General features: G+C 50.5%; 14 protein-coding genes and 1 long non-coding RNA gene across 39 annotated transcripts; 8 read left to right on the top strand and 7 right to left on the bottom strand.

Moving 5' to 3' along the window:
• Nucleotides 1-8,219: 8,219 nt before the first annotated feature.
• Nucleotides 8,220-10,429, bottom strand: Gstp1 (glutathione S-transferase, pi 1; the record flags this gene model as incomplete). The annotated part of the gene is given in 6 exon segments (NM_001246744.1): nt 8,220-8,408; nt 8,563-8,670; nt 9,484-9,587; nt 9,913-10,000; nt 10,084-10,190; nt 10,394-10,429. Coding segments are annotated over 6 exon segments (632 nt in total), but the record flags the coding sequence as incomplete, so codon positions are not given.
• A 7,977-nt stretch (nt 10,430-18,406) lies between these two features.
• LOC103160217 lies at nt 18,407-25,116 on the top strand. Of its 2 annotated transcripts, none has more exons than XR_004769058.1 (3): nt 18,407-18,519; nt 21,866-22,010; nt 24,027-25,116. It is a non-coding gene; the product is annotated as an uncharacterized LOC103160217 (long non-coding RNA). The 2 variants fall into 2 exon arrangements; XR_003483990.2 differs by lacking the exon at nt 18,407-18,519 and adding an exon at nt 20,039-20,111.
• Nucleotides 25,117-26,982: 1,866 nt separating this feature from the next.
• Nucleotides 26,983-29,490, bottom strand: LOC100757534 (glutathione S-transferase P 2). 2 transcript variants are annotated; one of them, XM_027408737.2, is made up of 7 exons: nt 29,401-29,490; nt 29,253-29,288; nt 28,769-28,875; nt 28,571-28,658; nt 27,579-27,682; nt 27,366-27,473; nt 26,983-27,233 (listed from the first exon to the last, which is right to left on the bottom strand). In XM_027408737.2, the coding sequence occupies exons 1-7, from the start codon at nt 29,435-29,437 to the stop codon at nt 27,045-27,047; spliced, it is 669 nt and encodes a 222-aa protein (XP_027264538.1). In that variant the 5' UTR covers nt 29,438-29,490; the 3' UTR covers nt 26,983-27,044. The 2 variants fall into 2 exon arrangements, with proteins under 2 accessions (XP_027264538.1, XP_027264537.1); XM_027408736.2 differs by lacking the exons at nt 29,253-29,288; nt 29,401-29,490 and adding an exon at nt 29,014-29,116.
• A 7,512-nt stretch (nt 29,491-37,002) lies between these two features.
• Cabp2 (calcium binding protein 2) lies at nt 37,003-41,597 on the top strand. Of its 3 annotated transcripts, XM_027408734.2 has the most exons (7): nt 37,918-37,974; nt 38,450-38,608; nt 39,276-39,306; nt 39,964-40,098; nt 40,509-40,618; nt 40,737-40,884; nt 41,409-41,597. In XM_027408734.2, the coding sequence occupies exons 1-7, from the start codon at nt 37,918-37,920 to the stop codon at nt 41,432-41,434; spliced, it is 666 nt and encodes a 221-aa protein (XP_027264535.1). In that variant the 3' UTR covers nt 41,435-41,597. The 3 variants fall into 3 exon arrangements, with proteins under 3 accessions (XP_027264536.1, XP_027264535.1, XP_035297098.1); XM_027408735.2 differs by lacking the exons at nt 37,918-37,974; nt 38,450-38,608 and adding an exon at nt 37,003-37,204; XM_035441207.1 differs by lacking the exon at nt 38,450-38,608.
• Nucleotides 41,598-52,818: 11,221 nt separating this feature from the next.
• On the top strand, nt 52,819-54,450 carry Cdk2ap2 (cyclin dependent kinase 2 associated protein 2). The gene is made up of 4 exons (XM_027408733.2): nt 52,819-52,985; nt 53,289-53,389; nt 53,477-53,609; nt 53,961-54,450. The coding sequence occupies exons 1-4, from the start codon at nt 52,904-52,906 to the stop codon at nt 54,026-54,028; spliced, it is 384 nt and encodes a 127-aa protein (XP_027264534.1). The 5' UTR covers nt 52,819-52,903; the 3' UTR covers nt 54,029-54,450.
• A 1,018-nt stretch (nt 54,451-55,468) lies between these two features.
• Pitpnm1 (phosphatidylinositol transfer protein membrane associated 1) lies at nt 55,469-69,078 on the top strand. Of its 4 annotated transcripts, none has more exons than XM_027408723.2 (24): nt 55,469-55,654; nt 56,573-56,691; nt 58,172-58,386; nt 58,476-58,597; nt 58,770-58,994; nt 60,400-60,729; nt 60,816-60,911; nt 61,004-61,108; nt 61,833-61,894; nt 61,985-62,235; nt 63,045-63,234; nt 63,338-63,445; nt 63,676-63,833; nt 63,918-64,120; nt 64,841-65,011; nt 65,582-65,746; nt 65,925-66,073; nt 66,154-66,264; nt 66,673-66,789; nt 66,926-67,074; nt 67,162-67,311; nt 67,391-67,574; nt 67,816-67,944; nt 68,577-69,078. In XM_027408723.2, exons 2-24 carry the CDS (start codon nt 56,614-56,616, stop codon nt 68,838-68,840), a joined length of 3,732 nt encoding a protein of 1,243 aa, XP_027264524.1. In that variant the 5' UTR covers nt 55,469-55,654; nt 56,573-56,613; the 3' UTR covers nt 68,841-69,078. The 4 variants fall into 4 exon arrangements, with proteins under 4 accessions (XP_027264524.1, XP_027264522.1, XP_027264525.1 ...); XM_027408721.2 differs by having other exon boundaries at nt 61,001-61,108; nt 68,577-68,840; XM_027408724.2 differs by lacking the exon at nt 66,673-66,789 and having other exon boundaries at nt 61,001-61,108.
• Nucleotides 69,079-69,521: 443 nt separating this feature from the next.
• Aip (aryl hydrocarbon receptor interacting protein) lies at nt 69,522-77,517 on the bottom strand. Its single transcript, XM_027408725.2, has 6 exons — nt 77,263-77,517; nt 74,021-74,200; nt 71,076-71,264; nt 70,359-70,535; nt 70,131-70,272; nt 69,522-69,855 (listed from the first exon to the last, which is right to left on the bottom strand). The coding sequence occupies exons 1-6, from the start codon at nt 77,359-77,361 to the stop codon at nt 69,650-69,652; spliced, it is 993 nt and encodes a 330-aa protein (XP_027264526.1). The 5' UTR covers nt 77,362-77,517; the 3' UTR covers nt 69,522-69,649.
• A 4,625-nt stretch (nt 77,518-82,142) lies between these two features.
• Tmem134 (transmembrane protein 134) lies at nt 82,143-87,767 on the top strand. Of its 8 annotated transcripts, none has more exons than XM_027408726.2 (7): nt 82,147-82,394; nt 83,176-83,297; nt 83,939-84,028; nt 84,150-84,226; nt 87,073-87,117; nt 87,265-87,318; nt 87,406-87,767. In XM_027408726.2, exons 1-7 carry the CDS (start codon nt 82,221-82,223, stop codon nt 87,486-87,488), a joined length of 645 nt encoding a protein of 214 aa, XP_027264527.1. In that variant the 5' UTR covers nt 82,147-82,220; the 3' UTR covers nt 87,489-87,767. The 8 variants fall into 8 exon arrangements, with proteins under 8 accessions (XP_035297956.1, XP_027264532.1, XP_027264527.1 ...); XM_027408728.2 differs by having other exon boundaries at nt 82,149-82,394; nt 83,233-83,297; XM_027408729.2 differs by lacking the exon at nt 83,939-84,028.
• Nucleotides 87,768-91,889: 4,122 nt separating this feature from the next.
• Cabp4 (calcium binding protein 4) lies at nt 91,890-97,275 on the bottom strand. 2 transcript variants are annotated; one of them, XM_027408719.2, is made up of 8 exons: nt 96,393-97,275; nt 95,783-96,227; nt 95,427-95,457; nt 95,201-95,344; nt 93,460-93,543; nt 93,255-93,364; nt 92,439-92,586; nt 91,890-92,336 (listed from the first exon to the last, which is right to left on the bottom strand). In XM_027408719.2, exons 2-8 carry the CDS (start codon nt 96,134-96,136, stop codon nt 92,308-92,310), a joined length of 900 nt encoding a protein of 299 aa, XP_027264520.1. In that variant the 5' UTR covers nt 96,137-96,227; nt 96,393-97,275; the 3' UTR covers nt 91,890-92,307. The 2 variants fall into 2 exon arrangements, with proteins under 2 accessions (XP_027264520.1, XP_027264521.1); XM_027408720.2 differs by lacking the exon at nt 93,460-93,543 and having other exon boundaries at nt 95,783-97,273.
• Nucleotides 97,276-99,387: 2,112 nt separating this feature from the next.
• Gpr152 (G protein-coupled receptor 152) lies at nt 99,388-100,899 on the top strand. The gene has a single exon (XM_027408709.2). The coding sequence runs from the start codon at nt 99,388-99,390 to the stop codon at nt 100,897-100,899; it is 1,512 nt and encodes a 503-aa protein (XP_027264510.1).
• Nucleotides 100,900-101,626: 727 nt separating this feature from the next.
• On the bottom strand, nt 101,627-106,347 carry LOC107978277. 3 transcript variants are annotated; one of them, XR_004769057.1, is made up of 4 exons: nt 105,970-106,347; nt 102,529-102,639; nt 102,175-102,299; nt 101,627-102,022 (listed from the first exon to the last, which is right to left on the bottom strand). XR_004769057.1 is itself a non-coding variant. In XM_035442061.1 (3 exons), exons 1-3 carry the CDS (start codon nt 106,292-106,294, stop codon nt 101,831-101,833), a joined length of 642 nt encoding a protein of 213 aa, XP_035297952.1. In that variant the 5' UTR covers nt 106,295-106,309; the 3' UTR covers nt 101,627-101,830. The 3 variants fall into 3 exon arrangements, 1 of the variants encoding a protein (XP_035297952.1); XR_004769056.1 differs by lacking the exon at nt 102,175-102,299 and having other exon boundaries at nt 105,970-106,094; XM_035442061.1 differs by lacking the exon at nt 102,529-102,639 and having other exon boundaries at nt 105,970-106,309.
• Nucleotides 106,090-111,719, top strand: Coro1b (coronin 1B). Of its 8 annotated transcripts, none has more exons than XM_035442058.1 (12): nt 106,093-106,221; nt 106,360-106,501; nt 106,870-107,072; nt 107,390-107,512; nt 107,616-107,745; nt 107,964-108,145; nt 108,230-108,349; nt 108,921-109,025; nt 109,107-109,252; nt 110,056-110,113; nt 110,893-111,156; nt 111,263-111,719. In XM_035442058.1, exons 3-12 carry the CDS (start codon nt 106,872-106,874, stop codon nt 111,386-111,388), a joined length of 1,455 nt encoding a protein of 484 aa, XP_035297949.1. In that variant the 5' UTR covers nt 106,093-106,221; nt 106,360-106,501; nt 106,870-106,871; the 3' UTR covers nt 111,389-111,719. The 8 variants fall into 8 exon arrangements, with proteins under 8 accessions (XP_027264514.1, XP_035297949.1, XP_027264513.1 ...); XM_027408712.2 differs by having other exon boundaries at nt 106,836-107,072; XM_035442060.1 differs by having other exon boundaries at nt 106,116-106,207.
• Nucleotides 111,720-113,433: 1,714 nt separating this feature from the next.
• Ptprcap (protein tyrosine phosphatase receptor type C associated protein) lies at nt 113,434-114,374 on the top strand. The gene is made up of 2 exons (XM_035441597.1): nt 113,434-113,440; nt 113,593-114,374. The coding sequence occupies exons 1-2, from the start codon at nt 113,434-113,436 to the stop codon at nt 114,273-114,275; spliced, it is 690 nt and encodes a 229-aa protein (XP_035297488.1). The 3' UTR covers nt 114,276-114,374.
• Nucleotides 114,375-114,566: 192 nt separating this feature from the next.
• Nucleotides 114,567-121,300, bottom strand: Rps6kb2 (ribosomal protein S6 kinase B2). Its single transcript, XM_027408710.2, has 15 exons — nt 121,098-121,300; nt 120,791-120,831; nt 120,575-120,695; nt 120,249-120,317; nt 118,566-118,713; nt 117,197-117,254; nt 117,018-117,118; nt 116,799-116,889; nt 116,628-116,718; nt 116,407-116,514; nt 115,798-115,860; nt 115,610-115,687; nt 115,412-115,519; nt 115,208-115,320; nt 114,567-114,970 (listed from the first exon to the last, which is right to left on the bottom strand). Exons 1-15 carry the CDS (start codon nt 121,173-121,175, stop codon nt 114,781-114,783), a joined length of 1,458 nt encoding a protein of 485 aa, XP_027264511.1. The 5' UTR covers nt 121,176-121,300; the 3' UTR covers nt 114,567-114,780.
• A 3,166-nt stretch (nt 121,301-124,466) lies between these two features.
• On the bottom strand, nt 124,467-131,041 carry Carns1 (carnosine synthase 1). Its single transcript, XM_035442057.1, has 6 exons — nt 130,554-131,041; nt 130,133-130,307; nt 129,961-130,046; nt 129,040-129,271; nt 128,668-128,948; nt 124,467-126,081 (listed from the first exon to the last, which is right to left on the bottom strand). Exons 1-6 carry the CDS (start codon nt 131,034-131,036, stop codon nt 124,855-124,857), a joined length of 2,484 nt encoding a protein of 827 aa, XP_035297948.1. The 5' UTR covers nt 131,037-131,041; the 3' UTR covers nt 124,467-124,854.
• Between the last annotated feature and the right edge of the window lie 2,549 nt (nt 131,042-133,590).

Below are 133,590 nucleotides of genomic sequence, written 5' to 3'. Positions count from 1 at the left end.
TGAGCTACATGAGACCCAGCCCCAAGGGGTGGAGGGAGAGAGAAGCAAAGGAAGAAGAGGAAAACCGTTTGGGTCAACAAAGCAGCTAGTCCCTGACTGCCAGTTTCCATTTCTGTTTTACTGATTATTCTCAGCTTTGTCAGTCTATCCATGTAGGGTTAGCATCATAAGACGCCAGCACACTCAGCTAATGACCTCCAAGTTAGAGGATGACCATGACAGTAGTGTAGTGTTGCTGGTGATTTTTAGGAGCACAGCATGAAGATCCTTGCACCCACAGATCTCCAGAGAAACCAGGAAGGTTAAGCACACAGGATTGTCTTTCCAATGGGAAAGATGATAAGCCTGTTCTTCCATCCAGAAAGCAGAGAATTGGATGTGATTAACAGCCTGGTGATCTGTCTTATCTGTTGGGCCAGGCCATATTAAGCTCCCACAACCAGGACCCGAGGTGGCTAATAGTCCAAATGACCTCTATGTATCTGTACGACTCAGACCAGGCCAGACCCTTAGGCCCTTAAACTAGTACAAGAAGCCTATCTCTAGAACCCATATTTTTTTTTGTCTGTCTTTTTGTTTGTTTTTTGAGACAGGATTTCTCTGTGCAGCCCTGGATATCCTGGAAATTGCTTTATAGATCAGGCTGGCTTTGAACTCACAGATATCTTTGTGGAATATTATTTTAAGATGTGTTACATTTGCTTATGCTGTGGAACATTTATTTAGTGATCCAAAGATGTGTTGCATTCTTTTATGCTGCATTTGTTTAACTCTGTGAAGCTGTGCTACTTTGCCTGTCTAAAGCACCTGATTGGTCTAATAAAGAGCTGAATGGCCAGTAGCTAGGCAGGAGGCACTTATTTTTTGATGGGGGGTGGGCTGGAAGGCAGAGAGAATAGATAGGAGGAGAAATCTGGGAAGAGAAGATAGAGGATCAAAAGGAGAAGGAGAGGAGGATATCAGCGGCCAGCCAGCTAGCTACACAGCAAGCTTATCACCGGCTTCTAGATCCCATCTTCTTGGAAGAAACGATATGTACCCTGAACTGAGTTTCAGTGTAATTACACTTCCTTGTGCACAGGGGATTGTATTACACCAGAAAACTTTTTCCAAATTATAAGGTTCTTAAATATGTTGGGAATGAACGGCCTGGTATCTGATTCTTTAGAAGTCTTCTAAAGACTAGATCCAGGTTGATGAAGTCAATCTGAACCAAGTTTTCATTCTCATCTTTTCTCAGCTCACTCCTCTGCCTGACACCAGCATCGCCCCCTCAGGTGATGGTGCTGATGATAATGATGGTGATGATAATGATGATGGTGAAAATGATAATGATTTGAGACAGGCCCTCATGTAGCTCAATCTGACCTTGAACTCATTCTGGAGCAGAGGATGACTTTGAACTTTTGATTCTCCTGTCTCTACTTTTTTTTTTTTTGTTTTGTTTTGTTTTGTCAGGTATTTTGCCCCAGACTTGAGAAAAGTAACATGTCAAAAACGAAACAAGTAACAACAAAAGCTAGCAGTGGACATTATTCCTTGGGTCTTCTGTGGGCCTTGATATCAGGGCTTACTCCCTTTCAGGCAAAGACTCACAAGCTTTCATCACCATCCACCCCATGCCCCCCCTCCATCCTGATGGCAACATAAAAGCCAGATTCAAGCATGCTGGCTTGAAAAGTCTGCTGAGAAGCTGGGTTCATTCGGCTGGCAGCACTGCCCTCCATCAGCCTTATAAAAATTTGGACTGGAGCTGAAGCGATGGCTCAGTGAGTAAAAGTGCTCAAGACTCTTCGAAAGGACCCGAGCTTATGCCCCAGAACCCTCATCAGTTGGCTCATGACTGCCTGAAACACCTGGGAGCTTCATGTTGGGAATCTCTGCCAATTTTACTCCTCCTATTCCAGACCCCACTCCTCAGAAAGCCTGCCAAGGGTCAACTCCCATCCCCCCTAGCCCAGCTGATCAAGACCATGCCTACAGGGTATTTAAGACCTGGTCACCAGATCTGCCATGTGATTCCTCTCCTGCCTTTCCGAGAGTCACCCGGGAATGCTCTGCTTTGCTTTGCTCTGCTTATTAAATCTGGTCTTATTAATTTGGTTTGATGTGGCTTACTGCATCTGTGGAGGAACCCAATAACTGGAGATCCAATGCTTATCACCTGACAGCCCCCCTTCTGGCCTTCAAGGGCAGGTGCCTGCACTCTTGTGCTTGCTCATCCTCCACACTCAACCGTATGCTTGTAAGTACACATACCTGAAAACATGCAAAATAAAAGATACAATTAAAATGTTTCCTTTCGCCAGGCGTTGGTGGCCCACGCCTTTAATCCCCACACTCGGGAGGCAGAGGGAGGTGAATCTCTGTGAGTTCCAGACCAGCCTGGTCTACAAGAGCTAGTTCCAGGACAGCCTCCAAAGCCACAGAGAAACCCTGTCTCGAAAAACCAAAAAAAAAAAAGTTTCCTTTCATGTGTGTGAGTGTTTTGCTTGCCTCTGTGTCTGTGCACTGTGTGCATGCATGGAACCCATGGAGGCCAAAAGGTGTCAGACAGTTGTGGGTCACTATATACATGTTGGGAATGGAACTCAGTTCCTCTGGAAAAGCAACCAGTGCTCTTAACTATTGAACTGTCTCTTCAGTCCCAAATAAAATACAATTTTAAAAAAGAGAAAAAGCAGCCAGACGTTGGTGGCACACGCCTTTAATCCCAGCACTCGGGAGGCAGAGGCAGGCAGATCTCTGTGAGTTCAAGGCCAGCCTGGTCTACGGAGCGAGTGCCAAGATAGGCTCCAAAGCTACACAGAGAAACCCTGTCTCAAAAAACCGAGAGAGAGAGAGAGAGAGAGAGAGAGAGAGAGAGAGAGAGAGAGAGAAAGCCTAACTAGTGTAACCTAGTTCTTCTATTTGAAGTAGTCCGAATTTTAAAAATTTATTTTATTTATTTTAGTTATGTATAGGAACTAGAGACTTGGGTTCAATTCTCAACATCAACATGGCAGCTCACAACCATTGTAACTCCAGGTCCAGGAGATCCAATGTCCTCTTCTGGCTTCCATGGACACTGTATGTACACGGTGCACAGACATACATGCAGGCTAAACACCCATAGATATAAAATAAAATAAATAGGACTGCAGAAATGGCTCAGTGGTTAAGAACACTGGCTGCTCTTCCAGAGGACCCAGCACCAACATGGCAGCTCACAACTGTCTATAACTCTAGTTCTAGGGTTTCCAACACAACCCCCCCCAACACACACACATATGCAGGCAGAACACCAATGCACATACAATAAAAATAAATAAACCACAGGGCAGTGTTGCTGGCGGTTTTTCCCGACATGACCTGCCGCCCTTCTCAGCCCCAAATAAGCACACAGATGCTATATTAATTATTAAACTGTTGGTCAGTGACTAGGACTTCTTACTGGCTAACTCTGTCTTAATTATTAACCCATAACTACTAACCTATGTATTTCTACATGGCCTTATCTTGCCAGAAAACACCTGGTGCCTCCTAACCTTCCAGTCCCTCCATGGCGTCTCTCTTGTGGCTCTCCTGCTTATCTTTCCCAGAATTCTCATCATCTCCTAGCTTCGCCTATCTTCTTGCCTCTATAGGCCAAACACTGTTTTATTCATCAACCAATAAGAGAAACACATATACCGAAGGACATCCTCCATCAGGGCTGTGGCAGTGAATGCCTTCAGTCCCAGCACTTGGAAAGCAGAGGTATGCGAATCTCTGTGTTTGAAGTCAGCTTGGTCTACAGAGTTCCAGGACAGCCAGAGCTACACAGAAAAACCCTGTCTTGAAAAAGAAAAAAAGAAAGGGAGAGAAGGAGAGAGAGACAGAGAGAGAGAGAGAGAGAGAGAGAGAGAGAGAGAGAGACAGAGAGAGAAACAGAGAGAGAGAGACAGAGACACACACAGAGAGAGAAACAGAGAGACAGAGACACACACACAGAGAGAGAGAGAGAGAAGAGAGAGAGAGAGAGAGAGAGAGAGAGAGAGAGAGAGAGAGAGAGAGAGAGAGATGACAGACAGACAGATACTGGGGCCAGTAAGAGGCGTTGGGTATTGGGAGAAACCCTTCACCTTCAGGAATGCTTTTTCGGTGGGAAGGAGTTAGTGTCCTGGAGTCCCATGGCACTATGTCCTTCCTCGGTGTGTGCCTTCCTTGCCAGAAGCTGAGAGGATTCAGATACTATGTTTCCCAACTCCAGAATTCTGAGCTCAAATAAGCCTCTTTCCTGGAGAGAGACCTGCTCTTTTCCAGGCGTTAGAATGTATCAAATAACGATCAGCTTGTACTCAGCATTGTCAGCGCTGGCTGAAATGTATCTAGTAATCCAGGTTCATGTGACAGCTTGATTGTTAGCAATAGCTTCCTTCCTGTTAGTTCTAATTAATAATATTAATTATCAGAATGCTCCTGAGAGGTTTTAGACTTCAAAGAGGAATTTCTGAGGGACAAGCAGAGAGCTAATGCAGGCAGAGTGGCAAGCAGCTGAAGAATGTGGAGCTCAGCTATGTAAGTGTAGGATCGGCAAGGTGAGGGTGAGGGGTCCAGAAGGATGGATGGGTGGATGGGAAGCTTTTCAAATGGGCCTTGTCAAGCAGGGAGATGGAGCCATGCAGAGCTGGAGCTCGGGGAACACAGAGACTTTCTGCCAGTTGGTCCTTTGAAGCCCTTACCATGACAGTGTGCCTCTTTTTATGGGGTCTAGTAAAGGTGTTGCACTTTTCCTTGGTCTGGGGTATTTGGTAAATCCATCAGCCTTTTTTTTTTTTTTTTTTTTTTTTTTTTCTCACATGGTTTTAATATAACCGTGGTCCCAAGTGTTCCAACCTACATTGATAAGTTTTTATAGATGGTGCCAGTGACTTGTGGGAGGTGCTGGTCGGGGAGTGGTGTTTATATGCACAAAGGAGATGCTGAGTCATTCTGTGTCTGCATTTACACTCCAAATGGAATCTCCCACCCTGAAAGCCAGTCTCATACAAGTTACAACAGGGGAGTTGGAGTATGGCACCAGTCTCCACAATTACCTAGTCTTGGGTGTTCTGTTATAGCAACAAAAAAAAAAAAAAAAAAAAAAAAAAAAAAAAAACAGAGTAAAAAGGAGAAACATGTCCTTATTATCAAGTACAGAATGCTGAGGCCAAGGGAAATCTGCACGAACACCCTGAGCCTGGTGGTCCACACCTGTAACCACAACACTGGGGAGATGAAGCAGGAGAACTGCAGCTTAAGCCAGTCCTGGTTACACAGAGCCAGCCTGGGACAGAGGAGAACCTATCTAAAAAACAAAAACAAATGAACACCAACAACAAAATCAGCAAAGGAGCTGGGGAGATGGCTCAGTGGATAAGAGCACTTGCTGAACGCATGAGGATCTGAGTTTGAATCCCCAGTAACCCCAGGGCAGGGTAGGGAAAGGTGGCGGAGACAGGGGCTGGCTGGCTGTCAGCCTAGCTTTAGTTTTGGACAGATCCTGTCTCAAGGGAACAAGGCAGACAGAGGGAGAGCAGGATGCTCACCTCCTGCTCCACTTGCCTCTAGGTGTGCATTTGAACACGCAAGCGCACACTGCCCTCACCACACACAACACACACTAAATAAGTGATAAAATAATGAGACAAGCAGGGTTGGGTAGATGGCTCCGTGGACAGAACACAACTGCACATACCTGAGGCCCTGACTTCTGATCCCCAGCACCTCTGTAAAAGGTCGGGTACAGCAACACACACTTAGAATCCTAGCTCTGTGGGAACAGAAACAGACAAACCCTGGGTTTTGCTACCTGACCAGTCTAGATGAAAAGGCAGGCTGCAGGTTCTATGAAAGACCCTGTCTCAAAAAAAAAAAAGGTGGAGAAGAAAATTCTTCCCTATGGTTCTCCATGGTTAAACAGACCAACCCATAGGTATTCAACATTTACTGAATGGGAGTCTTTGAAAGACCCCTGCCCCTTAGCCCTTTCTTTCTCAAGTTTGTCTCCTCCTCCTCCTCCTGTCGGCGGCTTCCCCGATCCCCACCCCCGGCGGCCTCCACTTCCCCCGCCACCCGCCGCACGCCCGGCCCGAGAACGAGCACCAGGTGGGCCGGCACGAGAACGAACACCAAGTGAGCCGGCCTGGAGCCCTGCCCCTGAGCCCCCGCCCGATGAGAAACACTCCGTCCCAAGGTCTCCGCCCCCAAGGTCAGCCATCTGGAGGGGGGGGAATTGAGTCTGTTGTACCAGACACCAGACCTTGAGAATATGCTGATCTGGAATGGCTCTGTGTCTCATTTGAACCATCCAATAGAAATGATTCTGTATTTCGCCTCATTTGAAAGACTGTGTTTCACCTCATTTGAATAACTCTGTACTTCGCCTCATTTGAATAACCCTGTATAGCGCCTCATTTACATTGACCAATGGGAATAGCTCTGTACAATGCCTCATTAGAATTATCCAATAGAATCCCTGCTTCTAGCTTGTGCCTTTTTCCCTATATAAGGACCCCTTTCCCTTGGCTCGGGGCGCTTGGCCTCACAGAAGCTAAGTCGCCCGGGTACCCGTATCTCCAATAAAGCCTCTTGCAGTTTGCATCCAAGTTCGTGGTCTCGCTGATTCCTGGGTTCGGGTCTCCCTCTACGAAAGTACCTCTTCGGGGGTCTTTCATCTTCATTCCCTTATGAAAACCTCTTGACTTGTGTAAAACTTTTTTTTTTTTTTTTTTTTTTTTTTTTGAGATAGGGCTTCTCTGTGTAACAGCTCTGGCCGTCCTAAAACTGACTTTGTAGATCAGGCTGGCCTTGAACTCACAGAGATCTGCCTCCTGAGTACTGGAATTAAAGCCATGCAGAACCTCTGCCTGTGGTAAAACTTTAATTAACTAAAATAGAATGAGTTTCAGTTGGTTTAAAAAAAATCCTCTCAGTACCATTTTTTCATTTTTCTTTTTCCTGTTTTTAAATTTAAATTAGAAACAAGCTTGTTTTACATGTCAATCCCAGTTCCCTCTCCCTCTCCTCCTCCCCTCTTTTTTTTTTTTCTTTTTTTTAATGTGTGTTTGAGTGTATGTGGGTACCCAGCGAGGCTAGAAGAATGTCAAATGCCCTGGACATGGAGGTAGAAGTGTCTGAACTGTCTGACATGGGTGCTGGAAGCCAAACTCTGGTCCCCTGCAAGAGGAATATGTCCTGCTAACCACTGAGCCATCTCTCAAGGCACACATACCCCTGTTTATAGCCCAGGCTGGCCTTGAACTCAAGGTAATCTTGCCTCCGAGTTGTGATTACAAGCATGAGTTGTGACACCTGGCTCTGTTCCTTCTTACTGTGATTCTCAGTAAAAAAAGCTGGGCTGTGGTGGTGCACACCTGGAGGCAGAGGCAGGCAAATCTCTGAGTTTTGCCAGCCTGCTCTACAAAGCTACATAGAGAAACCCTGACTCAAAAAAAAAAAAAAAAGCAAAAACAAAAACAACAAACAAAAGTCACCAAAAGGTTAGATGTGTTTAAAGATTTTACCTTTTCGTTAATCTCTTACTTACTCTGAGAACTCTTGCTAACACATCTTGGCTTGTGTGTTTAGGGTGCAACAAAATCCACAAATCGCCAGCAAACCAAGCAGAGCTCCTCTATATAGTTTGTGACCCCCACCAGGCCAGTCTGGGGTCACAGTGCTTCAGCTTGACCTAGGCCAGGGAACTGACTCTGGCTTGTGGCCAGGTGTTCTGTTGTGTGTTCCTGGGCCTGACTGGCAAGTTGACCTGAGCTCCTCCTCACTAGATGTTAGATTATTCCTCCTCCTATTTCCCTCTTTCTTTTTTCTTGTTTGGTTTTTTCAAGACAGGGTTTCTCTGTGTAGCAGCTCTGGCTGTCCTGGAACTTGTTTCGTAGACCAGGCTGGCCTTAAACTCACAGATATCTGCTTGCCTCTGCCCCCCAAGGGCCAGGATTAAAGGTGTGTGTCACCACTGCCCAGCCCAATCTCCTATTTCTTTTCTCCCCTCTTCCTGTTTCAAAAAGTCAGCAAACAGCAGGATTATGCCCTGGTCCCACCCTTGTATGCAAGCTTCCTGGTCCTCTGCCCTTTCCCAGTCTGACGACTGTGGGGTTCCAGAATCCCTTGTCCAGGAAACAGCACATTCAGCACCTCTTTGTCTACAAACTTTATTAGCCATAGAAAAGGGGACAGACAGATGCTGTTTCTTCTGTCCATTACTGCTTGCCATTGCCATTAATGGGACGGTTCACATGGTCAGGGGAGGACAGGAAGGCCTTGATCTTGGGCCGGGCACTAAGCCGTGCCACATAGGCAGAGAGCAGGGGGAAGTTGTCCAGGCAGCCAGGGGCCAGGACCTGGTGGATCAGCAGCAGATCTAGCAAGTTGTAATCCACAAAGGAGATCTGCAAGGGTGGAAGGCACGGATATCAACAGGTGAGAGCAGGCTGGGGCAGAGGAGCAGAGAGCTGGGGGAGGGGCGCCCCTACCTGGGGTGGTTCTGTTCCATTTTACAAATGGCTCCTACTTGTCTTTATAAGGCAACACAGAAGTGCTCACCTGGTCACCCACGATGAAGGCTTTGCCCCCTTGGTTCTGGGACAGCAGGGTCTCAAAGGGCTTCAGGTGTCCAGGCAGGGCCTTCACATAGTCATCCTTGCCCTCCTCCTGCCAGGGAGACACCCAAAGCTGTACCATCATGTGCACAGTGCAGTGGGCACTGGAATCCTGCTGCCCTGTAATGAATTCTACCCTTTCTAGACATACCCCACCCCCAAAGACATGCCCCTAGCATTAACTACCACTTGGGCTGCCTGGAAACAGGAGCCTTAGCCAGTCCCCTGACTGCTCTCCATAGCCAGGCTATGACCTGGTCTCGTTCACCTCAGCTGCTAATTCTTTCCCACTCTATTCTTCCATTCCATCCCTGCTAAAATCTCCCTCCATACCCTAGGCTGGCCTAAACAATTCATACTATAGTGCAGGCTTGGCCTTGAACTGGGAGTAGTCCTCCTGCCTCAGCCTTCCCAACTACAGTGATTGCAGGGGTGTGCTACTGCCCCCAGTTAAGATCTGTCAGCTTTCCTATTATAAAACTCTCAGAGCCAGCACCTCTGAGGGTTATTCTGTGCTTCACATCTACACCCAGCCAGGAACAGAGTCTTCAACAGCTTCTACCACCCCATCTTCCCAGGCCCCGCCAGGGTCCAATCCAGCTGGTTCAAGGGCTTTTGGACCTGGCCTGCTGCCTCAAGCTCTGTCTCCTCATGTTCTGCCCCTATGCACACACCCACACACTTGTGGGCTTCCTATTTGCTACCACCAGCCCCTCCTGCTCCTGAAGCGGTCCACTGGTTCTCCTCACCTGGTGCCAGCCTGGCTCTGGGGCTCTGACACAGGGAGGGGAAGGGTGGAGTCAAAAGTGCACAAAGCCCCTTTGCTTACACAGCCCCCCCCCCTCCCCCCGACACACACACTCACATATTTGGTGTAGATGAGGGTGATGTATTTGCAGCGAAGGTCTTCCACCCCATCATTCACCATATCCACCAGGGCAGCCTCCCTCTGGTCTTTCCCATAAAGCCCTGCAGGTTGGGAGAGACAGCATCATGACAGCATTTCCCCTTCCCCCAGGCATAAGGCTGTCTGCAGGTCCCAGGCTGGGAGGGAGGGGGATATGGGCAGTCATGTGAGCCCAGAGCTTATGAGAGGCAACAGGAAGTGGTGGCAGGCAGACCACAGCTGCAACTTGAACAAGTATAATAATCTCTTGTGTGTCCCTGCTGTGCTGTCTAAACTGGAATAAAATGGGCGTGGCTGGGAGGGCAGACACCCTGAAATGATGACTGATGCTCCCACCACCACCACCATCCTTCCCACCAGCTGGACCACCCAAGGTTCAGGACTCACCCAAGGATCGGCCCAGGTGCCTCAAGATGGCATTAGATTGGTACAGGGTGAGGTCTCCATCCTCAAATTTAGGGAGCTGCCCATACAACTGGGAGAGGGGGAAAAGCTTGGTGAGGCTGCGGTCTCCCAGCAACAGCCCTCCTAAGGCCCCCAAACAGGTGCGTCACTCACACAGGTGGACTTGAGCGAACCTTTCCTCCAGGTTTCTACAGTAACCACCTCCTCCTTCCAGCTCTGGCCCTGGTCAGCCAGCAGTATGCGCATGGCCTCACAGCGTCCTGTGTGGAGGGACAGGGCAAGGGTTTGGGGACAATGTATAGGCCTAGCCTCAAGCAACCTAGGCCTGGGCATAGTGAGAGAGGCACAGCCTTGCAATCAGGAAAAGGGTCAAAGATGAACTGGAATTTCCCCAGAGTGGACGGGAAGGGTAGGCTGCAGCCCCTACCCGAGACCTCCCATTCCTGCAGTCCCTGGCTCCTACCTCGAACTGGGAAGTAGACAATGGTGTATGGCGGCACTGGGGATCACAGGAGAAGGATGTTAGTTGGGAGAAGGGGGCTGACTAGGGTTCAGAGTGGTGCACCCTCCTGCCCCATCTCCCGGGTCCCCTCCCTGCTCTGGGCCTCCAAGACCTCTTGAAAGTCCCCCCAACCCCCACCCCACCCCCACCCCCGCCCGGCTCTGGGTACAAGCTGCTCCGGGCAGAGAGCTCTGAGAGCCCGGGCCTGAATCAGCTGCTTGTTGGTAATCTGCCGTAGCCGGGCAGCGCGGACTCACTGGCTGCTGCGTAGACGGAGACACGGACTCCGAGCTGAGGTGACAGGAAAGAATCTTGGGTGCAGAAACGGGCACAGTATTCAGGGACGCCAGCCTTATAAGGGGTATGGCGCCCCACCCCGGATGCTGAGTCAACACGGTGGAGGGAAAAGGGGGGTTGCGGAGTTCCGCAGCTCGCGCCTCCTGCCGGGGACACTTAAGAGCTGGACCATATGCTGGGTTCATTTTTTGGTCAAAAGTAGGTCCTGCCTGAAAGGGTTGTATGTGTCCAGCTCCCTTCCACTTTGTACTGGATGGAGCTGGACAGCTTTTTACAGCATGTGCGTCTCTGTCCGCCTTCTGCCTGTTCCCATCCATCAAACCTCCCGCAGATCCCAGCAGTGACTGACCTAACTCACCAACCTCTTTTTTCTCCTGCCCCCAAAACTTCATTTGACCTTTTGACCTTCGCTGGAAGTAGCCAGAAAACTGCAATCCTGGATTGTGAGGAGTTTCAAAAAGAGAGGAAAAATGAAGCGAAGAGACAAAGTTGCAGTTTTATATCAAAAACCTTCACAGTTGGTGCTTCCTCTACTTTCTGCAAGAGCTCTTCAGCCCTCCAAAAATAACAGCTTGGAGCTGGAAAGATGGCTTCGAAATTCAGGGCCCTTTCAGCTATTGCAGAGGACCCAAGTTCACTTCCGAGAACCCACTTGAGGGGGCTCACAACTGTCTGGAACCCCAGGGCCAGAGGACCTGCTGCCTTTGGCTTCCTCGGGTGATTCACTCATGTGCACAAACACAGGGACACATGATTTTAAAAATTAAATCTTAACAAAATAAACATTTGTCCCCACTGTTAAACACATCCAAGTGTGTGACAGTACAGAGAGAGAGAGAGAGACAGACACGCACACACACACATACACACACACAGAGAGACAGAGACAGAGACAGAGAGAGACAGAGAGAGAACACAGACACCCTCCTCTGGCCTTCAAGAGGCGGCCATGCCTCCTGCTTGTCCTCAGGCTGGGGACTACTGCTTTTTTCAAGCTCCCTTCCTGGCTTCTCTCCTCTGTGACATCTCCCTGTGTAAATTGGGACTTGGACTATTGAAGCTGCTGGGGGTAGCTATGTCTGTGTCTCACTCTTTCCTCCCCAGCCCTGTCTGCCACTGTCCTAGCTGGTGTCCCTCTGCCCTCCTCATTTCTTCTACTCTGGTTACTTCAAAGGAGCCCAAGTCAGTGTCTCATTTTGGTCTGAGATGTGCAGAAACATTTTCCACCCCTGGCTCTGTCCCTGTGCCCTGTGGACCATATAATATTGGCCAGTCTCTCTCTCTTCCCACAGCACAAGCCAGGCCCGGCTTTTCTGCCCCTTCAGTAGGGCTCAGACTCATGTATGGGGCTGCTGAGGTTTCCTGGATTCCTGCTCCATACTGGACCTTGGTTTGAGCCCTTTTGTTCTTACATGTATTCATCTACTCCACCCTCACTTCCTGGCTGTGCCTGGGATGCACCCTGGGTGGAAGTGCTGGTCCCAAGGTATGTGGTCCCTTTATTTGCGTAAGTAGAACCAGGTGACCCTCAGGAAGAGCCAGTGCCACTCCAAACCTCATTCCATTCCGAGCTCCCTCAGGCCCCACTTTTCGTTACTGAGGATTTGGGACCTTCCTGTGTTCTTTGGTGGTTTTTCGTTTTTTTTCTCCCCTTGTAGAAATTTCATTTTCCCTAACCTTGGCTTTGTTCCTTGAAGTTGTGGCTCTCTGTTCGTAAGCATGCTGTCTTCTTTTATTCTACATGTTGATCTCACTTAGTGACTTTTACCTTTACATTTATTTATCTATCTAACAAAGCTCAAGAAGCCCCGACAGGCCTTCATCTCACACAAGGATAACTTTCAACTCCTAGTCCTCCTGCCTCTACCTTCTGAATGGTGAGATCACAGGCTTGTGTTACCTCACCAGGTTTGCAGGGCACTGGAGCTTGAAACCAGGGCCCCTTGCATGCTGAGCAGGCACTAAACAAACTGAGCTATATCCTCAGACCCTGTTTTTGTTTGTTTCATTTTGAGAGAGGAATTCTTGTAGCCCAAGATGGCTCGGAACTTGCTAGGTAGCAAGATTGACCTTGACCTCCTCACACTCTGGGTCCCACCTCCTGAGTGCTGGGGTTGTGGATGTGTCCTCCTCACTCAACTTTTATTGCTTTAAGACATCACACATACCCACCCCTCTGTGTGTGTGTGTGTGGGGGGGAAGGTCTGTGTAGTCCTGGCTGTCCTAGAACTCACTCTGTTCGAGACCAGGCTGGCCTCGAATTCAGAGATATGTCTGCTTCTTCCCCTGAATGCTGGGATTAAAGGAGTGTACCACCACCACCCAGCTCTCTTTTTATCTTTACTGGGGCTATTGTTCACTAGAATTTATAAGATTCCTTTTCAAAATATTTTTTTGTTGTTGTCAGGATGTAGGAGTGGATGCTATGTGTGTCTGGCTTTAATTATTTTTTTCTTTTCTTCCTTTTTTGAGACAGGGTCTCACACTGAAACTAGATGATTCTAAAACTTGTTTTATAGCCTAGGCTGGCCTCACACTTCTGCCTCAGCCTCCTGACTATTGGAATTACAGGTGTGAGTGCTGCCTCTCCCACCCTGTGAAATGAAGTCTCTTATTGATGTCTCAAATCACAGTACTCATCCTCCTGTCTTCTGGTAATTCCCCCTTCTGTATACACAAATCCTCCTGGAGGCATCCAGAAGCCTGGGTAGATAGAAACTGGGTTCTAGCTGGGTATGGTGGTGTACATCTTTAATCCTAGCACTCAGGATACTGAGGCAGGATGATCTCTGAGTTTGAGGCCAACCTGGTCTACATACTGAGTTCAAGGACAGCTAGGGCTACACAGAGAAACCCTGTTTTGAAACAACTAACAAATAGCCTAGGTTCTGTTCTCAGCACTCCTGTGGCAACTCACAACTGTATGTAACTCCAGTTTCAGGACCTTCTGGTTCCTATGGGTACTGCATTATGTGATGCACAAGCCTATATAGGGCAAAATACAAATATGCATAAAAGTAAATAAATATTTTTTTAAAAAATAATATTATCCAGCAGCATGTGGTGGCACACGCCTTTAATCCCAGCACTAAGAAGGCAGAAGCAGACATATCTCTGAGTTTGAGGGCAGCCTGGTCTACACAGTGAGTTCCAGGACAGCCAGGGCTACACAGGGAAACCACGTCTTGAACTACTCCCCCCCAAAAAAAATCAATCATATTATCTGCAAATTTATTCCCACCCTTCCCATCCTGACACACCTCTTCTTTTTCTGCCCTTTTAACTTTCTGCTTTATCTTTTGAGATAGGGTTGTTCCATGTGGCCCTGGCTGGCTTTAAACTCACAAAGATCTGCCTCCCAAGTGCTGGAATTAAAGGTAATTCACAACATCTGGCCCATTTTAAAATTATTTTGAGACAGGGTCTTGCTGTGTAGTCCTGACTGGCCTAGAACTCACTATTTAGATCGTGTACATGAGCCTGGAACTTGTAGCAACTCCTCTGCCTCAGCCTTGCAAGTGCTAGGATTACAGGTATATCACTGAACCTCTTGGTTCTGGCCTCAAAGGGGCTTGTGGGTATGAATGAAGAGAAGTGATCCCTGGACTGTCACACACCCTGCATGCTTTGGGCTACTGCCTTGTTCAGAGCCTCTGACCTGAGAGCTAGGTGACTTTATGTATAGTTATGTGTAGATTTGTGACCTGTAATCCTATTGCCTGAGAGACAGACAGGATTCCCAGCTAGTTAGAATAACTGGAATTGGTGAACTTTAGTTTATCAGGGGACTCTGCATATATATATATATATATATATATATATATATATATATATATATAGAGAGAGAGAGAGAGAGAGAGAGAGAGAGAGAGAGCATTTGAGGATGATGTGCCTGGTGTCAATTTTAGACCTCTACATACATGTGCACATGCATTCATACACACACACACACACACACACACACACACACACACACACACACACACGGATACCACGAACAAATGCACAAAGAAAATTGAGCTGAGCTGAGCATGATGGTGCATGTCTAGAATCTCTGTACTCTGGAAGCTGAGGCAGGAGGATTGGGACTTCAAAGGAAATCTGATCTATATACTGAGGCACTGTCTAAAATAACTTCCTAAGATGTTGTGGCGGGCAGAGAATTCTCTGTTTCTCCCAAATGTGTGGAAGGAATTCCTGCATCCTCTCCAGCAGAAAAGAACCACATCCCAGGGAAGAGGCAAACTCCAGTTCCACAAACCACATTCTCATGCCTGTGACACAGAAAAATCTGGAACTCACAGGAGGAAACAGGTGAAGGATTGCCAGGGGCTAGAGGTGGGTGAGTTTCACTGGGCAAATGGATGGTGTGTGTGGATGGGACAGTTTTGTTGCTGAATCATAGTGACTTGACAAGATTGCTACAGTTCATCCATTTGCCAGAGGAAGTGCACTTGCGCTCGTGGAGAGGACAGATCCAGCCACTCTAAGTGGCTGCATACTGGCTAAGTAAACAGCAGTGTTTCCCCAGCTAGTATGAAGATGGCTGAGTCATGCAGGAGGAATATGTCTAAATAACTGAAGAACACAGAGAAATGGCTGAGACAATGGGCCGTTGCCCTTAATAACCTGCTGCTGATTCTGTAAAATCTTGCTTGCATGTCTGGCCTATCTTGTGCTTTTAGAGTATAAAATGAAAATACAAACTTGAGCTGGAATCAAAGCCTTTTGTGAGCTATTCTGGCTTCAGTCTGGATCTCCTCTCTTCCATTCTTACCGGCACTGGAGTGCTTCTTCCAGAAAGCTCCTCACATTTCTGGAATCCCACCCAGTGAGATCTCCTTCACCAGTTGGTCCAGAGAGGCTGCATGCAGCTCCTGGGGCCTCTCAGCCCACAGAAGGTCTCTTTGGAACTGGGAAGGGCACACCCCCGAAGGGATTCCTGGGTCCCCTTCTGGTGGTTTAAAGGGACTATAAGACCCAGGACTGGAGTATCTTGGTGAAAGAAGAGACTAGGCTAGGTTTCCAGACCAGATAAAGACTCTGAATTAGGAGACATAATTAATAAAAACAAACATTTAAAAAATGTATCAATTGTGGGTTTTTGTTACTGTTGCTTTGTTTCTGGCTTTTTGGTTTTGAGACAAGGTCTCTCAATGTAGGGTAACTTGCCTGGAATTTTCAGTAATCTTCCTGTCTCAGGCTTGCATATGCCAAGATTATAGGCAGGAGCCACTGGGCCTGCCAATCATCACAAGTTGTCAGATTTGAAAAGTCTGCCTAATCTAAGAGAAAGGGGGATTTCTGAGCCGGGCATGGTGGGGCACACCTGTGTTACACCAGAGGCCAAGACAATGATGCTGTTATGTTCTGTCTATTGCTTTGCTATCACTTATAAAACATATAACATTGTTCTTATCTTTTCTGACAGTCTCCACCACATCTGTCACTCACCATTTTATTTTGCAGTTTAAGATCTTTAAATGCTATTAATTTATTTGTTGGCCATGTCTACTCTCCATAAACTGACCTCAAACTCTCCATGTAGTGGAGCATGACCTTGAACCTCTGATTCTCCTGCTTCTGCCTCCCTGGTGCTGGGATTGCAAAGTGTGTCACCACACCCAGTTTCTATGGTGCTGGGGATGGACTTTGTCCATGCTAAGCAAACGTTCTGCAAAGGCCCAGCCCTACTGAATTGTATTTAAGACATTGCTTAGGTTGGTCTTTGGCTCCTGGGCTCTACCCATCCTCCTGCCTCAGCTTCCCATGTAGCTAGAACTATAAGTGCCCCTTACTGCAACCATTTTTTTTTTTTTTTTTTTTTTTTTGGTTTTTCGAGACAGGGTTTCTCTCTGTAGCTTTGGAGGCTGTCCTGGCACTCGCTCTGGAGACCAGGCTGGCCTCGAACTCACAGAAATCCACCTGTCTTTGCCTCTCGAGTGCTGGGATTAAAAGCATGCGCCACCAACGCCCGGCAACCTTTTTTTTTTTTTTTTTTTTTTTTTTTTTTTTTTTTTTAGCCATCAGTTTTATATGGCAAATGATTCTGTTATTCACTTTCAACTCTGAAAAAGTTATTTATTTATTCACTTATTTTGTTGTGCGAGGGAGTGCCACAGCATGCATGTGGCAATCAGAGGACAACTTGCAGGAGTCAAATTCTGTCTTTCTACCATGTGGATCTGGGCATTGGCAGGCGGTCAGGCTGGGCAGCAAACATCTTTATCTTCTGAGCCATGTTGCTGCAACTCGTATTTTTGCATCCACTATTTCTTCTTGTGTGTCTGTATTTCTAGAATGTGTGTTCTCTGTGTGTGTGTGTGATTCTGCAGAAGGAGGAGGCATCATCTGGGACTTGTAAGCCTGTACCCCTGGAGGACTTGATTAGTCTGTGTTGTTTTACTTTGTCAAACTATGATTCACTAAAACTCTAGTTTTACTAAAACATGTTAGCCTGTGGCTTCAAGAAGGAAGGAGCTAAATCCCAGGGAAATGAGATGGCAGCCAATCTTTGTATGTCTCCCTCCCCTCCCTCCAAGCAAAGCCTGAGATCAGAGATACCCCTTGAGACCCTGAGGGCAGGGAGGAAGCTTCTGGGCTCTTATGTGTCAGTCCTAGGGCATTTAGGGGGAAAGCATGGATGAGAGAAAATCCTCTTTCCCCAGGGCCTCACCCTAGCAGAGTCTACAGACAGCCCTCTGACTGGGAATGCCTGCAGAGGCCTTAGGTCAGCATGGGTGGCAACAATGACAGCCCTTCCCCACCTCAGGCAGTGGTAAGGGCTGAGTAACCATGGTTGCTTGGCTTCAAACCAACCATCTATTCTAAGAAGTATGTCTGCTCAACAACCCCTATTTTATCTTTTTTTTTTTTTTTTTTTTTCTTCTTGAGACAGGGTTTCTCTGTGTAGCTTTGTAGACCAGGGTGGCCTTGAATTCACAGAGATCCACCTGCCTCTGCCTCCCAAATGCCAAGATTAAAGGTGTGTGCCACCATCACTCAGCTCATTTTCTTAAAATATTAATTTATCTTATTTTATGTGCACAAGTGTTTTGCCCTGCACATATATGTATGCACCTCATGTATGATGGTGCTCTGGGGGTAAGAAGAGGGCACCAGATCCCCTGGAACTGGGATTGTAGATGGTTGTGAACCACCATGGGAGTGCTGGGAACTCAACCCAGGTTGTCTGAAGGAGCAGCCAGTGCTTTTGACCCCTGCGCCATCTCTCTAGCTCCTGTTTTGTTTACTCCATTTTCCCCTAAAATCCCACTTCTCTCTGCAGCTTTCTACTGGAGTTGAGGTTAGTGTGTGCTAGGTCACCATAGAAAATGATGGCTGCCGAGCCAGGCGTTGGTGGCACATGCCTTTAATCCCAGCACTTGGAAGGCAGAAGCAGGCGGATCTCTGTGAGTTCGAGGCCAGCCTGGTCTACAAGAGCTAGTTCCAGGATAGCTTCCAAAGCCACAGAGAAACCCTGTCTCGAAACACACACACACACACAAACACAAACACACACACACACAAAAAAAAAAAAAAAAACAAAAACAAAAACAAAAAAACAGAAAATGATGGCTGCCATGTGGTGGACTTTGGCCATCACCTGCCTCTAGAAAATTTGGTTGGATCCTGGTCATGCTTGTCTTTTACTTGGTTATCTGTTTGCAGCAGGGACAACGGGCCCCACTGCTATTGTGCTGGTCCCAGGGAGTAACAATTGCTGTCTGCCCTATATAAAAACCATGGTGACTCCATGTAGAAACTCCAGTCTTCTGAGACACTGAATCGTGAGTAACTTTCAGTATCATTTGTTTCACCAGGACGGTGGCTTTGGAGTGCCCCATAGCAATGCCTGTCACCTCCCAATATCCCTGAACTGACTTCAGGGTCCAGGCCAGGGTGCAAGCCATATGGATATCCCTACCATAGGCTCAGAGAGTGGTCAGGCAGCTGAGGACCCTACTTCACTGCTCCAGGCCACAAAGAGAACTCTACTGGGGTGGCTGAACACTCACATTTTCATAGAACATGGTCCCTCAGAGTAAGCTATTCTCTCCCTTGAAGAATCAGAGCAGATCCCACTGCCAGACAATGTGCTGAAGTCATGAAGGCCTCCCAGGAAGCAGAGGGTACCTGTGGACTCAACAAGCTTCTCAGCACTTTTTAAACCTTTTTCTGGTGTGTTTGTGTCTGTGTGTGTGTGTGTGTGTGTGTGTGTGTGTGTGTGTGTGTGTGGACACTCTCACCACAGCATGTGTGGAGGTGAGAGGACAATCTGCTAGGTTGGTTTTCTCATGCCACCATGTGAGACCCAGGGATAGAACTCATGTCGTCAGGCTTGGTGGCAAGTACCTTTCCTCACTGAGCCATCTTGATAGCCCAAGGTCCTCAGTTCTTATTCTGCGAAAGTTAGACTTGTAGAAGTCTAGATACGGAAGCATTCCACATTCTTCCAGATTCTCTCACCTGACACCTCCAAGGGCACAGTTTAGAGGTGAGGAGGAAAGGACGGGGGGGGGGGGGGGGGCTCAGGGGGGTGAAAAGCTGTGCAATGATGGCAGTGAACACTGGTGTCTCCTCCGTGACTGGCACTGTGTGAGATTCACCATAGCATAGAATCCGAATTGTAGTGATAGACTAGACGACCACCATCATCAACCTTGACTTTGTAAAGACATCAATAACAAAAGTTAGGGAATGGAAGCTGAAAAGAGGGTTTCTTGTTATTATTGTTGTTTGAGACAGGGTTTCTCTTTGTGGCCCTGGCTGTCCTGGAGGTGCTTTGTTGTTGTTGTTTTCCAGTTGAGGAAGCAAGACTCTATATAAAGAGGGCAATGTGGTTACTATAATCTTATTTCCAAAATAGAGGAACAGACAATAGTGTGTACTCCCTAGGGGAGAGTGGCAAAAGGGGTGAAGACACTTCTCATTTATGAAGCAAATCAGTAGAGACTGATCCAAGCTGACAGGTTAGAAAACAACAGTAATAAAGAGTAAATCACTTTTCAACAAACAAAAACGAAGAGTAAACCACTGGAAACCCAGATCTAAGAGTTAAAGTGTTTGCCACCAGGGGCGCTGGCGTACAGAGGCTAAGACAGGGCTGTTTCGTTTCACCTGCTTTCCTGATTTTTTTTTTTTAAAGAATGTTAATATTTTACCAACATGTTTCTATTTTTGAGTTTTGCATCGCGCAGGCTCTCATGGTCACAACTGCAAGTGACAAATAAAGTCTAGGTCCCCAAAGTGCTTTCCTGCATTCTGCCCAGGAGAGGGCGTGAGCATTCCATGTCACTCTGTCCCTCCCACAGCTTGTCCTTTGCAGTGAGTGCTTCATCCGGCTTTTTCCGAGTCATGTCTTTTTAGGCAACTACATAATGTGAGTGAAATTTTGCCCGAGTTTCTCGAGTCATTTCAGCAAATTAATGAACCTGCCGAGGAGTTTGCTGGTCCCCTGCCTCCAGTTTTGTAGTAAATTTGTCAGGGTACAGGAGGTCTAAGCTTGCTTTTTAATCCCACTACTGGAGAGAACAGAGGCAGGTGGGTCTCTTTTAGTTTGAGGCTAGCCTGATCTACATAGTGACTTCTAAGTCAGTCAGGGCCACATAATGAGACTCTGTCAATAAATAAATAAAAAGACAGGAGGCTCAAGGCTTATGACTGGTAGATGGGGTCTGAAGTGTGGGTGGTGGATGAGACTAAGTCTTCCCTGGCTTGGGGCAGCTGAGTGTTGGAATGGAGTTAAACTGAGCCTACAGCTGGTGTTGGCCATCTGGTAGTGAGAAGTGAAATCCCTCAGATCTGGTGCCAAACACCCCTCTACTGCCTGCTGTACCACTCCTTTTTTTATTCTAATTTTTTTTTCTTTTTTTTTTTCAAGACAGGGTTTCTCTGTGTAGCTTTGGAGCCTATTCTGGCACTCACTCTGTAGACCAGGCTGGCCTCGAAATCACAGAGATCCGCCTGCCTCTGCCTCCCGAGTGCTGGGATGGACCATTCCTTTTTGACCACAGGGTAGAAAGGTAGAAGACACCCACTTTCTGTCTTGGCACTGATATATCAGCCTGTAGGAGAGTATTTACCTAGTATGCATGAGGCCCTGGGCTCCACTGATAGTCTCACATTTTTTAAAAAAATAAAAGGAGAAAAGGGGAGGGGGGAGGGAGACAGAGGGAAAGGGAGAAAGGGGAAGAGAAGGAAGGCTAAAAGTGGGGGAATATAGGTAAGAAAGCGGGCACTGGGCTTGCCTATGGCCTGTGATCTTGAACTACATGCCTACATGAGACAACATACCTAAAATACTCAACACAGTGCCTGGCATACAATACATCGTCTTCAAATGCCAAAGACAAATGCTCATCAGAACCATTCCCTACTGTGTCATATCGGCTCCTTAAAAATCAGAGTATTTGTCATTATGGCATTTTCCTAATGCATGGCTTAGCTAGGATTCACCCTCATACTTTATTTGTTACTATTATTATTATTATGGTTTTTCTCTTTGTGGCCCTGGCTGTCCTGGAACTCACTCTGTAGACCAGGCTGGTCTTGAACTCACAGAGATCCACTTTTCTGCCTCCTGAGTGCTGGGATTAAAGTTGTGTGCCACTACCACCTGGCTCTTTCTGTAATATTTTGTTTTTTGGTTTTGTGTGTGTGTGTGTGTGTGTGTGCACTTTTCTTCTTTGCTTCTTTGTTTCTTTCTTTCTTTTGTTCTTTTTTTTTTTTTGGAGGTCTTGTTTAATCTAAGTTGTCCTTGAACTCTTTATATAGCCCAAGCTGGCCTCAAACTCATAATCCTCCTGAATCAACCTGTCTACTGCTAATATTACAAGCAAGTGTCACTGTGCTGGGCTTGGAAGCCCTTTTATTTTTAAGAAGTAAAACCTTACAAATCAAAATCAAAGAAGCCTACAAAAAGTTTTCTCTTCAGAGGCTGAGAAAGCCCCTGCTAAACTTTTCTAATTTTGTGTGTGTGTGTGTGTGTGTGTGTGTGTGTGTGTGTGTGTGTGTGTGTGTGTTATATGCACATATACACATCAATGCGTGTGCACAGGCTTGTGTGTGGAGGCAGCGAGTTAATGCAGGGTACCTCCTCTGTTGTTTTCCACCTTTTTTTTTTTTTTTTTTTAGGCAGAACTCTCCATGAACCTGGAGCTTACTGATTCAATGCCTAGGTGACCCCCAAGCTCCAAGGATCCTCCAGGCCCTGCCTTCCCAGCACTGGGATGACAGGTGTATGCCCTGTGGTGTGGAATAATATTCTAACCAGGCGAAGGTGTGTTGTTTCTGCTTCAGCATGTTACTTTAACTATGTGAAGGTGTGTTGCATTTGTTTCTGCTGCCTTTGTAAACAATGTAAAGGTGTGTTACTTTTGTTTCTGCTGCATTTGTTTAATTTCATAAAGATGTGTTGCATTTGTTTCCCCTTGCCTGCCTAAGGCACCTGACTGGGCTAATAAAAAGCTGAACAGCCAATAGCAAGGCAGGAGAGGGATAGGCAGGGCTGGCAGCAGAGAGAATAAGTAGGAGAAATCTAGGCTAGAGAGAGAATGGGAAAGAAAGAGAGGGACACGCCCAGAGCCAGAAGCCAGGCAGCCTCCAGCTAGACATGGACTCAGCAGGAAAGTAAGATATATAGAAAGAAAGAAATGTAAAAGGCCCTTAGGCAAAATGTAGATGAAAAGAAATAGGTTAAGTTATAAGAGTTAGTGGGACAAGCAAAAGATAAGCCCAAGTATTCATCAAGAATAAGAAGTCTCCCTGTCATGATTTGGGAGCTGGTTGATGGCCCAAAAGAAAAAGCTTGCTACATACTGGGACTCAGTATCCACTCGTGTTGAAGTTTTTATATCTCTCAACCTATGCACTTTACATCTCTTTATGTAAGTTTCTTTTCTGAATTTGATAACAAGGAAAACTGTATTAACTAGTCTAGCTGGTAGCCAGCTATTTCTGCCATTTCTTGCATCTTTTGGAAGTCGCTTGCTTGCACTTCCTGCTTTCTCAGGTAATATTATTTTCCATCTCAGGCAGGTCTTGATGGGACTGAAGACTAGATAGTCACAGTTACTATTCTCTCATATCTTAACTAAGAGCATATCAGGTACTAGATTCAGTCTTCAGGGTAGGACAGCTATTGGAGTAATGTCTACAATTTGCCGTTTACCTATGATCTGTACATCTAGTGTGTGTTTCTTACTTGATGTTGTTCTTGTTGGTGGTAGTTACATTTTTGTTTATGTTATTGCCCTTTCTTTCTCCTGGACTATACTTGATAATTGTTCTAATTGTATATAGTTTTGTATTAGGTTTATAACCTTCTTATTTAGACCAAAAGGGAAAGTGTAGTGGATATTCACTCCACCCATGACGTTGAGCTACCTGGCCTGATAGAGGCAGAGCTTCTTATCTGCCTGACCTCTTAAAAGGAAAGGGGAAGGGACTCACACTCTCTTGGGTGGTGAAGACCAGGTCAGGCAGCATGAAGTCATCAATCCCAGCTTTCCAATGACTCTGCAACTGGATTTACCATATCCTGTATTTGTGACTGTATTTTCCCCTTTTTCATATCTTAGTAAATCCTTGATACCCCTTAAACAGACACATATGGATTTCTCACTACAGAGGTGTCTTCTGAACATCCCCTTCTGAGGAGGCAAGTTCTAGGGCTTACAGTGCCAGAGGTAAAGGATTCCACGTTTTCCCACCATCTATGAGGAGTTCAAGGCCAGCCTGGGCTATATAGGTAGATCCTGTATCAACACTTTTCAACACACAGCCTGACCCCATGGTATGGTGTGGAAATTCTGACTTGCAATTGACAATGACTTCTAGTGATCACTATGCAGAAAGTGAAAAGAGTGCCAGTGTCATTAAGAAGGAATACTTTCTCCCTCTTGTGGCTGTTCATTGTCCACTCATTGTTTACGAGATCAAGTGGAAGCAGGTGGGGGACACCATGCCACAAGCAGGTCTTTCCAGTGACATTTTGTCTGTCTGCTCCTGGGTCAGCTCCTGGGGTGTCTCTGATTTTGTGAAGTCACAATACAAGATCCACAATCTTGACTCAGTAGCACAGTACTTTCTGAGCATTGTAAGACCCTGGGTTCCATCCCCAGCACACACACACACACACACACACACACACACGCGCGCGCACGCACACACACACACACACACACACACACATACACACACACACACACACACACACACATACACACACACACACACACACAAACACACTTTCTTCAGCTATGATGGGTTTACATTCTTCTTCTTTTTTAAATAGGCCAGTGAACTCCAGGGACCCACGATTGCTGGGACTTCAAGCAAATGGCTGCCATACTCAGTTTTTATATGGGTTCTGGGTTTCTCTGTGTAGCCCTAGCTGTCCTGGAACTCACTCTGTAGACCAGGATGGCCTTCAACTCACAAAGATCTGCCTGATTCTGCTTCCTGAGTGCTGGGATTAAAGGTGTGCAACAACACCACCAGGCAAAGGTTGTACTTTCAAAGGGAAGTGTTTGTAGCTCACACAACCAACCAGGAGAAGGATGCAGTGAAGTTGGAGTCTCAAGCCTGGAACCAAGAACCTAAAGTCTTTCCCATCCTGCTCTGATGGTGAAGAGAGGAGAGGCAGTGCCAGAGGAAGAAGAAGAGGAGGAGAGAAGAGAGATGTATATTTAAGTGACCAGAATCAAACCCCAGCCACCTCAGAGGAGGCTGCCTCTCTCAGAAGAGGCTCTGCTGCAGAGGAGGGTGAAATAAGGGACACGGTGATGGTGCTCCTGTCTTTTGACCAACTATGTCAGCAAAGTGGGGTAGTCTGTCAGAGATGACTCAGATTGGCCCCATTCTGTTCCTTGGGAGCTAACCTCTGCACCCATGCCTACAGTCAGAGCTGGGGCTCTGTGATTGGCCAGTCTCAGTTCACATGTTAATCTTGCATCTAGAGAGCAAGGTCTGTCACTGGAGAAGATACTGGAGCAGGAAGGAAGAGGTGCCCGGGCGCTTGCCAGCTCGGAACTGGGCAGCCATCCCAAATGTGTATGCAACTGTTGCCTTGGCTGAGTTTATGAGCCGAAGGTCGTGGTCGCCCTATTTTTGGAACAGCAGGAAAAAGCAACTGCTTCTAACTTGCAAAATGGTAACTTTCCACAAAAACAGCAGAGGCAGATCTGTGGGAAGGCCCCAACCTCCTGCACCTGAACCTTGGAGAGGCTACTACCTCAGGTGGTCGCCATACTTTTAAGGTCAAAGCAGTCCCAGAGGCAAAAGTCTTCCTGTCATTTTCTCCTGCTCTTACAAGAAACAGGGTCAGGACAGAAAATAAACTAAATGGAAACAATAAAGCTTGTGCCCATGGGTCCAGGACCACATCTCTGTCTTGTGGCAGAAAATAACCACGCAGGCATTTGAAGCAGCCTCTGTCCAAAGCTGACAGGGGAGTGTTCAGAGTTCAGGGGTGGGGGTGAGCTGCGCTAGACAGGGGGATTGGAATGTCCACGGGTAGTGTGAGAAGAGACTTGTGGCTGGAGCTCACCCTGACTTCATCCCTCAGGTTTAGAGAACTGATTGGTGTGTAGCCTTCCTAGCCCAGAGGCAAACACCCAGGCTGACAGAGTTTGGACATGACCTGAAATTTCTATCACTTGACTTCAGCCTGAATATTTGATATGTAACTACCAGGCATGTTTTAAATAGCCACTGCACTTGTCCAGAGAACATGCAAAAGTAGTTTCTGGGGCTGTTTGGAGAAGAATGCAGGCTTAGTATCCACCTGCCTGGGTGCAAATTCTAACTTTGGCCTCAGTGTGAGAAAGAACATTCCCAGAGAGGGTCAGCTACATTTCCAAGGGCCCACACACAGGTAAGAGCAGCCTGATGTGTTTGTAGTCCTGATGTGTATGTAGTCAGAGTCCTCTCGGGGTATGGAGAGTCTTCAGGACAAACTAGAGGCAAATAACAGTTGCTGTAGAAGCAACACTGGGAGAGATGGTGGAAAATTCCCATAGATTTCCTGACTTTATAATGTAGCTGAGAAGTGCCACTCAGGGCTAAGCTCTGATCCCAGGACTGAACCCTCATCCCTGCCTGAGCTAAGCCCCGATCCCAGGTCTGAACTCTAATCCCTGGACTAAGCCCTGATCCCTGAGCTGGATCCTGATTCCAGTCCTAAGACCTGCTCTTCATGGTGAGCCCTGACCCCTCGGTTAAACCTACTCCCTGATGTCAGGTTGGAGACCTGATCATCAGGCTGAGCCCTGAGCCCTGAGCCCTCTCAATCCTGGAAGGGCTATAAAAGGGCAAACCTTTTGGTAGAATGAGGCCAGTCCCCTTGGATCTACCCTTTCTGCTCCATCCCAAGCAGCAACTGGCCAGTGCTTTTCACTTGTGTTCAAAAGTCTGTTCCACCTCCCCAGCTAGAGCACAGATCCAGCCTCCAGTTTCCAAATGTTCCCACTTTCAAATCAGCTGGGAGCCCTCATCCTGCCTTGGGACCCTTGGAGACCTGCTCATTGCCTGTATATTGGGACAGAAGAATCCAACTGTCCTCAGAGTGCACATGTGACACACCCAGGTATCGGTGTCACTCCTGAGGGTGTCTGCCCAGAACAAGTTCACCAAATGGGGCAGCAACTAGCTGATACCCTTAGGGCTATGTTTTCTTTTACTTGGATGAAGGAGCTCTGAGATTGAATTGAAGGACAGACACCCCCCAATAGGGAGCCCTCTAGTGGGACCTGGGCATTTAGAGCCCCAAAGGCCTTCTTCCCTGGCAGCTCTGGGCCTGATATTATTGCAAGAGTGAATTAGTATCAACCCTGCAGAGGCCCTCACCCCCTACCCCTATTGTATTCCTCCCTCCCTTCCTTTTTTCTTTTCTTTTTTTCTTTTCTTTTTTTTTTTTTTTAAGATTTTATTTATTTTGTATACAGTCTTGTGCCTGCATGCCAGCAGAGGGCACCAGATCTCATTCAGGGTGGTTGAGAGCCACGATGTGGTTGCTGGGAATTGAACTCAGGACCTCTGGAAGAACAGTCAGTGATCTTAATCGCTAAGCCATCTCTCCAGCCCCCCTTCTTTCTTTCTTTTTTTTAAATTTTTCGAGACAGAATTTCTCTGTGTAGCCCTGAATGTCCTGTAATTCCCTCTGTAGAACACCGAATTCAGAGATCTGCCTGCCTCTGCCTCCTGAGTGTTGGGATTAAGGGGGTGTTTGTCGTATGCCACCACAGCCCAGCCCGGCTCCTGCCCTCGTTTTTATTGATCCATGAGGGGGAGGGATTGGGCGAAGCAGGTGGGCTCATATCTTTAGGCGAGCAGAAATGGGGCGGTTCACATGCTCAGGGGAATCCAGGAAGGCTTTGAGCTTGGGTCGGGCTCTGAGGCGTGTCACATAGGCTGAGAGCATGGGAAAGTCATTCAAGTAGCCAGGGAACAGACGCTCGTGGTTCAGAAGCAAGTCTAGCAGTCGGTAGTCCGCAAAGGAGATCTATGGGCAGGAGAGAAACTCCATGGAGCCAAACACTGGATGCTTCCTGCCTCCATTTCTGCATCAGGGAACTTGGCCTCAGATCTGAGAAAGGATCTGAGTAGAGTGGGAAGGGCCTGACCCAGTGCTCACCTGGTCACCCACAATGAAGGACTGGCCACCCTTGTTCTGGGCCAGCAGAGTTTCAAATGGCTTCAGGTGTCTTGGAAGTTCCTTCAGATACTGGACCTTGCCCTCCTCCTGTGGACAGAAATGACCCCAGGTGAGAATGTGCAGCCAGACTGACAAAAGTGAGTTCCGTTTCCTGACCACCCTGCTTTGCACAAGCCTGCAGTCCCTACATACATAGTTTCGGAGAAGCTGCTGGCCAAGGTGCCTGATGAGGTCTTCCAGCCCGTCGTTCACCATGTCCACCAGCGCTGCCTCTTTCTGGTCTTTGCCGTAGAGCCCTGGGTCAGGAAGCAGGCAGCATACTCGTGTTCTGTGCTAGTCCCTAAATACCCGCTCACACCAAAGCCTGGGTCTACTTTGCATTGAAGATCTTCCCTGTCCTGCCTACCTCAGCCATGCCACCTTCACAAGGGAAGAGTCTACCATCCCCCAGGGCCACAGCCAACTGAAGCCTGGGCCTGCTTTCTGGGCCACACCTGTCACTGGATCTGCCACACCAAAGGAAGTCAAAAACTCTGTTTTGTCCCTCCCTTGGAACAAGCTGTCTAGGGACCTAGACAGACCGGGGTGTGAAGGCTGCTATCCACATACATTGTGAGATGCACAAGGCAGATGAGAAGATGACAGGCCCCAGCCCAAGGCCGTGGTCTGCTCTCTAGGTCCTGTAAAAGAGGAGTTGGCCTGAACTGCTCCCACTACCCATCCATCCTCAGGTTATTATGTCTTTATGGAACTCCGGGCACCCCTTTCCCAACCAGGCCCACAGAGAATAGTTGCCTCTGCCACCTTCCTGACATCATCCAAACAGGCTGAGGCCTCGTCACTGTGACTATGGGTTTCCCTGACTGGGGTATGGCCAGGTTAGGAAGAAATGGGCAGTGAGGTCTACTGGGAAGTCTCTAGTCCTGTTCCATTGTCACACATAGAAACTGGTGGCCCCTTATGAGATGTCATTTAGAACAAATAATGCAAGTTTACTGGAAATTCACAGCCCCCACTGTGCACAGACAGACCAGCACCACACCTGGGAGCCTCTTGGAACCTGAGCCTGCAGCCTGCCTCTAGGGTAACCTGCTTGCCCTCTATCCAGGTGAGAGATTGGTTGCTGTAGGACATTTTGCAGGACATCTGTCAGGTGTCTTTCAGGGTTGTACTTCAGGACTCACCGAAGGAGCGGCCCAGGTGCCGCAGGATGGCATTAGATTGGTACAGGGTGATGTCTCCATCCTGGAACTTGGGGAGCTGCCCAAACAGCTGGGAGAAGACAGCTCTGTAAGGGGTGCTCAATGGGCTGCCCCCAACCCTAGTCACAGGACCCTAAGGCTGCGCCCCAGTGCCATCCCCACTTTAGTGTAGTCACTCACACAAGAAGCCTTGAGTGTACCCTGCTCCCAGGCATCCAAGGTCACCACCTCCTCCTTCCAGCTCTGGCCCTGGTCGGCTAGCAGCATGCGCATAACCTCGCAGCGCCCTGTATTAGGGTACGGGACAGAGATTGGGGAACTGAACAGAGACCTGGGAGAGTTTGGAAGAATGGAAAGCTTACAAAAGGACCAAACTAAAACGTTGGGAGGGGAGACACGGAGTAGAGGCCACGCCCTACCAATACCTAGGAGAGCGGGACACAGCTCCACAATGGCCCAGGAAAGGAAGAGTAACAAAGTCCCTCCACCTAAGGTGCCCGAGAGGGCAGTTCTGTTCCCACCAATCACAACTGTAGTCCCGCCCCAGGTCTCGGTCCCACCCCAGCACGGCCTTTGCCACGCCCCTCCGGCTCCACAGGAGCCACAGGAGCGATCCTGAGGACTACAATTTGTGCCCTTCATCTTGAAAGCGCTGAGGCCACACCTCGAGAGGGGAAGTAGACGATGGTGTAAGGCGGCACTAGAAGAGATAAACACACAGAAAGCACGATGAAGAAAGACCTCATGGCGGGGGTGGGGGTGGGGTGTCAACTCTGCCCAGGCCCCGTCCTCACCGCCCAGCTCCTACTTACTTTTGGGCGATGCAGTGCGGTGCAACTTCAGCAGCATGAGAGGAGGTGACTCGGGCCTTATATTTACAGCGCAGCTCCGCCTCCTCAGACCTCGAGCCCTGCCCCAGGAATATGCCAAGTCACCGTGCTCAGCACATTAGGCTCCAGGCAAAGGCTAGGGGAGGTGGGGCAGAGAGCACCAGACCCACCTGTACATCTGCAGTACTGTCTATACTGGGGCTTTGCAAGAGGCACGCATGCTAAGCCTCGCGCCTTAACACGCCAAAAACACACGGTCCCTCGTGTCCTCAGGGGCCTGGACAGTACCTTGCAGGCACGAAGGTCTCCAGCCAACAGCACTTAGATGCTCAATAAATGTTCATTGTAAGAAGGCAAGGTTGCCAGGCAGGGTGGCACACGCCTTTAATCCCAGCACTCAGTGTGTAGAGACCCGCAGCTCTCAGCGAATTAGAGGGCTGGAGAGCTGGCTTAGTGGTTAAGCATATACGGCTCTTACAGAGGGTTCAGATCCTAGCACCCATGCCACGCAGCACTCAACCACCTCTAACTACAGCTCCAACGCCTGTGGCTTCTGAGGTCACCCGCACACACATGCACATAATCTACACACACACACACACACACACACACACACACACACACACACACACAAGTAAATATAAAATAAAATCTTTGGAAAGATAATAAATCAGAGTCAGTGAGAAAACTCAGTGAAATGCCACCCAGTCTGATGGCCTGAGTTCAACTCCTGGAATCCACAGTGAAAACAAGAGAACAGACTCCCAAGAGTTGTCCTCTAATCCTTACAGCCCCTGTAGCTTGTATACACACTCATACCATAGTAATAAAGCAAAAAAAAAAAAAAAAAAAAGCAAAACTGAGGCAAACTTGGAACAGCAAATGGTGGAAGGGGTTTTGCTCTCCCTCCCTCCCTGTCTGCTTAAAGCTGAAACAATTTTTTGTGTGCATGCATATGTGTGTGTGCATATGCAGGTGTGGTGTGTGTATATTTGTGTTGTAAGCATTTGTGTATATGTGTACGTGATGTGTGTGTATGTGTGTGTATGCGTGGTGTGTATGCTATATGTGTGTTGTGTATATGTGTGTATATGGTATGTGAGTGTATGGCTTGTGGTGTGTGTGTATGTGTGGTGTATGAGTGTGTATGTAGTATGGAGGACAATCTTGAGTGTCATTCCTGCCTTACCTTTTCTGAGCAGGAGAACAGGTCTCTCACTGGCCTGGAGCAGGGTAGGCTGGTTGGCCAGTAAGCCCAAGGACCATCCTTTCTCCATCACACATTCTGCTTTTGTTGTTTGTTTGTTTTGTTTTAATGTGGTCCTAGGGATCCAAGTCAGGTTCTTGTGTTTGCAAGGCAAGCAGCCGACAGACTGAGCATCTCCCAAGCCTGGGAAGCTGACTGAGTTCAAACCTCAGCAGCCCAGAGGAATTTTCGGACAAACTCAACTTTGTTCATTTCCTACCATGTATTTCTTTTGCTGGTTCCCCTCTGGATGCCCGTGGTGGCTTTTTCACTCCTCATCACCTCTCTGCACTTGAGTTTCTGCCTGTGAGAGATGCTGGTCAGTGGAACTGTAAGACTGTAAGCCGCCGCCTGACTTTTCTTCCAAGTTTCTCCCATGCCTTACTGCTATGTTTTTGTTCGGTTGTTTTTGTTTGTTTGTTTTTTCAAGACAGGGTTTCTCTGTGTAGCTTTGGAACCTGTCCTGGAACTAGGTCTTGTAGACCAGGCTGGTCTCAAACTCACAGAGATCTGCCTGCAATTCTTTTTGTAGTGGTTTTTCTTTTCTTTTCTTTCTTTTCTTTTTTTTTTTTTTTTTTTGGTTTTTCGAGACAGGGTTTCTCTGTGTAGCTTTGGAGCCTATCCTGGCACTCGCTCTGGAGACCAGGCTGGCCTCAAACTCACAGAGATCCGCCTGCCTCTGCCTCCCGAGTGCTGGGATTAAAGGTGTGCGCCACCAATGCCCAGCAGCTTTTTGTAGTTTTTGAAATGTGTTTTCATCTATTTATTTTGAGGGTCTAACTATCCTGGCTCGTTTCCACCAAACTCAGCAAGGTTGAGGGAAAACATTCTATGCCTCCAGTGTGGAGTCTCCAAGCCATTTTCTGAACCTGTGTCCTTTGCCCTTTACATACCAGATTTGAGGGCACAGATGAACAGAAAAGAACATATAGGAGAGTTGGCCCGCTGGCATGCCCAGGACTCTAGCCAGTTCCTCTCAGGGTCCCTTGATGGAGGCTCTCAGTGGGTCAGAACCATAAGGAAAGTAGAGGTGCAGAACCATCCACCTAGAACTTGGAGGGACCAAAATTATCGCAGTCAGGAGAAAACTGGCAGCCAAGGCTCATGCTTGGAAGTACTCCCCTCCCTTGAGTCCTCAGCTTTGTGGGGCTGGGAGCAAGTGGAGGAGGTGGTGCCAGAGCTGGGCTCTCATCCCTGGCTCACAGCTGGAGGAACATCTGTCCAGCACGGAGCCGCTTACTAAGAGCTTTCATAGAAATGATCTCATTTCATCTTCCATGCAACCCTGGGAAGAAGTTAAGGAGGAAGGGAAGTAGGCAGGGATGGAAGGAGGGAGGGAGGGAGGGGTCACCCGGGGCCTCCTGCTGTGTGCCCCAGAAGCATATCCTTTATAGTTCAATAAGCCAAGTAGCTCCCTGTCCATCCCCAACCTCCAGACTGTGTGTCAATGCACACCTGTTTCTAGGGCTATTTAAAGGTATATACAGCCTTGATTTATGTAAAATTTACCCTTATATAATGGAAGGTCTGTGGGTTTTAATATATTCATCATTGAGCAATTGTCACCACTGTCCAAGTCCAGAATGTTGTCATTAAGCCCCAAAAGAAACCCTGTGCCCCTTATCAGTGACTCCGCATCACCAGGGTACCGAGGGTTCGCTTTTCTGATGAGCCCCGTGAAAGGACTCAGACATTATTCATCTTTGTCTTTCTGGCTCCTTTCACTTAGCACAGGATTTCCCAAAATTCATCTACATTTGGGTATGTGTCAATACTTTAAAACTACTTATGGCTGAAAAATACTTCATTGCATGGGGCTGGAGATGTAGGTCAGTTGGTAGAGTGTTTGGCATGCACAAAGCTGGCCTGAACTCAGTCTCCAGCACCATATAAACCAGGCATGATGGCTCCTGCTTGTAATCCTAGCATTCTGGAGGTGGAGGTGAAAGTGGAAGGTTCACAAGTTCAAGGTCATCCTCCACTACATAGGGAATTCAGGTGCAGCCTGGGTTACATGAGAGTCAGCTTCGAAAAAGAAGCCGGGCAGTGGCGGCACACATCTTTAATCCCGGCACTTGGGAAGTAGAGGCAGGTGGATCTCTGGGAGTTTGAGGCCAGTCTGGTCTACAGAGCAAGTTCTAGGACAGCCAGGGCTACTCAGAGAAAGTCTGTCTTGGAAAAAAAAAAAAGGCACATGTATTTTTTACCGTTGTATGGGGATGCCATTTTTAAGATAGGGTCCCATTATGCAACTCAGGCCGGCCCTTAAACTTTCTTTTCTTTTCTTTTCCTTATTTTCCCTTAAACTTGCTTTTCTTTTTTGTCTTTCAAGACAGGGTTTCGATAGGCTCCAAAGCTACACAGAGAAACCCTGTCTTGAAAAACAAAAACAAAAACAAAAAAGACAGGGTTTCTCTGTGTAGCTCTGGCTGTCCTGGAACTCACTCTGGAGACCAGGCTGGCCTCGAATTCACAGAGAACCACCTGCTCAGCCTCCCGAGTGCTGGGATTAAAGGTGTGCACCACCACCGCCTAGCACTCATTTTCTTGAGTAGTACCTATGAGCTGGCTTTTGGGGTCGTGTGGCCACTTGTTCTAGGGGACACTGGACTCATCAGGCAGTGCTCACACCATCAAGCTAGAGCACCCCAGTTTCCCTGATCCTTCCCAACACTTGCTATTGCCTCTTTCACTTTGGCTTGTGTGGTGCTTCGGAAGTGCCAAGTTCTGGACTCAGCTTGTGGGGGACAGAGGAGAGAGCGTGTTATCTTTGTCACCAGAGGTGCTGTAGTTGAAGTCAGGGGGATGACAGACACATCTTCAGTCATGTGTTGATTAGTGTCAATGACTGGGGGAAGCATTGGGCTATGGTTTCCACCCTAAGCCATGATTTATAAACAACAAAACCCAAGGGCTAGAGTGATAGAAAAATTGATAAAGTGCTTGTGGTGCAAGCATGAGGACCAGAGTTTTGCCTCCTGGACCCATGTAAGAGATGCTGGCTATGGTGGCATGTAGCTGTGATCCCAGCACATTGGAGAGATGGCAGGTCTCCAGGATATGCTGGCCAGCAGGTCTACCCTTCTTGATGAGTTCCAGGCCAGTGAGATATCCTGTTTCAAGAAAGCAAGGTGGATGGTGCAGAGGACACCTCGTCCTCTGACACCCACATACATGTCACACACCCTCTTGAGTGGCCACACACATACATACACACATGCAGATAAAAAGATTAGAACTCAGGCACCATGGTTCACACCTGTAAGCTCAGCACTGAGGAAGCTAAAGCAGGAGGTTGCCATAGTTTGAGGCTAACCTGGGCTACATAGTGAGTACTAGGCCAGTTAAAGCTACAATGTAAGACCATGTCTAAAACAAAACAAAAGAAAAAAGGAATATAAGATCCTGCTCCTGCTACCCACCTGCTTCCATTCATCCGTCTTTCCATATACACAGTCATTTGTACACTCAACAAACACTCAACCCCCAGTCCACCAGAATGCCCACATCCTCATTTTCCCACCCAATCAGCCTCCACCAGCATATCCACCCATATTTTCAACATCTGTCTATGCAGTCCCCATCTATCCACTTACCAGCATTTGTCTCATCAAATACCATCCATCTATCCATCTGTACATCCAGCTATCCAATTGCCCCTCCACTGACCCAACTGTCTATCCATCATCTGCTTGTCCATCCATCCATCCCTCCCTCTGTCCACCTATTGACCATCTATCCTTCCAGTTGCTAACCACTCAGATGCCAATATACCTGGCTATATATATCCAGTCAACTCCCCAGCTTTCCTCTCTTCCATCCATATCCATGCATCTACCCAGTGCCGAAGGTTCCGGAAGTCAGGCTAATCTCCTGCGGCCAGACTCGGAGCATTTAGAGCTGACACACTGCCAACCCCACCCTCTTGCTGTCCATCCCCTCTATAGAGGCCATTGACCTTTCTTGTGACTCCTGAGGGCCTCTGCCCAGTGTGCCCTGATCTATTGATCCACAACACTGGACACCAGGACTGGAACCTCAGTTTGGCTAAGTCACTCTGAGCAAACTGAGGTCACCAACACACTCTCCAGGACACTGCTCCCTGAATGCAAGCCAAGAGGGGCTTCCAGCCAGGAGACAAAGCCTTTGTCCCCGTGGAAAACTTTTGCCCACTAACTTTTGACCAATTTATCGCCGCAGCCGCCTTGGACTGTGCTTTGAAACACACAACACTTCCTTCCTAAAGGCAAATACAAGGTTAGCCTCCATTTTTTTTTTTCTTTTCAGATAAGTCACTGAACTCACTGAGTGTTGCATGCCTACAATCTCAGCTACTTGACAGAAGAAAAGGAGAAAGAAAAGAAAAGGGGGAGAGAAAAGAGACGGCTGGAAATGGAGCTCATTGGTGGAGTATTTACCCAGCATGTATGAGGCCCTGGGTTCAATCCCCAGTGCTGAAAAGAAAAGAAAAGAGGGTCAGAAGGTAAAGAACTTTCCCCGGGGGACTCAGCCCTGTTGGCCCCTTCTAAGACCTTGCAAAACACAAGGGAATGTTTTCAGGGATGTCCCTGGCAGAGTCCAGAGGGGCTGAGGAAAGCCACATGCTGAGTCACTATGAACAGTAACAAAGAGCTGGTCCCAATCTAGACCTCCTGGCCAGAGTCCACAGCCTCTCAGACTTAGCCTATCTCAGACCTCAGATTTTTCTCTAGGCTGCATCTAGACTGTCCCCTCTTCCTGGAGGCCACCTACTCCCAGCCACCTTATCTTGTCTCCAAGCACAGCAAGGCCTCCCTCTGACAGCCTTTGGGACTGTAGTCCTACATTGCAGAAAGTGCTGCTCATACCCAGTCAACAGGCCCAGAAGTGAGGCTAGCTGCCTGCTCCCAGGATCAGAGGATTCAGAGCTGACCCTCAAGCAACACTACCCTCTGATGCCCCTATCTCTTGCTGCCCTTACCTTTCACAGAGGTCACCGATGCCCTTCCCTGCCTTCTGAAGGCTCTTCCCAACACTATCTGAGGGTTCCAGAACCCAGACATTACCAGGTCACTGTTGATGGCTGTCAGCATCAACCAGGGCTAGACTGACATCAGTGGACACAGACTAGAGAGCAAAGCTCAAGTTCATTCCCAAGCACAGCCTTCTGGATGGCTCATGTCTCAGATTCACCTGAGGCTGGAGTCCTTAGAACAGGTAGGGTCTGTTATGTGGTCCCAGTTGCTTGCCTGGGACTAGATAACCACCCAGGGGTTTCATGCAAGCCAGATGGTCTAGAACTCACTATGTAGCCAAGGTTGACCTTGAACTTTCAATTCTTCTAGCTCTACTCTTGGGTATTTTACAGGTGTATGCCACTATGCCTGGTTTATTCGGAACTAAGAATTGAAGCCAGGGTCTTTCTATATGTTACATAAGAACTCTACCAAGTGAACTAGAGGCCCCTGCCCCCTGCTTGATGTTTGAAAGAGAGTCATTGAATGGATGATAGAGTCAGCAGCTCAGATGGCAGACATGGCGTGGGATCTGGTTCCCTGGGACAAAGGCTGGTACAGAGGGCAGGTGAATAAATCATGAGGGGCCCACAGCAGGCCAGCAGGCCACAGCTGACCTCATTCTGGAAGTGAGGAGTAAGCAGTTGTGTGGTGAGTGGCTGGGGTGTGGCCAGGGGGAAGGGGGTTTTGTGGCACCTCCACCCTTGTTCCTTGGGAAGAACTTGCAAGTCAGTGAAGAGGTCCACACAGGAGGTGGGGAGACAGAGATTGGAACAGAGGTGTCCTGAGGCTCTGGGTGGGGGAGGGTGAAGCAAGTGGCATGCTTTCCCAGACTGTTGGAGCCATTCTGGGAAGGGAATGGTAGAAGAGTAGGAAAGGCAGACAGACAGAGCCAGGTGAGAAAGAGCCTCCGAGAAACAATGACAGGGGCTGAGGGGAGCGGAGAAAGGTAAAGGCACAGAGAGAGAGTGTGAGGGCCTGAGGGACGTGGGAATGCTGCTGACCAAGACGATATGGGAAGTAGCAAAGGCCACAGCAAGATGGAGAGTGAACAGGGTACAGAGAATGCTCATACCACCAGCCAGGGATGTGCAGGCAAGACATGGGGACAGAGAGGCCATCCAGCTTGGGAGCCTGGCGACCTGGGTCAGCAAGGAGCCCCAGGGCGCAGTCTGTAAAAACTGGAAAGTGGTGTGGGAAGAAGGTGACGATTTCAAAGATGTGCTTTGGGAGGGGCAACAGAAGAAGTTAGTGACTTTGGGGGAGTGGGGCTCTACTAAGCCCCAGAGCCAAAAGGGAAACCACACCCACAGCTTCCACTGAGCCACTTACCTACAGGTCAAAGAGCCCCAGCAGGAACAGAAAAGGTACCACACCCATGTCCATGGCCCTGCCTGAGGGCCCGGCAGATGGAAGCCTCCCTGAAGAGGACTCCAGCCCATCCACAGACACTCCAGGACCCAGCCAGGACCTAGCCAGCCCTAATGCCCGCAGGCGGGCCCTCCTCCGTGAGCTGGAGGCCCAGGTGCAAGCTGCCTATGGGCAGGTAAGGGGCAAGGACTATCCTTTACTAAGTGACCCCACATCGAGCTGGATGTAAGACAGACCCAGGGCCAAGTCCACATGTAGGTGACCAGAGAGGTTAGGGGAGCCATCTCTGTTGATACTGAGGGATCAGTGCCCAGCACTGACCCTTTATGCAAGGTGTTGAGCACTGGTCCAAGTCTAGGTTGAATGAGCCCTGAACAGAGACAGGGTCCTGGTGCAGAGACTTCAGTCTGACCCAAGGTAAAAGCAGGTAGCCCCTCTCTCTGAGGACTTCATCCTCCAGTCCCCACTTGCCAGTCTGGGAGAGATGGCATCCAGCTGGCCCAGGCACGGGATGCCAGCTTTTCCCATGGGGATCCAAGCCTACTTCTGAAGGTGCTGACTGGGGAGATTAGAGCAAGGCTGAGAGGAAGAAGGGCCAGAGGGAGTGGGTGTTCAGAAGACCTTCCTGGGAACTTACAGGAGGCTGTGGCTTCCAGGGGACCTTGACTCTGTGTACCCCCCCCAACACTCGCAGAGATACTCAGAGATAATCCCGGATTGGATTAGGGCCCAAGCCCCGGGCCCAGGGCTCCCCGCCTGGCCTGCCCACCCGCCCCTGATCTTGCCCACAAAACCCCAGGAAAATCCTCTCCAGTGCTCCCAGGCTGTCCCTGGAAACAGCAGGGGGCTGGCAGAATCCACAGCATCCTCCCAGGACTCAGGCCTGGCATGGTTCAGGAACCCATGGGGAACTGTGCCAAGAGGCCCTGGAGCGGGGGGCCTAAGGTAGGAAGACAAAGGCCAGAAATCTGGGTGGCCCCATGTATAGGACAGATAGTAGTAGGCAGAGACCTGGGGTACTGGGCTGGGTTAGAGATGGGCTGTGGGCTCCAGAGGAGATGGAGGGGGCATCTGTATGTTTTCCTTGAAGGAGATGTTTTTCTGGACATCCCCCCACCCCAGCCCCTAAGCCTGGCTAGGTCTCTCCTGCAAAGTTGATAGGCCAGCTTGTCCATTCTATACAGGCCCTACTCTCTCAGCCTTGGCCAGGGTGACCAGAGCCACAGGTTTCCTCAATGACCTGGCGGAGGTCCTCACCTCTTAGGAGTGAGCCTTTCCAGCCTAGGGTGTTAACCGGTCTTGTGTACTCCAGGGCTCCGCCCTCTCTGTCAGGTGCTGTGTCCCAGAAAAAGGATCAGCTGATGACAATGGGTTGGGGGAGACGGGGCATTGCTTCAGCTCATGGCTGACTTTGCCACAGGAACGCTGGCAGTGGCCTAGAGCCCCCCTAGGGAGCTCCAGCCCTAGCCCTGGCCCCAGAGCTGAGGAGCAGGAGGGCACACAGGGCTACTCGGTGCTCAGCAGCCTGGTGGGGCCAGCCTGCATCTTCCTTCGACCCAGCATCGCTGCCACCCAGCTCGTATGTACAGTCACTCCTCTGCCAGCCTGCTGCCCTGGTCCCTTAGCCTCGTCGCTCCCCAAATAGGAGGGAGAAGCTGGAGAGGAAGATAGACATGAAACCCCAGGGTGGGCCGCCGAGTGGTAACTCCAGAAAAAGTTAAGAGTTCAGGGAGCCCTCAGAGCCATACCAGGCATGGGGGTGGGTGGGTAGGGATCCAGAGAAACAGTCACCCAAGGGTTGGGGGTGCATCCCAGTGGCAGAGCACTTGCTTATAGCCAGCCCAGGGTTACACCCTCAGCACTGCAAAAATAGAAAAGGAAGTACTTCCAAGGGGAAGATGGCTAGAGGTGGCAAGGTCCTCAGGAGAGGGACAGGGGGCAAGGCAGACTTGCAGTGACATTGAGGCCAGCTGGATTGAGTATGAGGGTCTGTCTGACCCTGGGATCTTTCTCTGTCAAAAAGAGCTAGGTACCTCAGAAGACAGTGTGGGAAGAGGGGTCTTGGGGGTCTCCTGGCAGGTTGTATGAAAAAGGAACACCAAGACACCCAGGCAGGTGTCTGACAGAATAAGGCACAGGCCCTGGGTATGCTGTGGTGTTGGCTGGATGACAAACCCCAAGAAACAGAAGGAAGGTGCTGAGGCCTGGGTGGGCCAAGGAACCCCTAAGCCATCTGTGTCCTGCAGGACCGGGAGCTGAGACCAGAGGAGATCGAAGGTAAAGGGTTAAAGGAGGGGCTAGTTGAGGTGGGGGTGTGGGTGGAGATTAGAAGAGAGGTTTGGGGCTGGGGCCTCCGCAGGGCTCAGGAGGGGTAAGAGGGGTGAGACTGGGTAGGGAGGGGTGGCAAACCCTCTCTTCTTCTGCTGCCAACACCTTGGTCTTATTGACCACACTGGTCAAGGGCCTCTGGCTGGCACTTCCTGGCTGCCCACTGTGGGCCTGGCCCCTCACTAAGAGCCAGGAAACACTGCTAACTAAGTAGATAAGGTCCCCACCTTCTGGAGATAGCTACCGTTGTATAAAGCACTCAAGGAAAACCAATGAATGGGCTGGAGAGGGAGAAATGAGCAGAGAAGTCTTCCTGGAGACTGTAGCCTCCTGGAGTCACAGCTCTTTCTGTCTTTCCTCCCTTCCCTCTCTTCTTTCTCTTTTTAATCACCCAGAGCAGAAATGGACACATAGTAGATGCTTCTTAAACATTTCATGAGAGAACAAAATTTTAAGAGCGTATGTGCAAAGGCCCTGAGACAAATAAGACCTGAGGCTTAAAATCAAGCAGAGTTTGGAACAAAGGGAATATTAGATGGGCTGATCCTAGCTGGCAGCAAGGTGGCGGGAGGGTTGGGAAAGGACTAACCTCACTCTGCCTGGCAGAGCTGCAGGCTGCCTTCCAGGAGTTTGACCGAGACCGGGATGGCTACATCGGGTACCGGGAGCTGGGTGCCTGCATGCGGACGCTGGGCTACATGCCCACCGAGATGGAGCTCATTGAGATATCACAACAAATCAGTATGTGCTTCAGACCCACCCCACTCTCGTACTCCAGCCCTGGCCCAGACCTGAGGTAGCTGCATAGGCTGTTCCAAGAGCCCAGGGCAAAACTGTCTTTAAATAGAGCGCTGCCTCCTAAGAATCTACTAGGAGAGTAGGGAGGATGCCATGACCCCATTCACCAATAAAGAGACTGAAGCTCAAAGAGTTGTGTCTAGAGTCACACATCAGGGACTCAAGAAAGAGCAATGAGTCTTAAGAGCCTGGCTGAGGACAATTTCCACTAATAGCGGCAGCCATTGGTACCCTGGGATGAGAGCCCATATAATGCCATGAAGGAGGGGGCAGGGGCCAGCGGGAAGGCAGTGGGCTGGTGAAGGCAGGACAGGTGCCAGGCCAGGGTTTTTAATGGATAGATGTACCTTCAGGTGGTGGGAAGGTGGATTTTGAAGATTTTGTGGAGCTGATGGGCCCCAAGCTGCTGGCAGAGACTGCAGACATGATTGGCGTGAGGGAGCTTCGAGATGCCTTCCGGGAGGTGCACCTGGGGTGGAAGGGGTGGAGGGCGGGTGAGACTGTGGGGCTACAGGGAGCGGGAGGCTGAGTGGATGAAGGGTTCAGCCAGTGACTCCATGCCACCATCTATGCTGTCACAGTTTGATACCAACGGAGACGGTTGTATTAGCGTTGGGGAGCTCCGGGCAGCCCTCAAGGCTCTGCTGGGGGAACGCCTCAGCCAGAGGGAGGTAGATGAGATACTCCAGGACATCGATCTCAATGGAGATGGCTTGGTTGACTTTGAAGGTAACGCCTCCCCTGCTTAGCTGCATATGCCCTGGGAGATACTAAACCAGTAGATATTAAGCTGGGGGTCTCGACCCCTTTGGGGTTGCATATCAGATATTTACATTAGGATTCATAACAGTAGCAAAATTACAGTTATGAAGTAACAACGAAAATAATTCTATGTTTGGGGGTCACTACAACAAGAGGAACTGTATTAAAAGGTCACAGCACCAGGAAGGTTGAGAACCACTAATCTAAACAGACCCTGGTTAAACATTACGTAGAATCAAGGAGGGAAAGCTGTTATACTCCCTTCTGGTGAGAGAAGAAACTCCAGTCAGGAAAGCTAAAGTGCTTACTTAGGAAAAGGAAGTAGGGAGAGCCGAGATGCTAGTCTGGGCAGCTGAGGCCCCTCCTGCCTGATTTACAGATGCCTTTGAAGGTCTCCTCAGGCACACTCGAGCCCACCCTCAGGCAGGCAGGTCTGCTATCCCTAATGGGGTCAGGAGGGCAGACCTAAAACCTTGGCTTTGTCCTGGCAGAATTTGTTCGGATGATGTCTCGATGAGCCTGTATAGGAGCTGGAGTGGACCAGACCGGAGGATTACAACCTCTGAACCGCAGAGGATCTCATGTGTTCCTTGAAACTCATCATTATGTACAGGACTGTGTGCCTCCTCCTCATCCCTGCCCGGGCACACTGCCCTATCCTGTCATCACCCCTTACCTCTCCCTGGTTCTCTGACAATAAAGCGTCTTCCAGCTTGTGGAGAAAGAGATTTCCCCTACTGGCTCATCCTGGAGGTCTGGCATGTGACTCCAAAATTCAACCCCTGGAGCTGGGCTTTCTAACCACAAGTCACCTCAACTGTGAGTTCCAGGGGGTATGGAGATCTTCTCTTCTTCGTCTCTGGATCCTGGGCCCAGTCCAAAGCAAGTGTCAAAAGATATCTCTGAGCTAGGCATGGTGGCACATGCCTTTAATCCCAGGACTCAGGAGACAGAGGCAGATGGATCTCCATGAGTTCGAGGCCATCTTGGTCTACAAAGTGAGTTCCAGGCCAGCAAAGAGTACCTAGGGAGACCTTGTCTCAAAAACAAAAACAAAAAGACATCTTTGGGCTGGTAAGCACGCACGCACGCACGCACGCACGCACGCACACATGCACACACGCACGTGCGCGCGCAAGGGCACAGGAACACATGCACACATCAGTGCTTCTGAGTTCTGAGCTTGAAGTTCCCAGGACAGAGCCCTTCTCCCAGCTCTGTCATATATATATCATTGACACAGCCTGGGAGGGGCGCTGCTCAGAGCTCAGCCTTCACCTTCCAGGAGGGTGGGAGCTTGCAGAGGGTCTAATAGCTGGGACTTCTTTCCTCCAGGAGCCCCCAGCACTTCCTGAGTACAGTGGAAAGGGCATAGGACTGGCCAGCCCTGCCCAACTCAAGGCCCATCTAAGACAGTCTGTGTTGGGGGCCTTTTAGGTCAGCATAGAGCATAGGGCCTGCCTAGCAGGAATCAGGGCCCTCCTGCCCTAACTAGCTGCCTGTCCTTTTCTTTACTACTATCCCTAACCTAAATCTTCACTCTACCAGAGACATCTCCACGCAGAGCCTTCACAGCACCTCTTCTAGCCCTTGGATTTCTGGGAAGCTATGGGTTTCCAGCCATTCCTGTTTTTGGTTTTTGGGTGTTTTTGTCGTTGTTTGGTTGGTTGGTTGGTTGGTTTTTGTTTTGTTTTTTATTTTCTTGGGTTTTTTGTTTGTTTGTGTTTCTGAAACAGGGTTCCTCTGTGTAGCCTTGGTTGTCCTGGAACTCACCAGGCTGGCCTCAAACTCACAGAGATCTGCCTGCCTCTGCCTCCTGAGTGCTGGGATTAAAGGTGTGTGCTGCCACCACTCTGCTTGTAGAGGCATTTTAATTTAACACTCTCAGGTCTAGAAGCCCAAGATCAAGATTCAGGCAAAGGTAGGAGGCAGTGATACACATCTATAACCAGCAGTCAGAAGACTGAGGCAGGAAGATCAAGAGCCTCCGCTACACAGTGAGACCCTGACTCAAAACGGGGAAGGAAGGGCAGCGGGTGTGGTGCATACCATTAATCCCAGCCAGTCTAGCCAAAACAGGGGGCTCCAGGTTCAGTGAGAGACCCTTTCTCAAAAAATAAGGAGCCAGGCACGGTGGTGCACACCTTTAATGCCAGCACTCAGGAGACAGAGGCAGGAGGATCTCTGTGAGTTCGAGGCCAGCCTGGTCTACAGAGCGAGTTCTAGGGCAGGACTACATAGAGAGTCTCTAAGGATGATAACAATGGAGAGGAGGAGAGCGATTGGGGAAGATGTCAGAGTCCAACCTCTGACTTACACACACATTTTATTTCCACAAGAAATAAAATGACTGGAGTCGGGGCACGCTGGTCCTCACAAGGTGGCCTCGGGTGGAGTATGCAGGCAGCCCCAGTGCCCTGAGCAGCAGCTGAATCAGGACTCTGAGGTGCCAGGGCTGGCTTCAGCAGCCTCAGCACCACCCATCTTGCAGATCCCAATTAATCCTTAATCCTCAATTAAGTGATCCCTACTGCCAAGCCTGTAGTCCCAGTCCCGTGGCTCTTTGGCTCTTTCAGAAGCTGACACAGATGGCATCACCCATGAGAAGATGTCTCTGCAGGAGCTGGGGGTGGTAACCACCACAATTGAGGGGAAAGCAGGCAGGGTCTGCTGCCCAAGCCTCTGTGGGTGGGAAGGCCACCAGAATCGGTCTTAGTCACAGTGTACCTGCTGACACTGAAAGAGCTCATGGATCCCCAGAGGTTATGTATGCCTCCCCCACCACACAAAGGCCTCAGGTACAGACGTACTAAAGCTCCCGGTTGGAGTGGGTCAGAGCCAGGAGGGGAGCCAAAGGTAGGCTACGATGTGGGGTCCTGTGTGTGAGCCTGGGTTTCCCACGGAACATGCTCACTGCCTGGCTCCCAGGCCTCAGGTGTTCTGTGGCCTTCCAGGTTCCACTCAGTTCCAGGTCAGCAGTGGAGCACTCCCTAAGTGGCACTCTTTCTGTACCTGTGCAACAACTAGATTCTCTGCTTGCTTCTCATACTCCATCTGACTTCCTAGATGAACTTTTTTTTTTCCTGGGGAGGTGGGGGCATTGTGACAGGGTTTCTCTGTGAAGCCCTCGCTGTCCTGGAACTCACTCTATAGACCAGGCTGGCCTCAAACTCAGATATTCACCTACACCTGCCTCCCGAGTGCTGGGATTAAAGACTTGCACCACTACCACCCCACTAGACGAACTTTTAAAATTTATGTACATTAAAGTCTGCTCATTGACAAATATTTAATGTTTTCTAGTTGCCCTGATAGAATCATATGAAATAGTTTCACTCTCCTAAAAACACTACCTAGACTTGCCAACTTTGCCCCACCTCCAGATCCTTCACCAGTCCTCTGACAGCTAGTCACCTGTCAGTCTTTGGGGAATTTCCCTTTTCTAGCACACTGTACAATCAGAGTCATCTATGCTATAGCTCTTTCAGGGATTTCTTTCACTTAGTACCAGGCACTTAAGATTTATCTATGCCATTGTATGGGGCTGGAGAGATGGCTCAGCAGTTAAGAGCACCCACTGGCTGCTCCTCTAGAGGATCCAGGCTCAATTCCCAGCACACATATGGAGGCTCACAGGGGTCTGTAACTTCAGTTTCATACCTTTTTTTGGCCTCAGAGGGCATTAGGCATGCTTGTGGTGCATAGACATACATGTAGGCCATATATGTAAATATAAAATTATAATTAACATTAAAAGATTTATCTATATCATTTTATGCTAGATATACAATTTCTATTTGTTGCTGAAAATATTCCATATTCCATTGTGTGGATAAAACACAGTTAATTCATCATTTTTTTTTTTTTGAAACAGAGTCTCTATGTACCTCTGGCTATCTTGGAACTTTCTTCTTCTTCTTCTTCTTCTTCTTCTTCTTCTTCTTCTTCTTCTTCTTCTTCTTCTTCTTCTTCTTCTTCTCCTTTTTTGTTTTTTGATACTGGGGTTCTCTGTGTAACAGTCCTGGATGTCCTGGTACTCTAGTTGTAGACCAGGCTGGCCTTGAACTCACAGAGATCCGCCTGCCTCTGCCTTCCAAGTGCTAGGATTAATAGCATGAGCCACTAATCCCAGCTGTTCCTAATCACTTATTGAAGGGTGTTTTAGTTTGTCAATTATTTTTCAGCCAAAGTTTGGCTATGTAGCCCAGCCTGGCCTCAAACCCATGGCAATGGGCCCCAGTCTTTTGCCAAGCTCTGGGATTACAGAAGCATACCACACACCACCTCTAATGCTTGAATCTGAATGTCCATCCCCACACAAAAAAAAAAAAAAGCCATTGTGTCTATTGAAGGTTTGGTTCACCAAGCTCATGGCACTGCTCACCAGGAGCGATGGAAGCTCTAGGATGTGGACCGAAGCATCTTAAGATGAGGTCACTGGCACTGTTTTTTGTTTTTTAACAAAGTTTCCTTATTGATTCTTTGGGAATGTCACATCATGCACCCTAATTCTGCTCACCTCGCAGTCCCCCCATATCCTCCCCTAACATCTGCAGTGATCCCCCAAAGAAATTTTTTTAAGATTTTATTTATTTATTATGTACACAACATTCTGCTTCCATGTATCACTGCACACCAGAAGAGGGCACCAGATCTCATAACGGATGGTTGTGAGCCACCATTCGGTTCCTGGGAATTGAACTCAGGACCTCTGGAAGAGCAGTCAGTGCTATTAACTTCTGAGCATCTCTCCAGCCCCCCCCCCAAAGAAATTTTTAAAAAATCAAACCAAAACAAAGCAAAGTAAGTGTGGCCAACCCAGGGCCACTGGGGAGGAGGGGGGCCAGTTCCCCTGCGCCCACACCATTAGGGGAAGTTCTCCCTCACCCACGGAGAAAGGTGAGGCCATTTCTCCCATGTGTGGGGCCAGCTCTCCTGTGGCAGGGCCAGCTCTCTTGCTGCAGTGTCCAGTGAGAGGCAAGGCCAGCTTTCCCTGGGCCAGCAAAGGGCAGGGATGGCTCAGGACAGCCCTCTGATTTCATCACACATGGTTCCTGTGGCTTCCTGAGGTGACACAGGCCACAGACATCAACATAGACCCCAGCTGCTGCTGGACCATGTATCCAGACATGGCCCTTGACAGCAGCTTGGGCCTGAATGATACCATGACCCCATGTGGCAGCACAGGTCACCCAAGTTAGCTTGGCTCCAATGGTGGCCCTTGGACACCTACATGGTCACAGGTAGATGCACAGACACTGGGCATACGTGTGGCTTTTGGTGGCAACTTGGGGCCTGGCTGTGGTAGGACCATGGGCCCAGATATGTGGGCACTGTTCTTGAAGAGGACAGTTCCTGAACAACCCAGATCCCAGCTCTTCCTCTTCATCCATTTTCCCTTCTCACACCCATGAAGTGAACAGGTATCCTCTGACATAGGCCCCACCCAGGTCGAACCACCAAGAACTGAAACCGGAAACCATGGAACACACTAAGCCTCCCTCCTGTCAGAGCCATGGAAAGCTGACTCTCATAAAGCACATTTGTACTTTTGGAGGTCATGAACCACCATAGACAGACATGGGCACATGTTTTTAGGGGGGACAGACATTTTCAAGTCAGCTGGGTTCACACCCAGGAATACATTCTCTGGGTCATGTGGTATGACTATAATTTTGGAAGGGGCTGCCACAGAGTACCTTCTGCAGAGGGAGGTTGTGCTAGTTTGCCTACCCACCAACTGTGCAGGACAGCTTCTGTTGCTGATGTTAACAACTGATGAGGGTCGATTCTCTAACAAGCAGGTAGAGGCATCACCTTGATCGTCCATTTTTTTTTCTTTCAACTTTCTACTATAAAACTTTACATGGCTAGGTAGCAGTGTTGCACACCTTTAATCCCAGCACTCCAGAGGCAGGCTGATCTCTTTGAGTTCGAGGCCAGCCTGATCTACAGAGCAAGTTCCAAGACAGCCAAGGCTTCATAGAGAAACCCTGTCTCAATAAACCAACCAACCAAACAAACAAAAAACCTTTACAAACATACGGTGTATTATGAGCCTAGCCTTTAGCAGCTGAGCCAACTCTCCAGCCCTAAAACTTTACAAACATAAAATGGGGAGAAATATACAGAAATATAAATTGGAACCAGCAAAATGGCTCAGTGGTAAAGCTTCCTGCCAAGCCTGACTGACTGAGTTTGTTCTCTGGGACCCATAAGGAAGAAGAAGTGAACAGCTACCAGTCTCCCTCAAATTGTCTTCCAACCACACATGCCCCATGGCACACACACCCACATACACAGTAAATAAGCAAAATGTAATTTAAAAAAAATTTGAGCGGGGCAGTGGTGACCCCTGCCTTTAATTCTAGCACTTGGGAGGCAGAGGCAGGCAGATCTCTCTGAGTTTGGTCTACAAAGCTACACAGAAAAGCCCTGTCTTGAAAAAAAATTTTTTGAAAAGGACTGGAGAGACGGCTCAGTGGTTAAGAGTTCAATCACTGCTTCAGAGGACTGAGTCAATCCCCAGTACTCACGCTGGTTGGCTCATAACTACTTGGAACTTCAACTCCAGGGCGACTGACAGCCTCTTCTGGCCTCCTCAGGTACCTGTGCACACCTACACCTACTCACACAGACACACACACACATGCTTCACCTGAACATACCCCCCCACACACACACTCACACACACACACACACACACACACACACACACACACACACACATATATACACCTGCTTTCACCTGCACATACCCACACACAGACATACACACCTGCCCTCACCTGCACATACCTACACACACAAACACACACACACACACACACACACACACACACACACACAAACACATACTCATATACACCTGCTTTCACCTGCATATACTTACATACAGACACACACACACAGACACACACACAGACACACACACACACACACACACACACACACACACACACATCTGCCCTCACTCGCGCATACTACACACACACAGACAGACACACACACACAGAGACACAGACACACACACACACACACACATCTGCCCTCACTCGCGCATACTACACACACACAGACAGACACACACACAGAGAGACACAGACACACACACACACCTGCCCATACCCACACATAGACACCCCCATTACACACCCCTGCCCTCACCTGCACATAGCCACACACAGACACACAGATATCTACATACCTGCTCTGGCCTACACATACTCCCCCTCCTCATATACCTACCCCCACCTGCACACACACATATGCAGACACACAGACTTGCACATAATTAAAAACAGACACATTTAAAAAAATTAGCCAGGTGGTGATGGTGTGCACGCCTTTAATCCCAGCACTTGGGAGGCAGAAGTAGGTAGATCTGTGAGTTCAAGGTCAGTCTGGTCTACAAAGTGAGTTCCAGGACAGCCAGGACTGTTATACAGAGAAACCTGTCTCAAAAACAACAACAAAAAAAAGGAAATACAGTGGTAACTACTAATATAAAGTTATAAATGGTTGAGAGGTGAACTTTTCAATCTCTGATCTGGAGGCTATTGTATTGGAAGGGTTCCAAAAATGCTCAGGTAAACAGTCATGACTAACACCAGTAATCTAAGTACTCTAAGCTTTTAAGGGGCTTAGGCAGGAGGACTGCTAAGAGTTCAAGTCTAACTTAAGCTATATAGCAAAACCTTGTCAGAAAAACAGGTGGTGGTAGCATACAGCTTAGAGGCAGGCAGATCTTCATGAGTTCTAGGCCAACCTGGTCAACACAGTGAGTTCCAGGACAGCCAGAGTTACACAGAGAAATCCTGACTGAGAAAAAAAAAGTAAAAAACAACCAAACAGAACCCCCAAGGGCTAGATGTGGTGAGACATTATTTATGATTTACTGAAGCTTGCCTGAAGATTCAGAAAGCAAAGTTAGCCACAAGCCATAGGAGCCAGGCACACACCTTTAATCTTAGGACTCAGGATTAAGAGGTAGAAGGATCTCTGTTAGTTCAAGGCCACACTACAGGAAATTGATCCAGTCCTAAAGAGAAACAGCTCACACAAAGAAGACTTCAGCACTTTGGAATCACATGCTTTTAAGTCCAGGACTCGTGAGAAGTATTTAAGACAGATACAGAGTCTCAGAGCTGACATTCATTCTCCAGCCACATTGAGGAGAGGCTGCAGTCTGAGGTTTGGTGGAGCCAGGATCACCTTTCAGTCTGAGGTAGAGTAAGAGCTAGTGGCCATCTGCTTGGCTTTTCTGATCTTCAGCTTGAAGTTTGAACCCCAATGTCTGTCTCTGGGTCTTTATGGTATGACACTGGGGAGATGCTTCAGTGGGCAAGAGTGCTTATTCTGCAAGCATAAGGACCTGAGTTAGAATCACTAGTTGACTACCCATGTAAAAACCCAGGCAGGGTTGAGTGTTCCTGTTAGGGGGCAGGGCAGGGACAGGTGGATACTGGAAGGTCCCTAGCCAGCAAGGCTAGGTGTAATGTGAGTTTCTGGTTAAATGACACACCTGTTATGGTAGACGTTCCATCCAAGCTCCCCTTCCCTATCTTCTTCCAAATCCTGCTGCATCTCAGAAAGCCCGCCAAATGATGACCCCCTCCCACAGGGTATTTAAACTGTGTCCCTCCACCCCGCAAAAACAGACTCATTGTTTCCTGGTCTCTCTTTCCCATCTACTCTCTGAGGGGCTGGAAGGCCACCCAGGAGCGTTGTATCCATTAAACATGGGCTTTTCTTGGGCTGGAGAGATGGCTCAGAGGTTAAGAGCACTGGCTGTTCTTCCAGAGGTCCTGTGTTCAATTCCCAGCAACCACATGGTGGCTCACAACCATCCGTTATGAGATCTGGTGCCCTCTTCTGGTGTGCAGATATACATGGAAGCAGAATGTTGTGTACTAAATAAATAAAATCTTTAAAAAAAAAGGCTTTTCTAATTTGGTTTGATTTGGTCTGATTTGGATTACATCGGTAGAGAGGCTTATCCGAGTGTAGAAACTTCTCAGCACCCTGTTTCAATAAGGCAAACAGCAATAGACACCAGGCATTCTTCTCCGGCCTCCTTCCAATATGTACATGGACTTGAGTATGTGTGTGCAGAGAGCACACACGCACACACACACACACACACACACACACACACACACACACACACACAATTCCAGTCCTGGGGAAGGGTTCCCTTGACAAACTGACCAAGGGATCTTAGATATCTTCCCCCAAGTGAGCAGAGTCTGCTCTTTGGGTAGGCCACAACTGTCTGGTCTAACATCTCTCAGACACTGTGTTCCTCAGTGAGGACCCACTCTCGAAGTGGTGGAACATCTACAATTGTTGTACACAGTTCAGCCCCATTGTCACTTCCCCCAAACATGGGTGGTAAGGGCTGAAAGTTTGTGTGTTGCCTTAAACTCATTAAATGAGGTCAAAGGGCAGGGCTCTTATCTAGAAACACTGTGTGGGGCCAGGAAGACAGCCCACACCAGGAACCCACAAGACTGGTACCCTGACCTCAGACTTTTAGCCCCTAAGCTGTGCAAAAATAATCTGTGATTTAAACTACTCATCCCATGGTATTTTATTTTGTTTGGATATTACTCATCCCCAACTGATGAACATATGGAGCAATGGAGAAAGCATGAAGGCTTAAGGTTTGAAAGGAGAGGGGACTGGGGCATTCATAAAAGAGTATTTCACAGTAGCTCCTCCCATCCAAGTACTAACCAGGCCCGACCCTGCTTAGCTTCCGAGATCAGACGAGATCGGGCACTTTCAGGGTGGTATGGCTGTAGACATCTTCACACCCACTCACCCACCTACTGAACTTTTTCCACATTGCAGGCTTGCTGACACACTTCGGGGGAGATCTTGGGCGATCTGGCCAGAACGTTCATTGAATTCATGATCCTCCAGCCTCAGTTGAGGTTACACACACTCACCATCATGCCCAGCCCTTATTTTAATTATGAGTTAGAGAATTCTGAAGAGGCATTGATTAAATGCAATTGTTTTTAATTTGAGGTTTAGGGGAAGTTCCCCCCCCCCCAGACAGGGTTTCTCTGTGGCTTTGGAGGCTGTCCTGGAACTAGCTCTTGTAGACCAGGCTGATCAACGAACTCACAGAGATCTATCTGCCTCTGCCTCTGCCTCCCAAGGGCTGGTTGATTTTTTGTTTTGTTTTGTTTTTCTAGATAGGGTTTCTCTGTGTAGCCCTGGCTGTCCTGGAACTCACTCTGTAGACCAGGCTAGCTCAAACTCAAAGCTCTGCCTGCCTCTTCCTCCTGATTACTGGGATTAAAGGCACACACCACTATCCCTAGCTGACTTCTTTTTTGTTTTATTTTATTTTTGTTTTTTTTTGGGGGGGACAGGGTTTCTCTGTATTACTTTGGAGGTTGTCCTGGAACTTGCTCTGTAGACCTGGCTGGCCTCAAACTCACAGAGATCCGCCTGCCTCTGCCTCCCAAGTGCTGGAAGAAAAGGCATATGCCACCAACGTCCAGCCTCTGGTTTCTTTTTTAAAAGTCTTTTTTAAAAATTTATTATTTTTGTCTTATGTGCATTGGTGTTTTGTTTGCATGTATGTCTGTGGGGTGTCAGATCTGAAACCGGAGTTACAGACAGTTATAAACTGTCATATGGGTGCTGGGAATTGAACCTGATCCTCTGGAAGAACAGCCGGTGCTCTTAACTGCTGAGATAGCTCTCAGAATCTTTTTGAGGTTTGTAAAGCAGCAAGTTGGGAGCTGAAGGGATGGCTCAGCGGTTTTGCAGACATACATGCAGGCAAAACACTCCTTTACATAAAATATTTAATTTAAAAAGGATCCATTTAAAGGAACTAGGACTAGATGGCCAGATCCAGGTAGGAGTTTCATTAGTGGATGAAGTTAGAAGAATGAATAGAGCAATCAGCTCAGCTGGTGCCTACTCTGCCCACTTTCTAGTTTACTTTCCAGGAATTACTGTCTCCATGTTTCAGATGAGGAAACTGAGGTATATTAAGACAAGAAACTGTGTACCATTTGGGAGGTGGAGTCATCCTCACCTATACAGTAAGTTCGAGGTCAGACTGGACTGCTTGAGACCTTCTCAATCCCAACCACCCTCCAAAAGGAGAACCCAGGGAAGTTACTGCTAATGAGGGACTAAGATTACAACTAACGGCCTTGACTCAGGTTCTGCTCTTGCAGTTCTTGACGCCAGGACGCACTCTCATTGTCTGTGGAGGAAGTGAGGGACTTAGGGTTCAAGTCTCCAGCGATGTAGTTGGCTGCCTTAGACCCAACACCTGCCCAGACCTAAGACTCAAACCAACCCAGAGAAAGGGGGTAGTGATGACTTTGGTAAGGGACCCGTTGCCATGGGAACAAATGAAGGCCTGAGGCGCGCGCATGCGCACAGCCAGAAAAGGGGGGGTTGCTGAACCGGTGAAAGGTGACGTAAAGCGCCCGGGGTGGGGCGGAGGGCTCACACTGTAGGAGCTGCAGCCTTTGGTGTCCACAGCAGAGAGAAGGTGTGAGACGGTTGGGGACGGTGTGTGTCCGGCGCCCAGCCACACACCATCGAAGCGAACCGCGAGGACCACACTGGCCCCGCGGCCGAGGCTCCGCCTCTCGGACCTCGGGACTAATCGGATTGAAAGCGCGCCGGGCCCGGGCCCCGAACTCGCCAATTGAGGAGGGCGTCAGTCACCGCCCAATCCGGGGCAGACAGGTGCGAGGTCCTGAAGGTGAAAGCCAATCGGCAGCGGTTGCGGCCTGCGGGGGCTGGACTCAGCCAATGGGGAGGCTCGAGTGACAGCTGAGCGCGCCAATCGAGAGTGAGGATCGGTCGTGCCCGCCCGCCCTTCCGGCCGGAGCTCTATTTACCAGGGGCGTGCAGCTTGCTTGCCAATCAGAGTGCGGCTGAGCGGCCGGACAGCCAACCCCGGAGGAGCGGCCGGCTGGCGGCCGCCGCACCCAGAGTTGGGATGTCCTACAAACCCATCGCGCCCGCCCCCAGCAGTACCCCCGGCTCCAGCACCCCCGGGCCAGGCACCCCGGTCCCTACAGGTGAGGCTCCAACTCCACCCTTGCTCCCCTTGTCCGGGCAGTCGAGGTCTTGAAGAGAAACGGCTCGAGTTTTGCAATACCGGGCCTGCTAGGCGAGCCTTGCTCAGCCTCAGTTTGCTGGCCTGAGAAGTGGGCGTGGTCACGTTGAGATTGTAGGTGGAGTGCAGGGGGAGGAGTGTGTCCCTGAAGTTGTTGAGTGTGGAGTGAAGAAGCATGCCTTTGGAGATGGGGGAACTCTCCAGGGCTTCGAAAGCGGTGACGAGACCCTTGCTACACTCTGAACTCATACTCGTGCTTTTGCAGCCGGAAGTGTCCCATCGCCATCGGGCTCAGTGCCAGGAGCTGCAGCACCTTTCAGACCACTGTTTAACGACTTTGGACCGCCCTCCATGGGGTATGTACAGGTGAGTGTGGCCAGGAGCTTGCTTATGGATGAGGACAGGAGGTCCCCTCGGGGTCTGAGGTCATGTCTCTATTTTCTTTTGACATAGGCGATGAAGCCACCTGGTTCCCAGGGCTCTCAGAGCACCTACACGGACTTGCTGTCTGTCATAGAGGAGATGGGAAAAGAGATCCGGCCCACCTATGCTGGTAGCAAGAGTGCTATGGAGCGCCTGAAGAGAGGTGAGTGAAGCCGCAGACCCACCCTTGCACTGCCCAGAACACAAACACGGAACGCTAAGACATTTCATTAAGGAGGGAGGCTATCTGGGCCAGCCTAGATTGAACCAGAACCTCTATCCAGACAGGTGTTTCAAAATGAACTTGAGTCAGTTTCCAAAAAAGTGCCTGGGAACTCAGGGTGATTGTGAGGGTTCACTAAACTCTTAATCTCATCCGACCGCATTAGATTAGAGGTGCTCTTGCTGAACCACCAAGTGGGTGGGGGAGTATCTGCTCTAAAGGGTGGGAATGGTGGCTGTGGAAGGTTGCTGAGACCCTGTTTGTTACTTCCCCGTCCCCATCCCACCTCAGGCATCATCCATGCACGGGCACTGGTCAGAGAGTGCTTGGCAGAGACAGAACGCAACGCCCGCACGTAACAGGAAGCACCTTGGCCTTTTCATCGGGACCTTTCCGGCCACTGCAGAGCACCTGCTTCTCCTTGGCCTTCACCCCAAGTTGCTTCCTATCCTGGGCTTCCTGTCCTGTGTCCCTTGGGGGGCATCCTCCAGGAACCAGGTAGCAGATCTTCCTCCAGTTGGGCTCCTCTCTCTGCAGGAGTGAGCAGAGAGGCCACCGCGAGTTCCACCCATGACCTGCTCACAAATCCGATCCAACTGGAGCTTGCTCCTCTCTGTGGCTTCTTCTCAACTCTTAGTCCAGGCCCCCTCCCCCTCCAACGGGAGTGCAGAAGGTCACCTTGCCTCATCTCTGGGGCCACAGCCGACTCTTTTTTTGGTGTGTCTTTTACTAAATACGCCCTTTTTATATAAATAAAAGATGATTTGGAGTCATTCTCTCAGCTCTGAGCCTTTCTGTGTCTGTTCCTCTGGGGAAGCCTGAGTGGGCCAGGCAGAGGGGAAAGGGCAGAGCAGGAATCAGGGAGGGTCTTGAACCTAGTTTTGCCTTCTCACCCTCTCTGTGCCTGAGAGCTGGGGGTAGCTAAAGGCCTGAACACCCGTGGTGTGAAACCCTGCATCGTGTGGTGCCACTAGGGGGCAGCGCAGGGCCTTGATGCCTTCACAGCTGGAGGCACTGTTGGACAGCCACAGCCTGGAGGGCCCTTCCCCTGGTTAGGCAGGAGTGCCTGGCAGGGTGGAAATACCAGTTCACCTGAGTCTCTCCTTTGAATGCCCTAATGCCCCTACACTACTCTCTGCATTGCCCTTCGAAGACTCTAAAAACACCAGATCTCTTAACTTCTCGGGGAGACAGTGGGATGTCCCCTTTCCTCAGCTCCTTGGCTTGATGCTGCTATCCACTTCCACCAGGCTGGGTGTGGCTCCATGAGCCACCCTCGGTGTCTCAGCCTTTGTACAGAGTCGAGGCAACTCAGATGGGTGGCCAAATTTGAGAACCTAGCAGCCATAAGTAGGGAAGGACTCGGACTCTATTAAGGGGATGGCCTAGAGAATTGTGGTAACAGAGACCTCTACCTGGGTCTGTAGCTGAGTGACCCTGAAATTCCAACCCTAGGCAGAGACAAGTGAGAGCTACCAGCTTCTGGCTAACTTTGGGGTACAGCGTTTCCTTTACCCTGGGACCCAGCCATGTCAAATTCCACCTCTTCAACATACACAGGAGGGCTGCCCTGGCTGGGCCAGGGTGGGAAATGAAACCGAAAATCCTTGGGGTGTCCATGCAGCACAGAAGTAAAGAACTGTGGCATATGGGTACCGACCTCCTCCCCATCAGCCTCGAAGAAGGAAGGCAGGGGCCTGCCCTGCTGCGCCGCGGGCGGGGCTGCCCCGACCCTGCCGGGGTGGGGAGGGCTAGCCGGGCCCAGGAAGGGGGCGGGGCGGCCGCAGTGACGCGGCGGGGAGGGACCGCAGGGGCGCCGGCGGGCAGACCGGGAAAAAGGTCGGGGCTATGGGCCCGCTCTGCGCCTCCAGAGGGTCGGGCTCCATCTGGAATCCGGGACCGGGGCTGGGGGCCCAACGGACTCCCACCTTGGGGCCGGCCGCCCCTACCCGGGCCGGGTGAGGGGCGCCCGCCAGAAGCTAGAGGTGAGCGGGGACGTCGGTGAGCAGGCGGGTCAAGAGCACGCCTGGCGACTGGAACTCCGAGCAGAGGGAAGTGGGGACAGAGGGCCTCTCGCCGGCCCTCCGGGTGAGAGGTGGATAGGAGAGGTGTCTGCAGCGGAACTGTGGCGCGGGCCGGGCCGGGACGCAGGTGGGCAGAGCGGGCCTCCCAGGGCGGAGGCCGGAGGGATATCAGTGGACCGTTCTGCACCAGCCCGGAATGGGCAACCTCGTGGGAGGATGATGAGGTGGCTGCAGGGACGAGTGGAGAATCAGCACGGACCGAGGGTACAGTTCAGGACCCGAGAACCCACTAGGGCGGTGAGAGGAGGTTTGGGGGGCGCAGAGGGGTGTATTTGGCACCGAAAGGTAAGTTAGCATTGGCAGAGTTGCAGAGACGCATGGTGGCCATTCCCTGTTAGGGACAAAGGTTTAGGTGGACGTCTGGGAGTGGGGTACAAGGAACCCCACCGACTTCGGGGGGGGATGAAGTGGGGAAGGGGGCGGGTCCCTAAGGTTCTGGGCTTGGAAGGCGGGCGCACCTTGGAGGGATGCTGTCTGGGGAGGACGCTGGACGCGGCCGCGGTGAAGACGCGAGGCTGGCCGTGCGGCGTGTCAGCCGGCGACCGCCGCTCTGGGGGGCCCGCGTCAGTGCGCGGTTGCCATGACGACAGGCGGGCGGGGGGCGGGGGCTGCGTGGAAAAGAGGTCAGCTCTGAGCCTCCTTGCTGCTCCTGGCTCTGGCGGCGCGGGAGGCAACACCGGGTTCATTCACCTCTGCCTCCCCCGCGCTGGACCCGGGCATGGGGTTCCGAGACCCGAGCCCCTCGGAGGGCGTGCAGGGCTCGGGACCGCGCACCGCCGCCCTGTACTGACGGGCCGCGCGGTACCCTGCCTGTGCTAGGAGGAGAGGAGGCCGCACGCGGTCAGCGGAGCTTCTTCAGGATGCTCATTAAGGAGTACCACATCCTGCTGCCCATGAGCTTGGACGAGTACCAGGTGGCCCAGCTCTACATGATCCAGGTGAGAACGGTGGGGAGGGCTGTACTGGAGCGGTGCTTCATGGTGGAATGAAGCAGGAATTCGCAGGCCGCAGGGGGATAGTCCCGCTGGGTTCTTCCACCCCCCCCCCCCCGCACCCAACCAGTTCCGTTAGTGGGTTCTTTAGCCCAGAAAAGGAAAAGAGACATCCTTTGGATATTAAAGCGGAAGGGAGGGATAGAGGGACAGAAGGGTAGGGAAGACCAACGGGTGCTTTCCATCCATTAAATGCCCAGCCTGCAAAGCCCACATATGGTCTCCTTTAATCCTAAGAATCTGTAATCCCGTGGGGGAGGGGAAAGCAGTCTATGAGGAGACTAAGGAGCCAGGGACACTAGGTGGTAGATAGCTTAAGCCGGAAGGGGTTCTGGGAAAAAGTGTAGAATCCTAGCATTCCCAGGAGATCAGAAAGGTCCATGTAGATCAGGCCCCCAAACGGTGGCAGGGACAGGGCAGGCAGGAACTAGATGGGGAGGAAGTGCATCTGGCCTTGGGCTATGAGAAAGAAGCTGGATCTAGGCAAGCAAGCTATCAGGTTTTCAGGGGGTCTGGCCCAGGTCTGTTCCCCAGGCCTACAGAGTATAAGTATAGGAGTAGAGAAGCCACATCCCACCTCCTTGGGGATGAATGAACCACATCTGGGCTTCAGAGCTATAAAAGGATAGCTAGAGGCTCTCACACTATAAAGGATGTCACAGGATCTGGGAATAAGGTCCCAAAGGGAAGGGGCAAGTCAAGTCTGTTGAGAAGTGGTCTTGTTGCTACTCCTGAATATATTCATCATGTTCTATTACCAAGCTTGCACAGACCTTTCTGCTTTGAGCCCCCCACCCTCCAGCCCCCTATGTACACACACACACACACACATCACATGTTCAAGTCATGGTCTCATTGTCCTTTCCGTCAGATCTTCTGTGACCATCTTATCACAGCCAGTTCCCAGCTCGTTACTCTTGTCTTGCCTTCTTTTCCTCAGGAGCACTCCCTTCCTGTTTTTGATTTCCCTCTGCTGCAGTCTAAGTTGTGACAGTTCTGTTTGTCAACAAATCCCAGTTCTGCATCCCAAACAATGACCAACCAGATCAAGTGTTAGGTTGCAGAACCCTATGGGAACTGGGCAGAACCTATGATCCCAACCCCAGGAAGTTACAGAGACCTGCAAAGGCTATGCAGGCTGCAGAGATGGCTCAGCAGTTAAGAGCACTTGCTGCTCTTGCAAAGGGTGTGGGTTTTGTTCCCAGCACCAATGTGGCAGCTCACAGTCAACTGCAACTTCAGTTTCCAGGGATCAATGCTCTCTTTGGGCATCAGACATGCATGTACTGCACATCCGTACAGGCAGGCAAACACTCACATAAAATAACCCTTTTTTTAAAAGGCTATGCAAAGAATCAGAACCAAGGTGAGGACCCGGGGATTTAAGCTAGGGGTTGAGTTCCCCATTCTCTGTCCTGGGCTGCAGAAAAAGAGCCGGGAGGAGTCTAGTGGTGAGGGGAGCGGTGTGGAAATCCTGGCCAACCGGCCCTACACAGACGGGCCTGGAGGCAGCGGACAGTACACACACAAGGTGTACCACGTGGGCTCCCACATCCCAGGCTGGTTCCGGGCACTGCTGCCCAAGGCTGCTCTGCAGGTAGAAGAAGAATCCTGGAATGCTTACCCCTACACCCGAACGCGGTGAGTGTGTGAGCTCGGCACAGACGCGGGACTGTTAAGGAAACAGTGCTTGTGAACACAGCAGTGACTTTCATACTGCCCTCTGCCAGGTACACCTGCCCCTTTGTGGAGAAGTTCTCCATTGAGATAGAGACCTACTACCTGCCTGATGGGGGGCAGCAGCCTAACGTCTTCAACCTGAGTGGGGCTGAGAGGAGACAGAGAATTCTGGGTGAGGCCTTCTTGGGCCCTCTGCTGTTATTGCCTTGGTGGGCAGTCTTGGGCAAGCCTCATTTCTAACTCATCTTCCTGTCTCTGAAAGGCCTTCCTCCTAACCCTTGGGGTGGGGGTAGGTGGTAGAAATTGGAAAAGGGTTTGCTTAGTCCTGGCTCAAACCTCTTCAGACACCATTGACATCGTGAAGGATGCTGTGGCCCCAGGAGAGTACAAAGCAGAAGAGGACCCCCGACTGTACCGCTCAGCCAAGACCGGCCGAGGGCCACTGGCTGATGACTGGGCACGGACAGCAGCCCAGACAGGACCTCTCATGTGTGCCTATAAGTTGTGCAAGGTTGAGTTCCGCTACTGGGGCATGCAGGCCAAGATTGAGCAGTTCATCCATGATGTTGGTGAGCATCCAGATAAGGAAAATCCAGCATGCAGTAGGCCCATGTTGGGAACCAGGAGTGCCCCCATCCACTAGGGACATAACAACATGAAGCCATCATTTCCATCTCTGGTAGAACATAGGTGTGTCGGGGTGGGGGGACGGGGGCGGGGTTATGTAGCATGGCTAAGAGTCAAGGGAGCCTGCTTTGAGGTACCTAAAAGAATTAAGGGACAAGAAGCTGACAGCATGGTCTCTGAGGCCCATGCTGTCTCTGATACTCAAAGACATTGTGGCCTTTGTGAAGTTCCTGTGAGTTTGGGAATACTGAGAGGCTCCATCAGGAGGCTTACCAGCCCTCCCAGGATTTCCTGGGGATTGCAGGCTAAGAAGCACTGATTCCAGGACCGTTTTCCTCAGGGTACCCTCCTTTCCCCAGCACCCAGTGTCACAGCTTTGCCCTGATATTGAAGACCCAATTCTAAGCCTTTTCTGACCCCCCACTCCTAGAGCTGCTACCCAGTCCTGCTTACTTGTTAGGTCTGAGAGACCCATCCCCAGGTGCTAGAGTTCCATAGCCTGGGTTCTACTCCATCCACTACTGACCCCCTGTGGCTGTTCCAGCAAGCTGTGAGCCATCTCAGCACCTTAATGTTCCTTTCTGACATGAGAAAGTTGAGGATAGTGACAGCCTGAGTGGTCCTCATGTCCCAGATCCTTGAGACTCACTTTTACTGCAGGATCTCCTTTAGTGCCCATGATGTCCCTGTAAGACAAAGGCTACTGCTATTCCCATTTTTGCAGATAAAGACACTGAGTATAGAGAGTAATTCAGGCTCCCTGTAGTGTATTTGGAAAAAAACAAAAAGTGCAAATAAGAAAATGAAAATCACCAACATGTAATCTCTGTTAGGATGCTAATGCATCTCCTTCTAGAGGTTTGTAATTCAACCATTATTGCTTTACTTCCTAGATTCTTCTGAGTGTCTTAACTTTATTTTTCTCCTTGAGATGAAAATATCCTAGAATGGGTATTGTCTTTCACTCCACCCTCTAAGGATTGCCAGAATTTCCATTAACTATTAACACCTTCATTAACCATGACAATTTCATTAACTGTTAACACTTTAATTAACTGATAGCTCCTCAGAAGTCAGGAAACTGCTGAAAGCAAGCCACAAGCCTGTCTGCTAAAGTGATGGGGTCGGTGATCAGAGTATCCAAAGAAATAGACGAGAAAGGACATGGAGACAAATGTCCCTGTTTCCTTCCCTGTCCCCTAGATAGCATGGGCCCTGCTCTACTATGTGGCTCTTGGGTGGTATGCCTAAGGGAGCCATTACCTAACCTTAAAGACTGGGCATGCGACCGCAATGATAGGGGGATGGTGATGGGGGGCGTGGTTCTGATGCCTGGGGCATCTGCAGGTCTGCGCAGGGTGATGCTCCGGGCCCACCGCCAGGCCTGGTGTTGGCAGGATGAGTGGATAGAACTGAGCATGGCTGACATCCGGGCTCTGGAGGAGGAGACTGCACGTATGCTGGCCCAACGCATGGCCAAGTGCAACACTGGCAGTGAGGGGCCTGAGGTCCAGACCCCTGGGAAACCCAGCAGCACTGAGGCCCGACCTGGAACTAGCAGCACTGCCACCCCTGATGGGCCTGAGGTCCCTCCTGGCCCTGATGCCTCGCCAGATGCTAGCTTTGGGAAGCAGTGGTCTTCGTCCTCTCGTTCCTCCTACTCATCCCAACATGGAGGTGAGGCTGGGGTACAGGAGTCAGGGAGGGGAGGGAGCCACTCACCCGACCTGGTCTCCCAAGCTGAAGCCCAGGTTGTCCTGCAGGTGGCGTGTCTCCACAGAGCTTGTCTGAGTGGCGCATGCAGAACATTGCCCGAGACTCTGAGAATAGCTCCGAGGAAGAATTCTTTGATGCCCACGGTCGGCACAGAAGCCATATTTGTGGAGGGTTGGGGTACTGGAGAATTCCTAAGACACCCCATCCCATGACATAACCCCTGTCCCCTCAGAAGGCTTCTCGGACAGCGATGAGGTCTTCCCCAAGGAGATGACCAAGTGGAACTCCAATGATTTTATCGATGCCTTTGCCTCCCCAACTGAGGTAGAGGGGGTACCAGGTAAAGACCTCACCTCAGGGTACCAGACACCAACACCCTGTGAGCAGCAGGGATTCAGAACAACTCAGCCCTGAGTGAATGGGGCCTGAGGAGTGTAGGTCTGGGGAGGGTTCTTATCAATACTCATATGGCAAATGGATGGATAAAGGGTGAAATGATGGATGAAAAAATGCAGACAGGTCCAGGTGATGCCAGGGAAGGACTTTTTGCTTGTTTTGAGACAGTGTTTCTCTGTGTAGTCTTAGATGTCCTGGAACTTGCTCTGTAGACCAGGCTGGCCTCAAACTTAGAGATTCTCCTACCTCTGTGCGCCACCACAGCCAGGCTCTTATATTGCATTTTAATTCATTTCAATATAAACAGCCATGTGTGGCTCGTGGCTGCCATGTTGTTCCCCTGAGGTGGATGCTGATATATTTTGTTGATCATTTGTGATTTTATTTCATTTTGTAAGTCCTTACACTTGCTAGGCAAGTGCTCTACCACTGAACTAAATCCCCAATCCTGTGATTTACTATGTCAGATGTCAGAAATTTGCCAAACACTTTGTGGCAACATCCCAGGGCCAGCATGAGGAAAAGCTTAGAATGGAAAATGGCCTGGAAGTTTGGGTAAGAGCAAGATAGGGAGCATCAGGCGGGCAGTCATGACTAGGTTACCTGAAGTGCCAATGAGAGGCTGCCAGTGGCCTCTGGTCCCCCTCACTAGCTCTCCCTTGCCTTAGATCCTGCAATCATGGCTACCAAAGGCATTGAAGATGGGGCCCGAGCTCCCAGGGACTCAGAGGCAAGTATGTTCAACTACCCTATGTCCATGTTTTGCTCACTTGCTGACTGGCCACTGATCTGATACCTCATATTTCATTGTGTTCCTCAGGGCCTGGATGGAGCAGGGGATCTAGGGGTTGAGGCCTGCTCTGTGCATGCCCTCTTCCTCATCCTACACAGCGGCAGCATCCTGGACTCTGGCCCCGGAGACACCAGCTCCAAGCAGGCCGATGTGCAAACATTGAGCACAGCCTTTGAGGCCGTCACCCGAGTCCATTTCCCCGAGGCCCTGGGCCACGTGGCGCTGCGGCTGGTGCCCTGCCCACCCATCTGTGCAGCTGCCTATGCCCTTGTCTCCAAGTATTGGCCAGGAGTGGGAGGGTGGAACACACACAAGGTCCCCAAGAGGCAGTCATGTATTTGGGGACTCCCAAGATCAGGGAGGTCCTGGGGGTGGGAGAGGAATGACATACCTGAGTGCTGGTCATGAATGGACCAGTTCTATATTGGTCTGCTTGATTTTTGCTTGGATTGCTATTTTATGTATATGGGTATTTTCCCTACATGTATATCTGTTCCCCGTATGTGTGCTTAGTGCCCAGAGGCCAGAGGAGAACACCTGATACTCTAGGACTGGAGTTACAGATAGTTGTGAGCTGCCATGTGGGTACTGGGAGTTGAACCTGAGTCCTCTGGAAGAGCAGCCAGTGCTTTTAACTGACTCTGCTTTTTTGAGACACGGTCTCACTCCAGCCCAGGCTGGCTTGGAACTCATTATAGCTGAGGTTGGCCTCAACTTGTGAGAATCTTCCTAGCTCAGCCTTCAGAGCAGCAGTTCTCAACCTGTGAGTTGCAACCCCAAAAAGACCATCAGAAAACACTAATATTTACTTTATGATTCATAACAGTAGCAAAATTATTATGAATCGACAACAAAAATAATTTTACAGTTGGGGGCACCACAACATGAACTTTATTAAAGGGTCTCAGCATTAGGAAGGTTGAGAACCACTGCTCCAGAGTGCTGGGGTCACAGGGTGCACCATCATGCCTGGCCACAAAGGGACCTGATCAGTGGTTCTACCTGCTTGCTGGCAGGCCCAGGGGAGTTGGTGGCAGTGGTGAAACTGAAGGCCCTTACCCACCCACCACACCTTCTCCTCCTGCAGCCTGAGCCCCTACAGCCATGATGGTGATAGCCTGTCTCGCTCCCAGGACCACATTCCGCTGGCTGCCCTGCCACTGCTGGCCACCTCATCCTCCCGCTACCAGGGTGCTGTGGCCACTGTCATCGCTCGCACCAACCAGGCCTATGCAGCCTTCCTGCGCTCGTCGGAGGGCACAGGTTTCTGCGGGCAGGTCAGGGGTTAGACATGCTCCCAGGAAGCATCTAGTACCCATGCAGCTGTGGCCCCACCTTGGTAGTGACAAAGCCTCTCAATTGTGCCACCTTCTCGCCCAGGTGGTGCTGATCGGAGATGGTGTTGGTGGCATCCTGGGCTTTGATGCGCTCTGCCACAGTGCCAGTGCAGGCACAGGGAGTCGGGGCAGCAGCCGCCGTGGGAGCATGGTCAGTGTGGCCAAACCCAGCCTCCTCAGGAGGGGGGTTGTCTCCATCTCTAGGTCTCTGCCCCCCTGGAACATGGCCTCTTTGCATGTGGGCAGGGCCCCAGCTACAAAGTTGAGTCTCCTCTAGGACTCTGCCTAACCCCAGCCCCAAGCCTTTCTCCTCACTTCCAAATTACATAGGAGTCATATAGCCTAAAGCCTAAGGATGCTTCTGTCCTTTGTTCCTTCTAGAACAATGAGATGCTCTCCCCGGAGGTTGGCCCAGTACGAGACCCACTGGCGGATGGAGTGGAAGTACTGGGTCGTGCTAGCCCAGAACCCTCAGCCCTAACTACTCAGCGTACCTCCAGTGACACGGTCGGTCCTGAGCCTGATGGCTCTCAGAACAGGTAACAACCCTGCCCAATAACCCCTTCCCTGAGCATAGGCTAGACTTCAGAAGCAATAGCACTGAGTTTCTCTTTCCCCCACAGCCTACAGGTAGCCTCTACAGCTACTTCATCCGGGGAGCCCCGCCGGGCAAGCACAGCCTCCTGTCCACCTGCCAGTTCTGAGGCTCCTGATGGCCCCACTAATGCTGCTCGCCTGGACTTCAAGGTCTCAGGCTTCTTCCTCTTTGGCTCCCCACTGGGCCTGGTGCTGGCTCTACGCAAAACCGTGATGCCCGCATTGGAGGGTGAGCCCTTGGGGTAAAGGAGGTGCCTCTCATCTGTCTGTTTGCTTCTTCCGCATCTCTAGCCTTGCTGGCTCACCTGAGACAGGGACATTCTTACTGCCCTTCCTCACTGCAAAGTAACAGCCTTGCTAGAGAGGGGGAGGGGTGGAAGGCCCCAAAAGGATATGCCAAGGCTATGTCTCAAAGTAGATCAGCAAGAACTTGTTGGGGAGAAAGGTATTATATAGAAGAATGAGCTCTCGGACCAGGCGTTGGTGGCCCATGCCTTTTATCCCAGCACTCGGGAGGCAGAGACAGGCGGATCTCTGTGAGTTCGAGGCCACCCTGGTCTTCAGGGCGAGTGCCAGGATAGGCTCCAAAGCTACACAGAGAAACCCTGTCTAGAAAAACCAAAAAAAAAAAAAAAAAAAAAAAAACCTTCTTAAAAAATAATGGCCAATATGCAGGAAGTGCTCCATCCCAAAACTGAAGGCTTCTGTTGCTGCTTGGCCAGGAGACCCATGCAATACCTGGCTTAAACCTCCTCCTTCTCAGGTTGGTTAGAGTGGCACATACCTTTAATCCCAGCACTCAGGAGGCAGAGGCAGGTGAATCTCTTTGAGTTAGAGGTCAACCTGGTCTACACAATGAGATCCAGGACAGCCAGGGTTGTGTAGAGAGACCTTGTTTCAAAATCAAAACAAATAAACAAAAACCTTCTTCTCTGTCTTCGGTGCACAGTGGCTCAGATGCGTCCAGCCTGCGAGCAGATCTACAACCTCTTCCATGCCGCTGACCCCTGTGCCTCCCGCCTGGAGCCCCTGCTGGCCCCCAAGTTCCAGGCCATTGCCCCCCTGGCTGTACCACGTTATCAGAAGTTTCCCCTAGGAGATGGCTCATCCCTGCTGCTGGGTACAACTCTCCCTCCCCAACCAAAATTAAGGCGAGAGAGAAACAGTAAAAGACAGGAAGTAGCCCCCACCTCATAGATAACTTGTCACCCCTTCCAAGTGCAAGGACCCCTCCTCTTGTCCCATAGTCAGTCAGGATTCCCAGGGCCTTTGTTTGTGGGTCAAGTAGGAGCCAGTGGCTAATGTAGAGAGGAAACTGAGGTGCACTGGCATGCCAGTCAGTGTGCACACGGCTTCTGTGCCTGTGTAAGGGTGCACTGTGGCCTCCGTGTGTACTTGGTTGCATGTACTAAAGAGGAGCCTGTAGTATATGTTTACATGTTTGGGGGCTGGGCAGGTATTCTGGTAGGACTGTAGTTAACTACTGGGTACAACCATAGACAACACTGTCCCTCCCTTAAAAAAAAAAAAAAAAAAAAAAAAATCCCTGAAAATCTTCAGTGTCAGCCAAGCAGAGGCTAGAGGGGAAGATAGTAGAGGCCAAGAAGCTGAGTTATTCTGGGACCTCTGGAAGAAGAGACATGGGGGCAGCCTGGCCCGGCCTGGTGCTCAGGTTAGTCCTCTTCCTCAGCTGACACTTTGCAGACCCACTCGAGCCTCTTCCTGGAAGAGCTGGAGATGATGGTGCCCTCCACGCCCACCTCGGCCAGTGGTGCCTTCTGGAAGGGCAGTGAAGCAGGCAGTGAGCTGACAGCCCAGCCAGCAGCCCCCAGCACCACCAGCGAGGTGGTGAAGAGTAAGTCAGTTGTCTCCTGGCCTGCACTGTCAACCTGTCTGAAAGAGTCTCATTTCTTAAAGTACACACACACTTTCCTACGTAGATGGAGAGGAGGGCGGGAAGAGTCCCCATGGGCTAGGTAGATGGGCAGCGGGCAGCAGGCCACCCTGACTCGCTGCCCACCATGGCTGTGTAGTCCTGGAACGCTGGTGGGGAACCAAGCGGATCGACTACTCACTGTACTGCCCTGAGGCACTCACCGCCTTTCCCACGGTCACACTGCCCCACCTCTTCCACGCCAGCTACTGGGAATCAGCCGATGTGGTGGCCTTCATTCTGCGACAGGTGAGTGACACCAGGGATGTGGGCCAGAAGCCTAGAACTATGGAAGAGGGCTAGTGTTTCCTGCTGGGTGTCCCGGGCAGGTCATTGAGAAGGAGCAGCCACAGCTGACAGAGTGTGAGGAGCCATCCATCTACAGCCCTGCCTTCCCCAGGGAGAAGTGGCAGAGAAAACGAACACAAGTCAAGATCCGGGTATGTGCCTTGATGCCAGAAGCCAACTTGAACATCTCCCCAGCATCCTCTAAGTCCCACCCTCAGGGTCCTGGCCTCATATCCTCCTTGCCTTGGCTTTGCCCCTGGAAACCTCAGGTTCCTCTGCCTGCCTCTCCTGAGCCCAGGTTGTTAGTTTGGACTCTCACTCGCCCTACCTGACATCAATCTCTGTATCTATCCCTTCTAACTCTGACAGTTGGAATGCCCCACCACCACCACTACATACTCCAGACTTCAGAGGGTTCCCATGTTCCTACGTTGTCTCCTACAGCAGTCCTACCTCCTCATGCCCCACCCTGAGTGGCCCTGAGTCCACCCTTACGCCTGCTCTGTCTCCCGACATCTGTGATCTTACCCAGTCCCACTTTGCCCTCTCCTTCCCACCAGAATGTCACTTCCAACCATCGGGCAAGTGACACAGTGGTATGTGAGGGCCGTCCCCAGGTGCTCAATGGGCGCTTCATGTATGGACCATTGGATGTGGTCACGCTCACTGGAGAGAAGGTCAGGACCAGATGCCCATGCTCCTGGTGTTTCCTACCTTGCCCTGACAGCTGTTGCTCTGTGGTGCCTGGCCCCCTCCCCTGCCCAGCCGGCCTCTGCTCTCAGCTAGAGCCATAGCCCTTCCCAACCCTTTCAGGTGGATGTCTACGTTATGACACAGCCGCTGTCAGGAAAGTGGATCCACTTTGGCACTGAGGTCACCAACAGCTCAGGCCGCCTCACCTTTCCAGTGCCCTCAGAGCGTGCGCTGGGCATTGGCGTCTACCCTGTGCGCATGGTGGTCAGGTGAGCAGCAGGTATTTGGGCTCCTGTGGGGCTAGGCTCTGCCAGCCTTGTCCCACCCCACTCATACCACGCCTCCCCGGACCACAGGGGTGACCACACCTATGCCGAGTGCTGTCTGACTGTGGTTGCCCGAGGCACAGAAGCCGTGGTCTTCAGCATTGATGGCTCTTTCACAGCCAGCGTCTCTATCATGGGCAGTGACCCCAAGGTGCGCGCTGGCGCTGTGGATGTGGTCAGGTAGGAACTGCAGCCTTGCTGGCCACAATGACTGGTTGTCACTCTTGATAAGTGGAGCTGACTGGTTTCCATCTCATAGGCACTGGCAGGACTCAGGCTACCTGATTGTGTATGTAACTGGCCGGCCTGACATGCAGAAGCACCGCGTGGTAGCGTGGCTGTCACAACACAACTTCCCCCATGGTGTTGTCTCCTTCTGTGATGGCCTCACCCATGACCCATTAAGGCAGAAAGCTATGTTTCTCCAGAGCCTGGTACAAGAGGTACTACAAACTGAGAATGGTTCCAACCTGCCTTCACCCCGTTCCACATGACAGTGGTCCCACTCCCATCAACTTGGACCTAAAGAGGTCTTTGTGGTCCTTGGGGCCAATAAGGGAAATTGACTAGGACCTTTTCTTCACCGTACATGTTGTGCTGTCCCTGAAACAGCAATGGGGAGACTGCATGCCATGCCCCCACCCTGGCTCCACCCACAGGCTGCTCACTGGCTTCTCAACACAGGTAGAACTGAACATCGTGGCTGGATATGGGTCCCCAAAAGATGTTGCAGTGTATGCAGCCCTGGGACTGTCTCCGAGCCAGACCTACATTGTGGGCCGTGCTGTGCGCAAGCTTCAGGCACAGTGCCAGGTGAGACCCAAGGGAAGCCTGGGAACAGAATCCCAGGGCCAAGGCTAAGAACTGCCCATTGTGCTGAGTCCTACAGGAAAGGGCAGATGTTAAGGCCTTGGTGGTCCCAGGGACTTCCTCCTGAGACAAGAGCCCTAGGCTATACTTACCGTAGACAGACTAGAAGTGACCATAGAGGCTGTGGCTGCACAAGGCCTCATACTGATCCTCTGACCATGGCCTTGGGCAGGTGAGCTGACCTTGCTGAGCCTCTGCTGTGGGTTGTGAATGATGCTAGCACTATCTGTACTCACTGGCTTCTAACAAAGGTCTCATCATTCACTACAAGTCAAAGGCTCAGGGCGAGGCCCGAGTGCTCACTAAATTCTAACTGCTGTTATTTCCCCAAGATACCAGCTGAAGGATGAGTCAGGTCCAGAGAGGCAGATTTGGGAGTAGAGCCAAGGGGCCTGGCTCACAGTCTGGGGAATATTGCCTACTGGGAGAAAGCTTCCTGGTCAGGCTGAACCATCCTGCCACTTGCCAGTATCACTCAGTCTACCTACCTGTGCAGGATCCTAGTGAGAACAGGGAAGGCTGAGTACCGGCTTGACATTAACAGTACCCTCATCCCTGCCTCCTTCTGCCCACAGTTCCTGTCAGATGGCTATGTTGCCCACTTGGGCCAGTTGGAGGCAGGCTCCCACTCCCATACCCCCTCAGGACCTCCAAGAGCTGCCCTGGCCAAGAGCAGCTATGCTGTGGCTGCCCCTGTGGACTTCCTCCGTAAGCAGAGCCAACTGCTTCGCTCCAGAGGCCCCAGCCAGGTGGACCGTGATGGTCCAGGAACACCTCCCACCACCCTGGCTAGGGGCAAGACCCGAAGTATCAGCCTCAAGTTGGACAGTGAAGAGTGAGCAGGCTATGGCTGAACCTGGGTTATTTATTGATACTCAAGGGTCTTCAGAGACTGTGTGGGAGACTGGGGGCTAGGTCTTTGGCTCCAGCCCTGGCCTCACATCCTGTATGGCTACTCCTCAGTATTACTTCCATTTTGTGGGGGGACCTAGCCCCCAGGGGAGGAAGGAGGGAGTGGGCTAGGGTCCAGCAGCTTTTCCAGTGTGTGAACCCATGAAAATAAACAACTATACTCTACCAAGTGCCAACTTGTTTGGGACACTGAAGTACTGAAAGGGGCCAAGACCTGCTCAGAGTCATGAAGTAGGACCTTTGACTCCTGTTAAGGGTCCTGGCTGTTCTTCCCAAGGTCACTTCCTAGTTAGTCTGCCTAGTCCTTCCCCTGCTCCCAACCTCAGACAGTGTTTTGAGTTTATGAGAGTCATATGGCTTCCTAACTCACTCCTGCTCCAAGGCAACCTGACTCCAGAAGCCAAAGCCATGGGAACTGAGGCTGGAACAGAGTGGCCTGTATGGGTCAAGCCTGCTTTATCTACTACTTAATACTAGAGGCTCCAGACGCCACCCAGTACTGGCCAGAAAGAAACACTCCCAGAGACCTTAGAGCAGACCAGTGGGGAACTAGGATGAGAACCTGATCTCTTGCCTCCCATTAAGCCAGTGATGACCAACCTTTGGGATGGATTGGCTCTGAAAACCAGAGAGATAAATAAGGCCTTTATATACACAGATGCGCAAAGTGGCAGTGGGGGATAGGCAGGTGGCGGCAGCAGTGGGCTTGGCAGAGCAGAACAGGACTGAGGCCCTGTCAGTGAGAGAAGATGCCTCGGAAGCGGGCTTTGTCCTCCTCATCCTTCTGCCGGATCCGTGTCTCCAGGGCCCGCAGTTCTCTGCTTACCACAGGTGCCAGGGCAGGGTCTAGCTCCAACACCTTGGCAAAGTCAGCCTGGGCTTCCTGGGCATTCCACACAGCAGCATGGGCCTTACCTCGCTTGAAGTAGGCCTTGACATTGTCTGCAGGGACGTCAGAAAGCAGAAGGCAGGCAAAGGCATGAGAGGAGACCAGACCGGCCAACCTGTCTTCTGGCACCTGGGTCTACCATGGGGAGATTTGCTCTACTCTGAACAGCATCCCAATGCTACCCCACCCCACTGTACCACCCACACTTCCTTTACCCTTCTGAGATGGAGGCTCTGGTCAGGCTCTTGAGGGGAGCTCAGCATGAGGAGCTGTCATAGCACTGGGTGGGAAGAGGCCCCTGTGGACCGCCATGGAGCCTAGGGCTTACCGTCGTACTTGTTGAGGATGGAGGAGCAGTGGTCCAGCACTTCATAATACTCCTGAGCCACCAGCTTACACTGGCAGTAGTTGAGCAGCAGTGGTGTGATCTGCAGGTCCAACTGGATCCAGTCAGGTGACCCAGGCTGCTCCTGGGGTGTGTGAGGCCAAGGGAAATGGAGACAATAAGGCCTGGCCCTGGCTCCCCCTCCCCCCCACTGCAGCCTTTGGGGTGTACCTTCATCTGCAGGTTCTTGAGGCAGGCAATGGCATCATAGTACTTGGCAGCAGCCTCTTTGACCTGCCCCTCACGGTATAACCGGTTACCCTCTTGGTGGATGAGTGGCACTGCCTTAGCTTTCTCCTCATCTGTCATTGCCCATGGGTCCTGCTGATATGTGCCAGGGCTCTCCACCTGCCAAGGCAGGGACCAATTCAAGGAAGAGACCACAGGCCACCCCAGAGTCCTCTGCAACACACCTGACTGGCCAGCAAACCCTGGCTGCCTGGGCATCTGACATTAGATGCTGGAAACCAAGTCATTTGTCCACTGATCTCTCAGCACACACTTATCAGTCCCTCTGTGCCCAGCCATCCCAGGCACTAAGACCACAGCAATGAAGACAATGGCAAACACCTATGCCCTGGCAGGGCTTAGGTAAATAACCTAGGTATACAGGAGGAACTACCTAAACCCCTAGTACCTTCAAAGCATGGCCAGCTATGGAGAAAAAAGATGGGCTCACAGACAAAGGATAAAGGAGTCAAGGTTGGATGGTCAGTCCTCCACAAAAAAGGTGATCACTGAAGCCTAAGGGGAAGTGTGGGGCCCTAGGAGCTTCCACACAATTTCCCTACCCTTGCCCCTTTCCAAAGCAGACCAACCCTGGACATGAGGGTGTAGACAAAGCAGGGAACCTCACACCTTACCTTCAGCATCAGCAGGGGGCCTTACCTTCAGCATCTCAATGTGGAAGATGAGGGGTTGAGGGTTCTGTTGCAGGGCGTCCAGGTCTGCATGACCCAAGGAATTATGCTCATGCATCTGAGCGATTCCACAGCAATGCCGCTGGCCCTCAAGGGGGTCCTTGCCCTCAGCGATGTTGCGGAGGCTCTTGGCCACCAGGGGATACAGGACTACATGCTGCAGGAAGGCAGCAGGGGCTCCATCAATGTGTGCAGGTGCTCACTGAGCACAAAAGAAGCCTCACCATCACCACACAAGGTCAAGTCCCAAGCCCAGCCTGCTCAGAAACAGGAGAGGTTTTCCCTCTGGTGTCTTTGTTTTTCAAGACAAGGTTTCTCTGCCTTCCTTTGCCTCCCGTGCGCCACCACTGCCAGCTTCCACTGGTGCCTTTCTACCCTCTCAGCCTACTTTCTGAGTAAAGACCTCAGCTTTGCCATTATCTCTGGCCACCAACTCCAGCACCTGCCCAACCCACAAACAAACCCACAATTCACCTGTCTCCTGTCCTAGATCCAATATTAGTCTCTTTTCTTTGTCCCTTCCCCCTTCTCTCCTTAGGGATGAATCCCACAAGCCAAGCTCAGTAACACATCCTGTTCCCAGTACCACCACTTCCTTCTCCTGCCCCACTCCCATTCATGTCAAGGCCCATCTCAGAGCTGGGTGCAGGGCAGCAACTTCAAATCCCCAGGAGAACTAGGAGTGGTGGTGCACACCTTGGCAGGCAGATCTCTAAGTTCCAGCAAGGCCACCCTCGTCTACAGAGCAAGTTCCAGCCAGCCAGGACTACAGAGAGACTCTGTCTCCAAAAATCAAAAACAAATCCCCAGAGGGAACATTAGTTTAAGATGTGTTACATTTTGTTTATGCTGTGGAATATTTATTTAATTATGCAAAGATGTGTTGCATTCTTTTTGTTTTTTGTTTGTTTGTTTGTTTTTGTTTTTTGAGACAGGGTTTCTCTGTGACTTTGGAGGCTGTCCTGGAACTCGCTCTGTAGATGAGGCTGACCTCGAACTCACAGAGATCCTCCTGCCTCTGCCTCTCAAAGTGCTGGGATTAAAAGCATGTACCACCAATGCATGGCTGTGTTTCATTCTTTTATGTTGCATTTGTTTAACTTGGTAAAGCTGTGTTACTTTGCTTGCCTAAAACATTCAATTGGCCTAATAAATAGCTGAATGGCCAATAGCTAGGCAGGAGAGAAAAATAGGTAGGGCTGGCAGACACAGAGAATAAATAGGAAAAATCTAGGCTGGGAGGAAAAATGAGGGAGGACACCAGGGACCAGCCACACAGCCACACATCCAGCCATGGAGTAAGAAGGAAAGAAAGATAGACAGAATAAAGAAAGGTAAAAAGCCCAGAGACACAATATAGTTAAAGAGAAAAGGATAATTTAAGTTAGAAAAGCTGGCTAGAAACAAACCAAGCTAAGGCCAGGCATTCATAAGCAAGAATAAATCTCTGTGTATTTATTTGGGAGCTGGTGGTGGGCCCCTAAAGAGTGAGAAAACCAACACTACATGGTACTTTGATGCCCCCATTATCCCACCTACTCAGGAAGCTGAGGCTGGAGGACCATTTGAGTCCGGGAGTTCAAGAACATCTTGGGTAGTACAGAGATCCAAAACAACAAAACAAAATAAAAATCAGGGGCTTGGGGAGATGGCTCAAAGGGTAAAGTGTGAGCACCTGTATCTAGATTCACAGTACTCATGTAAAGCTGATTGTGAGTTCCAGTGTGCCTACAACTCCAATGCTGGAAGGTAGGCACAGGCGTATCCCTGGAGTTCTCAAGCTAGTCTCGGGCACCCATACACACACACACACACACACACACACACACACACACACACACACACACACACACACACACACACACACCAAAACAAAACACCTGCATCTAAAGAGTGGGGCTGGGTGTGTAGCTCAGAAGTAGTGTACTTGCCCAGCATGTGCAATGCCCTGGGTTCAGTCCCCAGCACCACAGCAAACAAAACTCTGGGAAGATGAGAACTTAACCTGGAACTCTTCCCTTAGAAAGGATGCAGGGATGGGGGAATTCACATAACAGACTCCTCCACTGCCCCCTGCTCTCTGCATACAGTAGGCTGCCGGGCAGACAGGGTCCTGGGTTGCCTCCATTTTGAAGCAAGAGATAAGAAAAAAGCCAACTCCCATCATGTGTACGTGCAACCAGACAGAAGGCCAGATCCTGATCATGCAGGGCATGAGGGTAGGAGGACCCAGAGGAGTGGTTTAAGAAAACCCCAGCAGTCAGGGGTAGCTTTCCAGGGATGATAACCAGGAACTGGTTTTGAAGTATGAGGGAGGGGCCTGGCTACAGGAATTGAATGAAAGGAAGGGCAAGGAGTTGCACATGAGGAGACATCAGCAGGGACCAGATTCCAAAGGGACATGTGAACAGCCACATTATGTTCCATCCTAACAGTGACCAAGAGCCATAGAAGTGTGAAGTAATGGGTCCAATGGGCCATTTGCACTTAAGAATGATTTCCCTGGGGCTGGAGAGATGGCTCAGAGGTTAAGAGCACCGACTGCTCTTCCAAAGGTCCTGAGTTCAATTCCCAGCAACCACATGGTGGCTCACAACCATCTGTAATGAGTTCTGGTGTGCTGGTATACATGGAAGCAGAATGTTGCATACGAAAGAAAGAAAGAAAGAAAGAAAGAAAGAAAGAAAGAAAGAAAGAAAGAAAGAAAGAAAGAAAGGAACTCAGTTGTCTTTGCCTCCAAAAAAAAAAGAAAAGACAGGACAGTGGCCAGGATGCAAGTCAGGAGGCTGGTGGCAGTTTGGAGAGACTGCTGTGATTAAAGGCATGTACCACCACCTCCCAGCTTAGTCTGGAGTGGCTACACCAGGGTAGGGGCCATAGGGCACAGCCAGACAAATGCCACAGGACTGATACCTTGACATCACAGAGGAACTGGGCGATCTCCCCTTCACGCATGGTGCACACGATGGTCTCCCACACAGGCAACTTGAACTTCTTGCCAATGATGAGCTCCATGGGCTTTCCTCGGGTTCTGCTATCATCTAGTATGGAGCCTTCATCATCACTATGCAGCGTCCGAAAGTGGAATGTGGCCTGTGGGGTCACATGGGATATCAGACAAAGGTACAAAGCTTCAGCAAGGTCAAATCTAGCCCTGCTTCTAAAGATGTGACAAAGAATGGCGTTCTCCTTGGACCACCAGCTGGCCCCGCACCTGGCTTTATCCCACCACCTCAGTGAGAGCTAAGCAGAGAAGCAAGAGGCCCAGGCATGTGGCTACAGGGTGACAGGGTGGAGACAAAGAGCCTGTTTCCAATCACACTTTCAACAAGGATTTACTGAGCTTCTACTAAATGCCTACGCTCTGAGCAAAACACAAAAACACAGCAGTAAATCACACAGAAGCCACAGACCCATCGAGCTCTCATTGTCTTTCTAGAATATAGAACCTTATGCTATGATGGATGAAGGTGATCTTTTTTTCTTTCTTTCTTTTTAGCATTTTGAGCCAATAAATAAACAAACAAACAAACAAAAAAACAAAACTGGGGATGTGGTGGGGTGGGGCTCTCCAAGGAGGCAAAATTTGTTTGTTTTTTTTGTTTTGTTTTGTTTTGAGACAGGGTTTCTCTGTATTGCTTTGGAGCCTATCCTGGCACTCGCTCTGTAGAGCAGGCTGGCTTCAAACTCACAGAGATCCGCCTGCCTCTGCCTCCTGAGTACTGGGACTAAAGGCGTGAGCCACCAACGCCTGGCTAAGGACGCAAAATTTAAGCAGAGCTCTGAAAAGAATAAAGGAAAAAGTGAGCTAGGCAGGGACTAAGATAGGAACTTTCTAGGCCAAAGGAACAACAGGTACAAAAGCCACACAGTGGAGCAATGTAGGGTATCTAAATGCAGCAAGGCCAGTGCCCCAGGGCAGGGTGAACACTGAATGCAAACTCCACAGAGTCCCAGGGATGAACAGAGATGAACTCCACGGGGCATATAGGATAGCAAAAGGACCTGAGTTTTAACTGAGATGAGAGCACCTAGCAGAAGTGGAACTTGATCCAATTTAGGTTCTGTGGCTGTGATGTGGTCACTTTTAAGAGGGGCAAGGACAGGAACGATTTCTGTATGACCCAGGGGAAAGGCAACTCTGCCTGGACTGATGTTGACTGGCGACAGCACAGATGGAACAGATTAAGGCTGTGCTGCCACAGCTGGGAACGGAGATACACACCTGAGGCAGAGGCAGACAGATCTCTGAGTTCAAGGCCAGCCTGGGCTACAGACAGAGTTCCAGGACAGATAGAGCTACACAGAGAAAACCTGTCTTGAAAAACCAAACGAACAAACAAGAAGACTGTGGTGCCATTCCAACATCAAGGTCAGTGGAGCAAGGAGAGCCAGACCTCCACATGTGAGAGTGATCTGGGCAAGGAGTCGTTTCAAAATGGTGCCTCTAGATAAGATCATGTTAGAGTGAGGGCAGACAGAAGAGGGCTCAACACGGAAATCTCAACAGGATATGGTTAGCTGAGCCCACACTCTGAACTGCTACACGGCTGTGCTGCCTCTCTGAAGTCAGTTTCCACATCAGTAAAATAAATCAACAGTATCTGTCTAGCATCATGGGAGATAAACCTATGAGCATGTACCACAATGCTCACTGATAGCTGGGCTTTTTCCTTTTCCTTCCAGCTGGGAATAAAATCCAAGGCTTCCACATCTTAGACAATTACTCTACCACTAAGTTACATCCCTAACCCTGGTGATACTTTAAAATTACATTTATTTACTCATTTGGGGGTACATATATGCTATAGTGCCCGTATGAGGTTAGAGGTAAACATACAGAAGTCACTTCTTGGGGCTGGAGAGATGGCTCAGTGGTTAAGAGCATGGGCTCAATTCCCAGTAACCACATGATGGTTCACAACCATCTGTAATAAGATCTGGTGCCCTCTTCTGGCCTTCAGGCAGAATATTGTATACACAATAAATAAATCTTAAAAAAAAAAAAAAAAAAGTTACTTCTCTTCTACCATCTATCTGGGTCCTAGGGATCCAACTCAGGTCATCATCAGTCTTGGCAGCAAGTGCCTTTACCCACTGAGCTAACCCACCAGCAAGAGTGCCCCTACTTCCAAAACCCTCACGACTGGACTGTTTAATCCTGCCTGTTCCTGTTCACAGGGTGCCCCTGCTCTCAGGTTTCTCTACCCTTAGATTACTTTATCCTCGTCTGTTCCATCAAGAATCCCCCTTGCCAGGCTTCTTCCAAAGCCTACTTTCTACCTCTTTCTACTTTTTAAGACAGGGGCTTACTAAGTTGCCCAGGCTGGCCTAGAATTCACGCTTTAGCCAAGGCTGGTCTTCAACTTTCAATCCTGTTGCCTCAGCTTCACAAGTAGCTGAGATTCTAGGTCTGTGTGACCAGGCCCAGCTTGAAGATCCCCTTTTTATACACAGCCGATATACCACCAAAGGCCTGCTCTATGTTCTAAGCATTTACCCCTCACCTCACCAGGCTAAACTCTCAACCTGCTGGCTTAACACTACTGGCCAGGGCATACATTGATTCACATAATTCTTGCTTTTGGCTCACTGGTGTCAGCTTACGACGTGATTAGAGGTCTGCAGCTACAGAGCAGGGAAGCCTAGAGATATGGAGTGTTTCAGGAGGGTGCCTAAATGTAAAAGCAATGCTACTATCAGAAAGCTGGCAAAGGGGGCTTGGTGTGGAAAACAAGATCTCTGGGACTCCGTGTTTTCGAGTTCCAGGGCCTCAGTTTCCCCATCTTAACAATGATAGTTGTTCTAGACGGTTTCAGAAGGCCCTCTACTCATAAACTGCATGAACTTGAACCTTCAGGTCCGTGTAACAGCACTGAGGTCACACCCACATTCAAACCAGTTTGAGATGACTGACACCCACCCCTGTCCAATGCAGTACTAAAGGAAAGCCAAGGGGCGGGTTAGTCATGTCTGAATTTACTCCCACCTAAATCCAGACCAATCAGCGTCGAGCTCAGCATGTGAAAGGTAGGGTGACTAGCGGCTGCTTTCTGGGCATGCGCAACCTCTCACCTACGGCCTCCTCCCGCCTCGCATGCGCACCGCGCCTCAGGAGAGAGATGGGGGAAAAGGGGGAGAGGATGGCCACGAACCTTAGTGCCATCCTGAAAGTCAGGCAACTCTCCTCTGCCCTCCTGTATCACACGCTTTTGGATCCCGTCCTCTCGAAGTCTTGCGATGAGATCCGCCATCCTCTTTCCCCGCTGCTCTCTTTCGGCAACTTCCGGACTCGCTCGGTAGCTTCCGGACCTGCTTCGGCAACTCCTATAGCCTCGGCAGCTTCTGAGCAAGCGCCATTTTATCTGAGGGCAGAAGCCAAAAAGGGAGGAAATGAAGAAAAGAGCCGGGATTGGTTCTCCGTGAAGCGGCTTTAACGCGGCGCCGAGGGTGGAGCCTGAACCTGCCTAGGGGCGGGGCTTGGTTGGCCAGTGGGGCGCGGCCGGGACCCGCTGTTGTGCTGTTGACTTTATTCGGACTGGATCTCTGGTGGCTGCGTTGCCACTCCATTTAAGTGTAGATGCCCTATTAACAGCATTCGAGTTAGGAAAATGAAAGACGAAAAAAAAAACATTCACCCTTGATTCCCTTTTGGCCCTTTCATTTTGCGTACTTAGCATAAATTATGACTTGTATAGATTCTGGACTCTTGCCTTCAGGCAAGGGAAGGAAGCCTGGTGTGGTGACACACAGTTAAAACAATAGCGCTCCGAAGGTATCAAGCAGGAGAATCAGGAGTTCAGGATCATTCTTGGTTATACATAGCCAAACATGGAGTACGTAAAACCCTGTCTTAAAAAAAATAAAAAGACTGGGCTGGGATGTAGCTCAGTGGTAGACCACTTGCTTGGACGTGCTTAGCAATCCCCTTTCCAAGCCCAACCCTTAAAATCGAGTTGAGGGTCAGTACCCCCATGAGAACCCCAACACTTTGTGGGGTTGGGTGACTCTATGGGTGCTTGCGCATAATAGGTGCCCATAGCTATTCGGGGAAAGTTGGATGATAGGAAAGAGCTACTGCAGGGTGAGAAATGGCCTTTCTCTTCCCACTGGGAATCTAGCTGTAAACAACAGCCGTGGGACTTTCCTGCTCACAAGCTAACAGAGTCTCTGGGCCTCTGCGGTGTCTTCATCCTGTCATCACAACCCAGAGGATTATCTTCTTCCCCATGAGTCCCAGGTGCTAAGTGCTTCACATATTCAGACTGGTTCACTTTCCAATAGGAAGTCCTCAGAGAGGGCAGGGCTTCTGGAGGGAAAGAGAAACGTGCTTGTTTTTTGTTTTTTGTTTTTTGTTTTTTTAACCAACACAGCTAACTGGCAAGCTCTATCAAATTTTAGTAAAAGTAGTCTCTGTACTCATGTTCCAGAAAGTACAACAGGGGGAGAAGCTGAGAAGCATGGCTGATTGAGTTTGTTCATGAACCACAGCAGGAAAGATGAATATAGGTTAAAAACTAATAAAATATTAATCTAGGGGCTGAGGGTGTAGCTCAGTATTAAACCCTTCCCTAGCATGTGAGAAGCCTTGAGTTCTTTCTTCAGCATGCATACCCACAAAGTAAGCTAACTGAATACACTACATAAACATAATCAGTGTTCTCAGTGAAATATCAGTTGTGAAAAATTACTGTAATGGGCTGGAGTGATGGCTCAGCAAATAGGAGCACTGACTTCTCTTTCTGAGGACATAAGTTCAATTCTCAGCACCCACACAATAGTTCATAACCTTTTGTAAATCCAGTTCCAGAGGACTGGATATGCTTTTCAGGCCTTTGTAGGCACTAGACATGTGTGGTGCATATACATACATGTAGGCAAACACTCATACACACCTAAAAATACAGTATGATCATGATTACTGAGTTGTCTGAATAGCCAGTTCATAGAGACAGAAAGAATTGTGGGATGGGACTGAGGAAGGTTTTTTTTTTTTTTTTTAAGTACTGAGTTTCTATTTTGCAAAATTAAAAAGCTCTACAGTCTTGCTGCACAATAATGTGAATATATAACAGAACTGTACAGTTTGAAACTATGAGAATGGCAAGTTGGTGTTATATATACAAAATGTGTGTTTTACTTCAAGAAAAAAAATTGCTTCAAGAATACATTTTGTTTCATACACAAAACAGTGTATGATGATAAAGACAAACTGAAGATCAAGTAGGATTTTCCCCAACAATATAAGGCTGGAGTAACATGAGAGGCATTTATTTCTAAGGCCAGTGAGATGGATCAATGGGAAAAGCACTTGATACAGGGTAGAGAATACTGCTGCCCTTCCAGAAGACTGGGGTTTGGTTCCAAGCACTAACATGGCCACTCACAGCCATCAATAACTTCAGTTCTAAGGAATCTGATCCCCTCTTCTGACTTCTGGAGATACCAGGCACACACGTGATGCACATGCATACATGCAGGCAAAACACTCATACATAAACTCTTAGAAAGAAGAAGGGGGAGGGAAGAGAGAAGGGAGGACCTGGTAAAGGCATCTGCCACAGAGCCTGACAATCAGAGTTAGCCCCCACCCTCCCACACTGTAAACAAAAAGAGCCTACTTCCATTAAGTTCTTCTCTGACCTACACGTGTGCCAGGGCATATGCATACACATATATGCTTGTGTGCACATGCACAATAAATAAGCAAATAAATGAATAAATAAGGAAGAGCAAGAGGGAGGAGAAAAAGGAAGAGGAAAGAAGGGTGTGACAGGGAAGGGAGAAAGAAGGAAACAGTGTGGTGATGTAAGTCTGTAATCCCATCATCAGAGAGGCTGAGGCAGGAGAACCTGTAGCATTGTCTACATAGAAATTTCTGGCCCAGTAAGAGCTGCATAGACAGATACCAGCATCAAAAAGAAAAACAAAACAAAACAAAACAAAACAAAAAAACCCCAACCAACCAACCTAAGGGAAGGAGAGAAGTAGCACCTTGTACTCATCAGACCTGCCAGCTCTTAGGAAACTGGATGACACCAGAGGCTGAGAAAAAGCCAGAAGCCTCAGGGTGGATGTCAACTCACCACAACTCAGGAGAGTACCTGCAAGCTCTGTGAAGTCACGAGGGTAAATGCCCTATGGCCTGGACATCCACCTGTTGGAAGAGGAGTCCTCCTACCTGTCATAGGAGACAGCAGTGATTTGTTCACGAGGCCAGCCTGAGTAGGATCCCTATGGGGCTGAGTGCTGGAAGCCCAACGTTTCCGTGCCTGCAACTAGTAGAAACAGCAAACAAGATGCATATGGAAACCCTTGTCAGTGAGTGGAAAAACAGAAAAATGTAAACAACAAAATGAGCTTGATACATGACACCATGTTTGTAAATTGCAAACACATCCACACAGAAGACAATGGCATGTGTGGGACAGGACAAGTAGGGTCTGCTACAGCACAATAAGGCTAGATCTCAGGAGAGGAGGGAAAATGGGGAGTGGTGAGGGAGAAATGAATTACCATAACTGGATTGGAGCCTCTTTCACAGTAGGGGAGTAACATAAACTGAGAAATGGAGTCCACTCATTTACGGGAGATCATAAAATGAGAGAGTGGGTGGGCATGGAGGAGGACAAAAGCTTTGTGAGCTAGGAAGATCCAGGTTCAAATCCTGGATGCACCGCTTTGGCAACTGCCCACTCAGTCCTGCCACAGATACTTGAGCATATATTCAGTTCCAAACACTCCTGGGCACTGAAGAGAGATCAGTGAACAAAATAATGACAACTAGGGGTTAGAGAAATGGTTCGGGAATGAAGAACAATAACTGCTCTTTCAGAGGGCCTGGGTTCAATTTCCAGCACCCGTTCAAGCTGCTCACAACCACCTATAACTCCAGCTCCAGGGGACACTTGCTTCTGGAGTCTGCTGGTATTCACATGTATGCACGCGCCACACATATAGAAGCAGCCATTCAAACACAGTGCTGGGGAGAAGGAGGCAGAAGCATTGAAGGTGTGAGGCTAGCCTGGGCTACACAGTGAAGTCCTGGAATACACACACACACTTGCCTAGGATTAAGTAGGCCCTAGGCTCAATTGCCATCATGGAACAAACCAGGCATGGTGGTATGAGGAAGCAGAAGCAGGAAAAGTTCAAGGTCATTATCCACTACATATTGAGTTTGAGGCCAGCTGCACTACACGAAATCCTGTTTTCTGTTGGTGTTGTTGGGTTTTGTTTTATGGTTTTTCAAGGCAGAGTTTCCCTGTGTAACAGTCCTGGCTGTCCTGGAACTCACTTTATAGACCATACTGGCCTCGAACTCACTGAGCTCCACCTGCCTCTGTCTTCCAAGTGCTGAGATTAAAGGTGTGTGTCAACACTGCCCGGCAAGAAGTCTTGTTTTAAAACACACACATGCTGGGTGGTGGTGTTTTTAATATCAGGACTCGAGGCAGAGGCAGGTGGATCTCTGTGAGTTCGAGACCAGCCTGGTCTACAAGAGCTAGTTCCAGGACAGCCTCCAAAGCAATACAGAGAAACCCTGTCTTGAAAAAAAAAATGCCCTAAAACACACACACACACACACACTTTGGCTGCCTAGTGGATTCTGAATTAGAGGAAGCCATATAAAATCTGAGCCTCGGTTTCCAAATCTGCAAAATGACAAGAACGCCCCTCCACCGAAAGCCGTGGAGAGTGTAGGATGGAGGAACAGATCCAAAAGTCTCGATGGCACAGGAATGTGAACTGGGATTCAGTCCACCTCTTGAGGTCTGAGCCGCTGGGCATGGGCACTCCTCCCTCTTCCTGGCCATGTAAGCATGAGCCTAAATTATGCCTGGTCACAGCCGGGCCTGTCGCTCAGCAAGGAAACCTCTGGGTGGCGCCTTGGGTCCCGCTACCCGCGAGACGCTGACGTGATCGGAATCAACTCGGCGCTCCGCAGCTCAGGCCTGCGGAGACGAGCCGGCAGGGCGGGGCCGTTGTAGAGGGCGGAGCTTCTCTCCTAGGGAGATGGGGCGGGGCCTCGCGGGGGCGGGACCTGTTTGGTGGGCGGGGCCGTGGCCGGCTCAGATGGCGGCGGCGCTGGGCGCCTAGGCGGGCGGGGGCCATGAGCGGCACCCGACCCCAGTTCAGTATCGATGACGCCTTCGAGCTGACCCTGGAGGACGCGGGACCTGGGCCGGAGTCCAGCGGGGTTGCCCGCTTCGGGCCGCTGCACTTCGAGCGCCGGGCCAGGTTCGAGGTGGCTGATGAAGATAAGCAGTCCCGGCTGCGCTACCAGGTGAATGGCCCGGCCCATCTCACCCTCTTGTCCGGGCTAGGGCGGGACCCCAGGCCGGGCCCCAGAGAACCCTAATTCCGGACTCTACCTAGAGACCCCAGAGGAGCGGGAAACTTTTCCCCAGACGTGACTGCTCATCCAGAATTATGTCCTTGCTCTCTGAACTCCGAGTTCGGTCCCCATGCAGCTTTGGAGAGCCGCAAGCCCGGACCAGGAACTCAGACCTCAGCATCAGTGGAGAGCCCACCCATCCTGGATACTGACACCCCATTACCACCTCTGGGGCTTGGGGAGCACTTTGTATCCAAACCAGACCTTGCCAGTCCTTGCAGCATCCCTTGAGCCCCAGGCCACATTACCGATGGAGAATCCGCATCCTGTCTGTTTCGAGAATCACCCTAGCAATAGAGGTCCCCCACACATGATATGTTTGCCCCTCTCTTGACTACAACTACACCATAAATCATTGTCCTAGATAGCCTCCCCCAATCCTAGAGTCCTTTGACGATCCATACTCTGTTACACCAAATCAAGAGCCTCTATGCTGGTCCCCCCAAAAATCCTAAGAGCCCCATTTGGGTAGTCACCTGCTCCTGAGATCCATGCTGAGAGCCCTCCACCCACTCCGGCTGACTTCTGTGCCAAAGCCCCCAGCAGCCACCTACTTCCTACCTGGGTTTCAGTTTCTGAATCATCAAACCGGTTGTGCTGGGAGGGCCGGGAGAGCAGCTGCCAGGCATGCTAGGCAAAAGCTGTCTGGCTGCTTTTCTCCTCTCCCCAGAGGGAAGTGAAAAGGCCCAAACCCAGCAATCTTTCTGAACCCTGTGTTCTGGTACAGAACCTGGAAAATGATGAGGATGGAGCCCAAGCCTCTCCAGAGTCCGATGGGGGAGTCAGCACCAGGTCAGGGCCAGGTGGGGACCCACCCTGCATCCCAAGCCCCACATCTCCAGCTCCTGTCTGCAAGAACCTGCCCAGTCCCCACACTGCTGCCCTGTCCTATAAGGATTCCTAGCCCTACTTCCTTCTTGGGATCTCCTGTCCAGCTGGGTCACCTTACCCTAGCACCTAGTGCCTCTAATTTACTACTGCCAGGCTTTTTATCTCCTAGGAATCCTCACTTTAACTCAGCCCCCACCATCCCATCCCTTTTTCATCTCTCTCTCTCTCTCTCTCTCTCTCTCTCTCTCTCTCTCTCTCTCTCTCTCTCTCTCTCTCTCTCTCTCTCTCTCTCTCTCTGTTTTGTTTTTCGAGACAAGGTTTCTCTGTGGCTTTGGAGGCTGTCCTGGAACTAGCTCTTGTAGACCGGTCTGGTCCTCGAACTCACAGAGATCCGCCTGCCTCTGCTTCCTGAGTGCTGGAACTAAAGGCGTGCGCCACCACAGCCCAGCCCTCTTTTATTTCTCTTAGCACACACCCCCCCACTCTGTAATTCACTCTTACCCCCAACCTTGTCCCTTTCGGAACCCTCTATCCTGCACAGTTTAGCCTCAGTCCCTACATACACCCTCATCTCTCCCCTTCCCCATCCTTCTGTCCTTCAGGGATTCTGGGCACATGTCCATCCGTAGTTCTCAGTGGTCCTTCAGCACCATCAGCAGTACCACCCAGCACTCCTACAATGCCTGCTGCAGGTGAGAGAGAGCTCCTCACTTGGACTTGAGCTTCTAAGGGTCTTCTGCTTCTGTCTCAGCCAGCCCTGGCTCCTCACCTGCTTCACCTCTTTTACTTATGTCCATTTCTCCTGCCACCCAGCTGGACCCAGCATCCTTTGATCCAGAAAAACCGGCGGGTAGTTCTGGCCTCCTTTCTGCTCCTGCTGCTGGGGCTAGGTGAGTGTCCTGATGTTCTGTCTTCCCTTCGTCCTATGAGCAAGCTCTATAGCCACTTGGCATTTGGGTCTCCCTGTTACAACTGGAACCTGTTTCAATGTTTTTTAAGTTATTTCCTTTTTTAAAAGTTTTAAAAATTATTTTTAATATTTTTATGTGTATGTACCATGTACTTGAAGTCTACATTGAAGTCAGAAAAGGGAATTAGATGCTCTGAAACAGAAGTTGTAGAGGGTTGTGAGCCAGTGTATGGCATGCTAACCAAACCTGGGTCCCCCACAAGAGCACTAAGGGCTCTTAACTGAGCCATCTCTCCAGCTCCATTACCCCCCTTTAAGTCTTTTGAGACGGTCTTATGTAGCCCAGAAAGTGAAGTATGAGCTTGAACATTTGATCATCCTGCCCCTACCTCCCATATTCTGGAATTACAGGTATGCACCACTATGCCCATCATACTTTCTTTTTATTTATTTTTTTAAGATTTTATTTATTTGTTATGTATACAACATTCTGCTTCCATGTATATCTGCACACCAGAAGAGGGCACCAGATCTTATAACTGATGGTTGTGAGCCACCATGTGGTTGCTGGGAATTGAACAAGACCCCTGGAAGAGCAGTCGGTGCTCTTAACCTCTGAGCCATCTCTCCAGCCCCTCTTTTTATTTTAATTAATTTTTTTTGAGACAGGATTTCTCTGTGTAGCCCTGGCTGTTTTGGAACTTGCTATGTTCCAGGCTGGCCTGGAACTCAGAGATCCTGCCTTTGACTCCAGAGTGCTGGGACTAAAGGTGTGTGCTCACACACACACACCACCACCACCACCACCACCACTACCACCATACCACCCAGCTGCTTATTTTGTTTTTAAATTTAATCTGTTTAATCTACCAGAGGACCAGAGAATGGAGAGATAACAGCTTCCATTTGTTCCATGTTGACTACTGGAAGAGCAACACAGTAGTGTTTTCCCCACCTTACAAGAGAGGGCAATCAAGGGGCATGTTCATGAAGGCAGGCCTGGTGCTCAGGATACTAGGTCAGGTATCAGGCCTGCTTCTTCCTCTCTGGGGTCTGTGATCTGACCGGGACCTTTCTCCACTCCACACTATTCAGTGGAGAAACTGAGGCCCAGCACAGGCAGGTTTCACAGCTAGATATTTCTGACTTCTTTATGGAATTGAGATGCAAATCCCCCAGAACATCCAGGGTTGAGATCAATAGGGGGCTACAAGGAAGGACCAGCTGTGGTTGCCACCCTAGGTCCCCTTCCCTTCCTTCTCCAGGAAGGTCAAAGGCCCCTGCCAGCTAGGTCTTTCCTGGCCAGAAATCCAATCTCCAGCTCTAGGTGTTTCAGTGCAGCGGACAGAGCTGCCACTTGCCAGCACCACTGCAGGCCAGGCACTGATGACATTTACTGCCAGCTTCTCCTCAACCCAGCAAGGCAAGCATTGATAGCGCCCTGGTTTTGGAAGGACACAGGCTTGGGCTGGACAGGGGCTTCCTCAGTTTGCAGCTGGGAGGAAGATAAACTGGGATTTAGACCCACATGTGTGACTGCCAAGCCTCAGGATCACCAGAAAGCCAGTTAAGGGCTCTAGGGAATTAGAAAAAGATGTTTACTCTAAGACAGTAGAACCTGCAACCTGAGCCAGGGGCAGGGAGTGAGTATGAACCCCCTTCTGAGGTGCTCTTTGAACATGTTGGCCCCACAGGCCCCCTGGCTTCACCCTACCCCATCAGTCCTCAAAGACGGATTTGAAAAGTGGGTCCAGGTATGACCTCTCCACCCAAGGCCATATCCCTGCCTGGGACAACAGGCCTGGCCCAGACTTCTCCAGCCCAGGTTCTTCTTGTTCAGTCTCATCAAGTGCTGGTGACTCTTGAGAAAGCCTTGGGTTTCTTCCAGACTCAGCCTTGGCTGTGTTGTTAGCTCTCTCCTGAATTCTTTCTCTGCCTGGGTGATGATGGCCACAGCTACAGCTTCTCCTGTGTCCCACTGGGATATGCTTTAGTTTATCAAGGCAGCGCATTAAATGCTTAGCTCAAGGCCTGGCAGGGCTATTACTGCTCCCTGGGCTGACTTAAGGTAGCCGCTTCAAGCTCCCTCTTCCCACACATGAATCATAGCTTTCAGGATCTTGTTGGTCCCTCCAGTAAGAAGGAGACGAGGACCTATCACTTATTTATTTGTGAGTATGTGGGGTGGAAGGAGTCCACATACATGCCACAGCCCAAGTGGGTTCAGAGGATAATTGCAAAATTCAGTTCTCTGCTTTGACCGTGTGGATCCAAGGGATTGAACTCAAGTAGCTGGGCTTTGTGGCAAGCTCCTTTACATATTGAGCCATCTTGCTATCTTGCTATTGTCCCCCATCTGCTTTTTTTTTAATTTCTTTTTTCCCTGAAGGAAAAAGGGTCTCTTTATGTAGTCCTGGAACTCCATTATGTAAACCAGGCTGGTCTCAAACTCACAGAGATCTGTCTGCCTCTCCCTCCTGAGTGCTGGGATTAAAGGTATGCACTACCATGCCAGGCCCCTATCTGCCTTTTATGGTGGAATTCTTGGTAGCAGGCATGCAGAGGGTGTTCTGTAAGTGTTTGTTGAAGGACTGAAAGGTCATATCAAACAGCAGTAAAAATTCCCATTTCATAGCTATTTCCCAGGGCCTGCCAAGTATGCTGCCCTGAAAACACAGCTTGGTGAGCATCCTGGGGAGGTACTCAGCCCAGGGGACAGCAGTTTAGGTGGGAGATGCATCAGGTGGGAACCCGACTGAGTGTCGGCTGTAGAAGACCCTGTCCTCACCCCTCCTGTCCTTCCCCTCCACAACCCCGTGTGTGCAGTGCTTATCCTGGTCGGCGTGGGACTGGAGGTGGCCCCCTCTCCAGGTGAGCGCCCTTCCTGCCTGGGTCCTCGGCAAACCCTCCCAACTCCCAGCACGAATCAGCCACCTTCCAGGAGAGAGGGAGGCCTTCCCGGGCAGCCATCACTCCCAGGGACCCCTAGTCCTGAGCTGTCGTCTCTTCCTACCGCAGGTGTCTCCAGCGCCATCTTCTTTGTGCCAGGCTTCCTGCTGCTAGTCCCGGGAGGTGAGAATGATGTGAGGTGGGGCGTGGGTGGGGAGGGGCCTTGCCCTCTTACAGACGGACGCCTCCCCTCCCCGCCCACCCCTGCAGTCTATCACGTGATCTTCATCTGCTGTGCTGTCAAGGGCCACCGGGGCTTCCAATTCTTCTACCTGCCCTACTTTGAGAAGTGAGCTGCAGCTGGCCTTTGGGATACCAGAGATCCAAAGCATCAGGCCACCTCCACGTGTCCACAAGGCAGTCTTCCAACCTATGTACACCCGTTTCTTCCCCCTTTCACCTGGAAGGAAAGGCCCTCTGGGACTCTCATACCCACCAGTCCCCTCAGGATTTGCTCAGGAAGTTTGGGGCATGCTACCCCTTAGCCTGATGTGTGCCTTAATTTATTACTGGGCCCTGAACTCCTGGGTTGGTGTAATTTTGTGCTAATAAAAGGGTAATTAATCCCAGCAGGGACAGTTGCAGTTTTCTGTCCCACCAGGCCTGGCCCAGCCTACTAACAACCACAACTCCCTTCTACAGAGGTTTAGTAAAAGACTCACCTGGGCTGTGGAGGACCACCAACCTCTCTCTCATGGCATCTAGGACAACCTGGTGATCTCAGATGTACTCAAGGTCACCACTATGTCCAGGGCAGAGCTGGATGGAGAAGTGGTCTCAGCCTCCCTGCCTTCAACCTTGAGGAGATTCAACTGTCCCCATCTGTGTAACAGGCCAGCTCCCCTACTGGTGGCCTTATTTAAGGGCACTGAGAGATGACGAAGGCCTGGGGCCTGGAGGCTGGTATCCTGGTTCCAGCCTGGCTCTGGGGCCCTAGGCTACCATAGGCATCTCTGAATGTGGGTCATGTGAGATTCGGTGCTCCTCTACACACTGCCCTATTTCCTGGGCCCAGAGCTTGGGAGAACCAGGGAGCAGAGGGTGTGGAAGCACAGCTTCTCAGAGGGCAACACAGTGACAAGGAGACTTAGAGCCACCAAAGGTTTGAAACACCATCTTAGGTTTTTGGAAGATCGGCGTCCCTAATAATGTCTAAAACTTAAACAAAAACTAAAACAAAAAACCCAAACTTTACCATCAGGAAATCTGAGCTCACAGTAGTTCTCATGAAATAAGCTGTGCCAAGCACTTCCCCAAATCAAGTCTTAGAATCCTTAAAGCCTCAGCCCCATTTCTCAGATGAGAAGCCCAAGGCCCCCCAGTTTACAGGTGAGGACCAACTCACCAAGGAAAAAAAACACAACCCAAGCCCTTCTAAAGCTCAGGGAGAGGAAAAAAACTGGAATAAGGCTGGTGTCTTCTGAAGCCACCAAAAGACCAGCTGAGTGAATGTTCCCTCTTCCAGACCAAAGCAAGGGTGTCCACAGAACAGGATGCTGGGCACCTGGGTCCCTTGCCTTTATTGAATGAGTAGACACCTAGTCTTTTGACACTCTCCTCCCCTGACCCACCCAGGCCTTCTGCCTCAGACCTCCAGTCAGAACACCTTAAGTAACATGACACTCTACAACTAGCCGAGGCATGGACTGATGCAGTTAAACAATAAAGGTCTGGTGAGGTGGCAACAAGGGCTTAAGGTACTGCTGTCAAGCCAGACAGCCTCTGCCTCTGCCTCCTGAGTTTAATCCCTGGGTCCCACATGATGGGAAGAGAACAGACTCCCACAAGCTTTTTTCTGACCTCCACATAATGCTCCCTGGGACACTTGATCCCTGGGACACACACACACACACACACACTCAATAAACAAAAAACTGAGGGAGCTGGGAGATGGCGCCGTGGATAAAGCACTTGCTATGCAATTGTGAGTATCTGAGTTGGAATCTCCAGAACACACACAGCCAGACCCAGCAGTGGATGTCTGTCATTCCAGCTCCGCTCCTACAGAAATGGGAGGGGGAGGCAGAAGAATCCCTGGAAGTTGGAGGCCTGGTACCTGAAGTTCCAAGATAGCAAGAGCCCCACCTATCCTAAAGCAGAAGTTGAAGACCAACTGAGGTTTTCTTCTGATCTCTATGTCTGTGCTATAGCATCCTCATGCTCCACCCCCCAGATTTGTTAAATTTAGATTTATTTGTGTGAATGAGTGTTTTGCCTGCATGTATGTCTCTGGACCACATGTATACCTGATGCCCAAGGAGGTAGTGAGCCTGTATGTGGATACTGGGAATTAAACTACTGAGCCAATTCTCCAACCTGATTTTTTTTTGGGGGGGGGTCAAGACAGGGTTTCTCTGTGTAGCTTTGGAGCCTTATCCTGGCACTCTGGAGACCAGGCTGGCTTCGAACTCACAGAGATTTGCCTGCCTCTGCCTCTGCCTCTGCCTCCCGAGTTCTGGGATTAAAGGTGTGCACCACCAACGCCTGGCTATGTTTATTTTTTATGTGCATTGTTGTCTTGCCATGGGTGTCAGGAATTTGAGTTACAAACAGGGGTGAACTGCCATGTGAGTGCTGAGAATTAAACTCAGGTACTCTGGAAGAGCAGCCAGTGCTCTTAACCACTGAGTCATCTTTCCAGCTCAATAATATTTTTGTGGGGGTGGGGGTTGAGACAGTTTCTCTATGGCTTTGGAGGATGTCCTGAAACTAACTCTTGTAGACCAGGATGGTCTTGAACTCACAGAGATCTGCCTCTGCCTCCTGAATGCTGGGGCTAAAAGTGTGCAGCACCACCACCACCCAGCTTAAAAAAAATTTAAAGCCAGTACATCCAATTCCGATTCCATTCTTTGACCTAGTATGTATCACTTAAAATTATAAGGTAATAAGTTTTCTTCTTTTGTTAAAATTACATTATTTCAGGCTGGAGAGATGGCTCAGCAGTTAAGAGCATGGGCTGCTCTTTCAGAGGTCCTGAGTTCAGTTCCCAGCAACCCCTAGTTGGCTCACAACAATCTGTATTGAGATCTGGTGCCCTCTTCTGGCCAACAGTCATACATGCAGGCAGAATACTGTATTCATAATAAATAAATCTTTTTTAAAATTACATGATTTATTTCGGAGTAGAGGTTCACACATGCAACGTCCCATGTGTGTAGGTCAGAGGACAACTGTGGGAGTCAGTTCTCTCCTTCAACATGTGGATCCCAGGGACTGAACTCAGTCTTCAGACTTGGCACCTTCACCTATTGAGCCACCTCACTGCCCCTTCTTTTTCTTTCTTTCCTTTTTTAGTGATGCACTCAAGTCCAGGACCTAGCCAATGCTAGGCAGGCACTGTGCCACTAAGTCACACTCCAACCCAGAACTTGCCTTTTGCTGGTTAACTGATCTAACCCAGATGTCACTGGCCACACTTTCTCAAAGAATGCTGGAGACCTAAACGCTAAACAGACAGACACTATAAACAGTATTTCTTTATCTTGAAACATACTGAGAGGAGGCATAAATATTTCTATTGTGGGTGAGTGGTGCATGCCTTTAATCCCAGCATTTGGGGACTGGACAGAGGTAAGAGGGTCTCTGTGAGTTCCAGGACAGCCAGACTACCCTGTCTCAAAGGTGGTGTGAGGGGCTTATTTCCCCTCTTTGTCTCCAGCCTTCTCCTATTTTCCTGCTTGCCTCCTCTGTTTGATTATTGAATGAGATATCCTGTGTCTGTTACCTTCCAGGCTAACTTTAAATGAAGTCCTCTATCAGTCAGTCACTCTACCCTTCTCTCTGGCACCTGCAGAAAAGGCCCAAGCCATATCTTCCCTTTGTGTTATTTTTTCTCTGCAGAAACTTTTTCCACCCTCCACATGCCACTTTCTCATACTTGAGTCTTCTTTTCTAGGTTGCCTTTTCAGAATCTGGAACATAAGTAGATTCATACCTTGTCCCCAGACTCAAGCAGACATGGGTGTCCATCACTCGTGAGTGTAAGAGCCCAGGCTCCCAAGCCTCAATCCAGTACTGAATTCTCCCAGTGTCATCTTCCCCCAGGCCCCACATTGAGCTCCCTGAGCTTTGGAGACCTAAGATCAGCCCTTCCTTTCAGTTTCTTTCTTTGTTGGAACTTCTTACCCTCTTGCCTTGACCTTGATACTGAGATTACTAGCATGTAGTGCCACACCCAGGTTCCAGTTTACTTTTCATTCATGGCAGGGAGCGGGGTGGACAGAGCATGCGCGTGCCAAAGAACAACTCTGTGAAGTTGGTTTTTCTCCTTCCATCGCGTGAATTATTTATTTTGTGTTTTGTTTGGTTGGTTTTTAGTTTTTTGAAACTGGGTTTCTCTGTATAGCCCTGGCTGACTTGGAACCCACTCTGTAGACCAAGCTGGCCTGGAACTCATGGAAATCTACCTGCCACTGCCTCCCAAATGTTGGGATTTTTTTTAAAGATTTTATTTATTTATTATGTGTACAACATTCTGCTTCCATGTATATCTGCACACCAGAAGAGTGCACCAGATCTCATAACGGATGGTTGTGAGCCACCATGCGGTTGCTGGGAATTGAACTCATGACCTCTGGAAGAGCAGTCGGTGCTCTTAACCTCTGAGCTATCTCTCCAGCCCCAAATGCTGGGATTTTAAAGGAGGGTGCCACCACCACCTGGCCCCCACCACAAAAATATCAAGGATACAATTCAGGCTTGGTAACAGAGCTTTTACCTGCTGCCATTGTACCGGGGCCAAGTTCATTTTTCAAAACAGCACTGTATACGCATCTCAATCCACTATGTCCTAGGAATTCCCCACCACATACTATGTCTGATTTATTTGAATGCAGCAAATGCTAGGGAACTCCCTACCTCTCCAGGATCTGGAGAGATCCAAATTGTGTTCTCTACTGAGAACTGCAACAAGCTGCCATTTTCCCCTACACAGCTCAGGAGTGGGAGGAGAAGACAGAGTGCAGCAGACACTGGAGTAGTCAGGTGTGGTCAGGGGTAGAAGCAGCCTACAGTTGGGGAGGATCTCTCCCACCCTGGGGAAGGGTGTGGTAGTCTGGTTCTCGCCTGGTATCTGGGCCTCAGGGGCAGTAGGTTGTCCCTTCAGGTGCCTCACCCAGTAGATAGCATCTTTACAAATTCTGCAGGAGAGAGGGGTAGGGAAAGGCCAACCCAGGTCAGGGACTGAAGAAGGTTCAAAGTGCTAGAGGCATGGGAGGGGTGTGTCTGTGAGGGTGACTCACCGTCAAAGTCTATGGTGCCATCCCCATTGAGGTCCATGTCTCTCAGCATCTCATCCAGCTCAGTGCCTTCTAGTGGTTCCCCCAGCAGAGCTGGTGCTGCCTGCCGCAGCTCTGCCACTGTGATCCGTCCATCCCTGTCCTTGTCAAACTGTCAAAACAGAGTCCAAGCGGGGCTCCTACCTGTTGTCTCAGTATGTGGTTCTACTCTTGTTTCTTTTTTTATTTGAGATAGGAACTCACTATGGCATCCTCCCGGGCTGGTCTCATACTAGTTTCTCTTGCCTCTGCCTCCCAAGTGTTGGGATTAAAAGTGTGGGCCAACATGCTTGACTGACCTTCTTGGGTTTGTTTAGTTTGTGTTGTTGAGAGAGTCTCTCATGAAGACCAGGCTGGCCGCAAACTCACTAGTGGAGTATAGCCTTGAACTGCGTATCCTCCTCTCCTGCCTTCCCCACCTCCAGAGTCCTTGGATTACACGTGTTCACCACTATGCCCTGGTTTTGTTTGGTGCTGAGGCTTGAACCAAGGGCTTTGTGTATGCTAGGTATGCACTTTACCAACTGAACTACATCCTATTCTTGGTTCTGCTCTTGCCACTGCCTGATCCAGGGCAATGATGCTCCCCACCAGGGATCTCAACCTCCCCATTCTCAAGAATCAGCACTGCCTCCTATGGGAGGTTTCCCTGATTGGCGATCTCACTGGGACTAAGCCAAGCCTTTCTACCTGTTCCTAGACCCTAAACTTGCCTCTCTGGACCTCCTGAAGGCTGAGATTTCCCAGTAAGGAGATGTGGGCCATGCTTGCACTCCTTACCTCTCGGAAAGCGATGCGGAGCTCTCGTACACCCAACATATGAGCTGTCTCCTCCCTCAGCTTTGGGCTTATCAGCTCCACAAACTCTTCAAAATCCACGAAGCCACCCACTGTGGACCCAGGCAGAGAGTCACAATCTGCTCAGGGGGATGTTACATTCTTCTGTCTTCCCTCCAGGGCTCTGAACCCATGAAGGCAAACCTACTTCCTTGCTCAAAGAAGGGTTTCTTGGCTATTGCAGGGTGCTCTTGTTCTCCAGAAAGCCCCAGTGGGCCAGAAAGAGACCTGGCTTCAGAGAAGGCAGCCCAAGTTCAGTCCTGTTGCTGTGCAAGGCCTTGGGTAGCTTACCAACCCTCTTAACTCTCATCCTGGGATGGGCCTGGAAGAAGCTATTCCATGGAGCAGTGTTATAGCTGCTAGAAATCAGGGCTATAGCTGGGTAGAGCTGAGCAGAAGACACTAAATAGTGGGATATTTGTACACTGTGTGAAAATGTCTCAGTGTGATTGGTTTAATAAAGAGCTGAATGGCCAATACCTAGGCAGGAAGAGGTTAGGCGGGACTTCCAGGGACAGAGAGGACTCTGGGAAAAAGAAAGGTGGAGTCGCCAGCCAGATGCAGAGGAAACAGGATGGGTAGTACAGAGAAATGAGGTAACAAGCCATGAGACAGAACACAAGTTAAAATAAATGGATTATTTAAGTTATAAGAGCTATTGGAACAAACCTAAGCTAAGACCAAACTTTCATAATTAATGTCTCTGTGTCATTCTTTGGAGCAGTGGAAAAGAAAGTCCATCTATACTAAATACCTTTAAAAAGCACTGCCATGTTGTCAGCCCCTTAATGCTAAAACGTCATTAGTCCCCTAAGACTCCAAGGAGCAAGTAACAACTTTGGGAGGAAAGAGATGCATAACCCTAGAATGTGCATTGTGCTTTTTGTTAGTGTTGTTTGAGGTCTGGTCTCTATTCAATTCTCACTAACCTGGAACTCACTCTGTAGACCAGGTTGGCCTTGAACTCACAGAGATCCTCCTGCCTCTGAATCCCCAGTGTTGGGATTAAAGGCGTGCGCTACCACGTCTGGCTCTGATTAATTTTTTGTGAGTCAACTTGACATAAAATAGGGTCATTTAGGAAAATGGAACTTCAATTGAAGAAATGCCTCCATCAGAGTGGCCCATAGGCAAGTCTGTGGGACATTTTCTTAATGATTGATATAAAAGGGCCCTTTCCATTGTGAGTGGTACCACCCCTAGGAGGGAGAGGCAGAGCCAGGCAGATCTCTATGAGCTCGAGACCAACGTGGTCTACAAGAGCTAGTTCCAGGACAGTCTCCAAAGCCACAGAGAAACCCTGTCTTGAAAAAAACAAAAACAAACAAACAACAACAAAACAAATTGGGAAATGGGGTGGGGTGGGGGCTTGGGTGTAGCTGAACAGGAGCTTGGAGAACAAACCAGTAAGCAGCATTTCTCCAGTTTCTGTTTCAGTTCCTGCCTCCAGGTTCCTGACTTGAGTTCCTGTTCTGACTTCCCTCAATGATGGATTGCAAGTTTTGATACAAAATAAACTCTTTTTTCTCCAAGTTGCTTTTGGTCATGGTATTTACCACAGCAATAGAAAGCAATCCAGGATGTGTACAGATCCCATGCTCATTTTGGAAATTGTTGTAAAACGAAAGCAAGAACCAAGAGCAGCAGATGGCTCCATGGATAAAGATGCCTGTCACCAAGCCTGATGACCTGAGTCTGAGTAGATCCATGGGACCCACATGATAGAAGAATTCACTCCCAACAGTTGTATTTTGTATTTTGACACTATGGCATACACATCCCCCACTAATAATAACTAAAATTAAAAGTAACATGGCTGTGGCCCACCCACCCTCTAGGTAACTAGTCTGACTCCCGACCCAAGCACCCAGCAGGGCTCTATCACTGACTGCGCATCTTCACGTGCTGTGACACTTCCAGGAGCTCCATCTCCGTGGGCATGTAGCCTAGTGTCCGCATGCAGTCACCTAGCTCCCGGTAGCCAATGTAGCCATCCCGGTCAGTGTCAAACTCCTCAAAGGCAGTCTGAAGCTCTGTAGGGGTTAGCAGAAGTCAGAGCAGGAAGCCAGATTCAGAGCCACCTTCCACCTCCCCGCAACAGTGACCGATACTCACCCTCCAACTCCTCGGGGCCCAGTTCACGATCCTGAATAGGAATAAGCCAACATATCCCCATTTGCCACACTTTGTCCAACCCTCCAAGTGCCCTGTGCAGGGCTGGCCCCACCAAAGCATCTGAAGATGGCTGAGAACTACCTTCGAAGGTCTTCTGCTCACTATGCCCGCTGGCCTGAAGCCAACCTTGTCCTGCATTGGCTCCCCTGGTCTGGGGTACAAGAAGCCACAATTCTGCCCTGTCCTGTCTTTCCCAATCTGGGGCACAAGAGGCAGAAGGCCTGGACATGTAGGGTCAGGAAGGGATAAAGATAAGGAGAGTTAGTTTCAATTCCCCCACCCCTATACTCCCTGACCTTTCCAAAGATACGGTTGAGCAGGGGCCCGTAAGTCCTTTGGGCAGCGTCCTGCTGGGGATCAGGGCGATGTCGGTGGGATTGTCGGTGAGAGGCTTGACTGGACGGTGCTGAGGATGGCTCATCCTGCCCTGCTCTGGTCTTTGGGGGGTTCTTGCTGCTTCCTGAGGCCTCAGAACACCGGCCAGAGGACTGCTTCCCAGAACTGGCCTTCTGAGAACGTGGTAGCTCCTTTTCCTTCTTGCTCCTTCTTCTGGCCAAGGTGGAGCCCTCAGCAGTACTCCCAGGAGATACGGCTCCTTCAGGGGTCTTCTGGGGGCCAGGAAGCAGCTGTGAGCCCTGCTCTGTTGCCATGGAGAAGATAAGGGGATGCAGCTCCCTGGAGTGCCCTTGGCTCTCAGGGCCCAGAAAGCTGCTTATGACCCCTCAGGCTTGAGCTCATCACCTAGGATCCACAGTGAGGGGATTAGAGTAAACTTGGGCAGCCAGCCTAATCCTTGGCCTCTGCCCCAGGGTGTCCTGGAAGCACCAGGTGAGTCTTAAAAACTATTAGGAGTGAGGGTACCAAGACACAGCAGTAGGCTCATACTTAAGCTCAATCATGTCTTACCTAGTAGAAGCAGCCGATACATCTTTCTAAGTCTCAGTTTACCCATCTGTGAAATGGAGGCACACTGCTGCAGAGTTAAGCCCTAATACCAGAGTGTGACATGGCTGAACTTACTGTATCAAAGACCAGTGAAGGCCCCTTAGGAAGGGAATACTGGGAAAGGCTGAGAGTTGTCACCTTGGGTCCCCAATGGACTGACATCCTAGCTGGGGCAGAGGACATAGGAAACTTTAGAAAAGAGGCCTTGGATGCTGAAGGAGGGGTGAGATTGACACAGCGTGCCCTGAGCCAGAGGAGCTCCTAGCAAAGGGTCTCCATTATCTAACCTTGTTGAGATGGGGGGCCCTGACTGGTGACTTAGCCCTATGGGGCCACGGTTAGGGTTTCCCAGAGAGCAGACCCATGAATGATTGATGCTCCCTCAGCTTGGGTTTCCTGCCTGTCCGCCTCCATATCGCAACTGGGCGCCATGCAGCAGGCACCATCGTGGGCCTGGTTGGTGGCTGGACCTTGGGCAAGCAGGCAGCACCCTGCTCCTTCTACCTGGCCTGTATCTCCCAGGTAAGCCAGGCAATGCTACAAGCCCTGAGGGAGGGGCATCTAGGCTCTGAGGCCATCGGGGCTAGAACTCATGGAGGAGATTCTGACAAGGAAGAGGCAGAGGTGGGGAGCTGTGGGGAAAGTGGTTGCAACCATGGGTTGCATGCATGATTCAGACATGTTCTGTAGTAGACAGCTGTAGCCAGTCCCTCTCCACCCTCAAAGGGACACTTTCTTCCCTCCGCCAGCTGGGGGAGATAGAGTAAGGACAGCAGAAGGCACTTGAGACTCATATCTGGGTGTCATCCTGTTGTGCACCCCCTCTTGCCCCTCCCCCTCCCTAGCCTCCCCCACCCCCCACTTCATTGTCATCATCCTGAGGGAGGCCACTTCCTCCTCTGCATAGTAGCTCTAGGGACAAACAGGGCTCCTCTACCAGGAAAGGAACACAGGTGGCAGTGCAAGACACTGAAAAGTGCTGAGCTTTCCCAGGACTCTCCCAGCCAGTCTGCCGGGGGTCTGGAGGCTCAGACTTCACCTGGTGTCCTGAGGAAGGCACTAATGGCACTTTCCTTCCTGGAACTGTAAATTTTTGAAACCCCAGTATATCAGGATCTTGTGCAGGGATAATCAAGTAGTTTTCTTTCTTCCTGATTTGAGATAATGTCTCATGTGTCTCAGGCTGTCTTCAAAACCCCAAGTATTAAAGGCTAGCTTTGAACTCCTGATCCTCTTGCTCCACTCTCCAATGTTCAAGTTTCAGGTGTGCACCAGTTGTTGCTTTTGTTTGAAAGTTTTAAAACCCTGTAGTCTAGACTGACCTTGAACTCATGGCAATTCTCCTGTCTCTGCCTCTCAAGTACTGATATTACCAGCATTGCTTTCTTTATATGATTTTCAAACCCTGTCTTCTGCAACACTAGGTGCTCCCACACCTTTAATTTGGAGCACTCCCTCCCATCACGTACATGTTCTACTCTAGCACTTTGTCTTAAAACAAAACTTGAAGCTGTGGGAGAAAGAGCTGAAGCTGGGCGTGAGGCACACTCCTCATCCCAGCACTCAGGAAGCAAGGCAGGAAGATCATTTAAACTTTGAGACCAACCTGGTCTACATAGTGACACCCTGTCTCAAAGAAACAAGAGACAAGGTCAGGGAGCGTGGCTAAGTTGGTAGAATGCTTGCCAGTCTTACACAAGGCCTTGGGTTCAATTCTCTCAGTACTGCATGAACTGAACAGAGTGGTGCATGGCTGAAATCCGAGCACTGGGTAGGTGAATACAGAAGGACCAGGAGTTCGAGGCTCTCCTCAGCTCTATAATGAGACCGAGGCCAGTTTGAGCTACATGAGATCTTGTCTTAAAAATTGAAAAACTGATCTGGAGAGATGAGATGGCTCAGCCGTTAAAGCATTTGTTGCTCTTGCAGAAGAACCAAGTTTAGTTCCCAGCACTTACATGATAGCTCTCAACTGCTATAAAACTCCAGTCCTGGGGGATCCAACACACACACACACACACACACACACACACACACACACACACACACACACACACACAGAGGCAAACACTCATACCCATCAAATATTTTTTTTTTCTTTTTTGAGACACAGCCTCACTATGTAGCCCTTGGCTGGCCTGGAACTTGCTATGTAGACTAGGCTAGCCTTGAATTCAGAGATTCCCCTGCTTCTGTGTGTCCTAAATGCCAGAATTAAAAGCATTTGTCACCATGCCTGGCCCCAAAAAATAATTCTTTAAAAAAAAAAAAAAGAGTTGGGGCTGGAGAGATGGCTCAGAGGTTAAGAGCACTGACTGCTCTTCCAGAGATCCTGAGTTCAATTCCCAGCAACCACATGGTGGCTCACAACCATCCATTATGAGATCTGGTGCCCTCTTCTGGTGTGCAGATATACATGGAAGTAGAATGTTGTATACATAATAAAATCTTTAAAAAAAAAAAAAGAGTTAAAATAGCATAGTGGTACATGTTAGTAATCCTAGCATTTAAAAGGTTAAGACAGAAGGATTGACTCACACTTGAGGCAATCCAGATCTACACAGCAAGTGCCAGGCCAGACAGGATTCCATAGCAAGACCCTGTCTCAAGAAAATATTTAGCAATCTCCCCAACAAACTTGAAAACCTCTGGCTTAGTTCACTTAGGCACATGGATTCCATGCGGCAAGATAGTTAAGTATGGCCTGAGTTGCTGACCATATCTTTATGGTCAAGTCTCCTCACTGGTAAAATTGATTATAGGGGGACCACATGAGGTTATCTATTTAACTGCCTGGCACAGGCTAATTACTCAAAAGGTGATAATACTGGCCCAGAGAAGGACAGTCAGTGACTGGCCTGAGGTGCAAACACCATCTCTCTCACACCAAGCCATCACATATTTGTTGATTCAGCAGACTGGCAGTCCATGTCCAGCGCTACACTGAGGACCCGAAATGGATACTGCTATGGAAGCCAACCTGGGCGCTGCTGGCCACGGTCCCCGCACAGAGCTCGATGATGAGGACTACTACCCTCAGGGCAGCTGGGACACAGTCTTTCTGGTAGCATTACTTCTCCTGGGACTGCCAGCCAATGGGCTGATGGCATGGCTGGCTGGCTCGCAGGCCCGGCACGGGGCTGGCACGAGACTGGCTCTGCTCCTGCTCAGCCTGGCCCTCTCTGACTTCTTATTCCTGGCAGCAGCAACTTTCCAAATTCTGGAGATCCAGCATGGAGGGCACTGGCCACTGGGCACTGCTGCCTGCCGCTTCTACTACTTCCTATGGGGTGTGTCCTACTCTTCCGGCCTCTTCCTATTGACAGCCCTCAGCCTGGACCGATGCTTGTTGGCGCTGTGCCCACGCTGGTACCCAGAGCGCCGCCCAACCCGCTTGCCCCTCTGGGTGTGTGCTGGGGTCTGGGTGCTGGCCACGCTATTTAGTGTGCCCTGGTTGGTCTTCCCCGAGGCTACTGTTTGGTGGTACGACTTTGTCATCTGCCTGGACTTCTGGGACAGTGAGGAGCTGCCTCTGCGGATGCTTGAGATCTTGGGGGGCTTCCTGCCCTTCCTCTTGCTGCTGGTCTGCCACATGCTTACCCAAGCCGCTGCTTGCAGGACCTGTTGTGGGCACCAGCCTAGGCCTATGGCCCGCCAAGGCTTTGCCCGTGTGGCCAAGACCATTCTATCAGCCTATGTGGTTCTGAGGCTGCCCTACCAGCTCGCACAGTTGCTCTATCTGGCTTTCTTATGGGATGTCTACCCTGGCTACCTGCTCTGGGAAGCCCTAGTCTATTCTGACTACCTGATTCTGCTCAACAGCTGCCTGAGCCCTTTCCTGTGTCTGGCAGCCAGTGCTGATCTCCGAGCCCTGCTGCGCTCTGTGCTTTCCTCCTTTGCAGCTGCTGTCTGTGAGGAACAGCCTGGCAGCTTCATGCCAGCTGAGCCGCAGACACAGGTGGCCTCTGTGGGCCTAACTCCACCAGGACCAACAGCTGAAGGCCAGCCACAGTTGGACACCCTGGTCCGGCCTCAGGTGAATCCCTCAGTCCAGCCACAGTCAGATTCTGTTGTCGAGCCTGAGGTGGACTCCCCGATCCAGCCACCATTGGATCCTGTAGTTCAACTTGAGGTGAACCCTTTTACCCAGCCACAGTTGGATCCCATGGTTCAACCTCAAGTGAACCCTTCAGCCCAACCACAGTCAAATTCTGTGGTCCAGACTCAAGTGGACTCCCTGACCCAGCCACAGTTGGATCCTGTGGCCCAGCCACAGTCAAGCACAGAGGCCCAGACCCCTGCCTGTGGGGCTGAGTCAGCCTCTAACCCTGGTGAGGAAAGCACCCCCAGACCATGCCCAGATTCCGCGCCTGTAGCCCCCGAGAACCTAGACAGACCAGCTGTCCCTGAGGGAGAAAGCCATAACAGTATCCCACCAAAAGAGGGTCCCAACACAGGCCCTACTTGAGAGATGGGGAAGCCCAGGCCTGCCAGGGCAGTAGAAGAGTCAGAGAAAGCCAATGAAGCAACTAGGCAGAGTGGGAGCTTGAAGAAAAGCAATAGTGAAAAACCCATCAAGTCCCTTGAGCCTGCCAGGAGAGCAGAGGAGAAGTGAAACCAGTTAGCCAAAAGTCCCAGACAGGGAGTTGTGTCTCCACCCTGGTCTCATCAGGCTTTTTCATTACTACCCCAAACACCCAGCATCCTTGAGCTGCTGAGGATGGTTCTGCTGGGTTCTAGCCCCCAGTGCTGGATACGTGCTTAAGGTTATTGCCTCCATCCTGGTGGAGGAAGACAGCAGAGGCACTTCCTCTGGGCTTGGTCTGATTGCCCTCTAACCTTTTCCTCACTTTGTCCATTCCTGTCTGGTTCTCTGGCTTGGGCACCAAACTGAAAAGTGCCTGTAGAGAGGGGAGGCTTCCAGGAGCCCACAGTCTAAAGCAGGAGCCAGCCAGTTGGCCTGGCATAGCCAAGCTGTCTGAGACATTCACCAGCCCCCAGCATACAGAGCCTGGGACAAGATTTCCCTAGCAAGGTACAACCAAGAGTCGGATGCAATCAGACAAAAGCGAGGAGGCAGCCAGGCCTGGCTTCAAATCCAGCTCTGCCACACCCTGACTTGGTAACTGGGCATGCTCTGAGGGCCTTTGAGGGTTAAATGAGAAGGTGAGTGTGGCATCTGCAGCAGCCTGGCACACAGTGAAACGCTGGGGCAGATGGCCTTTTCAAACTTCACTGACATACAAAAATGGCCCTTAGGGGATGGGACTGGACAGCAGGAGGACAGTGCCACCATCTGCCTGGAGCACCTAAGATCCTCTGATTGCTTAGGTTGCAGACAAGCCACCTCTGTGCCTTGAGGGCGGGAGACTCAGAAATCTTCAAGAGCCGAACTAATGTCATCTGCCACCAGCCTTCAGGGAGGGTAGGATAGGATCTGGGGGAGCTTCGGGTGCAGAGTATGTTGGAATTCGAATCCCAAGACAGACAGGAAGCTGGCCAAAGGCAGAGAGCCCTGGGCACCATGGTCCCAGGAAGCTTCGGAAGTCACAGGCAGGGCTGAGCCAGTTCTTCCTCTCCAGCTGCAGATGCTGCAAGAGAAAAACAAAACAGGAAGTGCTGAAATGGTTTCCCACAACCTTCCCTCCAATCACCCCCTCTTCACCCACCCTCCCCCCTTCCCATTTGTGAGTGGCTGAGGGAATGCCTTCAGCAGCAGGTGTCCATTACAGTGGTAGTTTACCTGAGCTTTTCCCTGGGAAACTTGCATCATAAAAAGGCAAGGTGGTAAGCTGTGCAGGCAGCTGGGAGGGGTGCAGTCAGGTCTGCATTTTGTTGCAAACTCCTTCTTAATGTCAATTTTCTCATCTGTAAGGTGGGGCAATGTGCTGGGCATGGCTCACTCCTGTAATCCTAGCACTCAGGATACCAAGGCAGGAGTCTCATAAGTTTAAGGTCAGCCTGAGCTACCTAGTGAGACTTTGGGTCAAAAGAGCAAGGGCTGATGGGACTGGAGAGATGGCTCAGCAGCTAAGAGCATATAATATTCTTGTAAAGGACCAAAGTTGCTTCTCAACACCCACATGTGGCAACTTACACGCATGAAACTTTGGCTCCAGGGGATCCAATGCCTCCTTCTGATTTCCATGGGCATGTGTGCGCATACACACATGCAGACAGGTACATATATAAATTTAACTAAATAAATCTAAAGAAAAGAAAAAAGGAGGGGCTAGGGATACAACTCACTAGTAGGGTGCCTGCCTAAAATACTCAAGACCCTAGGCTCAGTCACCAGCACTGCAAAATAATGGGTGGTATGTTCTCTTGCTGGTGATTACAAGAATGGGGTACACACATGAGAATGCCACAGAGTGGCCATGAAAGTTTTAAAGCTTAATGGTAGCCTGATGGGACCATAAGCACTGTCTTAGTCACTGTTTTATTGCTGTGAAGAGACACCATGACCAAGGCAACTCTTATAAAGGAAAGTAACGGGGGGGGGGGGGCGGCTTGCAGTTTCAGAGGCTTAGTTCATGATCATCATGGCAGGGAGCATGGCGGCAGGCAAGGTGCTGGAGAAGTACTTGAGAGCTACATCCTGATCTTCAGGCAGAGAGTGAACTGGGCATAACATGGGCTTTTGAAACCTCAAAGCCCACCCCAGTGACACACTTCCTCCAACAGGGCCTCACCTCCCAATCCTTCTAATCCTATTAGTGAATTCCACTCCCTGGTGACTAAACATTCAGATATATGAGCCTATGGGGGCCACTCTTATTCAAACCATCACAGGCAACAAAAACAGTGGGAGAGATATTTCTGAAGCATTTGTTGAATTAATTTCTTTAACATACACACACACACACACACACACACACACACACACACACACTCTTTTCTTAGTTTTGTTTTTTGTTTTTTGACACAGGGTTTCTCTGTGGCTTTGGAGCCTATCCTGGAGCTCACTTTGTAGACCAGGCTGGCCTCAAACTCACAGAGATCCGCCTGCCTCTGCCTCCCAAGTGCTGGAATTAAAGGTGTGTGCCGCTACCACCTGGCTCTAACAAATATTTAATGATTATTTAGAAGTCTGGCCAGCCTTCCATTTTAGAGACACATGTTTAGGGTTCAAGGTGTCTCTAAGGGTTGTTGAGCCCTTGCTTTACCACTCATTCACTATGTGGCCTTTAACAAAGCTCTTAGATTTTTTGGGACTTTCTTTATCCATTTGTAAAATGGGTATTATAATGATTGGCCTCTCTGACATGCTTGGTTCTTTGGTAAAGTAAGTCTTCAATCACCAACAGCCATTAATTTGATATGCTAAAGGACACCCTGAGACCAAATGAGGCCCAGACCAGAGCCTCCTAGCAAGTAGCCTGGGCACCAATTATCCACCTCCTTGCACTGCATGGTGCCTCCTCCACAAGAGAGGTTCACCTTCCCTCTCTCTCTGCCCATTGGCTGGAGTCCCAGTTTCTGAGGGCAGAACCTGGATTTCTGTTTCCCTTGGGACATTCTGCAGTAACCCTCTCTCTTCTCTTGTGTGTGTGTGTGGGGGGGGGGGTCCCAAAGCCTCCTCAACATCAGATCAGAGAGTAAAACTTCCCTGCCTTCAACTGTGGCACACCCCACTAGTGCTGCCTCTTAGGGAGTGTGCCAGCCCCACCTGCAAGGTCTCCAAGCGGAATCTCACCCATATGGGAGAATCGCTTCTCAGAAGACAGAGCTGCATGCACCCTGGGAAGCCTACAGGATAAAGAGGAGTTTTCCTAGTGGCCCACAGAACAGGTTAGCATTAGAGAAGATGGAGCCAGAGAGACTCAGTCCCCAGACAGTCCTAGCCTTCTGGGGGACTCCTTCCTTCAGGTGAGATCCCTGCATGGTTCCCCCTCTCCCCCAAAGGAACCAGAAGTTGGTTCTGAGGACTGTGAATATGAATATTTTGCAATTCTATATTCAGGCCTGCTGCTCATTTATTCACCCAGCATGAAGTGTTTTTACGTAGAGTGCTAGGTGGGATCTCCTTCTGGGCACCTAGAAGGACTAGGGGGAGGGGCATGACAAAGTCCCTGTCTTTCTCATTTGCTGGCAGGAATCTTAGCAAGGTGCCAAATAATTACACAGTGTAGCATTTGGGAATAAGAACAACAGATGCTAATAAGGAAAAGCCAGACAGTGACTGGGTTAGAGGTGAGCCCAAAGGGCCCTCAGGGGAGGTAATGCTTGAGCGGAGACCTGGAGTCTTTGAAGGATGAGGCCTTCTCAAGGCCAGGAAGAGCTTCCAGAAGGAGGAAGGAACCAAGATGTGCTAGCCTGAGGTGGGAGTGGAGGTTTGGTGTCACTAAGACATGTGTTGAGAGAGGCTAGTGGTAGGTGTCCTGACCCCTGGGCAGGGGTCAGACAGGAATTCTGGGAGAGGAACATGGGGACTATATTTTATTTTAAGTGGGGTGATGTGGGAGTGGGAGGTATTTGGAACTGTAGCCACCTGGCCTGATGTGGGCTTCCCAGGGAACCCCTGCAACCCAAGTCAAGCCACACTTCTGCCTGCCTGGCTCCAGGGTTTATGAACAGTGTGAAATCCAGTCTAAGACCGAATCCCAGCTGGGAGGCCTCAATCAAGCACATGGCCTCTCCTGTTTCTTCACAGTGTGGTGACCACTGAAATGGGACACAAGTCCACCTACCCACCCACACACAGTGGGAAGCTTCATGCAGGCTAAACAAAGCACTTCTTAGCTCTGCTCTTGCCTCCTCCCATGGCCCTGTTCTCTTCCTGGAAAAGACACCCACCTATCACTGCTGGTCACCCAGGGAGGTGGACACAAAGGAAGGAATGCTACCTTGTGACTCCTAAGGGGCACCTAAGTCCTCCAGGATGTGACCAGACAGGGTGAATCTGAGGAGGCAAATCCAGGCTCTGATGAGATGGAGGAAAGAAAGGAAGGTGCATGGGACCCACAGGTCATCGTCTACTTTGATTTTACTAAGCCCAAGTAGGATCCGCTGGTGTCCATCAGGATGTATGATGGACTTCCACTTCTTCAATATACATAGTCAACTGACATCATGCACTCCCGTCCTTGAAACTGGCACCTCACCTATGGCTGGGTGTGGTGGCATGTATATGCCTTTAATAGCAGCACCAAGGAGGCAAACGCAGGCTGGCAGATTTCTGTGAGATCTGTGCCAGTTCCAGGCCAGCCAAGTGTGCACAGTAAGATCCTGTCTCAAAAACAAAACAAAACACACGTGAAAATGTTGGAGGTGGCCGGGCGGTGGTGGCGCACACCTTTAATCCCAGCACTCGGGAGGTAGAAGCAGGCGGGTCTCCGTGAGTTCGAAGCCAGCCTGGTCTACAAGAGCTAGTTCCAGGACAGCCTCCAAAGCCACAGAGAAACCCAGTCTCGAAAAAAAAAAAAAAAAAAAAAAAAGTTGGAGGTGGAGCGAGAGGATCCTGGCCGGCAGCAGTGAATAGGGAAATCACGCCCCCCCCCCCCGCCCTCCCGGAGACTCTTACTGTTGGCTGTACCTGTGAAGTAGTTCCAACCAAGCGCGCTCGCTCCCGGTAACTCTGTTTGTTGAGGGCCTAGCGACCAGGCCTCGCCCCGCGGGCGGAGCATTACAAAGCCCCGCCTTCTGCGCGTGACTTCGCCCCGCCCCTGTCCCACTCCTCTGTCACTTCCTGATTCCCGCTTCCTGCTTCCCAGAGGTCGGGATCCGGAGCCGCCCGAGGTCGCCGCCGCAGTCCCCGGCGCCCCTGGCGAGCGGTGAGCGGTGAGCGGTGAGCGCGGCAGGGCCGGAGTAGGGGCGCAGATGTGGGCCTGGGGAGGGGGGCGTGAGCCCGAAGAGCGCATCCCCTCCGCGGCGCCCCACCCTCAGTCCCAACCCCCCAGCCGCCCATCTCTCCTTTCCTGGGCAGGGATCTTTGGAAGTTGAGTCCCTGGTGCTCCGAGGCCACTTTGAGGATCAGGCAGCATCCTCGCGATCCCTGTTCTGCCAGGGTCCCTAGGCCGGACTTCCTGAAGCTCTTTGCACATTCCCTGGGACTCAGCTGCGGCCTAGTAGGAGACCAAACCCTTTTGCCGCCTCTTCGCCCCATTTCTCAACCCCAAACTCTGCTGCTTGGAACCAGTTGGGACCTACAGAAGATCTATGCTCTGCCTTCCTTTCAGCAGCATCCACCCACGGGCGCGCACGCACGCACACACACACACACACACACACACACACACACACGGGTGCACACACATAGATAACAGAGCTATGGGCGGGATTGGGGGGTAAGGGTCTGTTGGTCTTCACCTATGAACCCATTCTATAACTGGGGAAACTGGAACTCCCAGTGTCATCGTGACCAATTCCCTGGTGACATGGCTTTTGTGTGTCTCTTTGGAGGGCCAGAGCTGATCCAGATGTCTCTGCCCTGCAGACATGTCCTTTCGAAAGGTGGTTCGACAGAGCAAATTCCGGCATGTGTTCGGACAGCCGGTCAAGAATGATCAGTGCTATGAGGACATTCGAGTGTCCCGGGTTACCTGGGACAGTACCTTCTGCGCAGTCAACCCCAAGTTCCTGGCAGTGATTGTGGAAGCCAGTGGCGGGGGTGCCTTTATGGTGCTCCCTTTAAGCAAGGTGGGCCCCAATGGGTCAGGGTGGAGAGGAGGAATGAGGACACACTGGCCACACCTGTGGGCAGGGCAATTTGTGCCATTTCTAGGCCTGTGGCAACTGCTGGACAAGTCATAATCCAGATTTATTGCCCAGGAGAGGTGTTGGTACAAGTAGAAAAAGTGTTTATTGCCACCAAGTCTGGATAAAGGCTGCAGGCATTTCCTGCACAGAATCACATTTGGGAAACAGGGTAGTCAAGTCATTCTTACACCATGATGCTGGGAGGAATGGAGACTTGGGCTTTTGGTCTTCCTCTGACTCCATCTTAATGCCTATAGACAGGCCGCATTGACAAGGCCTACCCAACAGTGTGTGGGCACACGGGACCTGTTCTGGACATTGACTGGTGTCCCCACAATGATGAAGTCATTGCCAGTGGCTCAGAGGACTGCACAGTCATGGTGAGCATAGGACTATTCAAATGAGGGTCTCCGGGTGTGGCTGAAGGATGTTGGCAGAGGGGCAAGCACGGGCCTGAGCCCATCCTCCCTGTCCCTACCACAGGTATGGCAGATTCCAGAGAATGGGCTGACCTCTCCACTGACTGAGCCAGTAGTGGTGCTTGAGGGGCATACCAAGCGTGTGGGCATCGTCACCTGGCACCCCACAGCCCGAAATGTGCTTCTCAGTGCAGGTCTTCACTACTCCCTGCCCCTTCATACCCTTCTCCAGGGTGATTGTGAAATGTTCAGCAGCCTCTCACAGACCAATCTAACAGATAGGGAAACTGATACCTACAAAGAGGGAGACCCAGTGTAGTACCGGAGGAGTGGGCAGAGTGGGTCTAGTGGGCTGATGGCCCCACAACTGCATGCCTGGACCTGCATGAGCTGATGACCGCTTGCCTACCAGGTTGTGACAATGTGGTGCTTATCTGGAATGTGGGCACTGCAGAGGAGCTATACCGCCTGGACACTTTGCACCCTGACCTCATCTACAATGTGAGCTGGAACCACAATGGCAGCCTCTTCTGCTCAGCTTGCAAGGACAAGAGTGTCCGAATCATCGATCCCAGGAGGGGCACCCTGGTGGCAGTAGGTATCCCGAGGGGCAAGGATGGCAATATATGGTCTCAGAGTCTTGATCTGCACTGCACTGAGTATTTATCCATTTTACAGGAGCGGGAGAAGGCTCATGAGGGGGCCCGGCCCATGCGGGCCATCTTTCTGGCCGATGGCAAGGTGTTTACCACTGGTTTCAGCCGCATGAGTGAACGACAACTGGCATTGTGGGACCCAGTGAGTGATGTAGCCTGCTGACCTGGGCCTCACCCTAGGATACTCCTCCTTGGGCCAGGCAGACAGAGATCAGCATGGAGGAGAAGCCTGCACTGCTTAGATCCTCAGCCTAGCCCTTGAGACTTCCAGGACCTTGCCAGCCCCTCCCTTCCCTGTCTCCAGCTTTCTGGCTCTCCCTGACACTCCTCCAGTACCTCCCACATTCTTCTTTCTGCTTGCACAAACCATAAAGGTACCCTCCTGGGAGAGCCCCCAGTCCCTGCTCTGCTACACTCTCTCTCTCTCAGCAAAGCACTCCTGTACAGTGAACTTGAAGGCCCCTTTGAGGCCTGGGCTGGTACCACCTAGCTCCTCAGCCTTCTTGTATCCAGACTTTCTCAACACTTGTCTGTTGGTTTGGGAATAGTCTTAAGTCATGGAGAACACTGGGAAAGTGGGACCTGGGATTGGAGAAAACCATTAGCATGTTAGGGAATGTTGCTGGCTATTGTGTGAGACTGGCTGAGGCCAGTCCTGGTCTGTTTGGAAGGAGAAGATTCTGACTTGGCCTGATTGTCCCCCATGTGCTTAGGAAAACCTTGATGAGCCCATGGCCCTACAGGAATTGGATTCAAGCAATGGGGCCCTGCTGCCCTTCTATGACCCAGACACCAGCGTGGTCTATGTCTGTGGCAAGGTGAGGCTGGATGGGGCAACAGACTGGGGCTGAGAGGCAGGGAAGGGTCTGGTCAAATGCTGAGCTTTCTTATTCCCACAGGGTGACTCCAGCATCCGGTACTTTGAAATCACAGATGAGGCTCCCTACATCCACTTCCTGAATACATTCACCAGCAAAGAACCCCAAAGGGGTATGGGTAGCATGCCTAAGAGGGGCTTGGAGGTCAGCAAGTGTGAAATTGCCCGGTAAGAAGGTCCTCTGAGGTCTATAGGCAGAGTTTACTTGAGGACCCAGCCCGGATTGGCAGGGGGTAGGGGTGGGGGGTCACACTGAGCAAGGATAGGTCATCAGCATCCACAGTAAAAGTTCATATTGTGGAGGCTAAGTTGGGCATGGTGCCATATACCTGTTATCCCAGCATTTGGGAATTAGGAGGATTGCAAATACAGAGGCCAACCTGGGTTTCATAGTAAGTTCAGTGTCAGCAAGACCCTGTCTCAAACAAAACAAGCAAAAACAAAACGAAGGGCTGGTGATGTAGCTCAGTTGTTGGAGTGCCTGCCTAACATAAAGCCCAGGGTTCCACACAGCACTCTAACACAAAAGCTGTAGTACATCCCTGTAATTTATTCAGGAGGTGGAGCTGGGAGAAACAGAGGTGCAAGGTCATCTTTAGCTCTATAGTGAGTTCAAGGCCAGCCTGGAATATATAAAATCATGTTTCAAAAAGTAAAGGTAGTAGCAGCACAGGCCTTTAATCCCAACTTCTTGCAGAGGCAGGCTGATTTCCATGAGTTTGAAGCAAGGATGATCTACATAATGAGTTTCAGATTTCCAAGGCTACACAATGAGACCATGTCTCAAAAAAGGAAAAAGAAAAATCACAATCACAAAGTTGCCTAGGGTCACTCTAGAGGGACTCTTGAGACAGAGAGGCCATGAGCACAAGTCAGCCTGAACGTAGGTCTCAGGCTAACCTGTGGATATGTCCAGGTGGGGAAACTGAAAAGCTTTTGGGGTCCCACCATGGCTCCCCTTCCTTTTCTAGGTTCTACAAACTCCATGAACGCAAGTGTGAACCCATAGTCATGACCGTGCCAAGAAAGGTGAGGCCGCTGTAACGCTGTCCACCCACCCACCCCCTTCTCTAGCAGAAGGGCCACACCAGGTCAAGGAGTCACCCACTCCTCCCTTCTCTAGCAGAAGGGCCTCACCAGGGCAAGGGGTGAGGCTAGCAAATGAGTTGGAGGGATGACACAGGGTGAGCTGAGGCCCTACAGTGACAGAGTCCAGGCATTTAAGAGCAGGGTGTCAGGGATATGACTTGGCCTCAGATGCCCAGCTAGGAGCCTAGAACACATTCCCACTGTCTTCCAGCTAGTGTTCACAGACTCTGTGCCAGGCATGACCTGGAGCAAAGCCCACAATCCATCTGTGGGCACAGATGTGGCTCACAGGACTTACAAAGCCATATAGCTGGCCCTTGTGGTCTGCTGAAGAGGGTGCCAGCAAGGGCTGTGCCCATTAAGATCAGGCAAGAGTTCGATGAGAACGTTCAGAAAGAAAGTGAAAAGGGAGAGTTGAGCTCTGAAAGTCTCTGGGGATCAGGCCTTTGGAGGACGGGTTAGTAAGAGTACAAGTCAGAGCTGGGTGGTGGAGGTCCCGGCACTCAGCAGGCAGAAGGGAAGCAAAACTCTGCGAGTTAGAGGCCAGCCTGGTCTACAGAGTGAGTTCCAGGACAGCCAGGACTGCACAGAGAAACCCTGTCTCAAAAAACCAAAAGAAAGTACAAGTCAGGAGGGTGTTGAGGATGCAGTCAGAGACCAGATGTGAGACCTTTGATAGGGCCCTCAACTGATTCTGACCTCTCCTACCTGGTGTGCAGTCCGACCTCTTCCAGGATGATCTTTATCCTGATACAGCTGGACCTGAGGCTGCTCTTGAGGCAGAGGATTGGGTGAGCGGGCAGGATGCTGATCCGATCCTGATCTCACTACGGGAAGCATATATGCCCAGTAAACAACGGGATCTGAAGGTCAGCCGGCGAAATGTGCTATCGGACAGTCGGCCTGCCAGTTCCAGCCGCCCTGGAGCCTCCACAGCTACCACAATTTCTGATGTTTTCAGTGGCACCTTTGCTGGGGCTGGTGTATGTGTCCTGCATTTGGGGGTGCTGCCCAATTGGTGGGGTCTCAGGCCTCTACCATAGGGATGGGTTATGACTGATGGCCTCTGACTTCTGTATGCCTTTGCAGGAATCTGGGAAACTACAAGAGGTGATGCAAGAGCTCCGGGCACTTCGAGTGCTGGTCAAGGAACAGGGGGACCGTATTAGCCGCCTAGAGGAACAGCTGGGCCGCATGGAGAATGGCGATTCATAGGACCACCAGGGACCTGCACCCAACACTGCCTCCTCCTCTCCTCCACCCCTTCTCACCTAGCTTCTGTGGCCAGGTCACACCAGGCAGTTTAGGCAGTTTGCTGCTTAGTGCCTCTGGGGCAGATCATGACCAGTTTACACCTCTCCACAACCTGGGACCCAGGTTGGAAGCACCACCTGGCTTTTGGAAGATTTTTTTGTACCAAGGCAAACTCCCAAGTTCTTTAAGGGACCATCTTCTCGACCTGCCCAGCCCACTCTCCCCTCCCCCGAGAAAGCAGCAGAGACAGTTCTATATTTTCATTCTAAATAAAATGCTCTTTCTAAAGCCATGTTTGACCTGGTGTTGTGGAGGGGGTGGGGTGTAGTACTAGGAAGGGAAACTGCAAACTTTATGTGGAAAGTAGCCCCTGTGTACCTAAATTCCATCATGCAGAGAAGCTCAGGTAAAAAGGCTACGGACAGGTGTGAGAGATTGGTTTGTGAATAAAATCACTTGCTAAGCAAGCTTGACCTGAACTTGACCCCTGGAACCCACAGAAGAGGTATCTAACCTTCATACATACCCCTCATGTGCAGGAATATGCACACAATTGGCTTTTTTGTTTGTTTTCCTGGCTGTCTTGGAACTCACTCTGTAGACCAAGGTGGCCTGGAACTCCAAGAGATTCACCTGCCTCCCCTCGTCCCCTCCCCCACCCAGAATGCTGGGATTAAAGATAGATCCTACAACTGCCTGGCTTAGTTTTGTTTTTTTCAAGACTAGGTTTGTCTGTGCAACAGCAGTGGCTGTCCTAGAATTCGCTTTGTAAACCAGGCTGGCCTTGAACTCAGAGATTCTCTTGTTTTGTAAAGTCTAGCCAGGTACACACCTGTAGTCCCAGCACTCCAGAGGTAGAAACATAGGTGGATGTCTTGCTTTGAGCTAGATGCATACTTCCTCCCTTTGGAGTTCTGCTCACATGTGACCACAGCCTCACCTAAAGAGGCCTGGGAAGATTTGGTCTGGGTCTGGGTGATCCTGAGAGGCTGAGACCCTATGAGGGTCCTGTGATAGGCAAGAGTGGGTGGGGTGTTTCTAGCAGGAAACGGAAGTGTCAGTAACTAGCTGCTATACTTGAGAGCTCTGCGGAGCTCACTTCTCACTAAACACAGCCGGAGACAGAGGTTGGTACCCGTGCAAAGGCCATCGGATTAATGGTGAGCTGTGGAGCCCTCTGGGTTCTTGGGGCACAGTGAGCTGGGGATGGAATATTGAGGCTCCGGGAGGTAAAGAAGGGTCTCCTCAAATGAGACCTGGGGTAGCAAGGCCTAGAACTAACATGGGTTAGAACCTAGCCCTCACCTCAGAGCTGGGTTCTCTAAAATTCAGGGTAGGTCCTGCAGTACCTCCTCACTCAGTCTAGCCTTACTCCAAGATCCTTGGGTTAGTCTCTCATCTGGTCCCTTCATGAGCTGAGTTTGGGTGTGCTAGGGGAGGCTTGTACCCAGCACCCCTCCCCCAACCCTGCTACCGCCCCCCTCCACCTGCTTTGTTCCAACCGCAGGCTTCCTCTGATAGCTACACATGCTGCCCCAAACTGAGCCATGGCCCTGCACGCCTGAGGCCCTCTGGGGCAGAATGGGGAGCTGAACGGAAACTCTGCAGCTGGGGCAGCCCCATGGTTGGGAGGAGGGGCTTCAAAGACCCCCATCCTAGGACCAGTCAACCTCTGGGTTGGTCTAGATACCTCTGTCATGGGCTCCAGAGAGCCACCTGCCTCTTCGGCCCCTCCACTGCCCAGGCAAGCCATTTTAACCCATCCAACTAATGTCCATTGACATGCCACCATGGTTTTGGGTGCTACCCCCCAAAAAAAATCCCATCACCCAGGAACTTATTCTGGTGGGAAAGGCAGCAGAATATAGTTTATTTTCCCCCTTCTGGTGTGGGATTTGGTGGGAAAAGAGTAATTAAGAGACCTGAGGTTGCTGAGTGGGTGGGCTGAAATCATAGCCTAGTTAGCTGTAGAGGTCTGGTAGGGCCTCATCAGCAAGGCCTAGGCCATGGCAAGTAGGTCGCCTTGAGGCTTCGGGAGAACAGCATCTGAGCCTAGGGACAGCCAGTGCACAGGCTTCAGGCAGCAGCAGGCCAGGGGCAGTGACAAGTGAATTGCAAGGTTGAGTTTAGGTGATCACACTAGGGCAAGGCCTTGACCAAATAAGGGCTGGGGACTTTCTGCTTGACTGTCCCTATTTTGCCTGAGGCAACTGAGGACTGTGTCAGAGATATAGTTGGTTTCACTCCTCCTCCCTACTGTCTTCCACAGGCTCTGCCTGGTATCCTCAGATTTAGGGTGCTGCTAGCCCTGCCAGGGGCCTTGGCCTCTGGGGTAGGCACAGAGGATGGCGCAAGCTCCAGTGCTGTCACTATCATCCTGCTGTTCCTGCTCCTGCTGCTGCTTGTCACTGCCCTGGCCTTGGCCTGGCGTCGCCTCAGCCGTGCCTCCGGGGGCTACTACCACCCAGCTCGCCTGGGTGCTGCTTTGTGGGGCCACACCCGCCGCCTGTTCTGGACCAGCCCTGCAGGCCGCTGGCTTTGGATCCGCACTGAGCTGGGATTCCCAGGGCAGCAGGAGAATGTCATGATGATGGGTGGTGTCCCTGAGGAAGCTGACCCACAGGAAGAGGAGCAGCAGTGTGAAGCAGGAGATGAAGCAAAGCAGGCCCCAGAAACACAGGACACAGACAGTGAAGCGGGCCTGGGCCTCAGCTCTCAAGGTCCTGTGGGCTCCGGCAGCAGCGCTGAGGCACTTCTGAGTGACCTGCATGCCTTTTCAGGCAGCGCAGCCTGGGATGACAGTGCCGGAAAAGCAGGGGGCCAGGGCCTCCATGTCACAGCACTGTAGGAGCCAGCTTGTCCTGTCCATGCCCCAGCCTCTGACTATCTCTCTTTCCATGTTGTCATGATGAAACACAAACCGCCCTGGACCTTCGTCACCCTACCCTCACATGCAGCTTCTCAGACTGCCACCCCGACCATTTCCCCAGAGTGTGACCCCACCACCACAGGCACTGGGCAGACGTTGAAAATAAAACTTCTTAAGTCTTGAGGTCTGTAGCCTTTTAGCATACACACATCCCCTTCTCTCCCAAAATGGGCCACTCTTGTGTCCTGGAGCCCAGCAAAAGCCACTCTGTCATGATTCAGTCCTTTAATTCTATAAGGGCACCGGTGAAGTTCCTTCTGATGGAATGGACACTGGGAACTGTTCTCACTGGCTGCAAGCTGCAGTCCTCCATGTACATGATTTTTGGGCTCAACCACCCCACAAGACACTTTCATCTCCCAAATATACCCAGGTTGGAGGCAGCCAGGTTCTCACAGCTGCCAGGGCGCAGGCCTCTATTCTCTTAGCGCCTTGGGCGCCCTCGGCCCTTCTTGGATTTCTTGGTCCCTGAGGGGGCACGGATGGGAAGAGGGGCAGTGCTTGTGGGTGGTGGTGATGATGGTGGTGGCAGGAGTGGAGGTAGAGATGGCTCCATGGGCTCTGGTGGACCAGGGATGGGCCGGAACCCCTCAAAAGGAGAGAACTTGAGGGGGCTGCAGGAGAAACCAAGGCAGAGTCAGAGCTTCCTAAGCTTAGCCAGGAATACTGGCAGTAGGTCCACAAACTGCCACTTTAGTAGCCCCTGTGACAGACGTACAGGGACTGGGGTCCCACAGTAGGCAGAAGCTTGAGGCTAGCCCTAAAAAAGAGCTTGGCAAGAGTAGTCCAAAGGTACTGGTCTGTGCTAGACAGCCCCGCCCCTGCTACATGCCTGCCCTGCTCCTGAGTACCTGATGGGGGTACGGGGACTGCTGTTAAGGCGCCTGGGGGAACGCAGCTTGGGCTGGAAAGAGAAGCCCTCCTTAATGCTGTCCAGGACAGAAGGTGCCACGTATGTGAAGCCCTGTGGGGAAAGGCCAGGTCAGGTGATGCTTGGCACTTCCAGTCCCTAGCTATAATCCCTGCTCTGGTCCCCATAAACCCCAGGCCCTCACCAGGAAGGCTTGGTTGGCACTCTCACTGAGGGCTGTGTCGTCTGGACTATCTACTGGCGTCTGCCGTGTGAAGCGAGTATCAAACTGGCTCACGTCCTCTTCTGATTGCTGTGGCAAGATCCATGTGGGGAATTTAGGAGGGTCCAAAGTGCAGGGTTTCCATCTGCCATGGGGACAAAAGGACCTCCAGATACTCACCAGACTCGGCCTGAAGGGAGGGTCCACACGTCGGGCCAAGAGGTCATCCCAGTTGATGTGCCGGAAGAAAGGGTGCCTCTGAGGGTGGATGGTTCCCAGGAACACGTCAGTGATTCACCCTGTCGAGCTCCCGGCTGTAGCCCACTTCATCCTCTCACCCCAACTCCTCAGGATAATCCCAGACTCACCTGCACCTCAGCAGCGTCTCCTGGGCCACCCCCAATTCGTTGAATGGGATTCCGCTTCAGAAACTGCCGAAGCAGAGAAGAGGTGAGGGTGGGGAGCAACTGCTGGTGTGTGCCCAGCCTCCAGAATGGGGAGAAGGCAAGCAGAATAAAGGTATGGTATAGGCACTGGGACCTCTGGTATAGGTTCTGCCCATTGAACCCCTCAATACTTTCATAGCTCGGTTGGGTTAAGTGTGCTCTTCATGAAGCCTTGGCAAAGTTCCTGCTCACGGCCATCTCCTTAGAGGGCTTAGGATCTCTGTGGCACTCCCATTCCCTTAAGAGGCTAGTGATGGCCTTTCTGATGGAACAGGGTTAGTTCACAAGAACACCCTGCTGATGAAGACACGGATCCAGGACTGCTCAGTGGCAGTGGTCAGGCTCCCAGAACCCAGGCCTGAACTCAGGGACTTGAACTCCAAAGCCAGTGTTCCTATCATTCCCAAAGGCAAACTGGATGGGAGCCTGGCCTTCCCCAGGGGTTAGAGACAGTCAAGAATATGTACAGAATTGCCGATAGGGCGTAGGGGAAGAGATGGAAACCTGTCCCTGGACAGGGGGGAGCCCCACCTTTTTGGCAAGGTCCCGAGCATCCGGGGTGAGGTAGGGGGGCAGCACCAGCTTCCCTTTCATGATTTTATCCATAGTTTTCTTTCGGTTTTCTGCGGTGAAGGGCGGCTGGAGGAGGCAGAAGGTGAGAGCAGCCTCGGGGGTCTTCCCACCCAGTCCTGCCCCAGCCTAGGGGGGGGGTCTCCCCAACACCCATCCTCCTCCCAAGGAGCTGGACTTGCCGATCCAGTGAGCATGTCGTACATCAGGGCTCCCAGGCTCCACCAGTCCACTGCCCGGTTGTGGCCACTGCGCACTAAAATCTCTGGGGCCCTGGGAGGCAGGTGAACTGTCAGTAAGGGCAAGGCCTCTTCCTTTATTCTCAGACCCTGGGCCAGCCAGGTGTTACTTACATGTATTCAATGGTGCCACAGAAGGTGTGGGTGACAGCTCCCTCATGGATGGACTCTTTACAGAGTCCAAAGTCTGTCAGTTTGATGTGGCCTGAGGAAGATGGTTAAAAGGGATGACATGGGATGAAATATGGCCCAGACCTACTTGTGGGCTCCCCAGCCTGCACTGAAGACCCAAGACAGAGGATGTGTGTGTGAGCATGCATGCAACATGCTCACCCTGGCTGTTGAGCATGATGTTCTCAGGCTTGAGATCCCGGTAGATGATGCCTTGGGAATGGAGATGGCCCAGGGCCAGTGTGATCTCAGCCAGATAGAAGCTGCAGAGACAGGACAAAGTAAAGAAAGGCAGGGCAAAGGTAGGGGTGAAGGCAAGGACAAGCCCCCCAGAGACCCACCATGCTGTGTCTTCCAAGAAGATGCCTTCTCGCTCAAGATGTGTGAAGAGCTCCCCGCCTGTGAGACAAGTACATTCGCATCTGTGCACTCAGGCCCAGCCCTTTTGCTGACTGTCAGTTTCTTCTAGAGAAAAATGGGACTTGTAGATCCCACCCTACCTGCCTCCCAGAGCTGCCGTGGGGACTCAATTCAATCAGCAAACATCTACCGTCGCCTACTCACTCGGTGCCTGGCCCTGTGCTGGCTGAAGCTGGGGCAGAGTTGAGGAGACCCAGCCATTGCCCTCAGGATGCTCAGTCTAATGGGGAGACAGACATGTGCACACTGCTCTAGGATGCCAGGCACAGGGAATTGCTCTGAGAACTTCACCACAGAGCCCCATGGTGGAGGGCACAGGAAGTCAATCTCAACACAATGATGGAAAAAGGGCAGTGAAGGTGTGGCTTTTAGGGTGTTGATATAGTGAAGAGGATGCAGGTAGAAGCTTGTAGGGCTCAGCTGGTATGGGGAAGCAGATAGAAAGACCAGGCCTCAGTCACCCTTGGTAAGCAATGGTGTGACCAAGGCTTTGTTTGGGTAGTTAGAGACGCATGCTCGAGGAAGATGACCTTTTCAATTAGTGGAGGATATACAAGAACCCAGGTGAGCTAAACCCTCAAAATTAGTTTAGAAACAGACCTGCCGGGTGTGCTGGCACACACCTTTAATCCCAGGCAGGGGCAGGGAGTGTCTGTGAGTTCTATGTGATAAATTCCAGGCCAGCCAATGCTATGTATGGAGACCCTGTCTCAAAAAGACAAAACAATAGGTGTAGTGGTGGCACATGCCTTTAATCCCAGCACTCAGCACAAGAGACAGGCAGATCTCCTGAGTTTGAGGATCTGAATTCAAGGTGGATCTCCTGAGTTCAGGGCCAGCATTGTCTACATAGTGAGTTCCAGGCAGGCCGGGGCTACATATAAGCAGACTTTGCCTCAAAACATACAAACAAACAAACCAAACAAACAAAAAACAGACCTTACAGAAACAGTAACTATCCATGAGACTTCCAAGATGAAGAAAGATGCAGCTAGATGGGGACCTGACTGAGTGTCTGGCACACAGGGGACAGGCAGGAAAGGAAAGGTAGAAAAACTGGATGAAATTACCTCTGGATATCTATACAAACTCCCACTATCTCCATATACCCCACAAACACTAGGCACTGGATGGATGTTTGCTGAATGAACAAATGAAGGGACAGACAGATGGACACATGGCCAGGCATGGTGTGTGAGCCTCCTAGCCATCTCTCAGGATTCCCTAAATCCCCAGTGTTCCCCATGCTGGCCCCTGCCACCCTCTACTCAGCCTATCCCAGACACCTACCACTGAGGCACTCCAGGATGAGGTAGAGTTTGCCACATGTCTGGAAAGCATAGGCCAATTCCACAATGAAGGGATGCTTCACAGATTCTAGAATGTTCCGCTCAGCCCGGGTGTGTGCTGTGTCCTTGGCATTGCGTACAATCTTAGCCTAGAGATGCAGGAGTGCGTTAGAAAGGAATGGACCCAGAGTGCTGCCCTTTTCACTCTGTTGTTTTACTGTTTTGCAGAAAGCTCAACCCCACTATTCAACCATGCAAAAGCGGAGCAAGTGTTCTAGTAAGAACAAGGGGAGTTATGACTCTTGTTTCAAAATATATTGAAACACAACTTGGTCACATAAGCATCTAGACTCTAGGTCTGTGTAGACCATGGATGCCCAGTGATATCATCATCCTGTCAGTAACCAACCCACAGAATCAGGGTGCCAATGGTGGAATATGATCACAATGAGACCCTTTTCTAGAGGCTTCTTCAGTCTGCCTGCCACAAGATCTGCAAAGATGATTGAAGGAGTGGGGACAAGGCTCAGAAGTTAAAAAGTACATGCTATGAAAGCATGAAGATCTGAGTTCAAATCCCCAAGTACCCACATAAAAAGCCAAGGATGGCTGTGTGTGCTTGTAACTTCAGGACTGTAGGAGGTGGAGACAAAAGGACCACTGGAACTTGCTGGCCACCAGCCTAGCTCCAGATTTAGTGACAGACCCTGTCACATAAGAACAAGACAGTGTGCCAGGCGGTGTGGCATACACCTTTAATCCTAGCACTTGGGAAGCTGAGGCAGATGGATCTCTGAGTTCAAGGCCAGTCTGGTCTTTGGAATGTTACACAGAGAAACCCTATCTGGGAAAAAGACTGGCTATCCCACACACAATTAAATTAAGATGATTAGAATTTGTGAAAGATCATTAATCAGTTACAGTTAAATACTGCCCCCCCCCCACACACACACAACACCTGTCCTTTTCTTGCTTCTCAGCCATGACCCTTCTGCCATCTTTTGCTACTTGAATTTCTCTGTAATTCTGCTGCTGTGAGCAGTAAACCTTCTCAGGAACTGGTTTATCCTCTCAGTTTCTCAACCTTGACACTTTGTTGTTCAAGACAAGGTATCATTATGTAGCCCAGGCTGTCCTATAACTCAGATCCTTCTCCTGCTTCATCCCTTCAAGTTCTGAGACTATCAAACTCAGCTAAACTTGACACTTCTGACACACTTGAGCCAGACAATTCTTTGCTGTGGGTTCCTGTTTATCTGCATCTCTACCTTCTATTTACTGACTGTCAACAGGACTCCCCTCCCTAATCCTGATAATCAAAACTTGCCAATGTGCCGAAGCAGGCAAGTTGCTCTCATTCAAGAATTACTGCAGGCTGGGCGGTGGCGGCCCACACCTTTAATCCCAGCACTCGGGAGGCAAAGGCAGGCAGATCTCTGTGCATTCAAGGCCAGCCTGGTCTACAGAGTGAGTTCCAGGACAGGCTTCAAAGATACAGAGAAGCCCTGTCTCGAAAAACAAAAACAAAACAAAAAAATTACGGCAAAACAGTATATATGACAATAGATACTAAGCCAGCAAGTACCAAGATAAGGGACCATCTCTGTCACCGCTGCCTTTCCAAAGCCTGGCACAGGTCTCTGTGGATGGCAGCTACTATTTGCTGGCTGAGCAAATGACTCACCTTTCTTAAGACTTTCATTGCATATATTTTGCCCAGGTTGGTGCCTTGCACTTTTCTCACCTGGAACACCTGTAGGGCAGGGAGACAGGGTCATCTTCCCTCACTCATCCTATTTTCAAGGAGCCCCACCCTAAGGCTCTAGTCCCAAAAGACCTAAACTCAGCTCAGGGTGGAGCAGTAAAGATCTCTATCAGATTTTGAGAGGATCTGCCCTCCCCTCCCTCAGGTTTCCAGCTCTGAATTCCATCAGAGGCTCCACATTCATAAGCCTACTGGGTGTGAGCTAGAGCTGAGGTCACCATGAGGGGAAGGGTTGCCTGCCGTACCTTGCCATAGCCCCCCTTGCCCAGCACACTCAGAAGCTCAAAGCAGTGGGGCCCAACGCGTTCAGGGCCCAGGTTCACGCTGTTCTCTGTCAGCTCCACCTCCTCATAGTGTCCCACCGTCCTAAAGACACAGTAAGTTAATGAGGGCAAAGCTCTAGTGTACCAAGTCCCATCCCTTGCTCCGTGCCCCCATCCCCCAGAAAGATCCTCACTCACTCCAGGCCAGCAGCCCTCAACTCGCCAAGGGGACACACCTCCTGTGAGAAACCGAGAGGTAAGAATGGGAGGTGCCAGAATATCTTCTCCCAACCCATACTGAACAGTTTGGTCCAGGGGAAAGGACCAAGGATAGGAGACTGCAGGGATGGAGAAATGTTGGGGAAGATCGGGTCCAGGGACTGGGGCTGGATCTGGGAAAGTTAGGGTTTGCAGGGGTCAGAGCACACTCAGAGCAGGGAGTGCCGTGACTTTAGTTAACCAGGTGGGCTCCCGGGTCCAGTCGCGCCCGGCGGGAAACACTTACCGCAGGGCTGAACTCCGGCTCGCCCTCGCCCTCGCTGCCTTCCTCGGTTTCCAAGTCTAGATCAAACACGGCCGCCATGGCTCCGCCGGCCCCGCGGGCCCCTTGGCCCAGACCTGGCGGAGCTCTGACTGACAGTCCCGGCTTGGGATCTGCGTTATCTCTCCGCGACAGCAGCCGCGAGCTCAGCTGACGCAAAGTTAGCTTCGCCCACTCTCTTTAAAGCCTTTTGCCTGGTGGTGAGGAAAGACTGCTGCAAAGCCTCTCGGGAGTTGTAGTTCTAGAGATCTGGACCACCCATCCTGCAGCCTTCTGAACAGGCTTTACTAGACCGTCTTCCCAATCGGGCTCTCCTGGGTCCGCACCCGAAGGAGCAATGCAGAGCTTCCCCTTTTGGCTCGGGGGCGAGTTCGAGATTGAATGGCAGAGTCACAGGTGCATGCGGGTTTGAGTTTAAATGGCAAATCCTCAGCTCTTCTTGCTGCCGGCAAGTTGTGTCTGTTGACTGTGTTTGGAAAACAGTCGATTGTATTAGAGACATTCCCCACAATCTCCCTGAAGTTCACAGACCCTGCAGGTCTGACATTTGCTGAGTGACTGCTTCGGCTTTGTTGCTAGGCTCCCGTTATGAAAAACTCAGGACACCTAAATATGGGCTTTTACGAACTTACGCATATTAAGTATTCCTGCTGCGCTGGGCGGTGGTGGCGCATGCCTTAATTCCAGCACTTGGGAGGCAGAGGCGGATCTGTGTGAGTTCGAGACCAGCCTGGTCTACAGGAGCTAGTTCCAGGACAGCCTCCAAAGACACAGAGAAACCCTGTCTTGAAAAAACAAAAAACAAAACAAACAAAAAACAAAGTATTCCTGCTGCCTGGTTCAGAATAGGTACTTTAATAGAATTTGTTTGAAAGGCCAGACAGTGCTGGCCTTTAATCCCAGCACTAGGGAGGCCAAGGCAGGTGAATCTCTGAGTTTGAGGCCATCCTGGTCTACAGAGTGAGTCCCAGGACAGCCAGGGCTCACAGTGAAACCCTTACTCAAAACCCGGTGGTGGTGTCAGTACACACTTGTAATTCCAGCACTGGGAGACAGAGGCAGGTTAATCTCAGTGAGTTCGAGGCCAGCCTGGTCTACAGAGTGAGTTCCAGGACAGCCAGAACTATTACACAGAGAAAATTTGGGGGGGGGGGGCGGCACGAGGGGAAGAATATGGTTGAAAAGATAAAGGAGAGCTGTCAAGATGGTCGGGGTTGGGGGACGTAAAATTATTTGGGTTTAGGGCGGAGAGATGGCTCAGCGGTTAAGAGCACTGACTGTTCTTCCAGAGGTCCTGAGTTCAATTCCCAGCAACCACATGGTGGCTCACAACCATCCATTATAAGATCTGGTGCCCTCTTCTGGTGTGCAGATGTACATGGAAGCAGAATGTTGTATACATAATAAATAAAGTCTTATTTAAAAATGCCCTTATCATGATTTAAAAAAAAAAATCACTTGGGTTCTATTTCAGACCAAGCTTGTGATTTGGATTGGAGTCTGTCTGGATGGGCCTTCCTATGGCACAGAAGAGGTTCATTGTGGTACAGGGTGCGAACTCAGATGAACAGAACTCAGGGGTGTCCAGGCAGCAAAGGTTTTACTGTCTGGATGTGACATAGGGTTGTAGTTCAAGCAAAAGAGGTTCTTGAATTTAGGCCTACATGTAGGTATAAGTAGGCCCCTGCCAAAGGTCAGCCCAGGGGCCCAGCCAATAGGGTGTTTTCTCACCTCTCCCTCCCACTTCCCAGATGTACAACTATTGAACTTGGGCAGGGCATTACCCAAAACAAATCTATCCCCCAAAACTTAACTAGTTTACATGCCTTTATTTGGGCTGGCATGACTGGGGAGCTGTCCACAGCTCCTGTGCTGGGTAGAGGCAGGCATTTTCAGAGTAGCTTCCCAGAATGAAGAAGAGGGTATAGACAGAAGTCCTGGGGCCAGGCTAGTTAGGTATGCCAGAGGCTGAGCAATAAAGCGGGTAGAGAACATGTGACTAGTATATAGAGAAAGGTGTCTGAGTGCTGCTAATGAATGAGGGTAAAGAGAAGAGAGGACCTGGCTGCTGAGTGAGCATGTAAAACAGTGAACAGAAAAGGCTGGCCTTTGCATCCTGTCTACATCCACTGATATAGGACCTTGGAGGTGGCCATTTTTCTTCTGAGTCTACTTCCTCATTTGTGGCATGGAGACACTAGTATCTGTCTGGAAGTGTGAAGGACGGTGATTATTCCCACTGCTCATCACAGATCTCTGCTTTTACTGCTCAGACCAATGGACAGAGTGGAGCACTGCTAGGTATTTTCAGCAGGCTATACAACTGTCCTGGGCTTTGCATAAAAACAGGAACACTAATCTCAGTTTTCAAGGGCTTTGTCCAAGGTCAGAAGTCCATGTAGATTCCCTCCTCCTATAGTTGACATGAAGAGATAGACCTGAAGGGGTGCCGGGAGGGCCTGGGCTGGGCATGACAGTGTGGGGAAGAGGCTGCTGTTTGATAGTTTTTTTTTTTTTTTTTTTTTTTTTTTTGGTTTTTCGAGACAGGGTTTCCTCTGTGGCTTTGGAGGCTGTCCTGGAACTAGCTCTTGTAGACCAGGCTGGTCTGGAACTCGCAGAGATCTGCCTGCCTCTGCCTCCCAAGTGCTGGGATTAAAGGCGTGTACCACTAACGCCCAGCTAAAGGCTTTTTCTTTTAGGCCACCAACCAATTCCTAAATCATGACACAGAGACTTATTAGTTATGAATGTCTGCCATGGCTTAGGCTTGTTTCTTGCTAGCTCTTATAACTTAACCTGATTCTCTTCATCTACATTTTTGCCTCGGGCTTTTTACTTTTCCTTCTTTCTTTCTTTCTTTCTTTTTTTCTTTCTTTCTTTCTTTCTGTATCTTACTTGCACTGCTTCTCTTGTCTATCTGACTGGTGGCTGCCTGGCTTCTGGCCCAGGCCTGTTTCTCTCTCTTTCTCCTTCATTCTCTCCTCCCTCTTCTCTCTTGAGCCTAGATCTCTCGTCCTATTTTTTTTTTTTTTTTTTTTTTTTTTTTTTTTTTTTTTTTTTTTTTTTTTGGTTTTTCGAGACAGGGTTTCTCCGTGTAGCTTTGGAGCCTATCCTGGCACTCACTCTGGAGACCAGGCTGGCCTTGAACTCACAGAGATCCGCCTGCCTTTGCCTCTGGAGTGGTGGGATTAAAGGCGTGCGCCACCAAAGCCCGGCCCCCATTTGAATTATTTTTAATTCAAAGCTCCAGGCCAATCAGTCACCTTAGGCAGGCAAGGTGAAACAAATGCAATGCACCTTTACATAATTAAACAAATGCAACACAAACAAATGTAATATCTTTTACATCTTTAACACATCTTTACACCGTTAACAAAGGCCGCAGAGACAGATATAACACAACTTCACATAGTTAAAAGTAATATTATGCAGCATAAACAAATGTAACACATCTTTGTCTAGTTATAATAATATTCCACAACACTAGAGTCCTGGGGACACCTGGGACTAAATGGAGGCTTTGGGGACAGCAAAAGGACCTAGAAACTTTCAGATTCTTGTTTTATGGTCCTTGAGTCCGGAAGACTATGATGTCAAAATGGCTCTACTGCTCTGGTATAGACCTGAGACAGAGGAGTGTGCTGAACTAGGTTTTGGGCAAGGTGATAGAAAGAGGAGCAGGGGAAACAAAGTATCACAACCCCTCCCCCTAGCATCCCTGCTATTTGAAATGAGAGAGGAAATGGACAACTGGGTAGTTAGGCCTGTCAATGCCCAAGCCCTGACAGATGCCCAGCAGGCGGAGACGGGCCTCAGCAAGGCTGGGCCCAGCACAGGCCACATTACAGTAAGGCTCCTCATACTGGCCAGGTATCAGGGCCTCCTCCAGCAGGTTGAGTCGCAATAGACCCTTGTCATGGAGGGCTTGCAGAGTCTCTCGACAGCCAGGGGAACTCAGCAGCTCTATGTGCTGGGACACCAGGCACATGATGCCCACCAAGTAGCCACGGGCACGAGGGTGGGCAGGCAGGGCAGGCTGCAGGCCACAGGCCACCATGGTAGATGCCAGCAGCAAATCCACACCATAGAGCTCCAGGATCCAGTCTCGAAGGTAGAACCCTCCCATTCGAGGGTTGATCTCAATGAGCTTTGGCCCAGCTCCGGTCATCTTGAGCTCCACATTGAAAACGCCATCTAGCAGCCCACAGCCCAGGCAGCAGCGAAAAGCTGCCTGCACCATCTGGGCTTCCTGCTCTGGTGCTAGCCCAGTGGGCATGCAGGCTGCAGTCTCTGTGAAGCCAGGCAGCCTTGTAGGGCCATTATCAGAAACAAAAGCAGCCAGCAACCGTCCACCAAACACCACCAGGTCCACATCATGTTCTGTGCCCTCAACAAATTCCATCAGCAGCATGGCATTGCCCCAGCCCAGCCCAATGCCTGGGTGATCAACTTCACCCTTCAAGTCATGGAGGATTCGGGAAAAGTGCTCATGGCACTGTGGCCCATCCTTCACCAGCTGCACACCCACTGCTCCGGACCCAAATTCCAGTTTCATCACACCTGGCAGGGGTACCTGGTAGATGGCTCTCTCCACATCAGCCTCGCTCTCCAATGGGCAGCAGGTCACAGCATGGAGGGAAGTTGCAGGCCAGGGTGGGCCCTGGCATTGCAACAGGTGTCGTTGGGTACGGCTCTTCTGCTTTGCAAGGCACATGGCAGCTGGGGGACTGCAGGGCAGACCCAGCTCACGGCAGAGCAGAGAAGTAAGCACCAAGCAGTCATCCCAGAAGGAGAAGCAACCATCTAGCTTCAGATTGCGCGCCCGTACCAGCTCAGCCAGCAGCTGTGCGTTCTCCTCATCTCTTCGGTGCTCAGTCACATCAAAGTGGATGAAGGTCTGCACCAGCTGGGATGCAAAGTGGTTGGGGTCTGATTCCACCAGGTGCAGCTGCAGAAACACAAGCAAGCAGGAGGGACATCCGTGTCAGCAGGTGTTGGGCCATGGAAAAGACAGGATGGTGTCCCACAGGGGAGACTGAATCATAAACACCAGGTGCTCAATATATGTGTATTGATGACTTGTTGAATAAATGGGAAGTGCAGAGGTGAGACAGCTACTTTAGCCTGGAGGGGAGGAAAGTCAGAAGGAAAAGCTTCAGGAGGAAAGGGCAGGCTGAGTGTGAGGGGCTGGGTACAAGGAGAAAACACCAGAGGGCTCACTAGGACATGCTCATAGCTTTCCTGCAGGGTTTGGAGACCTGCCATCAATCAGCGTTTGGACTAGAGATGGTGGCTTGGTTATCATTCCTTCCACATGTTCTAACTGTAATGTGATGTGCAGGACTCTCGAGAAGCCCTGTGTCCCCAAAGCCTGTGGCTTGCTGGGGGAAACACAGACACAAGGCAGCTGCTACTCAGGGCAGAAAAAGTAGTCACTTGATTAGGGGAAGGAGGGGGCTGTCTGGAAGGTAACTTGGCACCAGGAGTCTTTCAGTACTTCAACTGGCATACACACTATCAGACAGGAACTGTGATGCCTGGGAATTCCTCAAGGACCATGCATGGTGGGGAAAAAAGGGCAAGGAGGTCACTGTGGTGGACTAGGGCCAGCCTGAGAGAGCCTCGGCTTTCCTATCTGTTTCAATAGGAGTGAGAATGTCTGTTGCCTGGTTAGCTCCAGATCCACAATGTGAATCCCTGCCCTCTTCCAACAGTTGACTTGACTCGAGATTATGAACTGTTCTTTCACCCCTGAACGACCCTATGTGCCAGGCTGCAGGAATTCAGCTCCAAAGAACTTTTCCCAAGGCAGACCTAGACTTTTTACCCAGCGTTCCAGACCTAGGAGCTACAAGGTTTGGCAGTACATGTAATTTAGAAGGATGAAGTAGGAGGATTGTGTTTCAAGAGCCAAGTCTAGGCTACATGGTAAAACCATATCTCAAAAAACCAAAATATTTGTGGAGGGACAGCTCAAGAGAGTAATCCCCTAGCTGGGCAGTGCTGGCACATGACTTTAATCCCAGTACTCAGGAGGCAGAGGCAGGCAGATCTCTCTGAGTTCGAAACCAGTCTGGCCTACAACAGCTAGTTCCAGGACAGGCTCCAAAGCTACACAGAGAAACCCTGTCTCGGAAAAAAAAAAACAAAAAAACAAAAAAACAAAAAAAAAAGAGAGAGTAATCTCCAGCATTTGGAAGGCACAGGCAGGAGAACCTCAGAAAGTTCAAAGCCAGCCTGATTTTTCTATTTAGTTTCAGGCCAGTCTGAGCCACAGAGTAAGACCCTGTCTGAAATAAATAAATAACCACTGAAACAAAAAACATAAAAATAAAATAACATGGGCTGGAGAGATGGCTCAGAGGTTAAGAACACTGACTGTTCTTCCAGAGGTCCTGAGTTCAATTCCCAGCAACCACATGATGGCTCGCAGCCATCCGTTATAAGATCTGGTGCCCTCTTCTGGTGTGCAGACACACATGGAAGCAGAATGTTGTATACATAATAAATAAATAAAATCTTTTTTTAAAAAAGAAAACCTATCAATCTGTAAAAAAAATAAAATAACATGTCTAAAATCCCAGAATATGGAGGTTGAAGTAAGAGGCTCAATCCAAAGCCAGCCTTGGATATAAGGAGTTGGAGGCCATCAAGAGTTATGTGAGAATCTGTCCCAAAGATCCCAAAAATATTGTAGGCTGGAGAGATGGCTCAGCCATTAAGAGCACTTGCTGCTCTTGCAGAGGACCGGAGATCAATGCCTAGCACCCACATCAGGTGTTTCTGGATCTGACCACTCCCTTTTCTGGACTCCATTGACACCTGCACATGGCTGGAAGGATGGCTCAGTAGTGAAGACCACTGGCTGCTCTTCCAGAGGACCAGATTTGATCCTCAGCACCCACATGGGAGCTCACAACTGCTTGTAACTCCTGTTCTAAGGAATCGATGTCCTTTTCTGATCTCTGTGGGCACCAATCATCACTTGGTGCAGACATGCATGCAGGCAAAACACCCGTACACATAAAATACAATAAAATGAAAACTGGGGCTCTAGCTCAGTGATCGAGTGCTTGCTTGCATAGAATATGCAAGACCCTAAACTCAATCCCTAAAACAGGAAGGAAAAACAACTGAGCTTGGTGGCACACGCTTTAATCCCAGCACTAGGGTGGAAGAGGCAGGAGGATCTCTTGAGAGTTTTATGCTGGCTTGATTTACATAGCGAATTCCTGTCAAAATGGGCTATATACGTGAGACCCTTTCTCAAAAACAAAGAAAACAGAGATCTGAGCTCCTCTGCTGACCTGGAGTACCGCTTGCCTCCAGTCCATCCATCCCACCTCCTCTTTTCCTCCTTTGCCCTCTCTGAGGGGCCTTTCACAGCAGCCAGCCTCGCCCCCCCACCCCACCCTCCCGCGAAGAGGCCCCGCCCCCGGAGGGAGGACCTCAGCCTGAAGGACCATCCCCGCCCATTCAGACCCCGCCCCTGCTTCCACCAATCAGACTTCGACTTGGGGCCTGCCCCGCCCACCTTCAGTCCGTAGTCGCGCGCCGCCTCCCACACGAACTTCTTGCTGACACCGCCGGCGCCGATCACCAGCAACTGTTTTCCGTCCATGAGGTGGCGCCCCGAGCGCCGCAGCATGGTCTCTACCAGCGGTGCTGCGGCCGCCTCCTCAACTGAGCGTCCCAGGCGCGGCGCGGCCCACATCCCCTCAAGCGCGCCGCACGCCTCCAAGCACGGGCCACTGTTCAGCTTAAGGACCGCGGGGGTCAGCGTGCGGCCGGTCACTGTGAGAACCAAGTCCACGCCTGGGCCGGGCGAGGATGCACGGGCTGAGCATTCCCCCAACTGGGTCCCCACGCCGCCCAGACCGAGCCTCGCCTCGCCTCCAGTGCTCACCGAGGAAGTCGATGTGCACTTGACGCCCACCACGCTGCTCAACACTCAACCCGGCCTCCAGGGCCAGCACTGCGGCCAACGAGGCTTCAGCTGCTTCTTTGATGCGCTGCCTCAGAAGCGCCACTTGCGCCGCCTCTTCCAGGCCGCACTGGGCCAGCGCCACCCCCAGTGTCCTCGGCAGGGTGTTGTGGTGCCGCAAGAGCCGGTCCCCACGGCCAACGCCGCACACCACCTGACCACAATGCAGCTCAGAAAGGGGCTGGCCCAGGAGGAGCCCTGACAAGGCTCACCTTTCTAAGTATCGACGCCTGAGCATCTGTCCTGCACCAAGATACAGGCCCCACCTTCCCTGAACTCCTAGAACCCCCTTCTTCCATCAAGACTTAAACTGTATAAATCACTCTTCGCTTCACGGACCATGTGGTCCCCAGATCCCTCGGGGTTATGCCGGCTTCCAGGCCCAGCTCGAGGATTCCAAGCATGCTTGCTCCTACCTGCTGTAGACACCCTGGTTTTTCCTAGCCTTAGGCTGTCTCTTGAAGACACTCATCAGCTCCCCTGGAGTTCTGCTGAGTCCCCAGGAGGTCCCCCAAGCCTTCCTGGGTTCCCCAACCTGGAGCCCTTCCTATGGAACTGACCCTAAATTAGTTTCTTCTGCGAGGAGGAGCATGCTGGAAAAGGAAGCAGCCCCCTAGGTTCTGAAAGGGGCGGGGGAGGAGGGTATGAGCACAAGGACCCAGGCTCCTGATATAGAAGGGTTGAAGAGGAAGAAGTGTCAACTTCAGGAGTCCCCTCAGAAATAACCGGAATCCTCCCCTCCCCGCAAAGATCATGTCTTCTGCACCAGGCCCTCATCAGATCAGTGTGGTTGGGCAGAGCTGGGGTGGACAGGGCCATGTCCTAGACCTGAGCCATTCTCACCTTGCTCAGTAGGGGCCTGTCACCCTGAATCCGACACACCACTGCGCAGATACGCACAGCCAGCTCAGGGCCAGGTGCAGGACTGCCTGGGGGAACATGGAGAAGTTGAAGCCCAGAAGAAGTCTAGGAGGCCAATCTCTGCTCCCAATTCCTGACTAGCACAGGTGAAAACCTGGTAAGGGCAGCCGGGCAGGTGGACACATGGCTTCCACAAGGACACTCTCCTCTTCCTCCAGCTTCTCCAGCAATGTCAGCACTGTGTTCACCACTGCAGGCAGCTCCACCCTCAGGTGCAGATGCAATGTTTGCTGTCCCCGCCAGCGCCAGCCACTGAGCCTCACAGCTACCTACAGCAGAAAAGGGAAAGAACCCTCCTTACCACCACGTCATGTGCCTGAAATGTAGGATGCTCATGCCACAGATGCCAGTAAGTAAACTGAGGTAGGAAGGCACAGGGCACTGCTATGGAGAAAAGGGACAGTGGTAGAGCTAAGCATTTGGGATCATTTCCCAGCAGGATGTAGTAATTATAACATGGGTTCCTCCTTTGGGTACCCACAAAGACCTCAGTGCAGAGAGGGACCTGTTGTTACCTGTGATGCATCACCCAAGGCCTCGGAGTGCACAAAGGCCTCTACTTCCTCTTTCACCAGTGTTTCCTGGCCCTCCTTCCCACTCAGCTCCACCAGCCGTAGTCCAGGGCTGGCATCCCCTCCCCGAAGCAGCCCTGGAGGCCTATAAGTGAAAGCCAGGGTAGCTGGCACAGCCACACCACTCTGCTGGGACAGCCACCACCTCATCAACAGCCGGTCCTCCAGCAGTCGTGCCAGCTCTGCTGAGGCTCCTGTGGGGCAAGTGAGGTTCCGAGCCAGCTCTGCTGCCTCCCTGCCATGGACAGATTCTGGCCCCAGGCCCGCCAGGAAGTAGGTGGCATGCCGAGGGGGAACAAAATCATCCAGGAATGTCAGGCCCCCTGGATAGAAGCTCACAGCCTTGGAGACCAACAGGGACGCCTCACCCTCTTGGCCTGAAGCTGCCACCTTCATCAGCCAGGCAGGGGACAGGCAAAGGAGCATGTTTCCTGTGGGCAAAGGGAAGAAAGTGGCTGGCCAGGGAATGCTCAAGTGGTGCCAGCTCCCTCCACCTCCAGGCCAGGCTTCTGTGTCATGGGGGTCAGTGACTCCCAGAACCCACCCCTACTCGGAGCAGCTGGTCCTGTGGAATGCAGGCAATTGCCAAGGTTGGTGGGTATTTTGGGAAATGGCTGGGCTAGGGCAGGGCTGCCCTTTCTGTAGGAGAGGGTAGGGAACTTGGGCACACACTCACCAGGGCTCTGGACCCCACCTTCGAGCAACAGAGATAGAAAGGTGCTGGGGGAGCCCAGGATGCACAAGGCCACCTCTGCCCCAGGGCAGCCTAGGGAAAGAGGACATTGTTATGCCCACCAAGAGTCCTCCTCTTGTTGTCCTTCTGCCCACTTCCTGTGACCTCCCCATCCCCACCCGGTTCTTCTTAGGGGCCAAATGAGAAGAAATCAGAGGACAGACGGAACTTAACATGAAGGGGAGATGTCCGCCATCCTGCCTCGAGACTGGCTCTGTTCTATCTGCATCTGATTGAGAAGGCACTGGAAGATGAGTCTAACCTGAGTTTGGATTTTGCATGTGACCTCAGAAGGGCCACTGTTTCTCTAAGCCTCAGTTTTCCAGTCTGTGTGATGGGAACAAGTCTGTGATTCTTATGTATTCTAGCTGCAGATCATTTGGTCCACACAAAGTTATTCATGACCCACCTTATTTATGAAACAAGGAGGCATCTTAGGATCACAACTGCTCAGCTGCCTCCATAGCATCTCCTAAGACATCACTCTAGAAGTTTCAACTCCACAGAATATGCAAATGATATCGTGGATTCTCAAGCAGCAGAGTGGTGTAGAGTGGGACATGGTGGGGAGCCCTGACCCGATGTCCTTGGGGACAATACCTGCCTGCCTTAGGCCCCCTGGTTTTAGACAAAACCAGAGCCTGGGGTCAGAACCAGCCTGAGCAGACAGGGAAGCAACTGGGCCGAAGGTCCCACCCTGTCTCTGGGAGATCCCCTCTATGGATCCCTGAGGCACCTGTACGAGGTGTTTGGCTGCGATCCTGGGTCTCAGGAAGGCCAGCTTGCTGCAGACAGCTCTGAAGGAGACCATAGTAGTACACTGTCCAGGCCCGAGCCTCAGCCTCTTCTGGAGAGCCCTTGCAGTCCAGGCTAACATCCTGGCACCAGGGCCCAGGGAAGCAGCCTGTGGGTGGTAAGGCAGTGCCTCCTTTCCATGGTCCTTCCTTTCCATCCAGGTCCTTAGAGCCCAGGGGACAGTCCCACTCCGTACTCAGTGGATCCAGGCAGAGCTGAGTAGGGGGCAGAAATGAAACAACTTGGGCAGGATTGGCAAGGGAGCACTTTAAGTCACTCAAGGGTATAAACCCAACTCCCAGTCTTCCCACCTGGCTCAAGTTCAAAGGACCCGAAGAGGAAGCAGTTAGGAGGGAAGGCTTACCAAGTGGGAAGTGTAGCTAGATGTGGTGTCCTGAGCAAGAGAATGGGAAGGGAAGTCCTCCTGAGGGGACTGCTGACACCTGTCTCACACTAGGGACATCCCTTCTAGCTGGGTTTAGGAGCCCAGGTTTTGTTATTTTTGTCATTGAAATCCCAGCTCCATACAGTGCCCGATACACAGTAACTGCTCCACGACTGAAATATCTACTGAAACAGGTCAACCATTGTCCAGCTCTGTTCTCTCTGGGCCTCGGTGACTCATCTACTGTCATGGACTTTGCCGTCACCTACTAGGTGAATCTGTTTTCTAGTCATCACCCCCATGCATCACCCTCTGGGTAAGAGCTGGCATCCTATTTATTTGTTTATTTATTTATTTAATTGTTTATTTTTGAGACAGGGTTTCATGTAGTTCAGGCCGGCCTCAAGTAGTGGAGAATGGCCTTGAACTTCTGATTCACCTGTCTCTGCCTCCTGAGTGCTGGGATTATAGGCATGTGCCACCATGGCAGGTTTCCATGGTGCTGGGGATGGAACTCAGCCTCCTGTAGTCTGAGCCAGCACTCTACCAACTGCCTTCCAACCTGTCCCTCCTTTCATTCCTTTTCCTTCTTCACTTTGCCTTTTGTTTTTGAGATGCGTTTTGCTCTTTAGGTCAGGCTGAGAATTCAAGGCTCTCTGCTTCCCAAGTGGAGAGATTTCAGGTGTGCTTCACTACATCTGCTTCATAGAGCGCAGGGAATTAAACCCAGGATTAAACTACATGCTAGGCAAGCAGTCCTCTAAACTGTAGCCTCAGTCCTGTTTTGCTTTTGTTTGCTATTTGACCCATGCTGGCCTTGAATTGGCAATCCCACCACACCTGGCTAAACATCTCTTCAGGTATCTGACATCCTGGCACTGTTTTCTTTCTTTCTTTCTTTTCTTTCTTTCTTTTCCTTTCTTTCTTTCTTTCTTTCTTTCTTTGTTTCCTTTTGGTTTCTCTAGACATGGTTTCTCTGTATTGTTTTGGAGGCTGTCCTGGAACTCACTTTGTCGACCAGGCTAGCCTTGAATTCACAGAGATCCACCTGCCTCTGCCTCCCAGAG

Source organism: Cricetulus griseus, chromosome 3 (genome assembly GCF_003668045.3).
Source record: "Cricetulus griseus strain 17A/GY chromosome 3, alternate assembly CriGri-PICRH-1.0, whole genome shotgun sequence".
In the NCBI taxonomy this organism is placed as follows: Eukaryota; Metazoa; Chordata; class Mammalia; order Rodentia; family Cricetidae; genus Cricetulus; species Cricetulus griseus.
Note: the sequence above shows the minus strand (reverse complement) of the source record. Positions and strands in the feature narration are given on the sequence as shown.

Excerpts from the sequence above, each read along its gene's own strand:
- LOC100757534 (XM_027408737.2), bottom strand. The coding sequence starts at position 29,437 with ATGCTGCTGAAGTTGCACCGCACTGCATCGCCCAAAA. Across the intron at positions 27,683-28,570 it reads GCACCTGGGCCGCTCCTTCG|GGCTCTACGGCAAAGACCAG; the intron begins GTGAGTCCTGAA and ends TTCCTGACCCAG. Across the intron at positions 27,234-27,365 it reads CCTTCATTGTGGGTGACCAG|ATCTCCTTTGCGGACTACCG; the intron begins GTGAGCACTGGG and ends TCCTGCCCATAG.
- Cabp2 (XM_027408734.2), top strand. The coding sequence starts at position 37,918 with ATGGTTCAGGAACCCATGGGGAACTGTGCCAAGAGGCCCTGGAGCGGG. Across the intron at positions 39,307-39,963 it reads GAGACCAGAGGAGATCGAAG|AGCTGCAGGCTGCCTTCCAG; the intron begins GTAAAGGGTTAA and ends TCTGCCTGGCAG. Across the intron at positions 40,619-40,736 it reads TTCGAGATGCCTTCCGGGAG|TTTGATACCAACGGAGACGG; the intron begins GTGCACCTGGGG and ends ATGCTGTCACAG.
- Cdk2ap2 (XM_027408733.2), top strand. The coding sequence starts at position 52,904 with ATGTCCTACAAACCCATCGCGCCCGCCCCCAGCAGTACCCCCGGCTCC. Across the intron at positions 52,986-53,288 it reads AGGCACCCCGGTCCCTACAG|CCGGAAGTGTCCCATCGCCA; the intron begins GTGAGGCTCCAA and ends GTGCTTTTGCAG. Across the intron at positions 53,390-53,476 it reads CCTCCATGGGGTATGTACAG|GCGATGAAGCCACCTGGTTC; the intron begins GTGAGTGTGGCC and ends CTTTTGACATAG.
- Pitpnm1 (XM_035442062.1), top strand. The coding sequence starts at position 56,614 with ATGCTCATTAAGGAGTACCACATCCTGCTGCCCATGAGCTTGGACGAG. Across the intron at positions 61,109-61,832 it reads TGAGGTAGAGGGGGTACCAG|ATCCTGCAATCATGGCTACC; the intron begins GTAAAGACCTCA and ends CCCTTGCCTTAG. Across the intron at positions 63,834-63,917 it reads CCTGATGGCTCTCAGAACAG|CCTACAGGTAGCCTCTACAG; the intron begins GTAACAACCCTG and ends TTTCCCCCACAG.
- Aip (XM_027408725.2), bottom strand. The coding sequence starts at position 77,361 with ATGGCGGATCTCATCGCAAGACTTCGAGAGGACGGGATCCAAAAGCGT. Across the intron at positions 71,265-74,020 it reads AGTTCCTCTGTGATGTCAAG|CATGTAGTCCTGTATCCCCT; the intron begins GTATCAGTCCTG and ends GCCTTCCTGCAG. Across the intron at positions 70,273-70,358 it reads TCAAGAACCTGCAGATGAAG|GAGCAGCCTGGGTCACCTGA; the intron begins GTACACCCCAAA and ends CACACACCCCAG.
- Tmem134 (XM_027408726.2), top strand. The coding sequence starts at position 82,221 with ATGAGCGGCACCCGACCCCAGTTCAGTATCGATGACGCCTTCGAGCTG. Across the intron at positions 83,298-83,938 it reads GATGGGGGAGTCAGCACCAG|GGATTCTGGGCACATGTCCA; the intron begins GTCAGGGCCAGG and ends TCTGTCCTTCAG. Across the intron at positions 87,118-87,264 it reads GGAGGTGGCCCCCTCTCCAG|GTGTCTCCAGCGCCATCTTC; the intron begins GTGAGCGCCCTT and ends TTCCTACCGCAG.
- Cabp4 (XM_027408719.2), bottom strand. The coding sequence starts at position 96,136 with ATGGCAACAGAGCAGGGCTCACAGCTGCTTCCTGGCCCCCAGAAGACC. Across the intron at positions 95,345-95,426 it reads GGGCCCCGAGGAGTTGGAGG|AGCTTCAGACTGCCTTTGAG; the intron begins GTGAGTATCGGT and ends TAACCCCTACAG. Across the intron at positions 93,365-93,459 it reads ACCCTTCTTTGAGCAAGGAA|TGGGTGGCTTCGTGGATTTT; the intron begins GTAGGTTTGCCT and ends CTGGGTCCACAG.
- Gpr152 (XM_027408709.2), top strand. The coding sequence starts at position 99,388 with ATGGATACTGCTATGGAAGCCAACCTGGGCGCTGCTGGCCACGGTCCC.
- LOC107978277 (XM_035442061.1), bottom strand. The coding sequence starts at position 106,294 with ATGCGCTCTTCGGGCTCACGCCCCCCTCCCCAGGCCCACATCTGCGCC. Across the intron at positions 102,300-105,969 it reads TGGTTGGAACTACTTCACAG|ATGAGAAAATTGACATTAAG; the intron begins GTACAGCCAACA and ends CCCACCTTACAG. Across the intron at positions 102,023-102,174 it reads TTTCCCAGGGAAAAGCTCAG|CATCTGCAGCTGGAGAGGAA; the intron begins GTAAACTACCAC and ends TTTCTCTTGCAG.
- Coro1b (XM_027408713.2), top strand. The coding sequence starts at position 106,872 with ATGTCCTTTCGAAAGGTGGTTCGACAGAGCAAATTCCGGCATGTGTTC. Across the intron at positions 107,746-107,963 it reads AAATGTGCTTCTCAGTGCAG|GTTGTGACAATGTGGTGCTT; the intron begins GTCTTCACTACT and ends CTTGCCTACCAG. Across the intron at positions 110,114-110,892 it reads TCATGACCGTGCCAAGAAAG|TCCGACCTCTTCCAGGATGA; the intron begins GTGAGGCCGCTG and ends CCTGGTGTGCAG.
- Rps6kb2 (XM_027408710.2), bottom strand. The coding sequence starts at position 121,175 with ATGGCGGCCGTGTTTGATCTAGACTTGGAAACCGAGGAAGGCAGCGAG. Across the intron at positions 115,861-116,406 it reads CTCGGGACCTTGCCAAAAAG|TTTCTGAAGCGGAATCCCAT; the intron begins GTGGGGCTCCCC and ends CTGCTTCGGCAG. Across the intron at positions 114,971-115,207 it reads AGTCCCCGTACCCCCATCAG|CCCCCTCAAGTTCTCTCCTT; the intron begins GTACTCAGGAGC and ends TTTCTCCTGCAG.
- Carns1 (XM_035442057.1), bottom strand. The coding sequence starts at position 131,036 with ATGCTCCTTTGCCTGTCCCCTGCCTGGCTGATGAAGGTGGCAGCTTCA. Across the intron at positions 129,272-129,960 it reads ACAGGCCCCTACTGAGCAAG|GTGGTGTGCGGCGTTGGCCG; the intron begins GTGAGAATGGCT and ends CATTGTGGTCAG. Across the intron at positions 128,949-129,039 it reads AGTGCACATCGACTTCCTCG|GCGTGGACTTGGTTCTCACA; the intron begins GTGAGCACTGGA and ends CGCCCGGCCCAG.